Consider the following 143,204-nt stretch of genomic DNA (forward strand, 5'->3'; position numbering starts at 1 on the left):
GGTACTGCCAGGTAAAGCATGCCAACTTGGAGGGGCCATCTGGCACATACCCTCTTGCTTCTCTTCCCTGTCCTCTCTTAAATTTGAGTGTTATGGCTAGTAAATGGATCTGTATTTGTGTTTGGTAAATTTGGTGAGAGCAGGGGTCATGTATAGTCTCCTAATTCCAAAGAATCGCAGGAGCCCTTAGAAGATTCATGGTGTAGTGGATCGAGCATGAGCCTGGGAGTCAGAAGCTCATGGGTTCTAATCCCAGCTCTGCCACTTGTCTGCTGGGTGAGACCCTGGGCAAGTCACATCACTTCTCTGTGCCTCAGTTACCTCATCTGTAAAATGGGGATTGAGACTGTGAGCCCCATGTGGGACAGGGACTATGTCCAACTGGATTTGCTTGTATCCACCCTGGCACTTAACAGAGTGCCTGGCACATAGTAAGTGCTTAACAAACAACTTAATTATTATTAAGAGTGCCAAAGCAATAATGATTGCTATATGCTGCTGCTAGCTGGACCTCTGCCTGAAGCACACATGAAGCCTCAAGCCATACCATCTGGTCGACTGTAAGATCCTTGAGGTCAGGGATAGGATCTACTTACTCATATTCTCCCAAGCACTTAGTATGGAGTTTACAGTATTCTGCACAGAGTAGGCACTCAATAAATAAATGCTACTGATTGTTAGCAGAGCCACCAGGTGCTCAAGAGCCTGGCAAAGCCTGGTGGTGGAAATATTCACATTTCTATTAGGGAGCAGGACTGTAATTTAAAAAGGCTGAAGGGGGATGCTTATTTCTGCAGTCCTTTCCTCCCATGAGTTATGTTTCCCAAGATTCTGAAGAACTATATTTTCCAGAATCCCCAGGAATAGAGGAACCTTCTGGGAGGAGACCTTCCAATCAGCAAGGTGGAAGAACTACTAAATTTATGATAAGCTCTCTTCCCTTCCCTGTCTCTTTCCTCATGTTACCCTCTCCCTTTACTCTTTGTGGAAGCTTCCTTCACAAGGTGAACCATGATAAAAGTTCTCAAGCCAAGAAAGTGCAGGTGATTAGAGCTCTGTGTGTATTTATGGAAGTTTGCTTATGTGTTTATGGTGGCTGCTATTTTTGTTTCTTCCTGGCAGACTCCCTCTCACGGGCTGGCTGTGTTGCAGGAGATTGAGTAAGGGGAAGCAGATCAAGCAGCGTGGCCTAATGAAAAGAGCACAGGCCAGGGAGTCAGAGGACCTGGGTTCTAATCCTGGCTCTGCCAAATGCTTTCTGTGTGACCTAGGGCAAGTCACTTAACTTCTCTGTGCCTCAGTTTCCTTAACTGTAAAATGGGGATTAAATATCCATCCTCCCTACTATTGTGAGCCCTGTGCCTGACCTAATTAACTTGTACCTACCCTAGCCCTTAGAAGAGTGTTTGACGCATTGTAAGTGCTTAACAAATGCCATAAAAAAGACTTCCAAGGCTGTTCCTCATGCTCACAGTCATAGTAATATCCTCCACGCAGCAGCAACAAAACAGAACTAGGAAGCAACCAGTCAGCAGATCGAATGGCCTGAGCCTGAGCCAAGTATTTCAGCAGTTCCTGTTCCCTCAATTCACTCTCAATTTATGAGACCAGCTGACTCATGAGACCTAACATACCATTTACTGCCTGAGATTTGCCCAAGGCCCTCCTCACTCAAGGCAAGCCTAGGTAATTATGGGGGGCTCTCCCCAGGCCACTTGAGCTAAACAGCATTCTCAGGGAAACTCTTCCTTCCTGACCTAGGAAGAGAAAGGAAATGCCTGGATTTAAAACTTCATCTGATGGAGATCACGAGGGAAGCAGCAGGGCCTAACAGAAAAAGCACAGGGCTGGGAATCAGGAGAGCTGGGCTCTAATCCCAACTTCACCACTGTTATGTGACTTTGGGCAAGTGGCTGTAATTTATTTATTCATATTAACGTCTGTCTCCCCCACTAGACTGTAAGCTTGTTATGGGCAGGGAATGTGTTTGTTGACTATTGTATTACACTCTCCAAAGCACTTAGTACAGTGCTCTGCACCCAGTAGCACTCCATAAATACGACTGAATGAATGAACTTCCTCTGTGCCTCCGTTCCCTCATCTGTGAAATGGAGATGAAATACTTGTTCTCTCTTCCTATTAGAGTGTGAACTGCATATGGGACAGGAAGGTGTCTAATCTGATTGTACTGTATCTACCCAAGTACTTAACACCTACCATTGTCATCATCATTACTATTATCAATCATTCAATCATATTTATTAAGAGCTTACTGTGTGCTCTGTTTTTGGGAGAGTACAATATAACAGTCACAACGAGCTAACAGTCTAGAGGGGGAGACATACATAAATATGAAAAAATAAATTACAGATATGGATATAAGTGCTGTTGGGCGGGGTGGGGGGAATAAAGGGAGCGAGTAAGAGTGACATAGAAGGGAGTGGTAGAAAAGGAAATGAGGGCTTAGTCAGGGAAGGCCTCTTGGAGATGAGTCTTCAATAACACTTTGAAGGTAGGGAGAGTAATCATCTGGCAAATATGAAGATGGAGGACGTTCAAGGCCAGAGGCAGGACGTGGGTCAGAGGCGGGTGGTGAGATAGATGAGATTGAGGTACAGTGAGTAGCTTGGCATTAGAGGAGCAAAGTGTGCAGGCTGGGTTGTAGGAGAGTAGCGAGGTGAGGTAGGATGGGGCAAGATGATTGAGTTTTAAAGCAGATGGTAAGGACCTTCTGTTTGATGTGGAGATGGATGGGCAAACAATGGAGGTTCTTAAGGAGTGGGGAGACATGGACTGAACGTTTTTGTAGAAAAATGATCCGGGCAGCAGAGTGAAGTATGGACTAGAGTGGGGAGCGACAGGAGGCTGGCGGTCAGCATGGAGGCCACTACAGTAATCAAGTGGGATAAGTGCTTGGATTAGCATGGTAGCAGCTTGCATGGAGACGAAAAGGTGGATTTTTGCAATGTTTATGATGGTTGAACAGACAGGATTTAACGCTAGATTGACTGTGTGGTTTGAAAGAGTCAAGGATAACACCAAGGTTAAGGGCCTGAGACACAGGAAGGATGGTGGTGCTGCCTACAGTGATGGGAAAGTCAGAGAGAGGACAGGGTTTGGGTGGGAAGATGAAGAGTTTTGTTTTGGACATATTAAGTTTAAGGTGACAGCAGGACATCCAAGTACAGATGTCTTGAAGGCAGGAGGAAATGCAAAACTGCCAAGAGGGAGAGCTCCCTCTAGTCTGTAAACTTGTTGTGGCAGGGAATGTGTCTATTATATTGTTGTGTTGTATTCTCCCAAGTGCTTAGTACAGTGCCCTGCACACAATAAGTGCTCCATAAAAAACAATTGATTGACTGATTGAAATCAGGGCTGCAGATGTAGATTTGGGAATCATCTTTATAGAGGTGGTAGTTGAAGCCCTGTGAGTGAATTAGTTCTCCAAGGGAGTGGGTGTAGGTGGAGAATAGAAGGGGATTCAGAACTGAACCTTTAGGGACACCCACAGTTAGGAGGTGGCGGGCAGAGGAGGACCCTGCAAAAAAGACTGAGAATGAGTGGCCATAGAGGTAGGAGGAGAACCTGGAGAGGACAGTGTAAGTGAAGCCGAGGTTGGATAATGTTTCCAGAAGGGGGTGGTCAACAGTGTTGAAAGTAGCTGAGAGGTTGAGGAGGATTAGGATGGAGTATAGGCTGTTAGATTTAGCAAGAAGGAGATTAATGGTGACCTTTGAGAGGGCAGTTTCTGTGAAGGGAACAGAAGCCAGATTGGAGGGGGGCAAGGAGAGAATTGGAAGAGACAGCAGAAACCTACTCCAGAAATGCCCTCAAGGAGTTTGGAGAGGAATGGTACGAGGGAGATGGGGTAATAACTGGAGCAGTGGGGTCAAGGAATTTTTTTTTAAGATAGGGTAGACATGGGCATGCTTGAAGGCAGTGGGGAAGAAGCCAGTGGAGAGGGAACAGTAGAAGATGGTGATTAGGGAGGGAAGAAGGGAGAAGGAAAGTGTGAAGAGAAGGGATTGGATGTGCAGGTGGAAGGGATGGATTTTGAGAGAAGACAGGAGATTTCCTCTTGAGATACTGCTGGGAAAGATGGGAGAGTGACTGGGAAGGAGCAGGGGAGATTTTAGTGAGATCAATCAATCAATCAATTGTATTTATTGAGCGCTTACCGTGTGCAGAGCACTGCACTAAGCGCTTGGGAAGTACAAGTTGGCAACATATAGAGACAGTCCCTACCCAACAGTGGGCTCACAGTCTAAAAGGGGGAGACAGAAAACAAAACCAAACATACTAACAAAATAAAATAAATAGAATAGATATGTACAAGTAAAATAAATAGAGTAATAAATATGTACAAACATATATACATATATACAGGTGCTGTGAGGAAGGGAAGGAGGTTAGATGGGGGGATGGAGAGGGGAGAGGAAGGAAGGGGCTCAGTCTGGGAAGGCCTCCTGGAGGAGGTGAGCTCTCAGTAAGGCCTTGAAGGGAGGAAGAGAGCTAGCTTGGCAGATGGGCAGAGGGAGGGCATTCCAGGCCCAGGGGATGACGTGGGCCGGGGGTCGATGGCGGGACAGGCGAGAACGAGGCACGGTGAGGAGATTAGCGGCAGAGGAGCGGAGGGTGCGGGCTGGGCTGTAGAAGGAGAGAAGGGAGGTGAGGTAGGAGGGGGCGAGGTGACGGAGAGCCATGAAGCCCAGGGTGAGGAGTTTCTGCCTGAGATCACACCTGATAGTTTCAATTTTCTCAATAAGGTGGTCAGGTCATTAAGGGCCAAGGGATGTGGGGGGCAGCAGCAGGGGGCAGGGGTTTTGAGAAGGAAGTTGAACATCTGGAACAACTGGCAAGAGCAATGGGAATGAGTATCAAGGATGGAGAAATAATTTTGCCAGACAGAGGGCAGAGTTAACACATGTAAGGATAAACTTGAAATGGATGAGGTCGGCCTAATACCTAGATTTCCACCAGCAGTGCTCTGCTGCTCGTGCACAAGAGTGAAAGAAGTGAATTCAGCCTCACCTCCATCCACAGCACCAGCTCCAGTCTCAGCCCCAGCCTCAGTTCCAGCTTCAGCCTCAGTCCCAACTCCAGCCTCAGCCCATGTCCTGCCCAGGTCCCAGGTCCAGCCTATATTTCCAACAGCAACACTATGTGGCTCGTGCATATGAGCGAAGAAAGAGGACTGTGGAGGTGATGCAGGGCTGTGGGTCACTATTATAGGAATAATCCTAGACCATGGTTCCAAAAAAGAAAGGAAGGGACCAAGAGCCCCAGCAAGGGCTCAAGAAATCCCAGAAGATTGTGGGACAGGTTACACAGTCTTCTAGACTGTGAGCCTGTTGTTAGGTAGGGACTGTCTCTATGTGTTGCCAATTTGTATTTCCCAAGCACATTGCTCTGCCCACAGTAAACGCTCAATAAATACGACTAAATGAATGAATGAACACAAGGCAGTAAGAGTCCCATGCACACCTTTATGCTACAGGTGTAAATGCTTTTATTTTAGGGAGACATAATTAATCCCTGTACTAGGAACTTGGTGTGAAGCAGGCTGGGACATCAATGCTTGTAGTTTACAAACCCATCTTGGCATCTTCTCATTAACATCTTTGAACTCACATATGAAGTAATATAAAGCTGGACTTCTACTTTCTGAATGGCTGGGTTGCATAATCTCTAGATCTTGACTAGTCCATGGCATCAGTGGATTGGGGATTAAGACTGTGAGCCCCACGTGGGACAACTTGATCACCTTGTATCTCCCCCCAGCACTTAGAACAGTGCTCTGCACATAGTAAGCGCTTAACAAATGCCATTATTATTATTATTATACTACCATGGATATGTATAGCTGTGCTGTATAAAATTTCTTCAAGGTCCACCCCCCACCTGGACCCTAGAAATGGGATTGACTGGGGGCCCTGCCACCAACTGATGCTCAGGTTTTCAATCCAGCCCCAGCAGCCCAGAGATGAGGCAATCCTGCCTATGTTCCAGCTGTCTTCCCAGGCTCCTGTCAGCCCCCAGCGAAACAGACACACAGACAAGCAATGGGGTGATTTATACAGTCAAGGAGTTAACCATCCCTGGCACTCTCTCCTATCAGAACTGAAGCTCTATTGTGGTACATTCTTGAAAGATGGCTGGGTGGGGTGGAGTGGGTGTGTGTGTTATGTGTGTTGGAGGGGAGGGCTTGGGGTAGGGAGGGAGGTGGGGCATACGTTCAGGGCCGATCAAAATCCTCCTCACTCTCTGTGGCTCCCCTTCTAGATCCTGGGTGGGCCAGCACCCCAGGAGCTAGGCATTACTGGGGGGTAGGAGGGAGAAGGGGAATGCTCCATCCCAGAGTTAGATTGAGGGGGTCAGACTCTGCTGCCACCACCCAAGTATGAGTTAATCATTGGCATCTTTATTGATGGAAAGGCAAGGAAGAGGCCAGTCATACTGGTACAGCTCCTTTCTTCTGATGACTTCAAAGCACATGATGGAGCAAAAGAGCAGGAAGAGGGGGTGAGGGAGGGCAAACCCTCTTCTTCCCAGAAAGGCAGTGTCTGGTGTTGTGGGCATGGCTCAAGCCAGAACTCAGGTCTCTGGCCCCCAGGCTCAATGCTATTTCTCCAAGACAGTAATGCCCCTGCCTGGGCCTCCTTATGACAGTTAGATGCACAGCAGATATGCTCCAGCTGGTCTTGGGTGAAGTGGGGAGGCTCTCTACTCTCCCCTGTTTTTTCTAAGTTACCTAATGGAGGGACCCCAGGCAAGGCTGAAAGAAAGGACTAAGGCCAGTCAGTGTTGGGGAAGAGGTAGAGGAGCAATAGCCCTTGCTCCATTAATAATAGCGGTGTTTATTAAGTGCTTGCTTTGCACTAAGTCCTGGAACAGATACAAGACTGGGAAGGCTAGAGAAAAGGGGAATTGGGGGCGGGGGGGGGGGGGGGGGGGGGGTAGAGGGTGGTGAGCAACTCAAAAATAATAGGGCCATGTGCTCTCCCCAAAATTTGCCCCTAGACTAATCCTCCTAGGGTTCCAGTCCCCTTATCACCCAGTCAAGGCTTCCAGTGACTCTCACCCTGCTCTTCTCTCAGGCTCTGTGTCTCCCCATCACCGAGCCCCCTTCAAATGGAGAAGGGGAGGCACAATGGAAAGGAGATTAAAATAATGATAATAATATAGTATTTGTTAAGCATTTATTAGGTGTCAAGCACTATTCCAAGTTCTGGGGTAGAAAGAAGATAACCAGGTTGGACCTGATCCCTGTCCCAAAAAGGGGCTCAGAGTCTATGTCAGAGGAAGGAGAATTTAATACTCATTTTGCAGATGAGGCAACTGAAGCACAGAGAAGTGAAATGACTTGTCTGAGGTCACAGAGCAGACATGTGGCAGAACCAGGATTAGAATCCAGGTCTCCTGAGTTCCAGGCCTGTGCTTTTCCCATTACACCACACCAAAATAAAGATGCCAAAATAAAATATGAACTTAAAAATAGTTTAAGATTAGACAGTGTTATCAATGCTGACATACAAAAATATATGCAAATTAACAGGTAGTCTGTCTAAGGCCACTGCATACTGGGATGCAGTTGGTCACTGATGGAGCTGCTAAGGGTGAGCCTACTGTTGGGTAGGGACTGTCTCTATATGTTGCCAACTTGTACTTCCCAAGAGCTTAGTACAGTGCTCTGCACACAGTAAGCACTCAATAAATACGATTGATTGATTGATTGAGTAGGGCCTCCTGCTCTTCCAGGTCTCCTGAGCCTTTCAGAAAAGTCTGTTCATGCAGTTCCCATAGACAAATGGGAGCGGGTGTGAATTAGCAAAGACCCCAGGAGAGGGCCTGGGCACAGTCACCACTGTAAGGGGAAGGGTACTCCTTGCCCTCTTACCAGTTTCTTTGGGTTTCCAGTACACACTTCTCCCTCCTGCAACCCATAGAAGTCCCTCCTACTATCTTCAGATTGGGCCTGTGAATCCTTGGGAGGGTGTAATTCAGCTCTGGCCCCGTCCATGACCTGGCTATGGCCCTCTCTAAGGATCTTTTCGCCACTGCTGGAGACAGAACACTAAGCTAAATATTTCAGTATTGGGGTGGCGGGGGGGGGGGGGGGGGGGGGGGGAGGCGGTATATATACACGCGCTTTCCCGTATCATGGACCAATTTATCACTGAACCCGAAGTCCTCAGGATCCTCCATTCCCTCTTTCCATTTTGTGCAGAGGGATCACAAACACGGAGACATCATCATATGATACCAGCCTTTCCCTGTCCAAAGTGCCCTGGGGAATAGTCTCCTTTCCTTGTGTCTGGTAAATCAGGGCCTGGGCTAGCTCCGAGAACCTAAGGAGGAGAAGGCAATCCCACTCAGAAAGTGACTGTGCCAGGACAAGCACCTGGGGGCTGTACTACAGTCCCAACTCACCAGCCCCAAGAAGAAAAGCAGAAGCAGAGTTGATGTACCTAGCCTCGGGGGATGATGGCTGAGAGCTATGTAGTAGTCATGCCCTTGCTGAACGGAGTAAAGGGAATCCTGGTTCCTACAGGACCCTCAGGGCCTGAAGATGCTGCTATAGAGGTTGGGGGAGGAATCAGTGAGGGAGGGAAGAAAGGGGGTGGAGGAGGAGAAATTTGGATGTGGGAAGGACTAGGAACTGGGGACTACTTGGGAAAGGGGAGGCCAAAAGGGAAGGGAAACATGTGTGGGGATCCCTGACACTGAGATGGATGCTTGTCTTGGGCAGAGTCTAGGCCTTGGGAAGGGTGTTTGTGGAAAGAGGTAGAAAGTAGCCCCTTCTGTGGGGAAGCAGCAACCATCCCCCTCATGAAACTGGTTAGGGGGCCAGAAAGAAGAAACTCTCCCCACCCTTATCCCATCCCATACCCTACCTTCCCTGGCTAGCCACCACCTAAGAGGAGAGTAACCCTGCTGCCTAGCCCCATCCCACCCCACTACCTGTAGGGATCTCCTTTGTTCTCTTGGAGGAAACTCCGGGCCACCTGGGCCACCTGCTCACTGGACAGGATGTCCCACAGACCATCTGTTGCCATGATGATGATGTCATCTTTCCCAACACTGGGCAGCTCCAGGTCCATCACCTGTACCTGTGGTCATAGTTATTATCATATTTGTTAAGTGCTTACTATGTGCCAGGCACTGGACTAAGCACTGGAGTTGATACAAGCAAATCAGGATGGACACAGTCCCTTCTCCCATGTGGGGCTCACAGTCTCAATCCCCGTTTTACAGATGAGGTAACTGAGGCACAGAGAAGTGAAGTGACTTGCCCAAGGTCATACAGCAGGAGCCCCCTTAAATTTCCCTCTACCTAGGCCCACTGACCAGAGTTGCAAACTTGGTGACTCAATAACACCCATCCCCCTGAGTGCACCCACGCTGGCCCGAACCCTTATTCTTCTTGACTGGGCCTAGCCCCCAAAGACATAGCATGGCTGGAATCACAGGAAGAGAAAGGAATTGGGGCTCAAAGGGAAAGAGACTTTCTGACACATTGTGATGGTAAATGAATCATATGCAAACTAAAACGCAGAACAATAAATGCATGCACATCTGTCATTTGGGAATCACCAGTTCAGGTTTCTTTTGTAACAGGGCTAAAGCCTTAGCTCCTCTCCCTCACTTGCTCACCTGGGGAATGGATGACAGGAAGGGTTTGACCTCAATGTCCGTGTCTAAGACTTTCAGTTGATGGTCTCCCAGGCCGCGGGTCACAGCCAGCGTGCCTAGCAAACGAGCCTGGGTGGGAAGAAACATGGCATTATGAGACCTCAGTGACTCCACGCAGCCCAGGAGGTAGCAAACAGCCAAGAGACAGCTCCTGTTGTACCTCAATGGGCAGAAAGTGGGTTGTACTTGAAACCTGATAGGGAAAAGTCAATGGACAGATGTGGACGTCCTGTATTGGGCCAAGGGGCATGAAGGACAGTAGTGACCAACTCCAATTTCACCAGAACTTTGCACCTTCCTGGGCACCAGCACCTCTGCCCAGCGTCAGCAGGGCATGGCAAAAAAGGGTAAGCAAGAATAAGGTAGGGTGAGCCTTTCCCTTCCCTGTGGGATTCTCTCCCTCCCCCTGCAGGGCCCGGGAGACTGCTTTGGGTCTGGAATGGGTCCCCCAATCCCAAATGCTCACCTGCCTGCCCTGCCCGTGCACCAGCGGGTATTTGAGGTCAGCCTTCTCCACACGCTTGTAGCCCCTACAGCAAACACAGCTTCAGCCTGGTAGCCTCAGACAGGCTTCTGACTTGCAATGTTCCTCAAAGTCAGGTGACCCATCACCAATGGGCTTCTGGAAGCAGGTGAGGTGGATCCGTTGCCCACTGCCTCCCAAACCCACAGCTCTCTTCCCACCCCACAACCACCCTAAGCATTGCTGCTTAGGACCCTCCTTGGACTCCAATCTCTCTCCCATGGTCCTTCTGGGACCATCCTCTTGCCAACTTCCTGGCCTCACACAGGGAAGTATCACCCAGAATGTGGGGGCCCAGCTTGTCTCTCACCAGCCTGTCATCCCATAGTCCCGGTACAGGACCTTCTGACCCACGTCATCCCCCTTCAGTCTCCGGGGAAACTCCAGTCGTGTAAACTCATCTGCCAGGAGCTTAGGGTGGACAAAGGCCTGGGCAGGGAGACCAAACAAGACAGACGGGATCAAGAAGAAAGTCTCCTCCAGGCCCTAGTGCCTCCTCATCCAAGCCCCCACCCAACCCAGCCCAGCCTCCCCAAACCTTCTGAAGTTATTCACTAGTTTCCCTGTGCCTTAGCCCCCTTCCCATGAAAGTGTTGGGCACAGAAAGGAGTGGGCAATACCCAGCAGGGGAGTGAAACTTTGAAACCCACCTGTTCTTCTGACTCCCAGTGAGAGGGAGCAACATCCCCCCAGGCACTCACCAAATACTGGATCCTCTGCCTCTCGGTCTCAGGAGTGAATTCTGAGCTCAGGGGCATGAACCCATGCTTCTGCACCAAGATGGCCCTGGGAGGGTGGGTGAAGAAGGATGGGGTGTGGAGGAGAGTAAGGTATGGAGGACAGGCCTTTCCCACCTGATGGCTGGGTGAATTCCCCAACTCCCCTACAGTGAGGCGGACACCTCTGATGTCAGGCTCAGACTGGAAGAACCCCACCAATTACCCTATTGATCTTTCCCTTTTCTCTCTTCCACTCACCTGCTATCCCCTGCATTGGCCACATACAGCTTCCCCTGGAGGTAAAGGGCGGCCAGGGCTGTGCAGCCACCTGATTGGCCCATGGTTTCCATCTCTTGGCCAATCACCTCATCCTGTTGGGGCAAACCATTCCAGTTCCAACAAGCACCTGGGATGGACACAAAACCTTCCTGGGACCCACAATGAGGCAGTGACTGCTCAACTAAAACAACCCAGGCTTTACCCATGCTGGAGCCAACTTCCCCCCACCCACGGATAATTTGGAGGGCTGGGATCCCTGGAGTCGTGCCTCCCAGCAGGAACACAGTCCTGGGACTGCTGGCAAGGAGGCTCAAGGAGGGGAATGCCTGCAATGCCCTTCAAAGAGCAGGGAGCAGCAGAGATAACAGGCAGGGCAGGAAGTGAGCAGGTAGGCTGGGGTGGGAGGTGGATGCAGGGCTCCTTTACTCACACATTCCTGGAATGCACTTTCCAGTGCTCCTACCACCACATCCTCAGGCCTTATGTGTTTCTCCTCCACGAACTGTGGGTCACTGGGGCAGATCGGGTGGCCACTCAGGTGCATGGGGGGTTGGGTAGCCAGGACACCCTCCACCACAGCCTCCAGCTTCTGCCGAATGCAGGTGTGCAGATAGTTGGAGGCAAGGATGGCAGCAGCTGGGCCCCCATGGCCATCAAACAGTGCCCAATAATAGCCAGTCATGAACTGAGGAAGACAAAGGAGACAAGAGAGCTGAGCCCACTGTTGGGTAGGGACTGTTTCTATATGTTGCCAACTTGTACTTCCCAAGCGCTTAGTACAGTGCTCTGCACACAGTAAGCACTCAATAAATACGATTGATTGAGGTGGGATGGGGGGGAGGGAGAAGAAGAGTACAGAGAAAGGGGACACATCTCTTTCTACCATCTCCAGCGCTTAGAACATTGCTTCGCACATAGTAAGCACTTAAATACCATCATTGTTATTATTATTATTATTATCTCCAAGATGCCTGTGCCCTCATACCATGCACATAATTGGGGAAAGAGTGCTGGAGAGAGAGCCCAAAACTTCACTTTGGGTCAACAGAAGAAGCAGATCACCTTGAAGTATTTTGGGTAGCTAAGAGATAGGGGTGGGATGGCCCCTGAGAGAGTACCAGGAGGCACCCTGGCCCAACGGGACAGAAGGAATCAGAAGTCAATGTGTCCCCCATACATGTACAACAGACCACCCCTCTCCCCAACACCAAAGCCTTATGAGTCACACCTCCAAGAGGCCTTCCTGTCACTAAATCCTCACCTCCCCTACTCCCTCACCCTTCTGTGTTGCCTATGTACTTGGATCTGTACCCTTTAACCACTTGTTATTCATCCCACTCTCAACCCCAAAGCACATAGGATCATATCTGAAATTTCTTTTAATGGCTGTCTCCCCCTTTAGATTTTAAGCTCCTTGTGGGCAGAGAATGATGTTTATCAACTCTGTTGCACAGGTCTGACCCAAGCACTTAGAAAAGTGCTCTGCATGCAGTAAGCACTCAATAAATACAATTGATTGTCCAGTCCCATGCCTCTTTATCGTTCCTTAGAAGGGGCAAAGAGGACTCAAGGGGGAATCCAAGTAGTTACAACCCCTCAACTTCCTTTTGGAAATGGCATGGGCCTGGGAGTCAGAGGGCCTGGGTTCTAATCCTGACTCTACCAACTGCCTGTTGGGTGACCTTGGGCAAGTCACTGAACACCGCTGTGCCTCAGTTTCCTCATCTGTCAAATGGGGATTAAATACCTGTTCTCCCTTCTGTTTTAGACTGTAAGACCCAAGCAGGACAGGGGCTGTGTCCAATCATGTTCTTATATCTATTCCAGCACTTGGAATAGTGCTTACCACATAGAAAGCAAATAATAATGATGATAATAATAATTCCTCCCTTCATCTTCAGCTTCCCTGCCTCCTTTATCCCTCTCCTAACCACACTCACCTCCTCTTGACACAGGATTAGCCATTCCTGCTCCTCTTCAGAACCACCCTCCTGGCGGCGGATTGAGAGCGGGCAACACACTGCCTGGTCTTCATTGAACTCTGACTTCTCTGCATTAATGACCCTGCAAACACTGGGGCTATAATATCATAAATGACCCACCCCCATCCCCACCCCCACATCAAAGTCACCCCCTCCTACACAAAACACACAACCCAGGCCAGTACTACATCTGCCCCGGGAGCTGCATTTCAGAGGCAAAGTGATGCTGAATTGTGCCAACCTTGTCCCTTTCTGTGATACCTTTTAGGGACTGAGGGTGAAAGACTTCTGTCCCTTCTCACCAAATAGATGAAGAGACGTTTTGCCTCTGCCCAACATCCCCACTTTGACTTTCTCCTATACAGATACAATCACAAAGGAACAAAGAACCACAAAACACACACAAGAATGCACATACAAACTTTAACAAACACTTCCTTACCCATAGACACAAAGACTTACACTACCAAGAACATCCAGACTTGAAAAAAAGAGAGAATACGAGCATACTAAAAACCATCAATAGAACACCATATCCTTCTGTCATGTGCTATGCCGGCATAAAAAAAGCAAACTATTCAGACCCACATACAGTCTTCCCCACAAACAAACATCATCCATCACTTACACCATAACTCACCCACGGACGGGGGGGGCAGGGGACGACGGGGGGGGGTGCCGGGGACGACGGGGGGGGGGTGCCGGGGACGACGGGGACGACGGGGGGGGGCGGGGGACGACGGGGGGGCCGGGGGACGACGGGGGGGGCCGGGGGACGACGGGGGAAAAGGGGACGACGGGGGAAAAGGGGACGACGGGGGAAAAGGAACGGGGGGAAAGGGAACGGGGGGAAAGGGAACGGGGGGAAGGGGCGGAGGGGGGATGTGGGTAAAAGAGGCGCGGCGGGACAAGAGTGATAGAAGAAAGGGGAGGATGGGAAGGGGAAGGTGGGAGAAAGAAATAGGAAGGAGGTGAGGAAGGGGTAGAGACTAAAGGGTGGAAAGGGAGACTGCAGATGGAGAGAGAGGGGGGTGATGGGGAGGAGGAGGCGCACTCACTCGGCGTATCCCGTATGCCAGGGCAACGGGTGGTCCCGGGCTGGAGAGTAGACGGGCCGCTGGCCAGGCTCCCGAGCCCCGAGGCCCACGCCCCGCAGAAACTTCGGCCTGCAGTAAAGCGGCGGGGTGGGGGCCCGGCCAGGCGTCTGCTCCTGTCCCCGAGCTCCCGGGTCGGTCTTCCCCAGGAAGCGTTTCCGGAACCAGTCCGAGGTCATGGGCCCGGGACGAAGGGGCTGGCCTTTCCCGGCCTTTTCTAGGCCGCCGCGGCTCCGGAAGCAATGGCGACAGCAGAATAGAATCGTGTGCCCTGCTCGTGGAACAAGCGAGCGAAAGATCGATCTGGCTAAACCACGACAACGGCGCTTCAACTGGAATCCTAATAACCCGGCCCGCTTCCGTCAACAATTTACGATCTGAGCCCCGCCTCTAGCCCGGCCCCCAACCTCTAACCCTGCCCCCTCACAGTCCCTAGCCCAATCGTTAACCACTCCTGCTTTCTTCCCTCCCCAAGGGCCCCTAATCCGGACACGTACCCCAAGCCCCTAGCCACAGCCTATCCCCAAACTCTGCCTATAGCTCCTCACCTGCCCCCAAATGGCCCCACTGCCCTACCCTGGCTCCATAATTTTGCCCTAGGTTCCAGGTCTCCTACCTTCTAGCTAGTTACTTGCCCTTTCCTTAGATCTTGGCCTATCCTGCCTCCCATTCAGGGGAGGAAAACAGGGGCTCTGGATCCAAAGAGGCCCCCTTTGAAAGGGGGCTGGCTCCATGGAGCCACAAACTCAAGAAAAGGCAGGAGGAGGAACCCAAAACTGCTTCCTCTATGTGACTTGCCTAAGCCTACCCAGGAATTTCCTTAGGGAACTGGAAGTCCCCCTCCCTAGCTGTCCCATCCCCCTCCCGCCCCCCCCCCAGTTGTCCCCCTTATGCCCCCCTTCCTCCTCCACACCTGGTGGGATTCTCCTTCTGGAATCAAAGAGGGAAGAAGGATTCTCCTCCTACCTTTCTGATTGCCCCTTCTCAGTTGCATACACCAGATTCCACCTCTAATCCCCTAATTGTGGGTGTTACCTAGAATTTAATCTATTCCTGGCCCTACTGCCACTCCTCAATGGGAGCAGCGGAATGGATATTGAGTAGCCTAACAGATGCACAAGAGTCATAACTACCCAATATCTTCGCAGCATTATTATGGCAGATGTATTGAGCTGCCACTGGGGCACAGCAATGGACGGAGCACTACTGGGGAATTTTAAAGACAAGACCTCCTCCAACATAATGGAGGAAGCAAGATTAACACAAATACGGAACAAATGCATAGAATTGGGAGTAGAAATCAGGAATTTAAACCAGGAACCCAGAGACAATCCAGCCAACTAAGAACACAGAGCCATTTCTCCTCTGATCCTCCACTGGGAGAGCAGGGAGGAAACAGCAGAAGTTGAGTAAAGAGGGGAATCTGAGGTGGGGTGAAAGCAAAAGGGAGCAGCTGCTGGGTTTCCTAATAATAATTATAATACTCGTTAAGTGCTTACTATGTGCCAAACACTGTTCTAAGCATTGGGGTAGATACAAGTTAATCAGGTTGGACATAGTCCCTGTCCCACATTGGGCTCACACTCTTAATCTCCATTTTTTACAGATGAGATAACAGGCACAGAGAAGTTAAGTAACTTGTCCAAGGTCACACAGCAGACAAGTGGTGGAGGCAGGATTAGAACCCATGACCTTCTGACTCCCAGGCCCGTGCTCTATCCACTACACCATGCTGCCTTGGTGCTGTTAGCTGTGACTTTTCTGGGGAGTAGTGACACCTTGCAGATGGCCTAAAGCAAGCAAAGGCAGAGAAATCTCAACAAAGGTCAGAGGACCCAGTTCCTTCTCACTGCCCTCTGGACTGTAAGCTCATTATAGGCAAGGAATGTGCCTACTAATTCTATTGTACTTTACCAGGTGCTAGTACAGTGCTCTGCACCTAGTAAGCTCTCAGTAAGTACCATTGATTGATCATTTGATTGTCCAGGCTGGGCCCTGGCCCTCTTAGCCTAGACTTTGGCTTTATGGATTTTGCATATTGATAGTTCTGCAGATGGGAAGTGGAGGCCTTCCTGGACTGAGCCCCCTTTCTCCTCTCCCCCTCCCTTCCCCTTTGCCCCCCCCAACCTCCTCCCCCCCACAGCATTTGTATATATTTGTACATATTTATTACTCTATTTTACTTGTACATATTTACTACTCTATTTTATTAATAATGCACATATTGCTATAATTCTATTTATTCTGATGGTTTTGACACCTGTCTACATGTTTTGTTTTGTTGTCTGTCTCCCCCTTCTAGACTGTGAGCCCATTGTTGGGTAGGGACCATCTCTATGTGTTGTTGACTTGTACTTCCCAAGCGCTTAGTACAGTGTTCTGCACACAGTAAGCGCTAAATAAATACGATTGAATGAATGAATGAGTCGGGACCCAGTTGCAGAGCTGTAGATCAGCATCACATCCTTTGCAGTGTTGAGACTTCCCAACTAGGCAGCAGAGACCGAGACTTCTGGGCCAGGAATCAGGACAGCCACTATGGGTCAGTTTCCCTCTCTATAAATTAGGGACAACAAACCAGGTAGTGAGCTAAGTAAACCACATAAGGCAGGAGTCCATATGGAAATGGGACTGGCCCCCCATGGATGGTGCTATTGGCCCTTTCATCCCTTTTTCTTCCCACTCTTCCCCCCCACCCAACCCCAGAGCACTTATGTATATATCTGTAATTGTATTTATTTATATGGATGTTTGTTTATTTGTATTGATGTCTGTCTCTCCCCCCCAGACTGTGAGCTAATTGTGGGCAGGGATTGCCATTCTTTATTGTGTTTTGTACTTTCCCAAGTGCTTAGTTAGAACAGTGCTTTGCACATAGTAAGTGCTTAACAAATACCATCATTATTACTAGTACAGTGCTCTGCACACAGTAAGCACTTAATAAATACGATTGACTGAATGAATGGTCTCTGGTTCTATCCCAGGTTCCTTTTCCTTCTCCCTCCACAGAGCTCTCCTGTACTTGAGGAACAGCAAGCCAAGGAATATGTCACATGCAGACTAACCAGCAGTAGAAATAAGGTGGAACAGTCCTGAATGAGGCCTGATCCAACTTGAATGATTTCAAAGCAGATGGTTTTGTTGGGGAGGGAGGGAAATTTTGGTGCAGAGCGGATCTGCTTAGCCAGGGTCTCCACAGTGCCATGGGGGTTGGACTGCCTTTCAGTGATGTACTTGTGTTGTACCAAGAAGCAGATTTTAGCTCAATGCAGTGCCAACCCCCACCCAGGTTTGCAGCCCAAGGCCCAAACTGCAGATATGACATGCACTTGACATTATTGTCAGCTCCAAAGACTGCTCTGGCATGGGGATGGCCAGCAGTCCTGCAGCTCCAGCTCTTTCAGCTAGGATGTGACCTGCAGTTCGGTTTGGGGACTGTGGCGCCAGGTCCCTTAAATCCATTGGCCCTGCCCTCTGTTCTAGTATGAGTTTTTACTTCTCCCCCTGTGCTGCACATAATCATTTTAACTTGAATTTGTAGAGCACATCGACTTTTCCCAAAGCACTTTCACATAATTTCTCTCTTTTTATCCTCCTGACATCCCTCTGAGACGGGAAGAGGCAGCTATTGGTATCTCCATTTTACAGTTAAGGAAACTGAAGCCCAAAGGTTAAAAGACTTGTCCAAAGTCAGGCAACAGGCCAGGGGCCGAGCCAGAACTAGAACCCTGTTTCCTGACTTCCAGCCCCATGCTCTTTCCATTAAACACAGCCTATACGGCACATATCTATGTTCTTTACAAATAACTCACATGAAGCACCCACGTCTTGGTCACACACCAAGTGTGAGTGTAACAGACATAACGTATCACATGCACTGATCATATGTATCCTATTGGCAGCATACATGCCAACCCCCTGGGCACATTAAATTGAGGTATCGCGTGTGTGGAATGTGTATGTCATATATGCACATCGCACCTATCAATCAATCAATCAATCAATCGTATTTATTGAGCGCTTACTATGTGCAGAGCACTGTACTAAGCGCTTGGGAAGTACAAATTGGCATCACATAGAGACAGTCCCTACCCAACAGTGGGCTCACAGTCTAAAAGGGGGAGACAGAGAACAGAACCAAACATACCAACAAAATAAAATAAGTAGGATAGAAATGTACAAGTAAAATAAATAAATAAATAAATAAATAGAGTAATAAATATGTACAACCATATATACATATATACAGGTGCTGTGGGGAAGGGAAGGAGGTAAGACGGGGGGATGGAGAGGGGGACGAGGGGGAGAGGAAAGAAGGCGCTCAGTCTGGGAAGGCCTCCTGGAGGAGGTGACCTCTCAGCAGGGCCTTGAAGGGAGGAAGAGAGCTAGCTTGGCGGATGGGCAGAGGGAGGGCATTCCAGGCCCGGGGGATGACGTGGGCCGGGGGTCGATGGCGGGACAGGCGAGAGCGAGGTACAGTGAGGAGATTAGTGGTGGATCCTATACTCTTCAAACCTAGCATCTCGCACCCGTGAGCCTTGTTCACGGCGAAGAGATCGAGCGAGGTTAGGGTCTGCAGAAGAGCTCCGGGGGCCAGGCCCGGTGTTGTCGAGAAGGGGGCGAGGGAATCGGTTCCAAAGCCCCGCCCCAACTCCACCCCCTAGAGGGTGGGGCTCCGGAAGCCGGTGCGGAGGAGGGAACTGCGGCACCGCCCGGGAAGCAAGTGAAAGGCGACACTGCCGTTTTTATCGGTGCCCGCCGCGCCACATCCTCCGGAGCCCAACTGAGCCCAGCCACGCCGCAGTGGATCATGGCCCACCAGACAGGGATCCACGGTGAGAGGGCGGTGGGACCCTGGGCCTCGACTCCCTCCTGCTCCGGGGGCGAGAATGGCTGGAGGAGACGGGAGCTGCCCCGGGAGAGGTGGGGAGGCCCGATGTCTCTGAGGAAGTGGGGAGCGGTCTGTGCCGGCTGCCTCGGGGCCGGGAGGGCGGCCACATCTCTCTCCAGGGCCGCCGCCCTCATCCGGTACCCTTCGTGCCTTCTTCTCCTTCCTCGTCCCCGATCCTTGCCCCTGCCTCCACCCGTAGTTCCTCCATTTCCCCTCCCCCATTGTTGCTGCTCTCTGGAGATGCTCTGGTCTCTTCCTCCCTCCGGCAGAAGCGGAGCCCCTCCCACTTCCCCTCCCCCACCCTTCTTCCTTCCTCCCTTTCCGTCCTTTACTCTTGGGCAACCTTCATGTGCCCAAGGCCCAATCTGTACTTGTGTCTGACCCTGCAGGTGTATCTGTGGGTACCTGGTGAGTAGTTTACATGTATCTGTGCCCCTAAGGTTGTACATGTCTCTGTGTGCATATGTAATTAATAATGGTATTTAAGCGCTTACTGTGTGTCAAGCACTGTTCGAAGCGCTGGAGTAGATACAAGGTAATCAGGTTGTTCCATGTGGGGCTCATAGTCTTAATCCCCACTTTACAGATGAGGTAACCGAGGCCCAGAGAAGTAAAGTGGCTTACCCAAGGTCGCACAGCAGACAAGTGGCAGAGCGGGGATTAGAACCCATGTCCTCTGACTCCCAAGCCTGTGCTCTTTCCACTAAGCCACGCTGTACATCTCTGGGTGCACACACACCGTGTTGGAGGAGAGATTCCATGGGAGCTACATTGGCCTTTAGCCCCGCTCCACCTCCAAATCCTACTAGCTTCCTAGCTCCAATCCCCTGTTCTTCCTCCCCCCCCAAACACACACACATGCACAAACACTCCCAGCTCTGAAGGTACCAAACCCCCAGCCCAGTTATTCAAGATCGGGGAGTTTGGTAGCTGTTTTACAGGGATCAGAAAGCTCCAGGTTTAGAGACTTCCTCTCCCCCGACCCCTACCCCCCCCCCATAGCTAGGCTTACTTTCCACTCTGAAGAGTTGCTGGAGAGAGAGAGTCTGGCTCAAAGGCAGAAACTAGGATCTCAGGGAAGAGCCTTTAGATACACTCATGATTCACTGCTTGGCTGTATGTGCAGGGAGTGGGAAAAGAGGCCCTGGGCCCAGCCACCCAACTTAATCAATCATATTTATTGAGCACTTACTGTGTACAGAGCACTGTATTAAGTGCTTGGGAGAGTATAATATAAAAGAGTTGGTGACACATTCCCTGCCCACACTGAGTTTACAGTCTACATCTTCCTTTTACTTTTTCAGTGGTATTTGTTAAGCGCTCACTATGTGCCAAGCACTGTACTGAGCGCTGTGGTAGATACAAGCGAATCAGGTTGGACAAAATCCATGTCCCACATGGGGCTTACGGTCTTAATCCTCATTTCACAGATGAAGTAAAGGAGACACAGAGAAGTGAAGTGACTTGTCCAAGGTCACACAGGAGACAAGTGGTGGAACTGGGATTAGAACCCAGGTCCTTCTGACTCCCAAGCCCATGCCACACTTGGCCACACTGCTTCTTCTAACTGCTGGGTCCACTTAGGTTCCTTCTCATTAAATGTAATCTGACGGTCACTAACCAGCGTCATCCCCCCACTCACCCTTTGTCCATGTCCAGTGGGTGAGTGTCCACCAAACAATCTTTACACACACACACACACACCCGTGGCCCCACAACACTCCCCCCTTCCCATTGCACAGATTGAGAAACAGAGGCCCAGCCTAAGGAATCTAGACCAGAGTCCTAGGTTGGGCTCTGAGTTCCCTGCACATCCTCTGTTTAAAGGAAGAGAACCTGGGAATTACTGCTCAAGGTTAGGATTGGTTTCACCTTTGTAGGAATCCCCTCCCCAGTCTTGTAGCCCCAGGGATTGTGCCGCAGAAAAGAGGAAATTCTAATAGTTTGGGCAGGAGACAGCTCCGAATCATACCAAAGGTGGAGGGAAGTCTGCTGAGGGCTCTCCACCTCCCCCACCAAAAAAAAAAGAAAAAAAGAATCGTGATCCTGTGTCTACAAAGAAGCCTGCTTAATGGAATGGTGGCTTCCTTTCCCACTCTTCTCTTCCTCATTCCTCCCTTCCCAAATTGGGCCTGTGCCTCACAGGATATAACTGAACCTGGGATACAGGAGAGCAGTAGTTCCTAGCTGACACCTCTGCCACTAGGAAGATAAGGCAGGGGAGGAGGTTTGAATCCCAGCTCTGCCACTGGCTTGCTGTGTGGCGCTGAACAAGTCACTTAACCCTCTGGTCCTCAATTTCTTCATCTGTAAAATTGGGGATAAGATAGATTGTGAGCTTTGGGCAGGGACACATGGTGTAGTGGATAGAGCACAAGCTTGGTACTCAGAAGGTCAAGGGTTCTAATCCCAGCTCTGCTACTTGTCTGCTGTGTGATTTTGGGCAAGTCACTTTACTTCTCTGTCCCTCAGTTCTCTCATCTGTAAAATGGAGATTGAGACTGTGAACCCAAGTGGGACAAGGACTGTGTCCAACCCGATATGCCTGTATCCACTTCAGCACTTAGTACAGTGCCTGGCACATAGTAAGCACTTAACAAATACCATTATTGTTATAACGTATCTTTCCCAGCATGTAGCACATAATAAGTGGTTACACAAGAATGCCATAATTGTAGGAAGCAGAGAGAGGCTTTACCGCCCCATTTTGTGTAAAGTAGCTCGCTCCTCATTCCTGTTCGTGGTGGGGGAGGGAGGTATGTTGAGCTGGCTTTACCCCAAACCCCATTTTTTTTTGTAGAAACCTGAAAAGAAAACATTACTGCTCATACAGAAGGGGTTTTCTGGATGGCTGGAGCCAGGGTGGCTGGGCAGAGGTGGGAGATTGAGGAGGGTCCAAGCTACCGTGTAATGCTGATGGATCAATTGGGTTCCAAAAGAGCCATTTATTAAATAACTGGCAGTCAGAAAGGGAGGGAGGGTCAGGGTTGGGGAAAAGTCTTATGAGGAGCATTTCTCCAGTCTGTTTTCAGCTGCCCTCACCCCAGCCAACTGCCCCAACCTCAAATTCCCTAGGGATTCATCCAGCTCTAATAGCCATCATCCTCATCAGGGCAGCTTCCGAGTTTTCTGTCTCAGGTTAAGCTCAGCTGCCAGGATGTCAGATTCCATTATGTTCTGGTTGCTGCCACTTAGCCGTCTGACCGCATGCGCTTCCCCAGCTGTCTCCCTTAGGGGGAATGCAACCACCCAGTGGCCACTTGCCCTTCTGGGGTCTTGGGGTGGTTTCCCTCTACATGATGGGATGGGCTGGTTGTCCTGGGGCAGGGAAAGTTGGCCTTCCTTCTAACAGGCTGTCAGACTCCCTCCCACCTCCGTCTTTGGCCTCACTCTGCCAAACCTGACCAGTCTTTCCCTCTGTCCCAGCATCTGTGGCTCTGCAGATGCCCCTTGAAAATGCCGTGCCAGTAGCTAAGGGTAAGTCTGAGCAAGCCCCCCTTATGCCCTAGGTGGGGTGGGTCCCCTTCTCTCCTAGAGCTTCTGGACTTTGCAGATGTCTTTCTCCCTTTTGTAGGATTGCCCGAATTTCCAAATGGAGAAACTGGAATCCAGACAGGGGACAAGATTTCCCCTGGAATAACCTGTGAGTCCAGGCTCCCAGCCCAGAGCTGAGACTCCTTAGATGCCTAAGGGATCTGGCTTTGACTCAGTTTCAGGGATCTGCCATTTCCTCCTTGATCCCTCCCCAGACTGTAGGTCCCAACTCTTTCCCCATCTCTTCATCTTCAGGGTGCTGTGAGCGGTCCCTGTCACTGGGGAAGCAGCATGGCCTAGAGGATAGTGCATGGGCTTGGGAGTAATGGGTTCTAATACCGGCTCCTCCATTTGTTTGCTTTGTGTGACCTTGGGCAAGTCACTTCACTTCTCTGTATCTTGGTTACCTCATCTGTAAAATGGGGGTTGAGACTGTGAGCCCAATGTGGAACAGGGACTGTATCCAACCTGATTTGCATGTATCCAACCCAGCGCTTAGTACAGTGCCCAGCACATAGTAAGTGCTCAAAAAATGCCACTGGGGAGCCTGGGGCTTTCCAGTTCCTGGTGCAGGGTGCAGACTTCCCCCCTTGCCCTGGGGCTTGGAGCCTTCAACTGCTTGAAGCTGGGTTGAGAAAGCCCAATTTGCCTACTCTTAGCCCTCTGCTCTCCCCCCACCCCTCCACCCTGAGGACTCAGAGGCTGTTGGGATCTGGAGGAGAGGAGGTTTTGTCCCCAGAGCTGGCAAAGCCAGGAGCTGACATTAATTTTCCCACCCCCTTCTTATAAATCAAACTTTGCTCAGACTCCAGAGGCAATCTGTCCTCAGTGTCTTTGCCTAGAGCTGGGGCAGGATGTCAGGGGAAGGTGTTGGGGAAGAGGTAGTTTGTGATTCAGCCTTTCGCCTTCCCTGTGGGAAAAGGAAAACCCTGGATTTGGGGAAGCCAAAGCTTCCTGCCTGGAGTGGGGAGAGAGCAGCCCTCATGGGAACTCATGTCTTCTGCCTTTCTAGTTTTAATCTAAAAAATAACTTTTTTAAAAAATCTAGGCAAGGCCCAATTGTTTAGTATCTGATGAGTTATGAGCCCCCTCCGATACTCGCACCCCTCCCAGCCTGGCCTTACTGAAGTTCATTCCATCACCCCATCTCTCTCCTCTCCCCACTGCTGTTCCCTGGCTTGCAAGGGAAGAGAGACTGTATTCCTGCTGGGCTAAGAGAGAGTAGCTCCAGAATTGAAATGTGGGCTAGAACACTTTTCCATCCTGCCCCTGCCCAGGTTGACCTGCAATCTCTCCTAGATCTCTGTAGTCTGTAGCTAGCCTGTCTGTCCAGTCTGTCAGGGGGTAGGGCGATGGGTGAAATAATGTTAACAATAATAATAATAGTAATAATAATGGTACTTGTTAAATGCTTACTATTTGCCAAGCACTGTACTAAACATTGGGATAGATAGGCCAATTTAGGTCAGATTTAGTACAGTCCCTGTCCCACGTGAGCCCCATGTGAGACCTGCTTTATTTGTATCTACCCCGATGCTTAGAATGGTGCTTGGCACATAGTAAGCACTTAACAAGGACCATAATTATTATTGCTATTGTTATTTAATCCCCATTTTACAGATGAGGTAACTGAGCAACAGATAAGTTAAGGGACTTGCCCAAGGTCACTCAGCATACACATGACAGAGCCGAAATTAGAACCCAGGTCTTCTGTCTTCCAGGCCCATACTCTTTCCACTAGGTCATGCTGTTTCTCAAGTTGCATTGCCCTCAGGGACACCAGGGAGAAGAGGCCTTCTTCTGCCTCACGTATCTATATCCCTGCACAGCTACCCTCTCCAGAAAACTGAGTTTCCTCTGTCTTCTGGGCTGACAGGAAAAGGTGAAGGTAAGTGAGTTTGGGGCCAGGGGACAGGCTTGTGATTCAGCAGCTCCCAGACCTGATTCTCCCCAGTTCTGAGTTCAGGCCAAGGACTGAGAGGGTGGGTGGTGAGGAATCTGAGGCCTAAAGCCGAAGACTCCCTTCTGTGTCTCCCTGTGGGACAGCTCTAGGTCATCTCCATTATCCCCACCCGGCTGATGGAGGCTGGCCATGGCATCTTTTCTAGTTTAGGAGGCGCAGTCATTTTCCTGATCTGTGAATAATTCAAGCCCACCAGAGCTGGGGAATTCCTTGAAAGGACTGTGCTCACCGAAAGGTAATCTTGGCTGGGTCTGGACGCCAGATCCAATCCCTTCTTCCCCATTCCTGCCACACCACCATCTGCCCTCTTATGCTCCCCACATGCCCAGGAAGGAAGATAGTGGGCTACAACTGGCCTATGGAACAGGTGTAAGGGCTCTAGCACAGTGTGGGGTCCTGACATCTCCCAGAGGGAAGCCCAGAAGAAGACCTGGAAGGATGAAATCAGAGTTGCTCCCTGTGGCATCCCCTCTAGGATGATAAGCTCCTTGAAGGCAGAGTAGAATTGGTAGAAACAATCTCTGCCTAGGTACTGGGAAGCAGCATGACTCAATGGAAAGAGCATTGGCTTTGGAGTCAGAGGTGATGGGTTCAAATCCCGGCTCCGCCATTTGTCTGCTATGTGACTTTGGGCAAGTCACTTAACTTCTCTGTGCCTCAGTTACCTCATCTGTAAAATGGGGATTAAGACTGTGAGCCCCCTTTGGGACAACCTGATCACCTTGTAACCTCCCCAGCGCTTAGAACAGTGCTTTGCACATAGTAAGTGCTTAATAAATGCCATTATTATTATTATTACTCACCCCACCCTACACCCTCCCAGCATTTATGTCCAAATTCTTATATTCTGTTCCTTTCCCTATCTGCAATTTATTTTAAAGTCTGTCTTCACCACTAGATTGTAAGCTCCTTGAGGGCAGGGAGTGTGTCTACTTACTCAGTTGTACTCTCTCAAACACTTAGTAATGATAATAGTAATTATGGTATTCATTATGCACTTACTATGTATCAAGCACTGTACTAAGCACTGGGGTGGTTACTAGCACGTTGGGTTGGATTCAGTACCTGTCCTACATGGGGCTCACCATTTCGATTCCCATTTTACAGATGAGGTAACAGGCAGAGAAGTGAAGCGACTTGCCCAAGGTCACACAGCAGACAAGTGATGGAATAGGGATTAGAACCCGTGACCTCCTGACTCCCAGGCCTGTGCTCTATCCACTCTGCATTGCTGCATCTAGTACAGTGTTTTGTACACAGTAAGCACTCAGTAAATATGATTAATTGATTTGATGGATGAATCCCTCCTACTTAGACTGTGAGCCCCATGCGGGACAGAGACTGCGTCTTACCTAATTAACCTGAACCTATCCCAGCACTTGGAACAGTGTTTAACACGGTGTTGTTGTCTTATGCTGTTGAGTCGTGTCTGACCCATAGCGACACCATAGACACATCTCTTCCAGAACTCCCCACTTCCATCTGCAATTGTTCTGGTAGTGTATCCATAGAGTTTTCTTGGTAAAAATATGGAAGTGGTTTACCGTTGCCTCCTTCTGTGCAGTAAACAAGTCTCTGCCCTGGACTCTCTCCCATGTCGCTGCAGCCCAACACAGGTGAGTTTTGACTTGTAGCAGATTGTCTGCCACTCGCTAGTCACTGCCCATGCTAGGAATGGAATGGGTATGCCTCTGATTCACTCTCCCTCCTGTAGTCATGACTGGTAGAGTACCGTAAATTCTCCAGGTGCTACCCTGAGAGGGGTTCAACACATAGCGCTTAACAAATACCATTTAAAAAAAAGAGAGGGAGAGAGGTCCCGGAGATTAACTAAATTACTTTAGGTGTATATTCAGTTATTAATTCTGATTACTCTTTGTCAGTACGGGCCCTTAGAGTGTAAGCTCCTTGTGGGGAGGGAGTGTCTTATCTGTTTCTGTACTAAAGAAGAGCTTAGGACAGTGCACTGCACCCTGTGCACACTCAAGAAATAGTGTAATACTTGAGCACTATTGAATTAAGTACATGAGAGAGTAAAACAGATAAATGAGACGTTCCCCGTGCACAAGAAGCTTACACCCTTAACGGGGGGATAGACATAGAAATATTTACAAATTGAGTAATCAAAATAAATAATTGATTTCGCTGATATTTCCAAATGCTGCTGGAGGGGAGTGTGTAAGTATGGAAGCACTAGAGGTGGGTGTTTTGTTGATGTATTGGGAGTTAATTGGGGAAAGCTTGCTGGAGGAGGTGGAATTTTAGAAGGGCTTTGAACTTGGTGAGAGTCGTACCTCTGTCGGATTTGGGGAGGAGGGATTTCCCACACCAGGGGAAACCTGTGAGTGAAAGGATGGAGGTGGGAGAGTTGTGAGCGAGATACACCTAAAAGGTTGTCCTGAGGGGAGTGAAGACAGTGTGTTGGAGAATAGTGGAAGAAGAGAGCAGATAGGTAAGGTGGGGCTAGATGTTGGAGAGCCTTGAATCTTGGATCTATTACTATTGCTACTTCTATCGCTACCATCACTACTCTGCAAGCCCCAGAGAATCTAGGATTGGGTGTGGGTTGGGTGTGGGAAGGGGTTCCAGTGGCATATTCCCAAGGGGCAGTGGGCCTAGTTGGCATCCAAAGTGACACCAAAGTGACCCAAAAAACCGGGGAAGGTTTTTTTCTTGAGTTGGTACCTCCAACAGGGAGAGGAGGGCTTACTGGCCCTCAGTGGAGGTGGTGGAGAGGCTGGCCTCAACCCAGGATGTCCGTTTTCCAGCTCCTCTGTAGCTAAATGCCTTGCCTTCAGGGATGCTGGTATCAGAGATGGGGCTGTTCTGGAGGAGACTGGCCCATGAGAGTAGTGATTCTCATGTTCTGGACTTGGGGATGAGGTGGAAGTTTGGCCAGGGCATCTGGCATGTTACAGGGATCTAGTGAATGGTCAACTGCCCTCTCCCTCTCCCTTCACTGTCCCTCCTCCATCTCCCCCTCCCCGATTCTCCCAATAGCCCTGCTTGGCCTATCTGTGTGTCCCTCCCTCAGCTTCACTCTGTCTTCCCTCCCAGCCCACCTCCTCTCCTCTTGGATGGCCGTGGTCCATTCTGGAACACAGAATGGGTGTGAATAGTTGTGAGTTGTGAATGTGAAACTGAAGCAAGCTGAAGCTGGGGGCTGGACCTGGGAGCTTGGCGTGAAAGATTGATGGCAGTCAGCTTGGGTTCCCCATGGAGTGAGTGAGGTGACTAAGGTACTCAGCGCAGCATCTGTTACCTACCCTGGATTATTGATGAGTTTGTGAACAGGCGGCTGAACCAGGGGAAGTGGCTGCTCTTATCCATGCCCACCCATCCACTACATCCAGGGCTACAAGTTGGTGGAGAGGATCTGAACCTGGAGCCATGCTCCTCTGTCTCAGCCAGGCCAAGGACTTTGAGGGCCATCTGGCAGTCTGATCATGACACCAACATCTTCTGGAAGTCTGAGGTTTCTGGTTTATTCCTGTGCCTGTTCTCGCTTGAGGTGGGGAGGGGCTGTTAAAAGCCAGAACCATGAATGAGTTCCCCATCAACTCCTGGGATTATCCTGCTCCCTCCACTTCTTTTTTTTCCTCTCCTCTTCTCCCCTTCTTACTCTCCTGTTTCTCTGCCCCCCACCCCAGCCTCTGTATTTCCTCATTTCTCTCCTCTCTTCCTGCCCCATTCATGCTCCCATTCTTACAGTGGTTGGTCTGTTGCCATGGAGACATACAGTGGGCGACTCTTTTTCAGGGGAGTGGAAGAAGCACTGCTTTCTGCTCTACAGATCCTTAGCTACCAGTACCTCGGAAACAGCATTGGACATTGGTTCAGGAAGCAGAACATGTGACTCCTACTCCACCTTCCCACCAGGTTCTTGGTGGCCTTGGCAGTGAGCCTTCTTCTCTCCCAAACTGACCCCTTGGAAGAGGAACAAAGAGGCAAAGGACTCTGCTGTCCAGGGATGTCAGCCCCATGTCCTAGGCCAGTTGCTGGTCAGAGTCATAGCTGAGCCCTTACTCCATCAGACCAGTCACTCCCAAAGCATTCTGGAGCTCAGTGATTTTGCTGGTATTGAGCTCCAGCTCTGCACTAGCCGGCCTAGGCCTGAGAGGTTGCAATCAAGCCGAATGACCAAAGGAAAGTGTGGAGATGAGTCCCAGTCTGCCCCTATGAGAGGGTTGGGGATCCTCGGACATGACCGCCCTGTTTGTTTGTCCGGCCCAGCTTGCTCACACCGTGGCTGGGGGCCAGGAGCAGAGCTGTGAGCCGGGGCCTGACCACGTATGGGAAAGGAACTATAAATATCCCAGTAACCTCACCTCAGAGGCGTGAACTGGGTGTCTGGTAGGGTCCTGAGTGGGGTGGTGGCCAGGGATCAGACAGGGACAGACAAACTGACCAACAGGCCCCTAGGAACATGGGCGTCTATTTTACCAGGGGACAGTATGCTCATCTTCCTTTGGCATAGCCTTGGGCTGGTAGGGTCCCCATACAGTCATCTCAGCCAACCCGCTGATTCCAGGCATGACTCACTGATCAGCCAATCCATCAATCAGTGGTGTTTATTGGGAGCTATGTACTGTACTAAGCACTTCGGAGAGTCGAGCAGTAACAAGACACACATTCCCTGCCTTCAAGGAGTTTATAATCAAATGGGAGAGACAGACAAAAATTACTTCCAGAGAGAGAAAGCCAGAGGAGGAACAAGACTAAAGCAGGAGGCAGTACCAACATGCCAAGACCAAACAGCTGAACAAAGAATTGAATGTACAGATAAATATATAAATAATCTATGAATATACATGATAGGTGGGACCAGAATTAAAGTACACAAGTGCTAAGCGTGGGTGTTGGGCTGCTGTGACTGAAGTGTTGTGAATTAATTGGGGAAGGCTTCCTGGAGGGGAGCAGAGGGGATATTGATTTTATGATGGATAGCTGTTGTCTTTCAAGCTCTGTAGGAAGGAGCTTCCTCAGATAACCCATTCCAGTGCTCCTCTCATCAATCAGTCAGTGGTATTTAATGAGCGCTTACTGTGTGCCGAGCATAGATGAGAAGTCTTTCCTTCTGCCTGGCATTAATCCTTCCTGCTGTCATCTCTGTTTCACCTAGTCCTATCACTTCCCTGCCCAGATTACATTTCCTCTGTGTCTCAGGCACAAAGAAGCAGTGTGGTGAAAAACAGCAGGGGGTCCCCAAATCCCCTACTGACCTCTTATCACAGGAGCTTGAAACTATCTGCAGAGAGATTGTTATCCCAGGAGATGTTTGGGGAACTAGGGATAGAGGTAGGAGGGGCAATGCTAAGCTGTCAGCAGGGAGGGCTGAGACATACATCATCTTCCCATGCCCAGTGTGGGATCAAATGGGGTCAGGTTTCCCTGGAAGAATCCCGAGTTCAGGGCAGCCCTCAGACCTTTGTACAGAAAGCAGCAAGGCTGTCCATTACAAGTGGCCAACTCCCTGTCTCCTCAGTTACTAGATCCCGGACTTGGCACATGATCTCTGGTCACTCTTCCATCATGTTGGGTAGGAACCGTCTCTATACGTTGCCGACTTATACTTCCCAAGTGCTTAGTCCAGTGCTCTGCACACAGTAAGTGCTCAATAAATATGATTGAATGAATGAATGAATGACCAAACCGCTTCCAGATGTCATCTCATTGTTAACTGGAAAGGGAAGTCCCCTACCCCACTCCATCCCTGTGTGAGTGTATGTTGAGGTGATTTGGTGTCCATCTGATTGAGTTTGCAGTCCTAGCTACTGTTTTCCTAAGATCCTTGGGCTTGGAGGACTCTGGGATTGTTATGCCCTGGGGACTTTGGTGGGTTTGGGTACTTTCATTCATTCATTCAATCGTATTTATTGAGCGCTTACTGTGTGCAGAGCACTGTACTAAGCGCTTGGGAAGTACAAGTTGGCAACATATAGAGACGGTCCCTACCCAACAGCGGGCTCACAGTCTAGAAGGCGGGCTCACAGTCTAGAAGACTGGGTACTTGATAACCTGGAGAGATTAGAACAGATGTAATTTCCTCTCCACCCCTTCTATTTTGACCTACACAGTCTGTATACAGACAGTCACTTTATGCAGATGTTCAAGCTTAATGCAAGCATTTATTTTATTCATTACTTGCTACAGTTGTCTGTATGTCTGGCTTTGTGAATGTCCACCTCAATGCTGTCCAGGCAATGCGGTCCCAGAGAGTAGGGCCCATGTCTGTCTCACTTCCTTTCTTCATAACTTGGTCCTCCCTGTGTAGTAGAGGAAGTTAGGCAGGGGCCTTACCCTCTGGAAGTTTACATTCTAAAAAAATACTGCTCTTTGTGGGCATAAAGGGAAGTCAGATAGATATCTAAAAGGGTGAAAGTGGTTTTATGTGGCCTTTCTTCTGTAGATACCCAGGCTTCCAAGCAGTTTGAGATGTCAACCCCTGATTTACCTTGGAAACATGTACATGAGTGGTGGGACTAGGATTAAAGCACACAAGTGCTAAGGGTGGATGTTGGAAGCATGGGGGTTTATCCAGCGACCTCAGTGTCATGAGGCTGCAGCTCCTGGGCCACCCTGGCCCTGTGGAAGGGGCTGTGTCCAGCTTCAGCTCCTAGGCTGAGGTGTTTGCTTCTTCACATCAAGATGGCTGCTGGTGTTGAAATAAATCCCGGAGGATGTCATATAGAGGAGGGAGAATCTGATCAGCCCTGTCCACCACTCCTACAAGTCTGTGTGGTAGCCTTGGTCCTTTGGAGTTAACAGAGTTAGTGTCCAGAAGTGCACATGACTTTGGGGTTGCCTGGGGATGTCTGAACTCATCAGTCACCCACTGTCCTGGAAGGTGAGTGCATGGTCCAGGGCAGATCTGATCATTGACACTGGCTGGATGCCCCAGGGGTCGGGATTGGGGGGTGGAAAGGGGAGGGATGGCTGAGGATTTTGCTCCTCCTCTAGGGTTGTGAGGGGGAGAATAGCAGGATTTTGTTTATGTAATAATAATAGTAATAATAATAATGGTATTTGTTAAGCGCTTACCCTGTGCCAAGCACTGTAGTAAGCGCTGGGATAGATACAATATAATCAGGTCCCACATGAGGCTCACAGTCTAGTACATATGTGCTAGGCTTCCCTTGGGAGCCAGAGCCAGCTGTTCTTCACTGCTGCTCGGGCTCAGGGACACAAGTCACATGTGGAATCCTGGGGCTGCAGCCAAGAGATAGCCCCTCTGCTTCCTGCTGGTGGCTTGGATATGGGAGTAAGGTTTCTGTATGGAGAGACCAGCTTCTGTTTCCCTTGCCTTGTCTCTGCCCTCCCTGCCTAATAAAAATAGGCACTATGGTATTTAAGCACTTACTATGTGCTAAGCACTGGGTCAATGATACAGTCAGATCAGACACAATTCCTGGTCCCACAAAAGGCTCACAGCCTAAGGGGGTGGGAGAACAGGTGTTTAATCTCCATTTTACAGATGAGTAAAATGAGTCACAGAGGTGGTAAGTGGCTTGCCTAAGGGCATACATACAGCAGGTAAATGACAGAGCTGGGTTTAGAAACCAAGTCTCCTGATTCCCAGACTTGTGCTCTTTCCTATAAGCCACGCTACTTCTCTGCCTCCCCCCAGGAGCAGTCTCCCACAGGAGCGGGTGGCATGGCAAGGGTGCCCAGGACCCTTCTTGAGAGTGGAGATGATGATTTGTCTGGTTGAATTTAGGTCACAACTTCTCCAACCCCAACCCTGCACTGAGGTTGGAATAATTTGGGCTGGATATGCCCTATGGCTGCCTGTTCATGTAGAGATGCCATGTTGAGGCTGCAGCAGGATACTCTAGAGGTGGTTTTGAGAGCTTACCTGAAACCCAAACAGAGGAGGCTCACTGAGCCAGAGAGGGGACTGGACAGGGATCAGACTGGAAGGTTACCCCTTAAACACTTCATATTCATCCCACCCTCAGACCCACAGCACGCACTTACATATCCTTACACTTTGCCATTTCCCCGATCTGTAATTTATTTTAATATCTGTCTCTCCATCAAGAATGTAAGTTCTTTGTGGGCAGGGAGCATATCTACCAGCTTTGATATTATACTCCTCCAAGTGCTTAGTACAGTGCTCTGCACACAGTAAAGCCTCGGTACAACCACTGATTGCTAGTGCTGAACTTCACATAGTTTTTTCTCCCTGCTTAAAATTGTGGTCCCTGGGAAGATTGGATGTAGGATGAAGGTATTCCCAGGATCCCCCTGGTGGGTGTGAGGCCAGTCAGACAATCCTCTTTTCTCCCTTCTTTCCTCCTTCTTCCCTTGCCTCTCTTGGCCTTCCTTCCCCTCCGGCCTGTCAGGCTGAACTCTGTCACTTGAGCCATCCCAGCTGTGCCCACAGCACCATCAGCTAAATTTGGGAGATTATGTTCAGCCAGGCCTTGGATCGGGTTTCTGGAGTCACATGGGCCAACTGGCCAGAGGTATTTATCGAGGGGCCCAGGGGACTGGGCTCAGTCCCGCCTGTGTCACCGGTTGCTGCTCCCTGTGAATCAGCCACTCCCTGGGAACTGGGTCTCCTGGATTTGCTTCCCCTGAGGAATCAGACCTACAGCTCACCCCCTGCCTCTGACCACAATGTTTCTGATTCTTTTAGCCACCACCGAGTTAAAGGAGTTTTTTGCCAAGGCCCGAAGTGGCTCCATTCGCCTCATCAAAGTCATCATTGAGAATGGTGAGTTTCTACTCTCATCTGCCTTCCGTCCCACACCCCTCCTCGCTCTGACACCACCGTTGATTCTGGGATAGCCTGGCCTAATGCAAGGAGCCGTCAGGTAAAGGAGCTGGGTTTTGGACTCCCTTCCCACTCTTCTGCTTTTGTCACATTGCCCGCTACACTCTAGAGCCCAGGAGGGAGTTAAAGGGGGCATGCTGTTGTCACCTTCTAGACTTGGAAGCAGCATTGCCTAGTGGATAGAGCACGGGTCTGGGAGTCAGAAGGACCTGGGTTCTAATCCTGGCTCTGCCACTTGTCTGCTCTGTGAGCTTGGGCAATTTACTTAACTTCACCAAGCCTCAGTTATCTCATCTGTAAAATGGGGGTTAAGACTGTGAGCCCTATATGGGACAAGGGACTGTGTCCAACCCGATTATTCTGTATCTACCCCAGCGCTTAGAACAGTGCTTGGCATCTAGTATAAGTGTTCAACAAGTACCACTAATAATAATAATAATAATAATAATAATAATAATTGTTGGGAACTCTGTGGGCAACTCTGTTATACTGTGATCTCCCAAGCACAGGTCTTGGAGTTGGAAGGTCATGAGTTCTAATCTCAGCTCCACCACTTGTCTGCTGTGTGACCTTGGGCAAGTCACTTGACTTCTCTGTGCCTCAGTTACCTCATATGTAAAATGGGGATTGAGATTGTGAGCCCCACATGGGACAGGGACTGTGTCCAACCCAATCTGCTTTTATCCACCCTAGTGCTTAGTACAGTGCTTGGCACTTAAATGCCACAGTTATTATATGGGATGCAGCATGGCATAATGGATAGATCACAGGCCTGGGAGTCAGAAGATCATGGGTTCTAGTCCCAGCTCTGCCGCTTGTCTGCTGTGACCTTGGGCAAGTCACTTAACTTCTCTGTGCCTTAGTTACCTCATCTTTTAAAATGGGGATCTAGAGTGTGAGCCCCACGTGGGACAGAGATTGGGTCCAATTCAATTTGCTTGTCTCCACCTCAGCGCTTAGTATGGTGCCTGTTACATAGTAAGCGCTTTAACAGATACCTTAATTGAGAAGCAGCATGGCATAGTGGATAGAGCATGGGCCTGGGAGTCAGAAGGTCATGAATTCCAATCCTAGCTACACCACTTGTCTGCTCTATGACTTTGGGCAAGTCCCTTCAATTCTCTGTGCCTGTTACCTCATCTGTAAAATGGAGATTGAGACTGGTGAGCCACATGCAGGCAGGGACTGTGTCCAACCCGATTTGCTTGAATCCACCCCATTGCTTAGTACAGTGCCTGGCACATAGTAAGCTCTTAACAAATGACATAATTATTATGATTATAATAAAAATAATCATAATAATTATTTAAGTTACAGTGCACTGTACACATTTAGTGCTCAATAAATGTAATTGATAAATTGATACTATTGGATGGGATTTCCCATGAGACCAAAGCTACTTGAGCCTGTTGTGGGGTGGAAGTGGGGGGAATAGTGTGGAAGTGAGCTTCACCTGTCACTGTATTCATTCATTCATTCAGTCGTATTTACTGAGCGCTTACTGTGTGCAGAGCACTGTTCTAAGCGCTTGGGAAGTACAAGTTGGCAACATATAGAGACAGTCCCTACCCAACAATGGGCTCACAGTCTAGAAGGGGGAGACAGACAACAAAACAAAACGGGTGTCAAGTCATCAGAATAAATAGTAGTAAAGCTAGATGCACATCATTAACAAAATAAAATAAAATAAGGTAGTTGGTACCTAGAAGACCAGAATTCACCAGGGCTTAAACCAATGCCATGATCGCTAAAGAAGTAGTTACCAACCTTTTCTGGGTAGTCAGAAATTTTAAGGCACCATCTTCATGTAGCTTCAACTTGGCATCCTCCAACTCTTTAGCCATTAGTGCTTTAGCAGCCTCCAGTTCTCAGTCATACTGAATTTGAAATTTTTGTACAGCAGTGAGGGGTTAGGGGTGGCTTTGGTCTCCGATCCTGGGAACCATGCTTTGGGGGCAAGATTCGCCAAGCGATGGAGTGTTTGGGGTCTTCAGAGATGCTGCAACAGGGAGTGGGCTTCCCGTCTTAGGCTGGGTGAGGTGGGGGAGGGAGATAATCCTCAGGAGAAGCGGGCATCAGGTTCCATTGTTTGGCCTCTGTCCCATTTCCATTGGTTCCCCGTGCTGACTGGTGAGGGCCCCAGGCTCTCTTCCCTCTGCTATTTCCTACAAGTGTATAGACCCCCAGTGATGCTGACTCCCTGAGTGTGGAGCCAGTGGAGCTGGCTCCTAGGCAGAGGAACAGGAAGGTGGACAGGGGGTGTGGAGAGCCCAACTGAGAGAGTCTGGATTTGGTGCCTCTAAGTGGAAACCTTGGCAATCTGGTGTTGGGAAGGCTCACGCTAGAGCAATGCAAAGCCCTAGTCTCCATGTGGCATCTGTACTCTTCAGTGGACTGTGTGAGAGAGACAGAGTCAGACTGTGGATGTGGTGCAGTGAGAGGGGAGAAGTAAGGGCTAGGTGATGTGGATGATGTGGCGCATTAAACCTTGTGACCCCCAACATGACTGTGTTGCCTGAGACAGTGCTGAAGGCGGAGGTGCCTTCTTGCGCCACATCTGATCATGATGTTGGTGGGGGAGGAGGAAGCAGTGTTAAGCAGTGAGGGACCCAGGGTGGGGCTGAGCTGAGCCAAACGTATCTAGGTCTGTGCCTCCCTATCCCACTCCAGGCCCACAAGAGGTAGGGGCAGAGGGAAAAGAGGTGAAGCTAGAGACGAGGAGAAAGAGTAGCAGAAAGGATTTTTTTATGATATTAAGTGCATACTATGTTCCAGGCACTGTACTAAATGCTGAGATAGATAAATGAAAATCGGGTTGGACGTTTTCCATGTCCCACATGGGGCTCACAGTTTTAATCCCCATTTTACAGATGAGGTAACTGAGGCCCAGAGAAATTAAGTGACTTGCCCAAGGTCACCCAGTAGAAAGTAACAGAGCCTAGATTAGAACCCAGGTCCTTCTGACTTGCAGTCCCATACTCTATCCACTAGGCCATGCTGCTTCTCAAAATTGGGGGAGAGTTGACAGGAAGGAGAGATAGCTGGCCATGGAGCTGTGAAACTGGGGAAGTATGGGGCTGAGCCAGGTGAGAACTGGGTTGCTGTTTTGAAATGGAGCTGAGGTGGAGGGAGGTCTGCCATTTCTGGGGTGGGCTTGAGGGGTTTGGGTTGGGGGTGTGTTTGCAATTTCTGTGAGGCAAGTGAAGGGAGCCTACCATTTGGGGATGGGAATCTGACATTCTGAAGGGAACTTTCTGCTGTTTAGGATCTGTTTTCTGTTACTTCAAGGGGAGGTTCTTCCTTCAGGAAGGGAGAAGTGTCAAGGCACGATATGACTTTGTGTTCTCTTCTCTCCCCACCAAATGGGACCAGGGAGGCTTGGCTCTGGGCTTCTGCTGACCAGGGCCTGGGCAAGAGACTGCAGTTAAGAGATCTCCCAGGCCTGGTCTACAAGCTGAGCTTGGGCTGATAAGAAAAAAATGACTCAGGTTTAGGCTGGGCTCAGGCATGGCTCTAGACCCCTATTTGGGCTGAATGTATGGGCCTCATCCTGATCTGACCTGAGCCAAGCCCCAGGAGTATGGGACCAGTCCTCAATTTGACTCCCAACAGCCTTAACCAACGTCCTGGGGAGAGCAGGCCACACAAGTGTGCAGCCTCATATCAGATTTATAGTTGCCCCTGAGTGGCTGATAATAATAATAATGATAATAATGATGGTACTTGTTAAGCGCTTACTATGTGCCAAGCACTGTTCTAAGCGCTGGGGTAGATACAAGGTTATCAGGTTGTCCCACGTGGGGCTCACAGTCTTAATCCCCATTTTACAGATGAGGTAACCAAGGCATAGAGAAGTTAAGTGACTTGCCCAAGATCACCCAGCAGACAAGTGGCAGAGGTGGAATTAGAACCCATGACCTCTGACTCCCAAGCCCGTGCTCTTTCCACTAAGCCAGCTGCTTCCTCCAGGTGGTATGCTGACCAACAGTGCTAGTCCCCCCTCCAGGTCTGAAATGGGGCCACAGTGGTTCAGGTTCAGCCAGCCTTTTCCCCAGGCCTGGTTTGGGCCAATGAGATGTCAAGCCAGGATCCAGCAGACACTACCCCATAGAGGTCTCCTGCTGTTTCTGGCCTGGGCTGCCAGTCCTGGGCAGAGCACCCTAATTAGGGAGAGGGGCCAAGAAGTGGAGTCAGGTAATAGTAATAGTATTTATTAGGCACTTGCTCTCTGTGCAAAGCACTCTACCGAACACTGGGAAGGAATACACAAGTCGGAATTAGACAGGGTCCCTGGCTCTCCATCTAAGACTAAAACTGGGGAAAGGGGACTGGTGACAGACACATAAGGCAAAAATAAACCAAGAAGAACAAAAACAACATAAAAGCCAAGGACAGGGATGTTGTGCAGAGGCCAGGCACTACTTGATTCAGGCTGGGGTCTAAACTTTCAACTCTGTCAGAACCCAGGGGCAAATTTAGGGTTCTGGCTCTTAGTTCTAGGTTGATTTGGCCCCAGAGAGAGGATCAGAGCCTGAGAGGTGGGAGCCAGGGGGAAAAGGGGAAGGACAACTTGGTTCTCAGTCTACAACTGGTCTCCATGTCCCAGCCTCCCTTTTCTTTTGAGGGGTGGGAGCGTGGACTTCTGTAGCACCTTGGTGCTAGTGACAGAGGGCTGTGGACTCTGAAGAGGTAGCACTGGACCAGGCTCAGAGGAGAATTGGCAGTCGGGAATGAAACGCTGAGACCGGAGAAACCCAGTTAGATTGATGGATTTGGGGACTTGTGAGTGGAAGCTGAAAGGATAGCCATGGTCAGTTCTGATGAGTGACAGGGTAGTGTAGTGAGATGGAGAGATGATTTCTCAGCTATGGGGAAGGATTACCTTGGCGGTGGGAAAGCACGGGGCTGAGGCCATAGAGTTAAAGGTGAAAACATCAGAGCAGTGTTGAGAGGAACAGATGCTTGTCTCTAGGGACTTGGGGACAACAGAGAATTGAGTGGAGCAGTCTTACCAGCCATCAGCTTTCCATGGAATGGAGGGTGAGTGGCCCCTGATGAGTGAGCACTAGCCAAGTGCCCAGCCAAACTGGGGGTCATTTCCAAGGCTGCCCTCCCCATAGGGGGACACTGAGGACAATATCCCACATGTCTGTGTTTGGTGAGTTGTCACAAGGCAGGCCTGGAAATGGGCATTGGCCCTGCCCCTGCTAGCCAATGCTGGCCAATGGCTTCCAGGGGGTGAGTGGGAGGTCTAGTTCCCTGGGGGATTGGGGAGGGGAGGGGCCATGCTGGGACCTGGCAAGGGGGAGGAGGGTCCCCTTCTGCTTCCTCCTTCTGTTAACAGGGCTCTGAAGTCACTCCTGACAAAAGAGAAGGCTGGGAAGTCTGACTTCTCCCGGGAGGAGCCTGGGGCCATCCGGTCTCTGCGGAAGCAGGACAGGTCCTGGTCCAGAGCTGAGCCCCCACTAGCTAGGCCAGGTTAAGCACGGGGAGGTGGGGTTAGGATGTGTGTGGGAGACAACTGGGGTCCGGTGCTGCAGGTCGGAGCTCTGGAGCGGTTGAGGAAGGGGCTTCGTGCTCCAAATTGGGGGCCTGTAGGGGATCCAAGTGCCACCCCCTCCACTTGCGCTTCAGACCCCATTCCCTCCCACCTTATAAAAACTCTTGCCCTGTTCCTCCTCCCCTCTTTAACTTCCATCTTCAACCACTCACTCTTCTTCCCCTCTGCCTTCAAACATGCCCATGTCTCCTTCATCCTAAAAAAACCCTCCCTTGACCCCACAGCCCCCTCCAGTTATCACCCCATCTCCCTCCTACCCTTCCTTTCCAAACTCCTGGAGTGAGTCGTCTACAGTCAATGCCTCGAATTCCTCTCCTCCAACTCTTTCCTGGACCCCCTCCAAACTGGCTTCCGTCCCCTCCACTCCACTGAAACCGCCCTCTCAAAGATCACCCATGACCTCCTTCTTGCCAAATCCAACATCTCCTACTCTATCCTCATCCTCCTCGACCTCTCAGCTGCCTTTGACACTGTTGCTCATCCCCTTCTCCTCAAGACGTTATCCAACCTTGACTTCACGGACTCCGTCCTCTCCTGGTTCTCCTCTCATCTCTCTGGCTGTTCCTTCTCAGTCTCCTTCATGGGCTCCTCCTCCCCCTCCCATCCCCTAACTGTAGGGCTTCCTCAAGGGTCAGTTCTTGGTCCCCTTCTGTTCTCTATCTAGACTCACTCCCTTGGTGAGCTCATTCGCTCTCCCAGCTTCAACTATCATCTCTACACAAATGATACCCAAATCTACATCTCTTCCCCTGTTTTCTCTCTCTCCCTCCAGGCTCGCATCTCCTCCTGCCTTCAGGACATCTCCACCTGGATGTCCTCCTGCCACCTAATGCTCAACATGTCCAAGACTGAGCTTCTTATCTTCCCTCCCAAACCCTGTCCTCTCCCTGACTCTCCCGTCACTGTGGACGGCATGACCATCCTTCCCGTCTCACAAGCCCGCAACTTGGGTGTCATCCTTGACTCCGCTCTCTCATTCACCCCACACATCCAATTCGTCACCAAAATCTGCCAGTCTCTCCTTCACAACATCACCAAGATCCGCTCTTTTCTTTCCATCCAAACCACTACCACGTTAGTGCAATCACTCATCCTATCCTGACTGGATTACTGCATCAGCATCCTTTCTGGTCTCCCAATCTCCTGTCTCTCCCCATTTCAGTCTATACTTCACTCTGCTGCCCGGATTATCTTTCTACAGAAACATTCTGGGCATGTCACCACCCACCCGCCTCAAAAATCTCCAGTGGTTGCCTATCAACCTCCATATCAAGCAAAAAATCCTCACTATTGGCTTCAAAGCTCTCCATCACCTTGCCCCTTCCTACCTCACCACCCCTTCTCTCCTTCTACATCACAGCCTGCACATGCCGCTTCTGTAGTGCTAACCTTCTCAATGGGCCTCGTTCTTACCTGCCCCGCCGTCGTCCCCTGGCCCATGCCCTACCTCTGGTCTGGAATGCCCTTCCTCCTCAAATCTGCCAAACTAGCACACTTCCCCCTTTCAGAGCCCTACTGAAAGCTCACCTCCTCCAGGAGGCCTTTCCAGGAGGCCTTCCCAGACTAAGCCCCCCTTTTTCTCTGCTCCCCCTCCCCTCCCCATCACCCTGACTCGCTCTCTTTGCTCTACCCCCCTCCCTGCCCCCACAACACTCATGTATATATGTACATATTTATAATTATAATTATTTTTATTAATGATGTGTATATATCGATAATTCTATTCATTTATAATGATGCTACTGATGCCTGTTTACTTGTTTTGATGTCTGTCTTCCCCCTTCTAGCCTATGAGCCCACTGTGGGCAGGGATTGTCTCTGTTGCTGAATTGTACTTTCCAAGAGTTTAGTACAGTGCTCTGCACACTGTAAGCACTCAGCGTGGCTTAATGGAAAGAGCATGGGCTTGGGAGTCAGAGGTATTGGGTTCTAATCCCAACTCTGCTGCTTGTTAGCTGTGTGACCTTGGGCAAGTCACTTAACTTCTCTGTGCCTCAGTTACCTCATCTGTAACATGGGGATGAAGACTGTGAGCCCCACGTGGGAGAACCTGGTTACCTTGTATTTATCCCAGCGCTTAGAACAGTGCTTGGCACATAGCGCTTAACAAATACCAACATTATTATTATTAATAAATACAATTGAATGAATGAATGAACCTCCGGGCACCTTCTGCCTGAACCCGAACATTGTGGCCTGGCCTCCCTAGGTCCCATTGTACCAAGTGCAAAACCTTGGGGCCTGGGCTGGGCTCTAGCATAAGAAACCCCCGCTCCATTATAGGTAAGCTCCCTTTCATCCTGGACCTATTCCTTTCCAGCTCTCTACTCCTCCTTGCCCTAACTGAAACATAGCTGTCTCCAGATGACACGGTCTCTTCTGCTGCTCTCTCCAGTGTAGGCCTCTTCTTCTCCCACTCCCCCAGACTCACCGGAAAAGGAGGAGATGTCGGTTTCCTTCTCGCCCGCCAATGTCGCTTTTGCACTATCCCTCCTCCCTCTTCCTTTTCCTTCACTTCTTTTGAAGCCCACATTATTCGCCTCTACCACCCCCTCCAGATTTTTGTAGCCATCATCTACCGCCCCCCACCCCCCCGGCCCCACCTCCAACTTCCTTAACAATTTTGACCCCTTTCTCACCTTCCTTCTCTCCTTTTTCATGCCCGCTTTGATCCTCGGAGACTTCAACATCCACATGGATATCCCTGGTGGCTCCTCTGCCACCCACCTTCTATCTCTCCTTGATGCTGCCAACCTCCTGCTTCACCCCACCTCGCCCACTCACCAACTTGGTTACACCCTCGACCTCATCATCTCCTACCGCTGCACTATCTCCACCCTCACCAACTCTGAAATCCCTCTCTCTGATCATAACCTTCTCACCAGCCTCCTCACTCACACTCCTGTCCCCTGTAAATCTATATTACTACCTCAAAGAGACCTCCGCTCTCTCGACCCCATCCGTCTTTCTGAGCGCCTCACACCCCACCTCGCCTCCCTTTCCTCTCTACCCAATCTTGATGATCAGATTACTGCTCTCAACCCTACCCTCCCTACTCAGCTCGACTCGCTTGCTCCCCTTTCCCTAACCCACAGTCCTGGATCACTGTCACTGTCGTCCTCCTTCGCTCATATGCTCGAGCTGCTGAACACTGCTGGCGAAAGTCTAAACACCATGCCAACCTCGTTCACTTCAAGTTTATCCTTTCCTGCCTTAACTCAGCCCTCTCTTCTGCCAGACAAAACTATTTCTCCTCCGTTATTGACACCCATGCCCATCACCCCCACCAGCTCTTCCGTACATTCAACTCCCTTCTCAGGCACCCGGTTCCTCCCCCTCCTCCTTCCCTCACCCCCAACGATCTGGCCTCCTACTTCATTAACAAAATTAAATCCATCAGGTCCGACCTCCCCAAAGTCACTTCCCCCCCTTCTCCAACCCCCCGGCTCTCAACACTCTCTGATACTCTCCTATCCTTCCCAGCAGTATCCTCAAAGGAGCTCTCCTCCCTCCTCTCAAGTGCTGCTCCGGCCACCTGTGCTTCTGACCCCATTCCCTCTCATCTCATGAAATCTCTCGCTCCATCCCTTCTCCCCTCCTTAACTTCCATCTTCAACCGCTCACTCTCCACTGGTTCCTTCCCCTCTGCCTTCAAACATGCCCATGTCTCTCCCATCCTAAAAAAACCCTCTCTTGACCCCACCTCACCTTCTAGTTATTGCCCCATATCCCTCCTACCATTCCTTTCCAAACTCCTTGAACGAGTTGTCTACACACGCTGCCTCAAATTCCTCAACACCAACTCTCTCCTCGACCCCCTCCAGTCTGGCTTCCGTCCCCTACATTCCACGGACACTGCCCTCTCAAAGGTCACCAGTGACCTCCTGCTTGCCAAATCCAACGGCTCATACTCTGTCCTAATCCTCCTCAACCTCTCAGCTGCCTTCGACACTGTGGACCACCCCCTTCTCCTCAACACACTATCTGACCTTGGCTTCACAGACTCCGTCCTCTCTTGGTTCTCCTCTTATCTCTCCGGTCGTTCATTCTCAGTCTCTTTTGCAGGCTCCTCATCCCCCTCCCATCCTCTTACTGTGGGGGTTCCCCAAGGTTCAGTGCTTGGTCCTCTTCTGTTCTCGATCTACACGCACTCCCTTGGTGACCTCATTCGCTCCCACGGCTTCAACTATCATCTCTACGCTGATGACACCCAGATCTACATCTCTGCCCCTGCTCTCTCCCCCTCTCTCCAGGCTCGCATCTCCTCCTGCCTTCAGGACATCTCCATCTGGATGTCTGCCCGCCACCTAAAACTCAACATGTCCAAGACTGAACTCCTTGTCTTCCCTCCCAAACCCTGCCCTCTCCCTGACTTTCCCATCTCTGTTGACGGCACTACCATCCTTCCCGTCTCACAAGCCCACAACCTTGGTGTCATCCTCGACTCCGCTCTCTCATTCACCCCTCACATCCAAGCCGTCACCAAAACCTGCCGGTTTCGGCTCCGCAACATTGCCGAGATCCACCCTTTCCTCTCCATCCAAACCGCTACCCTGCTCATTCAAGCTCTCATCCTATCCCGTCTGGACTACTGCATCAGCCTTCTCTCTGATCTCCCATCCTCTTGTCTCTCCCCACTTCAATCCATACTTCATGCTGCTGCCCGGATTATCTTTGTCCAGAAACGCTCTGGGCATATTACTCCCCTCCTCAAAAATCTCCAGTGGCTACCAATCTGTGCATCAGGCAGAAACTCCTCACCCTGGGCTTCAAGGCTCTCCATCACCTTGCCCCCTCCTACCTCACCTCCCTTCTCTCCTTCTACAGCCCAGCCCGCACCCTCCGCTCCTCCGCCGCTAATCTCCTCACCGTACCTCGTTCTCACCTGTCCCGCCATCGACCCCTGGCGCACGTCATCCCCCGGGCCTGGAATGCCCTCCCTCTGCCCATCCGCCAAGCTAGCTCTCTTCCTCCCTTCAAGGCCCTACTGAGAGCTCACCTCCTCCAGGAGGCCTTCCCAGACTGAGCCCCTTCCTTCCTCTCCCCCTCACCCCCCTCTCCATCCTCCCATCTTACCTCCTTCCCTTCCCCACAGCACCTGTATATATGTATATATGCTTGTACATATCTATTACTCTATTTATTTATTTATTTATTTTACTTGTACATATCTATTCTATTTATTTTATTTTGTTAGTATGTTTGGTTTTGTTCTCTGTCTCCCCCTTTTAGACTGTGAGCCCACTGTTGGGTAGGGACTGTCTCTATATGTTGCCAACTTGTACTTCCCAAGCGCTTAGTACAGTGCTCTGCACACAGTAAGCGCTCAATAAATACGATTGATGATGATGATGATGATAAATACCAAGCCAACCTCGTTCACTTCAAATTTATCCTTTCCTGCCTTAACTCTGCCCTCTCCTCTGCCAGACAAAACTATTTCTCCTCCCTTATTGACACCCATGCCCATCATCCCCATCAGCTCTTCCGTACATTTAACTCCCTTCACAGGCCCCCTGCTCCATCCCTTACCCCAAACGATCTGGCCTCCTACTTCATTAGTAAAATTAACTCCATCAGGACTGAGCTCCCTAAAGTCACTGCTCCCCCTTCTCCAACCCCCCTGCTCTCAACCCTCTCCGCTACTCTCCCATCCTTCCCAACAGTATCTTCAGATGAGATCTCCTCCCTCAAGTGCTACTCCAGCCACCTGTGCTTCTGACCGCATTCCCTCTCATCTTATGAAAGCTCTTGCCCCTTCCCTCCTCCCCTCCTTAACTTTCATCTTCAACCTCTCACTCTCCCCTGGTTCCTTCCCCTCTGCCTTCAAACATGCCCACATCTCCCCCATCCTAAAAGAACCCTCTCCTGACCCCACCTCCCTTTCTAGTTATCGCCCTATCTCCTTCCTACCATTCCTTTCCAAACTCCTTGAACGAGTCGTCTACACATGCTGCCTCAAATTCCTCAATGCCAACTCTCTTCTCGACCCCCTCCAATCTGGCTTCTGTCCCCTACATTCCACCGAAACTGCCCTCTCAAAGGTCACCAGTGACCTCCTGCTTGCCAAATCCAGCGGCTCCTACTCTATCCTAATCCTCCTCGACCTCTCAGCTGCCTTCAACACCGTGGACCACCCCCTTCTCCTCAACATGCTATCCAACCTTGGCTTCACGGACTCCGTCCTCTCCTGGTTCTTCTCTTATCTCTCCGGCTGTTCATTCTCAGTCTCCTTGGTGGGCTCCTCCTCCCCCTCCCATCCCCTTACTCTAAGGATTCCTCAAGGATCAGTTCTTGGTTCCCTTCTGTTCTCTATCTACACTCACTCCCTTTGTGAACTCATTCGCTCCCACAGCTTCAACGATCATCTCTACGCTGATGACACCCAAATCTACATCTCCACCCCTGCTCTCTCTCCCTCCCTTCAGGCTCGGGTCTCCTCCTACCTTCAGGACATCTCCATCTGGATGTCTTCCCACAATCTAAAACTCAATATGTCCGAGACTGAACTCCTTATCTTCCCTCCCAAACCCTGCCCTCTCCCTGACTTTCCTATCACTGTAGACGGCACTACCATCCTTCCTGTCTCACAAGCCCGCAACCTTGGTGTCATTCTCGACTCTGCTCTCTCGTTCACCCCTCACATCCAATCTGTCATCAATACCTGCCGGTCTCACCTCCGCAACATCGCCAAGATCCGCCCTTACCTCTCCATCCAAACCGCTACCCTGCTGGTTCAATCTCTCATCCTATCCCAACTGGATTACTGCATCCGCCTCCTCTCTGATCTCCCATCCTCCTGTCTCTCCCCACTTCAGTCTATACTTCACGCTGCTGCCCGGATCATCTTTGGCATGTCACTCCACTCCTCAAAAATCTCCAGTGGCTACGAGTCAACCTATGCATCAGGCAAAAACTCCTCACTCTTGGCTTCAAGGCTCTCCATCACCTCGCCCCCTCCTACCTCACCTCCCTTCTTTCCTTCTACAGCCCAGCCCACACCTTCTGCTCCTCTGCCACTAACCTCCTCACTGTGCCTCGTTCTTCCCTGTCCTGCCGCCGACCCCTGGCCCATGTCCTCCCCCTGGCCTGGAATGCCCTCCCTCTGCACATCTGCCAAGCTAGCTCTCTTCCTCCCTTCAAAGCCCTACTGAGAGCTCACCTCCTCCAGGAGGCCTTCCCAGACTAAGCCCCCTCCTTCCTCTCCCCCTACCCTGCCCCCCCGCCCTACCTCCTTCCCCTCCCCACAGCACCTGTATATATGTTTGTACAGATTTATTACTCTATTTATTTTACTTGTCTATATTTACTATTCTGTTTATTTTATTTTGTTAATGATGTGCATCTAGCTTTAATTCTATTTATTCTGATGACTTGACACCTGTTCCCATGTTTCGTTTTGTTGTCTGTCTCCCCCTTCTAGACTGTGAGCCTGTTGTTGGGTAGGGACCGTCTCTGTATGTTGCCAACTTGTACTTCCCAAGCGCTTAGTACAGTACTCTGCACACAGTAAGCGCTCAATAAATATGAATGAATGCATGAATAAGGACAGCTCTCTCCCTGAGGGGCAGGGCCTGCCTGCTTCAGACAGTTTTGCAAGTGAGGCAACTACCTTGGGGCAAACATCAAAGTGGGTGGCAGCAGTGGCCCAGGCACAATGTCGGAAGGGGCAGCAGCTTGGCAGAGTGCAGGGGTCGGGGTCAGGGAGAGCAAGAATTTCAAAAATGTCCATTCTGCTCCTTATCAACAGTTTAGAAGAAAGGCATAGCTAAACTATAAGCTCTAACTGTTTAAGTGCAGGGATCATGTCTACTTTACAGGACTTTCCCAAGCACTTAATATAGTGCTCTGCATAGAATAAGCACTCAATAAATACTCCTGATTGATTAAAGGGTGAAGCAGTCTGCTAGAAGTCCTTTGGGATTCTCTATCAATTTCAGTTGTCTAGGCTTTCCCTGCTCCCGTTGTCTGGTTAAATTAGCTTTCTGCATTTAAAGCCAACACCACCTGGACCCTAGAAAGAAGGGGGCTTGGAGAGGAGCACAGACTGGTGGCACTTTCGTTGTCCCTGAGTTTCTCAGCCCTCCAGAGTTCCAGACCTTGGGATTGGAGGAAAGAGGCAGGAAGGGGAGGTCAGGGTTGCTCTGTGGAGAGGGCAAATTGGGGAGGAATCCTCATGGAGTTCAGAAAGGGCAGACTGTTAGGTACACCCACTGACTAGGGCACAGCGAGGCCCATGTTCTAACCCGGCTCCGTTACTGCTTCACCCTAGGGCAGGGTTATGTATTATCCCCTCTGCCCTGACCACATTAGCAGCCAAATACTTCCAAATAGGGAGAGGGGATGGGTTGGGAGGGCACAGGCCTGAGCTAAGTGGGGAGCGATACCCAGGCAGCTGTGTTCTAAGAGCTGAGAGCAGGAGCCTAGTGGAAAAGAATGGAAGGAGTTGGTCCCGGGAAGGTGGGCAGGTGGACCTTCTGGGCCAGTGCAAGGATCACTGCTTCACTTTCCTTTCACATTTCAGAATTCTCTACCACCCTCCTCTCCAACCACCTCTCTTGCACCTTTGTCCCCCTTTAAGCTAAAGTGACGATTACTCCTAGGTTCATTTCCCCAGGTCCTTTGACCCCTCTTGGACTGACCTCAACCCAGGCACCGAGTGGTGAAATCCCGAGTGCTGGCAGGGCAGGGAGACAAGCAGCTGCCTCCAAGAGGTACCTGAGAGCAGGGTGAGCTCCAGGACAGGAGGGGCCAGGCTGAGTCTCTCTGAAAATCAGCTTGCCTTTCCATTTTCATTTCCTTAGGAAGGGGAGGCTTCTTTTCCCACTTCAGTGGGTCATTTGAGCAGGGAGTGGTAGGGGCAGGGAAGGGGAAGCATCTGGGAGCCTCGAGTCTAGGATTTGCATTTTAGGCAAATGAGCCCTCCTTTCCCTTCTCTGGCCCCTTTGGGAACAGCTTTATGAAACCTTGGAGAAACTCAAGCTCTGAGCTGCTCTGTTCCCACCCAGTCACTCCACCACAATTTTGCCTTTTGTTCATCTTTTAACAGGCTAGTTCCCTAGGTCCCTATTTAGGGTGCGGTGCTGGGGAGTCCCCACACTTTGCTTCTCTCTCAGATGAAGCCTCCCAGGTCTGTGAGTCCAGGCTCCTGCATTCCAGTGCCAACTCCATCCCCACCTCCATCTGGGCTCTGAAGTTGTAGATTTCAACCATGTCCCTTCTCAGGCTGTTAATCCTAACTTTCAGTTTCATAAGAAAGCTTCTTCAACCCCCTGATCACTTTTAAAATGCAGTGATCAGACCAGCAGGTAGTATTTCAGGTGTGGGCACCCCATGCTTTTATATAATTTTCTAATTGTTTATAGTGTATTATTCATTCATTCAGTTGTATTTATTGAGCACTTACTGTGTGCAGAGCACTGTACTAAGTGCTTGGGAAGTACAAATTGGCAACATATAGAGACGGTCCCTACCCAACCATGGGCTCACAGTCTAGAAGGGGGAGACAGACAACAAAACAAGTAGACAGGTGTCAATACCATCAGAATAAATAGAATCATAGCTATATATACATCATTAATAAAATAGATAGGGTAATAAATATGTACAAATATATACAAGTGCTGTGGGGAGGGGAAGGGGGTAGGGCAGTGGGGCTGGTGATAGGGAGGAGGAGGAGAAGAAAAGGGGGGACTCAGTCTGGGAAGGCCTCCTGGAAGAGGTGAGCTCCTTCCCAGCAGTATCTTCAGATGAGATCTACTCCCTCCTCTCAAATGCCACCCTATCCACCTGTGCTTCGGACCCCATTCCCTCTCATCTTATGAAAACTCTTGCCCCTTCCCTCGTCCCCTCCTTAACTTCCATCTTCAACTGCTCACTCTCCACTGGTTCCTTCCCCTCTGCCTTCAAACATGCCCACGTCTCCTCCATCCTAAAAAAATCCTCTCTTGACCCCACTGCCCCTTCTAGTTATTGCCCTATCGTCTACACTCACTGCCTCAAATTCCTCAACTCCACCTCTCTCCTGGACCCCCTTCAATCTGGCTTCTGTCCCCTACACTCCACCAAAACTGCCCTCTCAAAGGTCACCAATGACCTCCTTTTTGCCAAATCCAATGGCTCCTACTCTATTCTAATCCTCCTCGACCTCTCAGCTGCCTTCAACACGGTGGACCATCCCCTTCTCCTCAACACGCTATCCAACCTTGGCTTCACAGACTCCGTCCTCTCCTGGTTCTGCTCTTATCTCTCTGGCCGTTCATTCTCAGTCTCCTTCGCGAGCTCCTCCTCCCCCTCCCATCCCCTTACTGTAGGGGTTCCTCAAGGGTCAGTGTTCTTGTTCCCCTTCTGTTTTCCATCTAGACTCACTACCTTGGTGAACTCATTCGCTCCCATGGCTTCAACAATCATCTCTACGCGGATGACACCCAAATCTACATCTCCACCCCTGTTTTCTCTCCCTCCCTCCAGGCTCACATCTCCTCCTGCCTTCAGGGCATCTCCATCTGGATGTCTGCCTGCTGTCTAAAACTCAACATGTCCAAGACTGAGCTCCTTATCTTCCCTCCCAAACCCTGTCCTCTCCCTGACTTTCCCGTCACTGTGGACGGCACAGCCATCCTTCCCGTCTCACAAGCCCGCAACCTTGGTGTCCTCCTTGACTCTGCTGTCTCATTCACCCCACACATCCAATCCGTCACCAAAACCTGCCTGTCTTACCTCCACAACATCTCCAAGACACCCCCACCCCTCACCTTTCTCTCCATCCAAACCGCTACCTTGCTGGTTTGATCTCTCATCCCATCCTGACTGGATGACTGCATCATCCTCCTTTCTGACTTCCCATCCTCCTGTCTCTCCCCGCTTCAGTCTATACTTCACTCTGCTGCCCTGATTATCTTTCTACAGAGTGAGGAGGTTAGTGGCAGGGAAGTGGAGTGTGTGGAGCCCAGCAGAGGAGGGTACTGCTTAGCAAAGATAAGGCCCCTTCTGGATGGGATCAGTCAATCAGTGGTATTTATTGAGTGCTTATTCTGTGCAGAGCACTGTACTAAGCACTTGGGAGAGTACAATACAACATAATTAGCAGAAACATTCCCTGCCATAATGAGCTTACAGTCTAGAGAGGGAGACAGGTCATGCCTGAGGCAAGTGACGAGGCAGAGCCAGAATTAGGACCCAGGTCTTCTAACTCCTAAGCCCATGCTCTTTGCTGTGCTCTTTGGGACAGCACACGGCTTCTGATCTTTCCAAGGTGCAACAGGAGGATTGCATCACCCTGCCTGCCCCACCACCCCAAAAATGGTTAGTGGCATTCCCGAAAGTCCTGTCGCCAGCTGGGATGGCAGGAGGGGCCAGGCTGATAGCCCGGACTGGGAGTCCAGAGCAGGTGAGTCAACTGGCATTAGTTGAACGGGGAGAGTGGCAGAGCAAAGACTACTCCCTCTCCATCACTGCTACTCCCCTGCTGCACCTGGCAGCCCCACTTGAGACCGGACATGTTGCCTCGATCAGTGCTGTCACCATCAAGAACTGCTCCCCAGAAATCTCCAGTGTGGCTACCTTCTGAGCAGTTGCCTAGCACCAGAAGCCTCTGGGGAACAGCCCTCAGATGTGGAAGTGGTGAGTGGTAATTTCCATCTGGCAGGGGGTGGGGGACAGCTCTTCTCTCTCTTCACTTGACTGCAGCTACCCTGTGTCACTCCCAAGCAGGAGACGGTGTATAAACCGGCCTGTAGTCCAGCATTTGAGGTCTATCCACATCAGCTTCAGCCAATTCCCAGGAAGGAGATTGGTCAACCCTGGTTCAGTCCTTAGGAGGCTTTCACCTGCCTAAATCAAAGGGGGCAGACATCATGGCCTGCAGGCCTTTGGCAGTACAGGGAGACACTGAATCCTGTTAGTGCTGTGGTCCCTTTGTACCCGTCACAATGTGCTGGGGCTGGGCACCCTGGAATGTCCCAGGGAGAGATAGCTGAGGATTTCTGACTACTTTGGACTCACTTCCTGGGACTCCCCTGCCTCTTTCCTGCTTCTATCACTGTCCCTACACCGAGCCCCCCGACCCTCAACCCTGACCTTCCCCTTCACATGGGATTACTGAATGAACTAGCCAGGAAAAGAAAATGGTTTTAGGGGTCTCCTTCAGTGAGACTCCTTTCCCACTGGCTCCCCGGTTTCTCCCCCTCTTTAATGCAGCTTCCAAAAGAAAAACAGGTTTGCCAGAAGAAGTTCCTCTCCACAAGGGCAGGTCTCATCCTGTGGGCATGGTAGCCATCCCCGTGAGCAGGGGTGGCAGGATGGTACTGCGGTGGGAAAGAGGAGAGGTTGCTGACCCAATGGGGTCTCTTTTAGTAGTCCCTGACGTGTTCTGAAAAGCTACAGATCTGGAGTTGGCATGCTGAACAGGGAGGGATATTGACTGAGTCATGCAAGGAGTGTTTGGGGTGGAAGGGGAAGAGGAACCCTTCCCCCAAAGACTTTGGCCCAGAACGGGGCATGGCTTCTTCTAACATTATACAGCCTTTTGGGGTGCAGAAGTCCCTACTGGGCCAGACCAGTGGTCCCACCATGACCAGCTTCAGGCAGTAAGTCAAGTAAGTTGTCACTCATCATAATACTATTTGTAGTATTTAAGCATTTTCAGTGTGTCAAACACTGTTCTAAGCACTGGGGTAGATACAAGTTAATCAGGTCGAGCACAGTCCCTGCCCCACATGGGGCTCACACTCAAAGAAGAAGGGAGAAGAACTACTTTATCCCCATTTTATAAGTGAGGAAATTGAGGGCAAGAATAAGTGACTTACTCAAGGTCACACTGGAGGCAAGTGAAGTGGCAGAGCCAGAATTAGGATCCAAGTCTCCCAGGCTTGAGTTCTTTGCCATGCAGTTCGGGAGAGCGCATGGCTCTTGACCTTTCCAAGGTGCAGCATAAGGTTGTAGACCTCAGTCATGGCCCCTCTCAGGCTGTTAATCCTAACTTTCAATTTATTTTCATAAGGAAGCTCCTCCATCCTCCTGATCACTTGAGTTCCCCCTTTCTATCCACTTCTTAAAATGCTGTGATCAGACCAGCAGGTAGTGTTTCAGGTGTGGGCATCCCATTCTTTTGTGTAATTTTCTATATTGTTTTTAGTGTACTGTATACACAGCATGGCTTAGTGGAAAGAGCACAGGCCTAGAAGTCAGAGGACCTGGGTTCTAATCCTGACTCTGCCACTGGTCTGTTGTGTGACCTTGGGCAAGTCATTAAACTTCTCTGTGCCTCAGTTTCCTCATATGTAAAGCGGGGATTAAATCCTACTCCCTCCCACTTAGACTGTGAGCCCCATATGGGTCAGGGACTATGTCCAACTTGATTATCTTGTATCCACCCCATTACTTAGAACAGTGCTTGACCTATAATAAGTGCTTAACAAGTATTATTATTATTATTATTATTATCCCCTTCCTGTTTATGCCCAATATTTTGTTGACTTGTTTTACTGCTGCACATTGGACCAATGATTGAAAAGAATGGTGTGAAAAGCAGTATGGTTTAGTGGAATTAGTGTGGGACTGAGTCAAGAGCCCCAGTTCTGCCACATGCCTACTCTGTGACCTAAGACAAGTCACTTAACTTTTCTGTGATTCAGTTCCCTCATCTATAAAATGGCGGTTAAATACTAGTTCTCCCTACCCCTTAGACTATGAGGCCCAGGTGGGACAGGGACTACATTTGATATGATTGTGTTGCCTCAGGGTTTAGCATAGTGCTTGGCACATAATAAGTACTTTATTATTATGATTATCGTCATCATCATTATTAATATTAAGTACCATTAACAATGACATTGAGATCTTTTGTAAATCATAATGGAGAGCTCACCATCGTCATCTTCAGGATTTACTGAGTATAGGGTGCAGGATATTGTACTAGACTCTATAATAAAAGTAGAAGAGATAGTTCCCTGTCCTGAGCTTTAAATCTAATGGAGGAGACTGGCAGTCACATATAGAACACATGCAGTAGGAGCACAAGGAAAAATAGAGATACTAGTACTAACAACAAGGGTTAAGCAAGAAATGAACAAATAAATCATTCTACACATAAATGTTAAAGCTGGCTGATGGGATGACTTGATTATGGCCAACTTGTACTTCCCTAGCACTTAGTACAGTGCTCTGAACACAGTAAGCGCTCAATAAATATGATTGAATGAATGAATTATGGGGTCCAGCAACTGGGGAAGGGCAGTGACTATTGACCGAGGGCAGGTAGGTGGAAAGATATTGAGCCTTAGTAAATAGTATTTATTGAGTGCCTCTTCGGTGCAAAGTGCCGTACTAAGCACTTGGGAGATTAAAATAGACTTAGCAGCTATGACTCAAGGACCTTCCAGTCCAGTGAGGTAGAGGTAGATAGATAGCAGGAAGCAACAGAGTTTAAAACTATGTCCAAGAGTGCTTCAGGGGAGTGCTTATGTGGTGTGGAAGTGCTGAAATAGCAGTTGGAAAGATATGGGGTGGGGAAAAACAGGAAACTTAACTGACCCTGTTCATATGTCAATACATTGCCCTCTGAACTCACCCTCTACCACCACCTCTCACCCACTGTGACCCCATGCATAGCTCACTCTTCTCTCCCACTCTTACAATTCCTGGTGACACCCTGTCCTCCCTACTCCAGTTGCTGATATCTCCTTCATCCCCAAACTCACCCCACCTGGGGGACATCAGGAGCATCTTCCCTTCCCTACTCCTTTCTCTCATGCCAGACCCAGGATCCCTCAAATTTCAGTTCTGAGTCCCTTTCTATACTCCATCTACATCCACTCCCTTGGAAAACTCATTTGCTCCCATGGCTTCAACTACCACCTCTACGTGGATGATACCTAAACCTACATCTCCAGCCCTGATCTCTCTCCTTCTCTGCAGTCTCACATTTCCTCCTGCCTTCAAGACATCTCTACTTGGATGTCCTCCCACCACCTCTGACTTAACACGTCCAAAACATAATTCCTTATCTTCCCACCAAAACCGTGTCCTCCCCTTGACTTTCCCATCACGGTACCATCTCACAGTTCCTCGATCTCATCTATCTTGCCACTGACCCCTTGCCCATGTCCTGCCTCTGGCCTGGAATGCCCTCCCTCCTCAAATCTGCCAGGCAATTCCCCTCCCCTGCTTCAAAGCATTATTGAGGGCACATCTCCTCCAAGAGGCCTTCCCTGATTAAGCCCCCCTTTCCTCTTCTCCCACTCCCTTCTGCATTGTCCTGACTTGCTCCCTTTGTCCATCCCCGTTCCCAGCCCCACAGCACGTATTTGCAGTTTATTTATTTATATTAATGTCTGCCTCCTCCCACCCCTCCACCCCAGACTGTAAGCTCATTGTAGGCAGGGAATGTGCCTGTTTATTGCTGAAATGTACTCTTCTAAGCACTTAGTACAGTGCTCTCACACAGTAAGTGCTCAGTAAATACAATTGAACGAATGAATGAATATGTATCCTGGGAGGGTTGGTTGGGGGCTGAAGGGTTTGAAAATGGCTGGGAGCCCAGGGAACAGGTCATAGTGAGACAGAAACTAAGTGTCAGGCTGTGTGCTGAAGTCTGTTCCCCTCCCTTTGTGCCTATTGACTCCCATCTCTGCTCCTTGTTCCCCCTTGCCCCCACCTCTCAGTCCTTACTCTTCCCTCTCATTCATTCAGTTCTTTTAATCGTATTTATTCAACACACATATTCAATCTATCACTAAATCATGTCAGTTCAACCTTCACAACATTGCTAAAATCCTCCCTTTCCTCTTCATCCAAACTGCTGCCATGTTAGTCCAAGCACCTATCCAATCCTGACTTGATTAATTCATCAGCCTCCTTGCTGACCTCCCTTCTTTCCCCCCTCCCCACTCCAGTTCATACTTCACTCTGCTGTCCAGATCATTTTTCCACAACAACATTCAGTCCATTTTTCCCCACAGGAACCTCCAGTGGTTGGCCACCCACCTTTGCATTAAACAGAAACTCTTTACCATCGACTTTAAAGCACTCAATCACCTTGCCCCCTCCTATCTCATCTCGCTACTCTCCTCATACAACCCAGCCGACACACTTCGATCCTTTAATGCTAGTTTACTCACTGTATATTAGTTTCATCTTTCTCACTGCCGACGTCGCCCACATCCTGCCTTTGGCCTGGAATACCCTCCCTCCTCATATCTGAAAGACAATTTATCTCCCCTGCTTCAGAGCCTTATAGAAAGCACATCTCCAAGGGGCCTTCCCTGATTAAGCCCTCATTTCCTTTTCTCCCACTCCCTTATGCATTTCCCTGACCTGCTCCCTTTGTTCACCACTCCCCCCAGCCCCGTGGCACTTGTGTACATATCTGTAATTTATTTATTTATATTAATATCCATCTCCTCTTCTAGACTGTAAGTGCGTAATGGGTAGGGAATGTGTCTACCAACTCTGTTATATTGTTATATTGTATTCTTCCAGGCACTTAGTGCAGTGCTCTGCACACAGAAAGCACTCAATAAAAGTGATTGATTGTGGGTGCTTCCCAGCTCTGGAATATTCCAAAGTGAGGAGCCAAGGCAGGCTCCCAGCCAAAGCTAACCCTTTCCCACCCCTTCTCTCCCAGAGCAGCTTGTGCTGGGTGCCTACAAAGAACCGTCCCAGCGCTGGGAAAAAGACTATGACACTTTCGTGTTGCCACTGCTAGACGAGGAGCAGCCATGCTACATCCTGTACCGGCTTGACTCCCACAATGCTCAGGGCTTTGAGTGGCTCTTCATTGCGTGGTCCCCAGACAGCTCTCCGGTGAGGCCTGGGGGGTTGGGGGGAAAGGGCGTGTGGGGCACTGTGGAAGGGGATGGGAATGGGGAGTCATGCTGGCTCATGGGGCCTGGGGATCCCTGTCTGAGTAGAGATCCTCACAGCTCCCTTTCCTTAGGGGAACTGAGCGTACATTAGGAAAAGAGAAATAAGTGGGAGGGAGTTGACCTGGTGTCTAGGTCTTACCCTTGGGAGGTGAATATTTGAGGTGTGCTGCCTGCCCTGAAGAGCCAGTCTGAAGCTGACAGCACACATCCACTTTGGCCTTCATTCAACTACCCCCTACCTGCCCCCAAACCACTCCAAACCCTCCCCTCCCTGCCCATTCCATCCCCCAGAATCAGGGATGGCTCAAACTGGCAGGGCCCTCATGAAGCCATTCTTGCTTCCGGTTTCAGGACCACCCCCACTGCCACCCACTTAAAATCTGCCCACTTTATCTGCTTGCTCCTTTCCATAATAGACAGCCATCCTAGTTGGGACCCTAGTCCCTCCGTCCCACCCCAAGGAACTCTGAAATGCTGTGCAAGAGTGTGGTGGAGAATGATTAAGGTTTGGTCATGATGGGCTGAACTGTGCCATCCTCTCTCCCTTTCCTCCTTATTGGGTCTGGGCCTGAGCCTGGCAGAGCTGGGAGTTTGAGCTCTGGGAGCTCTCTCTCTAGTCCCCCCAAATCCCTGCAAGCCAGGGGCTGCTCTTCATGTCTGAAAAGGGAAAATGAAACCCAGAGAGAAGCAAAGTCTTGCTCGATGTCACATAACTGGGACCCAGAGCCCCAAATTCCTGACCAAGAGGCTGGAGGGAATTCCAGAACTAGTCATCCCCAGGGGGAGACACCCTCAAGCCCATTGCTCTGGGTCCTGGAGCTGTTCCTGGAAAGGGGCAGCCCCAGGCCAATCAGGCCCTGGAGATGGAGAGGCAGTTGGTGCAGAAGGCCGAACTCAGGGCTCCTGTTCTCCAATCCCTACTTGACCACAGGGTGGGGGCAGGAGCAGGGAATGGTGAGTAGCTGGGGAGAGGGGATGAGAACCAGAAATAGCCTGGGCAAGGGAGTGGGGATGGGGGGCCAAGAGCTGGAAGTGGGTAGATGTGGGGGGAAACCAAGGGAAATATGTCCTCCAGTTCACTGTGGAATTGCGTCTTTCTGCCTGCCCAGATCCGGCTGAAGATGCTCTATGCAGCCACCCGAGCCACAGTGAAGAAGGAGTTTGGAGGCGGGCATATCAAGGATGAGCTGTTTGGGACAGTGAAGGTATGACTCCCTCCCCGGCCCCTTCCCAGCCATTCTCCTCCCCTCCCTCCCAAGACAGCCCCTGAGGGCACTGCTTGCAAGAGTCCAGGCTTCACCTCCTCTTGAAGTGCCCTCAGACCTCACTAGGTCCCAATACCTTGGGTGGGCCTGGCCAGATGGAACAGACAGGACAATGTCTTCTACAGTGTTCTGCACATAGTAAGCACTCAATGAATCCCATTGATTGATTCTAACTCTGCAATACTCTCCCAAGCGCTTAGTACACAACAGGTACTCAATATATATATCAGCAATTGATTCTGCTCCTTGTGGGCAAAGATTTTGTCTTTCAACTCTATCATATTGTACTCTCTCAAGTGCTTAGTAAAGTGTTCTGCACACAGTAAGCACTTAAATGCCATTGATTGATTTTTCCCTTCAAATTCATCCTTATTTCCTCTCTTCTCCCCTCTTGACTTCCTTCTCCCCCAGGGACCTTACAGGGCAGAGTAGGAGAAGGACACACAGACTGTTTGGCAGCTATCCCTAGGGTGGATCTTAAGGAGATCTCAGGGAGAGCTGGTGTCATGTTCACTCTTCTTGCTGGCAGTGGTTGGGCTGGAAGGGCAACAAATGATGAAGGCTAGAGGTGCCAACTTAAGGCATGGCTTTTAGGGGGGTGGGAGGATTAGATAGAGAGCGGAGCAGCAAGTAATATGGCCCTGTTTTTGTTCACTGTTCTATTCACTAGGCCATGCTGCTTCCCAGTTGGCCCCAGAGCCCCATGGAGCAGGACCAACTTCAGATGGTCAGCATGTTAGCTTGGGAAGAGGGGGTGACCACAAGGCAGCTTCTAAAGAAGCTGGCCCTTTAGAAAGATAACAGCAACATAGCTTCACTCCAAAATGCCATTATTATTAAAATGGTTGTGCTGCCACCCTTTGCAAAGATGGTGGCAGGACAGAAGTGATCTAGTAGCTGGGTGTAAGCCAGAGTCTCAGAGGCAAGCTGCCCAGGATACCCATTTGAAGTGTGGCATGGGCGCGATATTTCATTACGCACTATGAGAAGCACTATGAGAACTATGAGAAGCAGCATTGCTCAGTGCAAAGAGCACAGGCTTTGGAGTCAGAGGTCATGGGTTCAAATCCCGGCTCCGCCAATTGTCAGCTATGTGAATTTGGGCAAGTCACTTAACTTCTCTGTGCCTCAGTTATCTCATCTGTAAAATGGGGATTATAACTGTAAGCCCCCCGTCAGACAACCTGATCACGTTGTAACCTCCCCAGCGCTTAGAACAGTGCTTTGCACATAGTAAGCGCTTAATAAATGCCATCATTATTAGTATTATTACATGCGTGCACATACCGCATGGCGTGATGGCATCATGGGGGATGGAGGCAGTAAAATATCTGAAGCTGACCCTGCAGTGGGACTGCCAAAAGCACCCAGTTGATTCTGGAGCCTGGTGGAAGCACAAAGAGATTCCCCACCCAGAGACTTCCCCCAGGCTCCAGGGTCTGATGGAAAGGCCAGGGGACAGAGTCAGAAGTGCAATTGCCATCTTGAGAGCTGCACTTTAGTCCAGCCCCAATCCAGTTCCGGGGCTAGCTTTAGTTGGCTGCCTGCTTTGTCCAAAAAGCCATAGGGCCAAAGTGAATGACTTTGCAAGCACAGTGCCAATTCATGAGGAGGGGTAGCAGTTACCCCTCCTTTAAAATGTTTCTATGATAGACCTCCTCAAGAATGAGAAGAGAAACCTAGTGGCTGAAGGATAGCTCACCGTAGCAGCTTGCAAGGCCACCAGATGGCAGCACCAGCCTACACATTGCTCAGACCTGCTAAGCAGGGAAAACCCCGAGCCCCAGAGTGACTAGATGCCAATCCAGTCCGTCCATGGTATTTAGTGAGTGCCTACTTTGTGCAGGGCACTGTACTAACGTGGCTCAATGGAAAGAGCCCGGGCTTGGGAGTCAGAGGTCATGGGTTCAAATCCCGGCTCCGCCAATTGTCCACTGTGTAACTTTGGGCAAGTCACTTCACTTTTCTGGGCCTCAGTTACCTCATCTGTAAAATGGGGATTAAGACTGTGAGCCCCCCATGGAACAACCTGATCACCTTGTATCCTTCCCAGTGCTTAGAACAGTGCTTTGCACATAGTAAGTGCTTAACAAATGCCATTATTATTATTATTATTATTATTATTATTATTAAGCCCTTGGCAGAGTACAATATAACAGAGTTGGTGAACACATTCCCTGTCCTCGAGGAGTTTAACAGCCTAGAAGGCCCAGGCCTCAGAAAGACAGGCGGAGTTTGAGCAGTTGTGGCCTCTACCTCCCCTCCTTATCCTCCCATCCCTTCTGCTCCCTTCCTCAGACAGTGGTATATATATATGATGTATTTCCCTTGCCTCGCTTCATTATCACCAGTATTTATCTAGCACCAATTGTATATGGAGCACCAAGCTAGGCTCTAGGCACATTCAATAGAAATAAAAGATGTGACCCCTGCCCTTAAGGAGTTTTCAGGTCTAATGGACACAATAGCACTAATTTAACAAAGGCAAAGAAAGAATGGCTCTAAATAATAGACAAAAGTGAATAAATGGATGAATCCATCGATGAGGGCCAAGGTGGCCTATGGGTTGGTACTTCCCAAGCGCTTAGTACAGTGCTCTGCACACAGTAAGCACTCAATAAATATGATTGATTGTACATATCTATTCTGTTTATTTTGTTAATATGTCTTGTTTTGTTCTCTGCCTCCCCCTTCTAGACTGTGAGCCCACTGTTGGGTAGGGACCGTCTCTATGTGTTGCCAACTTGTACTTCCCAAGCGCTTAGGACAGTGCTCTGCATACGAGCCCGGGTTTTGGAGTCAGAGGTCGTGGGTTCAAATCCCGGCTCTGCCAGTTGTCAGCTGTGTGACTTTGAGCAAGTCACTTCACTTCTCTGGGCCTCAGTTCCCTCATCTGGAAAATGGGGATTAAGACTGTGAGCCCCCCGTGGGACAACCTGATCACCTTGTAACCTCCCCAGCGCTTAGAACAGTACTTTGCACATAGTAAGCACTTAATAAATGCCATCATTATTATTAGTAGTAGTAGTAAATGCTCAATAAATACAATTGATTGATTGTACATATCTATTCTATTTACTTTATTTTATTAATATGTCTTGTTTTGTTCTCTGTCTCCCCCTTCTAGACTGTGAGCCCACTGTTGGGTAGGGACCGTCTCTATGTGTTGCCAACTTGTACTTCCCAATTGCTTAGTACAGCGCTCTGCACACAGTAAGTGCTCAATAAATACGATTGATTGATTGTACATATCTATTCTATTTTATTTTGTTAATATGTTTTGTTTTGTTCTCTGTCTCCCCCTTCTAGACTGAGAGCCCACTGTTGGGTAGGGACCGTCTCTATGTGTTGCCAACTTGTACTTCCCAAGCGCTTAGTACAGTGCTCTGCACACAGTAAGTGCTCAATAAATATGATTGATTGATTGTACATATCTATTCTATTTATTTTATTTTGTTAATATGTTTTGTTTTGTTCTCTGTCTCCCCCTTCTAGACTGTGAGCCCACTGTTGGGTAGGGACCGTCTCTATGTGTTGCCAACTTGTTCTTCCCAAGCGCTTAGTACAATGCTCTGCACACAGTAAGTGCTCAATAAATATGACTGATTGATTGATTGACTGGAAAGCTGGGTGGATTAGTCAGGGATTTAGAGGAGGGAGGGATGAGTTTTGGAAGTGGGGGATTGGGCGGGTGGTTCCAGGCAGCCATAATCCAAAACGTGGGTGGATCTAGAAGGGCATGGGTCCCAGGTTCCAGACCTGCATGGGTGCTTCAACTCCTAGAGCTCAGCTCAACTGAGCCCTTGCCAGACCAGACCCTAAGTGAGACTCTAGCAGAGTTGAAAGGGCCCTGCAACAGTCAGGCCATATCTTCTGCAGACTCTGCCCAGGACAGCATTCAAATCATCCTTTTCAGAGTGTCATCTCCCATTTTCCTTGGTAGCTCCAGTGGGTGAGACTCTACAGCCTTCCCCAGTCATATTGCTCCAGTTTGGGTGGTGGAGCAGCAGGGGTTGCAGCAGACTGACTTCTTTTCTCTGAGGCCAAATCTTGTTGGTCCCAGGCTAGAGAGGCTACTCCCTGGACTAGGAATTGGACAAGCCTCAGTTTGGGGGTGGGAAGAAGTGGCGGGCTGGGAAGAAGTGGCAGGCCGGGGGGCAGGGTGCCAGGGACTCTTGGCTTCCCAATCACAAGTCACTCCCCTCCTCTTCCCACATTTCTGGGCTCTCTTACCCCTCCCATCCCTGGGTTAACAGCCTCAGTCTCTTTTCCCTCTCTCCCTGGGACCTAGGATGACCTTTCATTCACTGGCTACCAAAAGCATGTATCATCCTGCTCGGCCCCTGCACCCCTGACTGCAGCTGAGAGAGAGCTCCAACAGATCCGGATCAATGAGGTATATGGGGCCCGCAGCACCAGAGGTGGCTAGGCATTGGGGAAGGCACCGAGTTGATGGGGAGAAGAGGGAGGGCCAGTATTAAGGGGAAGAACTCGTAAAAGTCGAGTGGGGAGTGGAGGAGGGGGGCAGCTACTTGTCGAGTGGGGAGTGGAGGAGGGGGGCAGCTACTTGGAGATTTTCCTTTCTAAGCAGTCAGCACAGAAGTCCAGGTTTCCCAGCTCCCTGCCATTAATCGTTTGCCTTCTGGACCTGCTGCGACCTATCATGGAACCAGGAGAAACAGTCTCAAACACGGGGAAGGGGTGGACTCATTATGGTACTGAGCTGGCAGGAATTTGCTGCATATTGGTATCGGTTAAGAGTTCACTGTCCTAGCTCTGAGCTCTCACCATCACCAAGGGTGTGAGGCCCACCCTTTCACAGCCTCTGATGGGGAGGGAATGCTGTGGGAAGAGAGAGACCTGGCTTTCCGCATGGCTGAGGCTGAGTTGTGTGGAGGAGAGACAGCACTGTCGTCGACCTTCAGAAGGCTATGCCTCAGGTCTATCCTGAGGAAAAACCCCTTGGGAAGGCAGTGGGGCCTAGTGGAAGGAGCATGAGACTGAAAGTCAAGAGTCCCAGGTCCTGTTCTCAGCTCTGCCACTGGTCTGACCATGGACTAATCACTTAATCTTTTTGGGCCTCAGTTTCTCCATCTGCAAACTGGGGCTAAGATTCCTGTGCTCTTCACCTCTTAGATTGTGAGCTCCTTTGGCGCAAAAACTGTTCTGACCTGATTATTGGATCTCACCCCAGTGCTTAGCACAGTGCTTGGCTTATAGTAAGGGCTTAGTAAACACCAGCATTCTTATTTTATTATGTTATTCACTTCATTCATTCATTTCTTTCAATTGTATTTATTGAGCGCTTACTGTGTGCAGAACACTGTACTAAGTGCTTGGGAAGTGCAAATCGGCAATATATAGAGATGATCCCTACCCAACAACGGGCTCACAGTCTAGAAGAGGGAGACAGACAACAAAACAAAACAAGTAGACAGGTGATGATGATATATAACCTAGCGTCATTCCTCCCTTATCCCCTCCATCCAGATGGAGTATCCCATGGGTGGCGGGATTCACTCTGACATCACTCACATTTGCTAGTGTTTCATTTCCTCCACAGTCATTAGGGCTCAAGGGAAGGGGTGGCCCACAGAGCGTTACTTGGTTCCTGACTGTGTGTGTGTGTGTGTGTGTGTGTGTGTGTGTTGAGCATGTGTGCACACACAGGACTTACTCTCAACCAAATAAGCTCTATAGAGATGGCACTCACTTGAGCACAGTTGCATAGTTATGGCCAGTTACACTGTGGGGGCTGGTGATGGGGAAAGGAGGAGGAGAGCCAAGGAGAGGCTAGGATGCGTGTCCAATCCCCCATCCCCATGAAGCTTCTTCTGCGTTCTCCCCCTACCTGTACCCATCTTATTCAGGTGAAGACTGAGATCAGCGTAGAGAGCAAGCACCAGACGCTGCAAGGCTTGGCCTTCCCCCTGCAACCCGAAGCTCAGCAGGCCATCCAGCTCCTGAGGCAGAAGAACATCAACTACATCCAGCTGGTGAGGCCTCCTCCTCCTGGCATGAAGCTACATCAGAAAATAACTTGTGGGTGCACTGGGAGGCTTCCCCAGTTATTAAAGTACTTTCTTTCAGGCCCCAGGAGGGTGTCGGGTTTGCGCAGGGTCCAGTTGGGAGGCCAGGCTTAGCCAGAGAGGCTCTCGGGGCCGTGGGTTCTTGACTCAAGAGCTCCCCTGATGGCTCCCGCCCTCTTTCCGCCGGTGTTCCCCAGAAACTGGACATTGAGCAGGAGACCATTGAGTTGGTGCACACCAGCCCTACCGAGCTGGCAGAGCTGCCCAAAAGAGTGCCCCAGGATGCTCCACGCTACCATTTCTTCCTCTACAAGCACTCACATGAAGGGGACTACCTGGAGTCTGTGGGTGAGTGCCCCCCCCGCCCCCAGCCCCCTTCCTGCCCTTTGCCTAGGATGGGAGCCAGCATGCCTGGATCCACTCCCTGGGACACTCTCTGTGTGACTCGGCAGCCAGCTGCTGTTCCTCCCTGCTCCTCCCTCCATAGAGTGAGAGGAAGTACTGGGCAAGTGGGGGAGACCCTCGAGATAGGGGTCCCTTTTACTCCCCACCAGCCCTCCTCCAACCCAACTAGCCAAACCAGGGGACTGCCATTCTGGCTGTCAGGCTGGGGCTAGGCTTCCCAGGGTGTGCCTGGCTCTGATTGCTGACCAGTACCCCCCTGCAGTGTTCATCTACTCCATGCCTGGCTACAAGTGCAGCATCAAGGAGCGCATGCTCTACTCCAGTTGCAAGAGCCGGCTGCTCGACTCAGTGGAACAGGACTTTCAGCTGGAGATCACCAAGAAGGTGTGGGGGTCTAGGAAGAGGATGGGGGCAACCCCAGAGGGAAACAGGGAGAAACATGCTCTTGCTCCCATCTCTCACCCTCCCTCAGCCCCACCCCTTCCCTCTTACCTCCTCCTCCTCCTTTTCCACCCCTTCTACCCTTCCCACCCCCAATCACCCTGTGCTGCAGCTCTGGGCACAGAAACCAGCCTCTTGGGGAAGGCATGGGGTCCTGACAGGTGGGGTCCATTGGTCTTGAAGGGGTTAGGGGGCCCCCAAGTGAGGCTGGGCAGAGGAAACCCGGGGAAGCTGGTTCAACTTAGAGGGACATAGGGGAGTGGTTGGGTTTCCAGGTGGATCCCATAGATGGAGTGGGACTCCCCTGGCTTAGGCAGGGGTGCAGGTTCATCAGAGCCCCAAATTCTGCATGGAACACTCCTCCCTACTCCCTAGTGAGATGGTCTTCATTATAGTTACAGGAATTCGACCACTTCTCGGCAGCCTTCTTGACTCCTAAGCAAGGGCCAGGGGGATGGGGGCTGATTCCACTGGTGCTGGGGGGTGAGAATTAGTCCCCAGAAAGCGGGGACCCAAATATGGGAATTTTTGACCAGGTGATGAACTGATTGGAGTGGGGTGCACGGTGGCTGGTAGTGGGGGCAGTCCACCAGTGCAGGGTGTAACCAAGGCAATGGCTGCCACGCAGCACAAGGAAGGCCGGGGGGGCTCTGTTTAATCCAACTTCCATTGTCGGTTCCTCCCTCCCCAACTCCAGATAGAGATTGGTGATGGAGCTGAGCTGACGGCTGACTTCCTGTATGACGAGGTCCACCCCAAGCAGCAGGCCTTCCGCCAGGCCTTCGCCAAGCCCCGTGGGCCTGTGGGCAAAAGGGGGCAGAAGCGACTCATCAAGGGCCCTGGGGAGAATGAGGACAGCTAAGCACCCCTGCTTCCCCAAACCTTCCCCACCACGCCTCTCTCCCCTCCTCTTTCTCCCTCCTTGTCCTGAGGACATGGGGCTGCGAACTGTTTACAGTGTCCAGGATTGCAGTTACCTCAGAATCTGTTGCCCCACTGTCTCCTTCTTCCTCCTTGGGAGGCACTCCAGAGTTCCTCCCTGCCTAATTGCTCAGTGTGTATCTGTGTTTCTCTTTCTCTCTCTCTCTTTCTCTTTCTCTCTCTCTCTCTCTTTCTCTCTCTTTCTCAGTGTTGAGACACTGGAATAGGGAAGGGGAGGGTTGGAGACTAAAATGAAGCTTGTTGTATTTACTTCCCTCTTTCCTCTCTTCTGCCCTGTTCTCCACCCTAGATATCTCTCAGTTCCCCTACCCCTCTTTGCTTTACAGTCTTGTAAATTCCCGAGGGAAATTTTGTCACATTTGTAAGCAGCAGTGTAAGCAGTGGAATGGATGCCTGCACCTCCCCCCTCCCTGCCCCCACAATATTCGGGAGCCTGCTGTACCATACATTGCCCAGACTCACTGTTCTTGTCCCCTACCTCCTTCACACCAATTTTGCTGGGGAGGAGCAGCCATCTGGGGCCCCCTGCCCCCATGACTCTCCCACTCAGTAAGCCGACAAGATCCTTGAGCTGAGGATGGGGTGGGGCGATAGCCCTTTCCTCCTCCTCATGTTTCAACCTCCCACAGCCAGGCCTCAGGGGTGAGAGAAGAGCAGAATTTCTGCTACCATCCCATCTCTGTCTCTGGTGGGAGGACTATCTGAGGGTCAGAGGGATTCCCCTCAGCTCTGGAGAAGAGATAGGCATGCGGGAAGGTACACTGGTTTGATGGGGAGCAGAGACTCAGCTTAACCCTGGGCCTTCTGCATCTTTGACTGCCCCCCCCCTCCCAAAAAAAAAAAACTGTTACCTTAGACTGTGGACTGAGACTTTGGGGTAATTGAGGGGAGAAGGTAATAGGGGAGAAGACTTCAACCCTGTTCCTACTTGCACCCAGCTGCCACTTTCCAAGAGCCATCCCCAACCACAAGTGAGAAAGCTGTCTGGTGTGATATGGGTTAAGTCCTCAGTGTGGGTAGAGCGCTTTCCTGGCCCTGGGAAATTGGGAGTTAAAGACCTGTTGCACACCCTGCCCCAACTTCCCTGCTCCTTTGGGATGTCACCTGCAGAGGAGTCAGTCCCCAGTGCCAGGCTCAACCATTGCCCAGGGCACTTAGGGAAGGGGATGGGCAAAGAGCTGCTGCTTCCCTATCACCCAGCACTCATTTCCTCAGTGAGGCAGGAGCCAGGCAGGCAAAGTGGTTGGGGAATCACGGGACACACCGTACTGAATGCTGTATTTTCTAGAGAATAAAGTATTTTTCAAACAACAGTGGAGCCTGTCCAACCTTCTTTTCTTTGTGACTTCTGCTTCTTGGGAAGAAAAAATTAGAAAGGTAAAGGTCATCTCTCCTGGTTCTCCTCTTATCTCTCTAGCCATTCATTCTCAGTCTCCTTCATGGGCTCTCCCTCCTCCGCCCAGCCCCTAACTGTGGAGGTCAAATCGAAGACCACATAATAATAATAATAGCATTTGTTAAGCACTTACTATGTGCAAGGCACTGTTCCACGCGCTGGGACCACACGTTCAACTTTGTTCAGTTTTCCAACAACATGGCATATGGTTCCTTGCCTCAGCTTGGTTACAGAATGGGCTAGCTAGGGTTATCCCAGTCCAGAGGATCCATAGGACACTGAGTTGGTTCTGAGCTTCACGAGGGCTGGGGTCTGCTCTGGAGGGCAGGTCCCCAAATCAGGCTTTCAAATCCTTTCTAGGATTTACCTTTCTGCCCTTCTAGGGCACCTCTGGCGCTCCATGTTTTCCCAATGCCTAGATGTTTTAGGGGTGCCCCCACCACGCCAGACCACATGGCTCTAATATGGCAGATTGGTCCACGAGGCGGAGGTTGGAGGAGGGACTAAGAGTGTTGAACAGAGATCATTGGGAACAAGGGACACCAATGTCTTGCTCAACCACCAATGAGAAGCCACAGAACCTGACGGGTAGCAAGTGGACTAATGAGGGCTTGTGCCCTTGGGAGCATCTTCCGGAGGGCTGAGGGAGGCCAGGGGAGAGACTATGTGAGTAAAGGATGTGTTAAAACCCCACCCATGGAAGTGGCTCATGCTATGTAGATTGCTCAGTACGGAGACCCCTCTAGGCCTGGACCAGCAGTTCATTCATTCATTCATTCATTCAATCGTATTTATTGAGCGCTTACTGTGTGCAGAGCACTGTACTAAGCGCTTGGGAAGTACAAGTGGGCAACATATAGAGACGGTCCCTACCCAACAATGGGCTCACAGTCTAGAAGGGGGAGACAGAGAACAAAACAAAACATTAACAAAATAAAATAAGTAGAATAAATATGTACAAGTAAAATAAATGGAGTAATAAATACATACAAACATATATACAGGTGCTGTGGGGAAGGGAAGGGAAGGAGGTAAGGCGGGGGAGATGGAGAGGGGGAGAGGAAGGAGTGGGCTCAGTCTGGGAAGGCCTCCTGGAAGAGGTGAGCTCTCAGTAGGGCCTTGAAGGGAGGAAGAGAGCTAGCTTGGCAGATGTGGGGAGGGAGGGCATTCCAGGCCAGGGGTTTGACGTGGGCCGGGGGTCGACGGCGGGACAGGTGAGAACGAGGCACAGTGAGGAGATTAGCGGCAGAGGAGCAGAGGGTGCGGGCTGGGCTGTAGAAGGAGAGAAGGGAGGTGAGGTAGGAGGGGGCGAGGTGATGGAGAGCCTTGAAGCCGAGGGTGAGGAGTTTCTGCCTGATGTGTAGGTTGATTGGTAGGCACTGGAGATTTTTGAGGAGGGGAGTAACATGCCCATAGCGTTTCTGGACAAAGACAATCCGGGCAGTGGCTTGAAGTGGGGAGAGACAGGAGGATGGGAGATTGGAGAGGAGGCTGATACAGTAATCCAGACGGGATAGGGTGAGAGCTTGAACGAGCAGAGTAGCGGTTTGGATGTAGAGGAAAGGGCAGATCTTGGCAATGTTGCGGAGGTGAGACTGGCAGGTTTTGGTGACGGCTTGGATGTGAGGGGTGAACGAGAGAGCGGAGTCGAGGATGACACCAAGGTTGCGGGCTTGTGAGATGGGAAGGATGGTAGTGCCATCAACAGTGATGGGAAAGTCAGGGAGAGGGCAGGGTTTGGGAGGGAAGACAAGGAGTTCAGTCTTGGACATGTTGAGTTTTAGGTGGTGGGCAGACATCCAGGTGGAGATGTCCTGAAGGCAGGAGGAGATGCGAGCCTGGAGGGAGAGAGAGCAGGGGCAGAGATGTAGATTTGGGTGTAATCAGCGTAGAGATGATAGTTGAAGCTGTGGGAGGGAATGAGGTCACCAAGGGAGTGAGTGTAAATCGAGAACAGAAGGGGACCAAGAACTGAACCTTGAGGAATCCCTACAGTAAGGGGATGGGAGGGGGAGGAGGAGCCTGCAAAAGAGACTGAGAGTGAAGGGCTGGAGAGATAAGAGGAGAACCAGGAGAGGACGGAGTCTGTGAAGCCAAGGTTGGATAGCGTGTTGAAGAGAAGGGTGTGGTCCACAGTTTCAAAGGCAGCTGAGAGGTCGAGGAGGATTAGGATAGATTAGGAGCCGTTGGATTTGGCAAGCAGGAGGTCACTGGTGACCTTTGAGAGGGCAGTTTCCTTGGAATGTAGGGGACGGAAGCCAGATTGGAGGGGTTCGAGGAGAGAGTTGGTGTTGAGGAATTCAAGGCAGCGTGTGTAGGCGACTCGTTCAAGGAGTTTGGAAAGGAATGGTAGGAGGGAGATGGGGCGATAACTAGAAGGCGAAATGGGGTCGAGAGGGTTTTTTTAGGATGGGAGAGACATGGGCATGTTTGAAGGCAGAGGGGAAGGAACCAGGGGAAGGAAGCAGTTGTGTGTTGAGCCCTCCCTGGAGGGAGTGGAATTAAAGGTTCCTGACTTGGAGCAAGCTGCGCCCTTTGTGTTCTGTACACTATGCCGCACCGGGAGTGGTAGCACCAGGAACTGTACTGAGAGCGAACTGTACCAACAGCTGGGGTAAATATAATAATAGTAATGACAGTGGCATTTGTTAAGCGCTTACTATGTGCCAGACACTATACTAAGCGCTGGGGTGGATACAAGCAAATCGGGTTGGACACAGTCCCTGTCCCACGTGGGGCTCATTCTCTCAATCCCCATTTTACAGATGAGGGAACTGAGGTCCAGAGAATTGAAGTGACTTGCCCAAGTTCGCACAGCAGACACGTCCTACTTCTGGCCTGGAATACCCTCCCTCCTCAAATCTGCCAAACTATTACTCTTCCCCCCCTTCAAAGCCCTACTGAAGGCTCACCTCCTCTAAGAAGCCTTCCCAGACTAAGCTCCCCTTATCCTCAGCTCCCCCTCCCCTCCACGTCACCTCAACTCGTTCCCTTTGCTCTACCCCCATCCCCGCCCCACAGCACTTATGTATATATGTATATATAATTCTACTTATATTGATGCCTGTTTACTTGTTTTGATATGTACATATCTATAATTCTATTTATTTAAATTGATGTCTGTTTACTTGTTTTGAGGTCTTTCTCCCCTCTACTAGGCTGTAAGCCCGGTGTGGGCAGGGATTGTCTGTCTTTATTGCTGAATTGTACTTTCCAAGCACTTAGTACAGTGCTCTGTATACCCTAAGCGCTCAATAAATACGATTGAATGGATGAAGTGGTGGAGATGGAATTAGAACTCAAGACCTTCTGACTCCCAGGCCTGTACTCTATCCACTATGGTATGCTGCTTCTCCAAGATAAATGCAAGATCATCTGGTTGGACAGTCCCTGTTCCTCATAGGGATCACAGCCTTAATCCCCATTTTAGAGATTAGGTAACGAAGGCACTGAGAAGTTAAGTGACTTGTCCAAGGTCATACAGCAGACATTGTGTGAGGCACAATGCAACAGAGTCAGTAGTCAGGTTCCCTGCCTGCAGGAGCTTACAGCCTAGAAGGGCTGACAGCCATTAATATAAATAAATTATGGATATGTAAATAAGTGCTGTGGGGCTCAAGGTGGGAGGAATAACAGGTGTAAATGCAAGGGTGAAGCAGAAGGAAGAGGAGAGGAAATGAGGCCTTAGGCAGGGAAAGCCTTTTGGAGCAGCTGTGATTTTAATAAGGCTTTGAGAGTGGGGAGAGTGATGGTCTGTCAGATGTGAAGGGGAAGGGAACTCCAGTCCCGAGCTAGGATGAGAAGCAGCGCAGCTCAGTGGAAAGAGCACGGGCTTTGGAGTCAGAGGTCATGGGTTCAAATCCCAGCTCCATCACTGTCAGCTGCGTGACTTTGGGGAAGTCACTTAACTTCTCTGGGCATCAGTTCCCTCATCTGTAAAATGGGGATTAAGACTGTGAGCCCCCTGTGGGACAATCTCATCACCTGTAACCTCCCCAGTGCTTAGAACAGTGCTTTGCACATAGTAAGTGCTTAATAAATGCTATCATTATTATGTAGTAATAGTTCTTAAGCACTTACTCTGTGCCTAGTACTGTACTAAGCCCTGGAGTAGGTACAAATTCATCAGGTTGGACAGTCCCTGTCCCACATAGGGATCACAGTCTTTATCCCCATTTTAGAGATGAGGTAACTGAGGAGAAGTTTTGACTTGCCCAAAATCACATAAGTGGCAGCTTTAGGCCCATGCTCTTTCCACTAAGACATGTTCTATCATTCATTCATTCAATCATATTTATTGAGTGCTTACTGTGTGCAGAGCACTGTACTAAGCGCTTGGAAAGTACAGTCTTAATCTCCATTTTACAGATGAGGTAACAGGCACAGAGAAGTGAAGTGGCTTGCCCAAGGTCACACAGCATCTCAGTGTGACCTTGGGCATCTCAGTCCATCCTCCGCACCCTATAGCAGGAAGCCTGTTCTATGATAAGTCCTGAGGGGCTTCGTGTGGCATGTCCCAACCCCCAGGCATTCTGGGAGGGGAGAATGGAGAATCCCACGGCAGAGCTGGTTGCCGCGTGGCCTTGGGTGAGTCACAGCCCCACAGAAAAGGTGGCCAGTAGAACGGCTATTTGTCCTACTCCGATTCTCAGCCAATATGGTATAGGTCAGTGTCGAACACCTTCCTGCCCACCATTTTTATTTTCCATGCCCAGCCTCCCTCCACTCCTTTACTCTGACTACCGAGTTCCACGGCTCGGAAGTGGCGCCCGTACTTCCGGAGAGAAGCAGCCAAGATTCGGGCAGACTTCTGAGAGGCAGCATGGCCTTGTGTAAGGAGTCCAGGCCTAGGAGTCAAAGGATCTGAGTTCCAATCCCAGCTCTGCCAAATGCCCGCTGTGTGATCTTGGGCAAGTGGCTGCAATCAGTCAATCAATCAATCAATCAATCGTATTTATTGAGCACTTACTGTGTGCAGAGCACTGTACTAAGCGCTTGGGAAGTACAAGTTGGCAACATATAGGGACAGTCCCTACCCAACAGTGGGCTCATAGTCTAGAAGGGGGAGACAGAGAACAAAACCAAACATATTAACAAAATAAAATAAATAGAATAGATATGTACAACTAAAATAAATAAATAGAGTAATAAATATGTACAAGCATATATACAGGTGCTGTGGGGAAGGGAAGGAGGTAAGACGGGGGGATGGAGAGGGGACGAGGGGGAGAGGAAGGAGGGGGCTCAGTCTGGGAAGGCCTCCTGGAGGAGGTGAGCTCTCAGTAGGGCCTTGAAGGGAGAAAGAGAGCTAGCTTGGCAGATGGGCAGAGGGAGGGCATTCCAGGCCAGGGGGATGACGTGGGCCGGGGGTCGTCGGCAGGACAGGCGAGAACAAGGCACGGTGAGGAGATTAGTGGCAGAGGAGCGGAGGGTGCGGGCTGGGCTGTAGAAGGAGAGAAGGGAGGTGAGGTAGGAGGGGGCGAAGTGATGGAGAGCCTTGAAGCCGAGGGTGAGGAGTTTCTGCCTGATGCGCAGATTGATTGGTAGCCACTGGAGATTTTTAAGGAGGGGAGTAACATGCCCAGACACTTCTCTGGGCCTCGGTTCTCTTCTCGGTTCTTAGACTGTGAGCCCCATATAGGACAGAGACTGTTTCCAACCTAATTCACTTGTATCTAACTCAGCACTTAGAATGGTGTTGAACACATAGCGCTTAACACATAACATCATAAAAAGTGCTCCATGAGACACGTGACACCCCAGGAATCAGCACTTAGTACAGTGCTTGGCACATATCACATGCTTAATAAATATCATTATTATTATCTGTTCATCCAAGATCTGCAAGGACCATCCTTGGCCATCCTTAGTGGCCAGTCTTAAAGCTGACTCACCCTTCCTTCCTCTCCCCACCATCCCCGGCCCCATTGCCTGTGTTTTCCCTCCACTCTCCCCCAGCTCCTCGATTAAAACCCCCCCAAAGTTGGCCTCCTCTACCTACTTCTTACACCAACAGTCCTTCCCCGGGAAGCTGAATGGGATAGAAGCAGGGAGTAGAGAAGCAGGGCAGCCTAGTGGAAAGGACCTGGATTCCAACCTTGGCTCCGCTACCCATCTGCTACGTGACCCTCGGCAAATCGCTTGACTTCTCTGGACCTCAGTCACCTCATCTATAAAATGGGGAATCAAGAATGTGAGCCCCATGTGTGACAGCGACCATGTCTAACCCCACTATCTTGTATAATAATAATAATAATAATAATAATAATAATAATAATAATAATAATAATAACCATGGCATTTATTAAGCACTTACTATGTGCAAAGCACTGTTCTAAGCACTGGGGAGGTTACAAGGTGATCAGGTTGTCCCACAGGAGGCTCACAGTCTTCATCCCCATTTTACAGTTAAGGTAACTGAGGCCCAGAGAAGTTAAGTGACTTGCCCAAAATCACACAGCTGACAAGTGGCAGAGGTGGGATTTGAACCCATGACCTCTGACTCCAAAGCCCATTCTCTTTCCACTGAGCCACACTGCTCCATATTCACGCGCTTGTATCCACCGTGGCACCCAGCACAGTTCCTGGCACATAGAAAGTGCTTAACATTCATTCAATCGTATTTATTGAGCTCTGACTGTGTGCAGAGCACTGTACTAAGTGCTTGGGAAGTGCAAATTGGCAACATATAGAAATGATCCCTACCCAACAGCAGGCTCACAGTCTAGAAGAAGTGGCGTGGCTCGGTGGAAAGAGCCCGGGCTTTGGAGTCAGAGGTCATGGGTTCGAATCCCGACCCCGCCACATGTCTGCTGTGTGATCTTGGGCAAGTCGCTTAACTTCTCTGGGCCTCAGTTACCTCATCTGTAAAATGGGGATTAAGACTGTGAGTCCCACGTGGGACAACCTGATCAGCCTGTATCCTCCCCAGGGCTTAGAACAATGCTTTGCACATAGTAAGCGCTTAACAAATGCTGATTATTATTATTATTATTATTACTATTAGAAGGGGGAGACAGACAACAAAACAAAACATATTAACAAAATAAAATAAATAGAATAAATATATACAAATAAAATAAATAGAGTAATAAATGCATACAAACATATATACATATATACAGGACATTAACAGGACATAACAGGTATTAACAAATACCATTAAAACAGGAAACAAAAAAGAAAAAGGAGAGACAGAGTGGAGGGGACAGTGGGGCTTGGGACTGAGGAGGCCTTAGGGAAGAGCTTGAGTTGACTGACTGATTGATTCATTCATTCATTCACTCATTTATTCTTATTTATTGAATATCCTCCTGGGTGCAAAGCATGGTACTAAGCTCTGGGAAAGCACTAAATGAGAATTAGACCAGACTCTCAAGGAGTATCTGAATTGGTTGCAGGGGCTAAATGAGAATTAGACCAGACCCTCAAGGAGTATGTGAATTGGTTGCAGAGGTCTATAATTAAGGATGTTTTCCCAGATCCTTTTAATGATGAGCAGCTGCAGATCCCCTTCTCCTTAATAGTCTTCTGCCCCTTCCTTACCCTACAGCTCCACTGCCCAGAGATCCAGTCTGTCCATTAGGTGCATTTAAGCACTTACTATGTGCAAAGCCCTGTTCTAAGTGCTGGGGGGATACAAGGTGATCAGGTTGTCCCACGTGGGGCTCAGTCTTAATCCCCATTTTACAGATGAGGTAATTGAGGCTCAGAGAAGCTGTGACTTGCCCAAAGTCAGACAGCTGACAAGTGGTGGAGCAGGGATTAGAACTCATGACCTCTGGCTTCCAAGCCCGTGCTCTTTCCACTGAGCTACGCTACTTTTATGTACTTGTACTCCCCTCTCAAGCTTGCCTTGGGTTCAGCGTGAGCGACTTCATGTACCAACCCTGTACATTCATTCATTCAATTGATCGTATTTATTGATCGCTTACTGTGTGCAGAGCACTGTACTAAGCACTTGGGAAGTACAAATCGGCAACATATAGAGATAGTCCCTACCCAACAACGGGCTCACAGTCTAGAAGGGGGAGGCAGACAACAAAAACAAAACCTGTAGATAGGTGTCAAACTCATCAAAACAAAGAGAATTAAAGCTATATGCACATCATTAACAAAATAAATAGAATAGTAAATATGTACAAGTAAAATAAAATAATAAATCTGCACAAATATATACAAGTGCTGTGGGGAGGGAAAGGAGGTAGGGTTGGGGGGATGGGGAGGAGGAGAGGAAAGGGGGGCTCAGTCTGGGAAGGCCTCCTGGAGGATGTGAGCTCTCAGTAGGGCTTTGAAGGGAGAAAGAGAGCTAGCTTGGCAGACGTGTGGAGGGAGGGCATACCAGGCCAGAGGAAGGATGTGGACCAGGGGTCGACGGCAGGACAGGCAAGAACGAGGCACAGTGAGAAGGTTAGTGGCAGAGGAGTGGAAAGTGTGGGTTGGGCTGTAGAAGGAGAGAAGGGAGGTGAGGTAGGAGGGGGTGAGGTGATGGAGAGTCTTGAAGCTGAGAGTGAGGACTTTTTTCCATTCCACCTTTGTGTAACTCAGTTTTAATGTCTGTCATGTAGCCTGAAAGCTTCTTTGGAGTAGGGGCCATGTATGCTATGTACTGTTGAACTCTTTGAAGCAGTTGTACCATATTGTTCCAAAGTCAGCACTTCCCCCTCTAGCTGGTAAGCTTGATGTGGGCAGAGCGTGTGTCTGTTATTCTCATGTACTCTCAAGGATTTAATACAGTGCTCTGCACACAGAGGCCAAATCCAAACGACTGACTGACTTAGATTGTAAGCTCCCAGTGGGCAGGGGCTGTCTCCTCCATCCAACTTGTCAAAAAGGGTGCTTAATGGGGTGTGGTCTTGCTCAAGTCAGACCAAACTTGGGGTCAGCCACCCCAATCGGGCTCTACTGTTGGTGGAGGGGAGGAAGAGCAGGGGTGAAGGACCAGATTGGCACCGCGTAAGTGTTCAGGACCTTGGCTGTATGAGGAGAAAAGGCAGAAGCCCAGCTTCTTTCTGCCCCACCTTGAGAAGTCTCCCAAACAACCCTGCTTAGAGGTAGGATGCTGGACAACTGGGTTTGTGGGTGTGTTGGGGAGGAGGTCTGCAGGGATTAAGACTCTTGTTGTGGGAAATTCAGACACATGGGGTATCCTGCCTTGGGGTGACAAAGCCAGCCAGGGCCTCCCCTGCAGGGTGTGTGAAAGGCAGAAGGGCAGCCAGAGGTCTGTGCTGTCTCTGTCTTAGAGGGGGAGGGGTTTCTCCTGTGTGTGTGTGTGTCTCCCCCCCCCCCCCCGCCAACTTGGATCAGGGAGTGCTGAGAGAGAAGGGGAAGAGATAAGGAAAGTGCCCTGAGATCTGATCAGGTGTATCCTTAGAGCCACGGAAGAAGCCTGAGCCTCAGATGCATCATGGGAGACCCACCCATGCCAGGTCCAGCCTCCCCAAGGACATCTTGGTACAGACAGGATGACGAGTGTTATGTCCCAACTCTGGGACTGTTCAAGCTTTCTTGGGAACAAGTGGGAGGAATCAGTAGTATGTATTGAGCACTATACTAAGTGCTTGAGACAGTATAGTGAAGGGATTCTTATCCCCTGCTACACATACACACGATCCACTGCATACACACTTCACAAATGAGAGCAGTGACCGAGTCCCATCTGGCCCAGTAGTGAACCCAGCCCAGGCTCTGACCCAACATCCAACTTCTTGCTCCCTGGCTGGAGGACTGGGCTCACCACTGGAGACCCATCCAAGCCTTCTCTTCTTTTTCTCCACCCCACCCCCAACCACCCCTTCCCAACCGTGATTGGTTGGCACTCTCCCCAAGGGCAGGCTGGGGCACACATCATCAGCCAACCAATGGTCACATCCATCCGCAGGAAGCCACAACCCAGACCTGAACCAGACCACCTGGTCCAGTGGACAGCAAAGGACTAACTGGCCACTCAGGGGATGTCACAGCAAAGCACCGGCCCCACCGAGAGGCAGTCAGTTGGCACCAGGCTGCTGCCTCCTGGCCACCCCTCCCTCCAGACAATGCCATTTCCTATGGTGGGCAAGGGTCAAACGTGCCCATTGGGTGCCAAACCAGTCTCTGGCAACTCCTAGAGACGGTGGATGGATGTTTGTGTCTCTGGTGTGAGAACAAGGGCTGGAACCAGAGCAGGGTGAGAGGGGCCACCCCTCTTTGGAATGGGAGATGGGTTCTGGAAACAGGGGTCTAGAGTTCTGGACAGGTGTTCTGAGGATGGACCTCAAGAGCAGGTGTGAAGTCGCCTGGGGCCCTTAATTCTATAGTCAGTGTGACTTTCTCCTGGCCTGGTCCATTTGGAGTTATTTGCCCACTCTGGCTTCAAGAGTACAGGCTCTTTCCTGCCCGAGGGGCGTGCCCATGGAGGAGCAGGGTAGAGGGGCAGAAGTAGTCAGGGGTGTGTGGGTGGTGTTTGTGGGTGTGTGTGACTGCCATGTGTCATCCATCCCTCCTGGAGGAGCCAAATGAGAGGTGGAGATAATTAGTAGCAAATCCTAGAGTGGGACGACACAAAGTGTTTTCCCCACATGCACACTGAAGGAAAAGGCACAGTCTGGACCTCTGCTCTCTTCCTCCTCTCTCTTTCCCCTTGCCCGCCTGGGCTCTGTAAGGCCAAATGTATCTGGACTTCATTCATTCATTCATTCATTCAATCGTATTTATTGAGCACTTACTGTGTGCAGAGCACTGTACTAAGCGCTTGGGAAGTACAAGTCAGCAACACATAGAGACGGTCCCTACCCAACAGCAGGTTCACAGTCTAGAAGGGGGAGACAGACAACAAAACAAAACATATTAACAAAATAAATAGAATAAATATGTACAATTAAAATAGAGTAATAAATACATACAAACATATATACATATATACAGGTGCTGTGGGGAGGGGAAGGAGGTTGGCGGGGGGGATGGGGAGGAGAGGGAGAGGGAGAGGAAGGAGGGGGCTCAGTCTGGGAAGGCCTCCTGGAGGAGGAGTTATCTGCCCACTCTGGCTTCAAGAGTACAGGCTCTTTCATGCCCAAGGGGCATGCCTGTGTGGGAGCAGGGTATAGGGGCAGAAGTAGGTGGCGGTGTGTGTGTGTGTGTGTGTCTGTCTGCCTTCACCTTGCCCCCTCCTACCTCACCTCCCTTCTCTCCTTCTACAGCCCACCCCGCACCCTCCACTCCTCTGCCGCTAATCTCCTTACCGTACCTCATTCTCGCCTGTCCCGCCATCGACCCCCGGGCCCACATCATCCCCCGGGCCTGGAATGCCCTCCCTCTGCCCATCCGCCAAGCTAGCTCTCTTCCTCCCTTCAAGGCCCTACTGAGAGCTCACCTCCTCCAGGAGGCCTTCCCAGACTGAGCCCCTTCCTTCCTCTCCCCCTCGTCCCCCTCTCCATCCCCCTCATCTTACCTCCTTCCCTTCCCCACAGCACCTGTATATATATATATATATATATATATATATATATTTGTATATATTTATTACTCTATTTATTTATTAATTTATTTTACTTGTACATATCTATTCTATTTATTTTATTTTGTTAGTATGTTTGGTTTTGTTCTCTGTCTCCCCCTTTTAGACTGTGAGCCCACTGTTGGGTAGGGACTGTCTCTATATGTTGCCAACTTGTACTTCCCAAGTGCTTAGTACAGTGCTCTGCACACAGTAAGTGCTCAATAAATACAATTGATTGATTGATTGATGTGTCATCCATCCCTCCTGGAAGAGCCAAATGAGGGGTGGAGATGAATGAAATGTATACATTCTTCATCACCCCTCAGTCTCCTTGAGCCACTGGAAGCTGGCCCTGCCCCACAGGAAGGTTATAACCTGGGATACCAGCTGTGTACACAGAGCAGGAGGGATCCCACCAGCTTCTAACATACAGATTGACAACCTCACACCCTCACTCCTCCCTCCTGACCCCAAGATCTCATTCCTTCCTTCCTTCCTTCCTTCATTCAATCATATTTATTGAGCACTTACTGTGTGCAGAGCACTGTACTAAGCGCTTGGGAAGTACAAGTTGGCAACATATAGAGACCATTTCACCTAGGCTGGAGAGGGGTTGGAAGCTTGAGGGCTCAAAGATAGGGTGATGACACTCTCTTTTCTCCTTCCCTCTCCCCTGCATCCAGCCTGAGGTTCTCTAGAGGAATGGCCCAGAAGAGTGTGGCTCTCATAGGCGGGAGAGTCTCAGATCCCTCCCTGCCCTTGTCAACTTTGCCCAGCTAGGCTAAGGTGGGAGGCAGGACCCTCTAGACCCAAGAGCCAGGGAGAGGGCAGACCAGGGTTGGGGTGGACAGTTGTCCCAGGTTCCACTACCCAGTCAGTCAGTGAGTCAGTTGTGCTTAAGTGATGTGCTGTGTGACTTGAGGTGTTCCTCAATCTCTCCGAATCTCTGCTTTTCCCTCCCCCTTTTCTAATAATAATCATCACACTGAATGTTGTATTAAGTGATTACTAAATTCCAGGATAGCCATCATTTATTTATATCCATGTCTATCTCCCTCTAATCTGTAAGCTCCTTGTGGACAGGGACTATGTCTCTTGACTATGTCTTATTGTAATAGTAGTAATAATAATTGGGGTATTTGTAAAGTACTTATCATGTGTCAGGCCCTGTCCCAAGCACTGCGGTAAATACAAGGGCATCCGGTTGGACCTGGTGCCTGTCCCACACAGGGCCCACAGTCTCCATCCCTATTTTACAGATGAGGCAACTGAGGTCCAAAGAAGTTAAGTGACCTGCCCAAGGTCATACAGCAGACAAATGGCAGAGCTGGGATTAATTTTCATCTTTGTTAAAGCACCCCCAACGTGCCAAGCCCTGCAGAACACAAGCAAATCAGGTTGGACACACTTCCTTGACCCACACTGGGTTTACTGTCATAATCTCCACTGTATAGATGAGGTAACTATGGCACAGAGAAGGGAAATGAGTTGCCCAAGGTCACAACTCAGACAAATGGTACAGGTGGAGTTAGAACCTATGACCTTGCTTAGTACAATGCCTGGCAGAGAGTAAGCGCTTAGCAAATACCATAATTATTCTGACTCCCAGGCCCCTGCCACAGAATTGTCACCCAACAGACACATAACATGGAGACACCATAGGTGGGCATATAGAAGCATCCTAAAGTGGACAACTCAAAATATAGACCTGCATACCCATGCACAGAGAGCTCAGGTGTGTGTGTGTGTGTGTGTGTGTGTGTGTGTGTGTGTGCATACACACACACACTCACTCACTCTCTTGTTCCCCAGATATTCACCTACCTGTAACTTTATTTTATCATCCACCAGTAGAATGTAAGACCCTGGAGGGCAGGGATCGCATCTCCCAGCTCTGTTGAACTCTTCCAAGAGCTTGGTAAAGTGGTCTGTGTAAAATAAACTCTCGATTATTCTTTCATTCAATCATATTTATTGAATGCTTACTGTGTGCAGAGTACTGTACTAAGTGCTTGGGAAAGTACAGTGCAGCAATAAAGAGACAATCCCTGCCCACAACGAGCTCACAGCCTAGAGGAGGGGGGAGACAGACATCAATACAGACATCAAAAAAATAAGTAAAATGACAGATACATACTTAAGTGCCATGGGGCTGCAAGGTGGTGGGGGAGAGCAAAGGGAGCAAGTCAGGGTGATGCACAAGGTGAGCAGGAGATGAGGAAAAGTGAGGCTTAAGTCTAGGAAGGTCTCCTGAAGGAGATGGACCTTCAGTAAGGATTTGAAGGAGTGGGGGGAGAGTAATTCTCTGGAAGATTTGAAGAGGGAGGGCATTCCAGGGGTCAGCGGCAAGACAGATGAGATCGAGGCATAGGAAGAAGGTTAGCACCAGAAGTGCAAAGTGTGCGGGCTGGGTTGTAGAAGGAGAGAAGCAAGGTGAGGTAGGAGGGGGCAAGGTGATGGAGTGCTTTAAAGCCCAATGGTGAGGAATTTTTGTTTGCTATAGAGGTGGATAGGCAACCACTGGAGATTTTTGAGGGGGGTGACATCTTTTCTGTAGAAAGATAATCCGGGCAGCAGAGTGAAGTATGGACTGGAGTGGGGAGAGGCATGAGGTTGGGAGGTCAGAAAGGAGGCTGATGCAGTAATCTAGATTAATCTCCCATGTGCCCTTTTCAGCAGTGTCCAACCTGCCAAGCCAAATCATCCTCCACTAGTTAACAAGGCAGGGGGAGGAGAGAGAGAGAACAGAAATCTATTAAGAAACCAGCTGGCTCCCACATAATAATCATTCATTCATTTATTCACATTTATTGAGTGCTTACTGTGTGCAGAGCACTGTACTAAGCACTTGGGAAGTACAAGTCAGCAACATATAGAGATGGTCCCTACCCAACAACAGGCTCACAGTCTAGAAGCGGGAGACAGACAACAAAACAAAACATGTAGACAGGTGTCAAGATCGTCAGAATAAATAGAACTATAGCTATATGCACATCATTAACAAAATAAATAGAATAGTAAATATGTACAAGGAAAATAGAGTAATAAATCTGTACAAATATATACAAGTGCTGTGAGGAGGGGAAGGAGGTAGGGTTGGGGAATGGGGAGGAGGAGAGGAAAAAGGGGGCTCAGACTGGGAAGGCCTCCTGGAGGAGGTGAGCTCTCGGTAGGGCTTTGAAGGGAGGAAAAGAGCTAGGTTGGCAGATGTGTGGAGGGAGGGCATTCCAGGCCAGGGGAAGGACATGGGCCTGGGGTCGACGGCCGGACAGGAGAGAATGAGGCACAGTGAGGAGGTTAGCGGCAGGGCTGTAGAAGGAGAGAAGGGAAGTTAGCTAGGAGGGGGCGAGGTGATGGAGAGCCTTGAAGCTGAGAGTGAGGAGTTTTTGCTTGATTTGTAGGTTGACAGGCAGCCATTGGAGATTTTTGAGGAGGGGAGTAATATGCCCAGAGTGTTTCTGTACAAAGATGATCCGGGCAGCAGAGTGAAGTATAGACTGAAGCAGGGAGAGACAGGAGGACGGGAGGTCAGAGAGGAGGCTGATGCAGTAATAATAAGCTTGGTGGCATAGAGAAGCAGTGTGGCTTAGTGGAAAGAGCACGGACTTCATGGGTCCTAATCCTGGCTCTGCTGCTTGTCTGCTGTGTGACCTAGGGCAAGCCACTTAACTTCTCTGTGACTCCATAACCTCATCTGTAAAATGGGGATTAAGACTGTGAGCCCCATGTGGGACATGGACTAGGTCCAACTTGATTATCTTGTTATCTCTCCCAGGGCTTAGTATGGTCCCTGGCACATAATAAAGTGCTTAAAAAAGACCATAAAAAAGAAGGGAGAACATGTATTGAATCCCCATTCTACAGATTAAGAAACTGAGGCACAGAGCAGATAAATCACTTTACACAGCAGGCAACTGGCAGAGGCAGGATTGGAACCCAGCTCTTCTGACTCTCAGATCAGCACTGTCTCGACTAGGTGGCCTGCCTTTCTGCTATCTGACAGGAATGGCCTCCCTCAGTTGAATTCTCAGCTTTCTGAGTTCCAGGGGGATCAGAACCAGGCCTCAGGGCCCCAGAGGGGGGACAGAACCGGGCCTCAGAGCTTCTTTTTGCAGCAGGTTTCATTTCTGGTGAGGATCCTAGTGGGCCCCCATGGGGGATGGGGCCTGTTCTTCCATTCCCCCTGGTGCCCATTTCTCCCCCTGCCCCCCCGTGCCCCTTCCCAGTCACCAGTCCGCCCCACACAACTGTGGGAATTGGTCAGGGAAACCAGGCTGTGGTGAAAATGGGGGAAATCTCTTCACCTCGGGGCTTCTGGCTAGAAGCTAGACTGTAAGTTTCTTGTGGGTGGGGAATGTGCCTGTGTATTATATTGTACTCTCCCACACACTTAGTCCAGTGCTTTCATCACAGTAAGTGCTCAATAAATATGATGAAATGAATGAAAGTTGTGGGCAAGAAATCTGTCCACCAACTCTATTATAGTGTATTATGCCAAGCACTTAGTACAGTCCTCTGCACAGAGTAAGCACTCAATAAATACAATTGATTGAGAAAGAGCTTCCAAGATAAACTCAAACCAAGAATACTCAGGACGGGGATTGAGGTATGTGCCAAGGTGATCCTAGGCATCGGCCATCCTGAGGTCAAAATGCCACCTCTGATGCAATTCCTCTGGCTGGAGGGGAGCGGGGCAGAAGGATAGGTGTCCCTCACCTCCGTGCTGACCAAATGAGGTATGGAGGCAGGAAGGGGCGGAGATCGAGCAAGCAGAGGATGCAAACGGGAATGGCCCACGCCACAGGTGATATAAATACCTGTGGCCTCTGACCTTCTGGGCAGACCATCGAGACGGGCACCAGCAGTAGGAGCAGCCACAGCGGCCCACGTGTCTCTCTCTCCCTCTGCCCAGAACGCCAGATGGCCGCTCTGCAACCAGACCAACACACTGAGGGAAGGGCCGCGGGATGGGTGAGTGTCTCACTGAATATCCGTGGGTGGGTGCCAGGTGCCCTGCTGCGGACGGGGAACATAAGTGGGTTCCTCCCATACAGGGAGTGCACGTGGTGAGAACTAGCCGCCTCGCTGCACGCACGGGCAACACATACAAGTGAATTCTCCCCGGGTGGGAAACCATGTGGTGGAGGCCGGCCGCCCGCCCACCACGTGCACGGGAAATCAAGTGGATTCCTCCTGTGCAGGGAAGCTCTAATATTACCAATTGATTATATTTCTACCGAGAGGGAAGTCCAATCCATTGTGCCTAGACAATTACATAAATTCAATTAGCCTTGTGGAATAAACTTTATATAAAACTCAGGCTTTCCATCCCCGGCCTCTCTCTCTCTCTTGCCTCACCGACCACTGAACAAACCCATACCCGGACAACGGGTGACAAGGTATTAAACCCATGCCAGGGTGCAGAAGGGGTCTTCAAGGGCAGACCTGCTGCTTCCAGGCAAGGGTTAAGTAGATGGGCTGCCTCACAGGTGCCACAACTCTGAGGCTCCGCCCACTAGATAGCCTGCAGGGCTCTCAGCTGGGTGACTGGGCCTAGCAAGTAGTGACACTGCTTTCTCTGAGAGAACCAACTCTGCTGTAGAGGTAAGCAGACATCACCGCTTATCCCACAGTTTCTTGTGTCCAAATCCCCATTCTTTCTTGGGTTCAAACCCCATTCTACCCGCAACCCCGACGGTGGATCAGCCTCCTCTCTGATCTCGCATTCTCCTGTCCCACCCCATTTCAGTCTATACTTCACACTGCTGCCCGGATCATCTTTGTGCAGAAACACTCTGGGTATGTTACTCCCCTCCTCAAAATTCTCCAGTGGCTGCCTGTCAACCTACACATCAAGCAAAAACTCCTCACTCTCGGCTTCAAGGCTCTCCATCCCCTCACCCCCTCCTACCTCACCTCCCTTCTCTCCTTCTACAGCCCAGCCCGCAACCTCCACTCCTCTGCCGCTAACCTCCTCCCTGTACCTCATTCTCACCTGTCCCGCCGTCGACCCCCGGCCCACGTCCTCCCCCTGGCCTGGAATGCCCTCCCTCCACACATCTGCCAAGCTAGCTCTCTTCCTCCCTTCAAAGCCCTACTGAGAACTTACCTCCTCCAAGAGGCCTTCCCAGACTGAGCCCCCTTTTTCCTCTCCTCCTTCCCATCCCCCCCACCTCCTCCCCCCCCACACAGCGCCTGTATATGTTTGTACAGATTTATTACTCTATTTATTTTGCTTGTACATATTCACTATTCTATTTATTTTGTTAATGATGTGCATTTAGCTTTAATTCTATTTGTTCTGACGACTTGACACCTGTCCACATGTTTTGTTTTGTTGTCTGTCTCCCCCTTCTAGACGGTGAGCCTGTTATTTCGTAGGGACTGTCTCTATATGTTGCCAACGTGTACTTCCCAAGCACTTAGTACAGTGCTCTGCACACAGTAAGTGCTCAATAAATACGATTGAATGAATGAATGAACACCCCCGACCCCCAGACAGGTAGGGCCTTAGGAATCAACAGACAGGAACTGGAATGTTTGGCTTGTTTTTCTCAGGCAACATCACCTACCGCCCCACCATCTGTCTTGCCTTAGAATCAAGGGTGGGATCGTTCTGTTTTGACTTAAATCTATAGTGTTTTTTTTTCAAGTTGCATAAAGATGGGTCCAGAGGCATCTCACTCAGGTCACAACATCTTGTGGAAAAAAGAAATTGTTAGGTGCTTTGGTAAACACTGAGTTGTGTTTTAACTTGTTTCTCTGCGCAGTGACACAACCATTGAAGAGCAGTCAGCTGTAGAGGGAACTGTGAGGCCAGGGCTGTTGGATTGAAAGTTGAAGGGGCTTTGTTGCATGTCCAAATGTGGTTAAAGGGAGGAGATGGAAGAAATAAAGTTACTTTGTTAAGCTTTTGAAATGTTACACTCCTTTGTGTTTCCTCATGTGGTGGGCGGTTATGTACTAACACAGTGGATTTCTCTGGGAGGAAACAACCTGGACATGACGTATCATCAGTTCCAAGTTCCGGAAACCCCTGCCTTACTCCATGATGCATCTAGAGCAGCATGGTTTAGCAGTTGGAGCACAGGCCTGGAATTCAGAAGGACCTGGGTTCTAATCCTGCTCTGCCGCCGGTCTGCTGAGTGAAGCGAGTGAAGCAAGTCGCTTCACTTCTCTGGGCTTCAGCCACCTTTTCTTTAAAATAGTGATTAAGACTGTGAGCCCCATGTGGGACGGGAACTGTCAGATAGGATTAACTTGTATCTACTGCAGTGCTTAGTACAGTCCCTGGCATGTAGTAAATGCTTAACAAAGACCATCTTATTTTCTTAAAAATGAAGCTGAGTCTAAGTGCCACATCCCTCCTGAGGTTGGCTTTGGATCCTGTCAACATTCTTCCAAGTGGCCTTCCCTGACTAAGCCCTCCCTTCTGCATCGCCCTGGCTTGCTCCCTTCATGTATCACACTCTCCTAGCCCCACAGCACTTATGTCCCTATCTGTAATTTATGTATTTATTTTCATGTCTGTCTCTCCTCTAGACTCTAAGCTCTCTGTGGGTAGGGAATGTCAGTTTATTTTTATACTGTACTTTCCCAAGCACTTAATATAGTGCTCTCCACGCAATAACTGCTCAATGTATACGAATGAACGAATGAATATCTCTGTGAAGCCGGACCTGCGCTCTTATCCAGTGAGTTCTCTCTGCTGACCACACCCCAAGTCAAAATGCTCTTCCAGACAGGTGCCTATTGGGCACTGCCTAAGGGCCTCTAGGAGATGAGGAACAATTGCTTTGTCAATCATTCAAAGGAATTAAATTTAGCACTTAATATGCTGCAGACCAGTGTACTAAGCCCTTGGGACGGTACAACAGAATTAGCAGACATGTTCCCTGCCCTTAAAGCGGTTCTAGAGCGGAACCTACTATTACTACTACTGGGAGCTACTGTCCCAACAGTAGTTCATTTCTACTCCCCTGGATTTCTAGAGAATAGAGCCTCCTTTTGTCTTTCAGAGGAGGTGATCACAGCTGCTTATTTGAGGGGAGTGAAGCCTACATACCGCTTTCCTTTTCTTTTTGGGGTATTTGCTAAGCTACTACTGTGTGTCAAGCACTGTACTAAGCCCTGGGGTAGATACAAGCTATTCAGGTTGGACAAAATCCTTGTCTCACATGGAGCTCACAGTATTAATCCCCATTTCACAGATAAAGTAACAGAGGCACAAATAAGTGAAATGACTTGTCCCAGGTCACACAGCAGACAAGTGATGGAGGCGAAATTAGAACCTAGGTCCTTCTGACTCCCAGGCCTGGGCTCTATCCTCTAGGCCACCCTGCTTCCACTCCAGGCATTGAGAAGGAGGGAACAGAACTAGAGCCCTGCCCACTCAGCTGGTGTGTCAGGTTGTGGAGGGGAAGGGGGCTCTCTCGGGGAACCCCGTCACAGTTCTGCCCCTCTCTTCTGAAGCTTCTGGAATGTGGAATTCATTGCAGATGTCCCAAATCTACTCCTTTGGTTGACAGTACTCATCAGTATGCAGAGCACTGTAATAATAATAATGATAACAACTATGTTATTTAAGTGTTTACTATGTGTTAGACACTGTACTAAGCACCAGGGTTGGACACTGTCCTTGTCCCACATGAGGCTCACAGTCTCAATCCCCATTTTACAGATATGGTAAGTGAAGCACAGAGCAGTGAAGTGACTTGCCCAAGGTTAGATAGACAAGTCGCAGAGTTGGGCTTGGGAGAGTGCAGTGAGGAAGAGCCAGTAGATCTGTTCCCTGCCTCCAACAAACAAAAATTAGGTGTGGGAAACAGAAGGGACAGTGATGAGCCCTCAGTGGGTTGAAGACTGCAATTTTAGAAATCCACACTAGATGGGAGTGTGCGAAGCAGCATGGCCTAGTGAATAGAGCACGGGCCCGGACATCAGAAGGACATAGGTGCTAATCCCGGTTTTGCAGTTTGTCTGCTGTGTGATTTTGGGCAAATCACTTAACTCTTCTGTGCCTACATTACCTCATCTGTATAATGGGGATTAAAACCATAAGCCCTACATGGGACAGGAACTATTTCTATTTCTAGCCCAATTACCTTATATTTATCCCAGCACTTAGTACAGTGCCTGACACATAGCACTTAAATACCAAACTTATTGTCATTATTACGGTCATCTTGTCATTCAGTCATAGGCTGCTGGAGGGTGGAAGTCATGTTGCTGGGGCCAGATGACCAAGGGGCAAATCTGACCATCTCTTCCTCTCCACAGAGGCAGATCAACACGTCTCCTCAGTGGGTGGACTCTTTCTCCCTAGCCTAACCTTTTCCTTGATCATAACCTTTTCCCCTAACCTAACATTTTCTCCTAGCCTAACGTTTTCTCCTAGCCTATCATTTTCCCCTGGCCTAACCTTTGCTCCAGCCTAACCATTTCCCCTAGTTTAAACCTTTCCCAACCCGAACCTTTCCCCCTAGCTGAACCTTTCCCCCTAGCCGAACTTTTCCCCTAGCCTATCCTTTGCTAGCCTATCCTTTTCTCTTAGCCTAACCTTTTCCCCTAGCCTTCCCCTTCCCCTAACCTTTTCCCCTAGCCATACCTTTCCCCCAACCTAATGTTTCCCCTAGCCTGTCCTTTTCCCCTAGCCTGTCCTTTTCCCCGAGCATATTCTAACCTTTTGGCCTCACCTAACCTTTTCCCCTAGCCTAAGGTTTTCCCCGTAGCTTAACGTTTACACTTAGCCTAACCTTTATCCCTATCCTGTCCTGTCCCCTAGCCTAACCTTTTCCCTACCCTTATCTTTTCCTTAGCCTAACCTTTTCCCTTAGCCTTAACCTTTCCCCTAACGTAACCTTTTCCCCTATTCATTCATTCAATCGTATTTATTGAGTGCTTACTGTGTGCAGAGCGCTTAAAGCCCACAACCTTAGTACTGTGTACCAAGCGCTTGGGAAGTACAAGTTGACAACATATAGAGACGGTCCCTACCCAACAACGGGCTCACAGTCTAGAAGGGGGAGACAAACAACAAAACAAAACATGTGGACAGGTGTCAAAGTCATCAGAATAAATAGAAGTAAAGCTAGATGCACATCATTAACAAAATTAATAGAATAGTAAATATGTACAAGTAAAATAAACAGAGTAATAAATCTGTACAAACATATATACAGGTGCTGGGGGGGAAGGAGGTAGGGTGGGGGGATGGGGAGAGGAAAGAGGGGTCTCAGTCTGAGAAGACCTCCTGGAGGAGCTGAACTCTCAGTAGGGTTTTGAAGGAAGGAAGAGAGCTAGCTTAGCGGATGTGTTGGAGGAGGACATGGGCTGGGGGTCGATGGCGGGACAGGCGAGAACGAGGAACAATGAGGAGGTTAGTGGCAGAGGAGTGGAGGGTGAGGGCTGGGCTGTAGAAGGAGAGAAGGGAGGTGAGGTAGGAGGGGGCAAGGGGATGGAGAGCCCTGAAGCCAAGAGTGAGGAGTTTTTGCTTGATGCGTAGGTTGACTGGTAGCCACTGGAGATTTTTGAGGAGGGGAATAACATGCCCAGAGCATTTCTGCATCAAGATGATCCAGGCAGCAGCGTGAAATATAGACTGAAGTGGGGAGAGACAGGAGGATGGGGGAATCAGAGAGGAGGCTGATGCAGTCATCCAGTCGGGATAGGATGAGAGATTGAACCAGCAAGGTAGCAGTTTGGATGGAGAGGAAAGGGCGGATCTTGGCGATGTTGTGGAGGTGAGGCCAGCAGGTATTGGTGACAGATTGGATGTGAGGGGTGAACGAGAGAGTGGAGTCGAGGATGACACCAAGGTTGTGGGCTTGTGAGGTGGGAAGGATGGTAGTGCCATGTACAGTGACGGGAAAGTCAGGGAGAGGGCAGGGTTTGGGAGGGAGGATAAGGAGTCTTGGGCATATTGAGTTTTAGATGGCAGGCAGACATCCAAATGGAGATGCCCTGAAGGCAGGAGGAGTCACGAGCCTGAAGGGAAGGAGAGAGAACAGGGGCAGAGATGTAGATTTGGGTGTCATCAGCGTAGAGATGATAGTTGAAGCCGTGGAAGCGGCTAGACAAACCTTTGCCCTAGCCTAACCTTCTGCTAACCTAACCTTTTCCTCTAGCCTAACCTTTTCTCCTAACCTACTCTTTTCCACTATCCTTACCTTTACCCACTGCCAATCTTTTCCCGTAGCCTTACCTTTTTGCCTAGCCTAAGCTTTGCCCCTATCCTAACCTTTTCCGCTAGCCTAACCTTTTCCCCTAACCCCCCTAGGATAATCTTTTCCCCTGGCCTAACATTTTCAACTGGTCTAACCTTTTCCCCTTGGTTTAATATTTTCCCCTATACTAAACTATTTCTCTAACCTAGCCTAACCCTTACCCATAGTCTAACCTAACCCTTTCCACTGACTTAACCTTTTCCCCTGCCCGAACCTAACCTTTTCCCCTACCCGAACCTAACCTTTTCGCCTGGCCTAGCCTTTTCGCCTGGCCTAGCCTTTTCCCCTGGACTAAACATTTTCCCTCGCCTAACCTTTTCACCTCACCTAACCTTTTACCTAGACTAACCTTTTCCCTAGGCTAACATTTCCCCCCTCGCCTAACTTTTTACCTGGCCTAACCTTTCCCCTGGTCTAAACTTTTCCCCTGGCCTAACCTTTTCCCCCCACCTTAACTTTACCCCTGGTCTTTTCTCCTGTCCCCCCCCTTTTCCCCTACTTTACCTTTTCTCCTAGCCTAACCTTTTCCACTAGCTGCACTTTTTCCCCTAGCCAAACCTAACCTTTTCCCCTAACCTAACCTTTTCCCTACCTTAATGTATTCCCCTGGCTTCACCTTTTCCCCTGGCCTCACCTTTTCTCTTGGCTAAAACTTATGCCCTGCCCTAACCTTTCCCCTAGCCTAAACTAACATTTTCCCCTGCCCCTGGCTCTGTTTCTTTCTGCCCCCCCCTCCACCTTTCTCTTTCTTCCTGACCCACCTCCCCCTCTCTCTTTCTTCCTGCCTCCCCTCCCCCTCTCTCTTTCTTCCTGCTCCCCTCACCTTTTCTGAGAAGCAGTGTGGCTCAGTGGAAAAAGCATGGGCTTGGTCATGGGTTCAAATCCCGGCTCCACCAGTTGTCAGCTGTGTGACTTTGGGCAAGTCACTTATCTTCTGTGATGAGAGAAGTTACCTTATCTGTAAAATGGGGATTAAGACTGTGAGCCCCACATGGGACAACCTGATGACCTTATATCCTCCTCAGCGCTTAGAACAGTGCTTTGCACATAGTAAGTGCTTAACAAATGCCATTGTTACTATTATTATCATTATTCTCATTCCTGCCCCCCTCCCTCTCTTTCTTCCTGCCCCTCCCCCTCTCTTTCTTCCTGCCCCTCCCCCTCTCTTTCTTCCTGCCCCTCCCCCTCTCTTTCTTCCTGCCCCTCCCCCTCTCCTTCTTCCTGCCCCTCCCCCTCTCTTTCTTCCTGCCCCTCCCCCTCTCTTTCTTCCTGCCCCTCCCCCTCTCTTTCTTCCTGCCCCTCCCCCTCTCCTTCTTCCTGCCCCTCCCCCTCTCCTTCTTCCTGCCTCCTCCCCCTCTCTTTCTTCCTGCCTCCTCCCCCTCTCTTTCTTCCTGCCTCCTCCCCCTCTCTTTCTTCCTGCCCCTCCCCCTCTCTTTCTTCCTGCCCCTCCCCCTCTCTTTCTTCCTGCCCCTCCCCCTCTCTTTCTTCCTGCCCCTCCCCCTCTCTTTCTTCCTGCCCCCTCCCCCTCTCTTTCTTCCTGCCCCCTCCCCCTCTCTTTCTTCCTGCCCCCTCCCCCCCCTTTCTTCCTGCCCCTCCACCTCTCTTTCTTTCTGTCCCCTCCCCCTCTCTTTCTTTCTGCCCCTTCCCCCTCTCCTTCTTCCTGCCCCCTCCCCCTCTCCTTCTTCCTGCCCCCTCCCCCTCTCTTTCTTCCTGCCCCCCCACCCTCTCTGTTTCTTCTTGCCCTGCCTGCCCCTCTCTGTTTCTTTCCGTCCCTGTCTTTCTTCCTGCCCTGCCTGCTGCTCTCTGTTTCTTTCTGCCCCCCTCTTTCTTCCTGCCCCTCTCATCCTTTCTGTTTCTTCCTACCCCCCCATCACACTCTCTCTTTCTTCCTGGCCCCCTCCCCCCTCTTACTGCCCCCCTCTCATTTTCTGTTTCTTCCTGCTCCACATCCCTTTCTGTGTTTCTTCCTGCCCCCTTCACAGTCTCTGCTTCTTCCTGCCCCCCTCACCCTCTGTTTCTTCCTGCCCCCCTCCCCCTCTGATTTTTCCTACCTCCCCTCACCCTCTATGTTTTCCTGCTCCCCTCTCCTATCTCTATATGTTGCCAACTTGTACTTCCCAAGCGCTTAGTACAGTGCTCTGCACACAGTAAGCACTCAATAAATACGATTGATTGAGCTGGTTCTTTCTGCCCTCCCCTTCTCTTTCTTCCTGCCCCCCTCACCCTTTCTGTTTCTTCCTGCCGCACCTCCTAATGTTTCTCTCTGCTCCCCTCACAGTCTCTGTTTCTTCCTGCCCCCCCTTCTCTCTTTCTTCCTGCCCTCCCTATCTCTGTTTCTTCCGGCCCTCCTCCCCCTCTCTTATACCTCCTGCCCCCCCACCCTCTCTGTTGCTTCCTTTTCCCCCCTCCCCTCTGTTTCTTCCTGCTCCCCTTCACCCTCTGTTTCTTCCGTCCCCCTCGTTTCTTCCTGCTTCCCTTCACCCTCTCTTTCTTCCTGCACTCCCCTCTCTTTCTTCCTGCCCCCCTCCCCCTCTCTGTTTCTTCCTGCCCCCCTCCCCCCTCTTTCTTCATATCCCCTCCCCCTCTCTCTTTCTTCCTGCCCACCTTCAGCCTCTTTTTTCTTCCTGACCCCTTCCCCCCTCTTCCTGCCCCCCACCCCCTCCCTGTTTCTTCCTGCCCCTTCTCACCCTCTCTTTTTCACCTAGTAAGCAGTTAACAGATAGCATCCAAAAGAGTGTTCCGTGAGACACGTGATACCCTGGACATCAGTGCTTAGTACAGTGCTGGGCCCTTAGTAAATGACTAACAAATACCACAATTATTATCAGTTCGTCCAAGATCTGCAAAGGTCCTCAGTAGCCACCCTAGTGGCCAGACTTAAAGCTGACCTCCCTTTCTTTACTCTCTTCCTTCCCACTCCCCGCTTTTTCCCTCCACTGTCCCCAGGTTCCTGCGTTAAAAGCCCCACAAATTTGGCCTCCACTCCCTACTTCTTTCATTTACGGTTGCCGAAAATCATGAAATGAAATTGCAATCATTGAGCTGAGGCACAGCCATTTGGTGGAAACCTCTCTTCTCTCCTTCTACAGCCCAGCCCGCACCCTCCGCTCCTCTGCCGCTAACCTCCTCACTGTGCCTAGTTCTCACCTGTCCCGCCGTCGACCCCTGGCCCACATCCTCCCCATGGCCTGGAATGCCCTCCCTCCACACATCCACCAAGCTGGCTCTCTTTCCCCCCCCTTCAAAGCCCTACTGAGAGCTCACCTCCTCCAGGAGGCCTTCCCAGACTGAGCCCCCTTTTTCCTCTCCTCCTCCCAATCCCCCTGCCCTACCTCCTTCCCCTCTCCACAGCACCTGTATATATGTTTGTACAGATGTATTACTCTATTTTACTTGTACATATTTACTATTCTATTTTGTTAGTGATGTGCATCTAGCTTTATTTCTATTTATTCTGATGACTTGACACCTGTCCAGATGTTTTGTTTTGCTGTCTGTCTCCCCTTACTAGACTGTGAGCCCGTTGTTGGGTAGGGACCATCTCTATGTTGCCAACTTGTACATCCCAAGCACTTAGTACAGTGCTCTGCACACAGTCAGCACTCAATATGATTGAATGAATGAAACCTAGTCTTAGCAGAAGTAACACCGTTTTGAGGAACACGGAGGAGAACTTTGAAAATACCCTTGTGAAAAGTAACTTCTGGCTTAGAAAATCCTTTGTAAATGATGAATTGTACTGCAGTATTGAGACCCCATTCCCTCTTATCTCATGAAATCTCTCGCTCCATCCATTCTCTCCTCCTTAACTTCCATCTTCAACCACTCACTCTCCACTGGTTCCTTCCCCTCTGCCTTCAAACATGCCCATGTCTCTCCCATCCTAAAAAACCCCTCTCTTGACCCCACCTCACCTTCTAGTTATCGCCCCATCTCCCCCCACCATTCCTTTCCAAACTCCTTGAACGAGTCGTCTACACATGCTGCCTCAAATTCCTCAACACCAACTCTCTCTTCGACCCCCTCCAGTCTGGCTTCCGTCCCCTACATTCCACGGAAACTGCCCTCTCAAAGGTCACCAATGACCTCCTGCTTGCCAAATCCAACGGCTTATACTCTATCCTAATCCTCTTCGACCTCTCAGCTGCCTTCGACACTGTGGACCACCCCCTTCTCATTCATTCATTCAATCGCCTCAACATGCTATCCACTGGCTCCGTCCTCTCCTGGTTCTCCTCTTATCTCTCTGGTCGTTCATTCTCAGTCTCTTTTGCAGGCTCCTCCTCCTCCTCCCATCCCCTTGCTGTGGGGGTTCCTCAAGGTTCAGTTCTTGGTCGCCTTCTGTTCTCGATCTACACTCACTCCCTTGGTGACCTCATTCGCTCCCACGGCTTCAACTATCATCTCTACGCTGATTACACCCAAATCTACATCTCTGCCCCTGCTCTCTCCCCCTCCCTCCAGGCTCGCATCTCCTCCTGCCTTCAGGACATCTCCATCTGGATGTCTGCCCACCACCTAAAATTCAACATGTCCAAGACTGAACTCCTTGTCTTCCCTCCCAAACCCTGCCCTCTCCATGACTTTCCCATCACTGTTGATGGCACTACCATCCTTCCCGTCTCACAAGCCCGCAACCTTGGTGTCATCTTTGACACCGCCCTCTCGTTCACCCCTCACATCCAAGCCGTCACCAAAACCTGCCGGTCTCAGCTCCGCAACAGTGCCAAGATCCGCCCTTTCCTCTCCATCCAAACTGCTACCCTGCTCATTCAAGCTCTCATTCTATCCTGTCTGGACTACTGTATCAGCCTCCTCTCCGATCTCCCATCCAATTGTCTCTCCCCACTTCAATCCATACTTCATGCCGCTGTCTGGATTGTCTTTTGTCCAGAAACGCTCTGGGCATGTTACTCCCCTCCTCAAAAATCTCCAGTGGTTACCAATCAACCTACGCATCAGGCAGAAACTCCTCACCCTTGGCTTCAAGGCTCTCCATCACCTCGCCCCCTCCTACCTCACCTCCCTTCTCTCCTTCTACAGCCCAGCCTGCACCCTCTGCTCCTCTGCCGCTAATCTCCTCACTGTGCCTCGTTCTCGCCTGTCCCGCCATCGACCCCCCGGCCCACGTCATCCCCCTGATCTGGAATGCCCTCCCTCCCCACATCCACCAAGCTAGCTCTCTTCCTCCATTCAAGGCCCTACTGAGAGCTCACCTCCTCCAGGAGGCCTTCCCAGACTGAGCCCCCTCCTTCTTCTCCCTGTCCTCCCCCTCTCCATCCCCCCGCCTTACCTCCTTCCCTTCCCCACAGCACCTGTATATATGTATATATGTTTGTACGTATTTATTACTCTATTTTACTTGTACATATCTATTCTATTTATTTTATTTTGTTAATATGTTTTGTTTTGTTCTCTGTCTCCCCCTTCTAGACTGTGAGCCCACTGTTGAATAGGGACCGTCTCTATGTGTTGCCAAGTTGTACTTTCCAAGCGCTTAGTACAGTGCTCTGCACACAGTAAGTGCTCAATAAATAGGATTGATTGATTGACTGTGTCAACAAGCTCTGGCCACTAAGAGAGCCTTATCTGAGAATCAAGTTGCCTATGCAGGTGTTTGTAATGAGCATGTGGGGTGGCCTATTTTTTGGATAGAAATGTCAATGAAAAAATGCCTTGGGGGATCTTACCTCCCCAGGTGTGGTGCTGGACTTGGTGCAAAAAACAAATTGGAAGACCCTCCAAATCATATGTGCCTCTCACTGACGGTGCAGAGCAACGAACTGGCAAAATTGGACAGGCAACACGGCCCTTGCCTGGAAGCTGAACGGGACAGAAGCGGGGAGGAGAGAAGCAGCTCGGCCTAGTGGAAAGGGCCGGGGCCTGGAAGTCAGAGACCCTGGGTTCTCACCGTGGCTCAGCTCAGCTCCTTGTGTGCTGGGAGATCCTGGGCAAGTAGCTTCACTTCTCCGGGCAGCAGTCACTTCATGTGTAAAATGTGTGCGGGGGGGGGGGGGAAATCAAGAGTGTGAGTCCCATGAGGGACAGGATGGTGTCCAACCCGACTCCCTCGTATCCACCGTGGTGCCTGGCACCTAGAAAGCTCTTATAAATATCAAGAAAAAGGAAACCAAAAACCCAAAGGAGAGACAGAGTGGAGGGGAGAGTGGGGGCCTCCTTGATGGATTCATTCAGTCATTCATTCTTATGTATGAGATATCCTCCTGGGTCCAAAGCATTGTACAAAGCACTGGGAAAACATTGGAAGAGAATTAGACCTGATCCTCAAGGAGTAGGTGAATGGCCTGCAGGTATGTCTAATTAAGGATGTTTGACCAGATCCTTTTAATGATATGCAGCTGCAAATTCCTTTATCCTTAATAGCCTTCTGCTTCTTCGGTCCCTCATCCTAAAGCCCCACTCCCAGCAATCCAGTCTCTTTACAAGGTGCCCTTCAATGGGGTAAGTGGAACTGCCCCTTTAAAGGCCTGAGGCTGCTGGGGCTTTCCCTCCCCCTTTAGGGCCCGTGGGGGTTATTTCCTGTAGGCTGTGGAGAGGAGGTAGGCTAGGCTCCTCTGGGTGTGGTGAGCAGGGCCTGTGCTGCCTCCTCAGTTAGCTGACTTTGTGTTCATTTGTGATTGATGGTTACTGAAGTGGGTTTGCTGATGAGCATGGTTTGGATTCTATCTAGATGATTCAGAAATGACTTCGGTGCTTAGGGTTGGCATACTGGGGTGATACACCAGCCACCAGCCCTGACAGGATACACCTCTCATGCCTTGGTTGGAGGTGGGGGGTGGGTAAAGGGGTTAAGAGCCTAACACTCCATCCCAGGAGGCTCCCTTGCTACTCAAACTGCCTCTTTGTTCTCCAGCCTCTCTCTGTGGCTGTGGAAGTTCTCAGAGACACTTCTCTTGTGCAATGTGAGTGTATTTGAGTGCTTAGTCTAGAGCACTGTACTGAGCACTTGGAAAATACCATTCAGCAATAGAGACCATCCCTGCCCACACCAGGCTTAGAGTCTAGAAGGGGGGAGACAGATATCAATACAGGTAAACAGGCATCGATAGAAATAAATAGCATTATAGATATGTACACATCAAAACAAGTAAACGGGCATTAATTTGAATAGTTATATACATATACACGTAAGTGCTGTGGGGCAGGAAGAGCGAGGTAGAGCAAAGGGAGCGAGGTAGAGCAAAGGGAGAGAGGCAATGCGGAGAGGAGAGGGAGCTGAGGAAAAGGGGTGCTTAGTCTGGGAAGGCCTCATGGAGGAGGTGAGCCCTCAGTAGGGCTTTGAAGGGGGAAGAGAAAAGCAGAGTTGTGAGATTGAAGTGTGACAGAGTGTGTGGAGTGCCAGCATTGTACCCAAAAGTGAATTTTTTTCAGTTTGGGTTGAACCTCCAGTCCCTGGAGGACAAGCCCCTCTTGGGCTAATAAATTTGGAGGGGGTGGTTAAGTATTATGAGGACAGAGTTTCAGCTTACTTGTGAATGATTGTTTAGGTCTGTAGACCTCACCTCTCCTGGTTCTGGGGTCATTAGGAGGAGGGAAAATTGAATACTTGTAAAAAAAAATAGTCTGAAACCCCTCCCCTTCTCTCTCCAGCTTCGAGACCACTGATTCTCTTGGAGACAAAAGCACTGGCGATTTGAATGTGGTCCTCAGCTTTAGGTAGAAGGCATGCTGAGAAACGCAAATAGTCAGGATTACTATTCCAGGCATCCCTGCCAAGGTTTCAGATGTGCACCAGCCAGGACTGGCAGAGGAGCTCCAATTGCACCCCACCTTCTGCGGACTGACGCTCCGGGATCATGTACCGTGTTGCCAGAGGTGGCTTCCACAGTGAGTCATTCATTCAGTCACATTTGTTGAGCACTTACTGTGTGCAGAGCACTGTACTAAGTGCTTGGGAAGTACAATTTGACAACAGAGACAATCCCTGCCCAACAACGGGCTCACAGTCTAGAAGAATAATGATGGCATTTGTTAAGTGCTTACTATGTGCCAAGCACTGTTTTAAGCCCTGGGGTAGATACAAGGTACTCTGTGAGCCCCATGTGGGACAACCTGACTTAATCCCCATTTTACAGATGAGGTAACAGGCACAGAGAAGTGAAGTGACTTGCCGAAGGTCACACAGCTGATAAGTAGCAGACCTGGGATTAGAACCCACAACCTCTCACTCTCAAGCCCATGCTCTTTCTTTTAAGCCACGCTGCTTCTCTACCCTTCCCAGTTCCTTGTCTAGATGGGTCTGAAACTCGAAAGGAAGTCCCACAACCTCAGTGCTTGGCAGTGAACAGGTTGGGGTGGTATGACAGAGGGGAGACTCTGACTACGTATTACTCTCTCTACAGAGGCAGCTCAATGCCTCAGTGAGCCTTGAGGATAATCCCTCTTTAGTTTGGACAGTCTAGTCAATTCTCAGACTTGTCCAGCCATGGAGATGGAGCCTATGCAGTACTTCCACCTCAAAGGAAAGCTTTTGGGTATGTGTATGTATGTTTGTGAATGATGTGGGGGTTAGCTGGGTGGGGGACAGAACCATGAGGAAGAGAATGCCAATGTTGACATAGAAGCTGGCTCTGGAAAATGGCTCTGGAGCTCTGTGCAGATTGATGGTTCACTTTGGCTTGACTGTGAGACTGAAGACCGGGGGCCCTTAAATCTACAGATGGGTCAAAGTTCTGCCTTCAGAATCACCCTGCACATCCTCAGTCCCTGAATAAGGGCCTCTTCTGTGGATGACATTGGCTTCTAGGGAATCCAGGGAGGTGGTTCTTTGTCAGGAGTAAGGCAGGGCTGGTCACTGTCTACCTCAACATCTGCTGAGGAAATTGAGTTATGGGAATTTGGAGAGATGGATGTTGGTGGTAAGAGTCACAGTGAGATGCATTCGATAAGTTGTGCTGACAGGCATACAGGCTGGGGGAGTTGAAAATGCAGGCACTATATTAGAAACTGATTTTTGTCCAATATACAAATGTACTGGTTATCTCTGGAGTCGGGAATATCAGCCCAACAGGCTGAATATTTTGAGGGGAAAGATCTCTGGGGTCCACAGGGGTCCAGTGTGAAGCATATTGTAGAGCTTAGTAGCGAACATTAATCATTGAAACTTGCTTGCACAACTCTATTTTGTACAGAAGGGACCTTTCTCTACATGCTAGGTGTTGCTCCCACGGGAGTGTGTGTGTGTGTGTGTGTGTGTGTGTGTGTGTGTGTGTGTGTGTCCACCCTATTCTTCTCTGGAGTTTTGTAGCCCCCAATCTGAGTCTTTGTAGGGAGCATAGAAAGTTTTGTTCCCAGGTCTTAGCTCTCTCCTGTTTAGTCTGCCGTTGCAATGGCAGCTTCTTGCTCTGTAGGTCCCGGCCTCTCTCATCCTGGGAGTGTGGAGATGGAATGGCAGGGGTAGGGAAGAGTGGAGAAACGAAGGCATGAGAGCTGGTTCTCTCAGGCCTGTTGAACATGAGGTTGATTTGGGTGTGGTAGAGGAATGTCCTCATTTTGGAGAAACTGCATTGTTTTCATCTCCCATTTCCTTCTTAACTTTCAGAAGCACCATCAGAACACTCATTCCGCGAAGTGCCGTCAGGGGGAATCTAAGTACCAGGACCACCTTAGCCGGTGAGAAGAAATTTAATTTTCCCTGTCTTTTGTTCAGCAATGATGATTCCCCTCCCTCAGTGTCTCCCATGTCTATTTAGAGAAGCAGCATGGCTCAGTGGAAAGAGCCCGGGCTTTGGAGTCAAAGGTCATGGGTTCAAAACCCAACTCCACCAATTGCCAGCTGTGTGACTTTGGGCAAGTCACTTCACTTCTCTGCGCCTCAGTTACCTCATCTGTAAAATGGGGATTAAGGCTGTGAGCCCCCTGTGGGACAACCTGATCACTTTGTAACCTCCCCAGCGCTTAGAACAGTGCTTTGCACATAGTAAGCACTTAATAAATGTTGTTATTATTATTATTCTTTCACTATCTGTCCTAGACTTTTAAATCCTGCTTTAAGGCCCCAGTGCCCCCAGCTCCCTCCTTGTCATAGAGGCAACTACCAGTGTATAATAACATGCTCTACACTTAGGAAGTATTGAATCAATACTAAGAGTACTAAATAAGTCTCCTCTTTCTGGTCCTCATCCTCTGCCATGTCTTTCTCAACCTCTCAGCTGAGTCTAACACTGTAGACCACCCTGTTGACCTGGGAACACTATGTATTCTCCATTTCCCTATCACAGCCCCCTCCTGGTTTTCCTCCTCTGGCCTTTTTTTCTTGTTCTTCCTCTGACACTTCCTATGGGTGCCCTCCGAGGTTGGATCCTTTTGTATTCTCATGCTATCTCCACTCCCTTAGGCCACAGGTGGTCCCACAGATGCACACTGCTAGTGTTGCTCTTCTCCCCCTAAACTCAGTCCACACACTTTACTCTGGAGGTGAGCTACTCATCGTGCCTTGTTAGTCTCTCTTTCTCTTTCTCTCTCGTGCTCTCTCTCTCTCCCTCTCTTCTTTTCTTTCTCTCACTATGCTCTTGCTTATTCTCCTTTTGACCCTCAAACTCCTCCCCAACCCTCTCATGTGGTGTCTGCCTTCCATCTTGAAGGATCATCTGAAATGACATCATCTTCAGGAAGAAGTGCATGATTAACCTTTCATCCTTCCACCCTTTTTCCCCAAAAAACTGCCACCTCAATGCTTTCATCATTTAAAGATTTAGGCATTCACTAATTCTAATCCACTATGGCATCTTGACACTAAAACTGCCGATAGGAAGAAGACCTAGAATATGATAGATACCTGTTTGCCCTGCTAAACTGTAATCTCCTGAAGGGCAGGGACCATGTCTCCTTATTTTACTATACTCTCCTAAGTATGTAGTATTTTGCAAATATTGTGTGTTGCGTGCAGGATGGCCAGAAAGGTCTGTAAATAATCCAAGCATTATTTGGGGCTAGGTTCCGCCATTCTTGATGTGCATGAGTCAGGCCCAGTAGAGAAACATCCATCTCTCCCCTGGGATGTACACTTTCTTATCCATATGACCAGAAGAGGCCCAGAGAGCAAAGGAGAGTCCTGAGGCCTATTGGGAGCAAACAGGAAGCTCTCCCAAGGACTTGTCTTGTTGGCTCAGAGTAGCCATAGTAGAGACCTCTACCCTGTGCACCCTAAAATCTTGCTTGTCATTTGGGTCATTGTTTTTTGACCAACCATCACGTGTTCACAGTGGAGCTGAGATGAGAGAAGGCACCCAAAGAATGGACTAGGTTGCTACCGACCAGTCGCCAGTCATTCCATGCAATCCAACAATGCCATTTCCTTGAGAATAAATATTTTATTGCTGGGGGCTACTTGCTGCCTCCTCCAGAAAGTGATGGGTTTGTGTGGGATGCATGTAGGCATTGTGGGATTGACTTTGAGGTATGAGAGTGCTGTTCATTAATCGAATGGTATTTATTGAGCACTTGCTGTCCTGTCTGCGTCCTAGCCGATGAGTCACAGACCTGGTGGGGTCAGGGGAGGAGGGGGTAAGAGCATGTTAAAGACTTGACAAAAGTCATCTTGGATTCAGAAGGACCTGGGTTTCAAGCCTGGCTCCAACACTGGTCTGCTGGTTTAACTTGAATAGGTCACTTCACTTTTCTGTTTCAGTTACCTCACCTGTAAAATGGGGATTAAGACTGTGAGCCCCACTGGGACAGGGACTGTGTCCAACCCAATTTGCTTGCATCTACCCTGGTACTTAATACAGTGCCTCATGTATAGGAAGCACTGAAAAAATGCTATTATTATTATCAACATCATTATGACTTTCACAACATCTCTATATGTTGCCAATTTGTACTTCCCAAGCGCTTAGTACAGTGCTCTGCACATAGTAAGCACTCAATAAATACGATTGATGATGATGATGATGATGTTCCTTTCAGTTCTCAGTTTATGTACACTTTATACCAAAAAAGACCCTGAACCCCATATTAGTTTCCCTCAAACCACTGCTCCAATGCCTTCAGGCGAGGAAACTACTTGACTTTTGTCAAGTCTTTAACATGCTCTTACCCCCTCCTCCCCCGACCCTACCAGATCTGTGACCTATCGGCTAGGATGCAGACAGGAGTCCCATGGCACCAAACCCTTGCAGTGCACAGCTCAGGGTAGGTTGACACGAAGGATAATCTGACCAGCAATTACTCTGCAAACAGAGGCTGCTCAACACCTCGCCCTGGCCTGGAGGATCATCCCCTTGCGATATGAATCCAGTCAAGTCAATTCTTGGATTTCCCCCATCCTGGAGAGATGGAGCTGTGGACCATGCTGTCACCTTAAAGGCAAGAGGGTGTGTGTGTGTGTGTGTGTGTGTGTGTGAATGAATGAATAAAGGGGCTAGCCTTAGGACCATGACAGGAAGAGGTTATCACTCTTGGTATGGAGGCTGGTTCTGGAACCTGGGCCTGGCACTCTGCGCAGGGAACTGGTTCTATCTGACTTGACTGTGGGACTGAGAAGACCCAGGGCCCTTAATTCTAGAGATGGGTCAAACCTCTCTGTAGCCAGTCCTGTGTTCCGGGTCAACCTGAGCACTCTCAGGCCCTGGGGACGGGACATGTCTGAGCTTGCCAGTGGTGGCTTTTGGGAGTCTAGTGTCCAGAGTCAGGCAGGAAGATTATCAATGTATCTACTCCATTCCTCTCTGAAAAGTGGAGTCCTCAGATGGAGTTGTCACAGGTGCAGACAGGGCACGTGGAGTGCAGGCACTGTACTCAGAACTGAAATTGTCCAGTTTGGGTTGGATCTCCAGTCCCTAGAATACAAGCCCCTCTTGGACTAACCGATTTGGAAGGTTGGTTAAGTATTAGTAGGGTAGAGTTTTGCATTGGGTTTAACTGTGATTGTGTCCATAAACCTCACCTTTTTTGGCGTTGGGGTTACTGGGAGGAGGGAGAATTGAATACTCGGTCACACAAAAAAATTGTTTGAAATCCCTACCCTTCTCTCTCCAGATTCAAGATGATTGATTTTCCTGGAGACATGGGCATCTGGTGAATTTTAGAAGTGATCCTCGGCTGTGGACAAAGAGCATGGTGAGAAACCCAAATCTTCAGGGTCACCAATCCAGGTGTCCCCGCCAAGGTTTCAGAACTGCATCGGCAACAACCGGTGGACAAACTCCAATTATATCCCAACTCCAGAGGACTGACGCTCCAGGGCCCAGTACCGTGTTGCCAGACGAGGCCTCGGTGGGGAGTCCAGACAGCTCAGAGACCCGGCAGGAAATCCCGCAGCCTCAAAGCCTGGCAGTTTCAAAGTTGGGGTAGGATGACTGAGGGGATAATCTGACTAGCTATTACTCTCTCTCCAGAGGCTGCCCAGTACATTTCCCCGGCCCTGAGGACCATCCCTCCACAGTTTGGACTGTCAAGTCAATTCTCGGGATTGCCCTGCCATTGAGAGAGCAGCAGGCTGTGCTGCTACCTCAAAGGCAAGGTGTTGGTATGTGTGTGCACATGCACACATGTATGCAAAAGAGGGGTGAGGTAGGTTAACTAGGTGGGGAGATATAACAGTGAGGAAGTGGATGCTATTGTTGACACAGAAGCTGGTTGTGGAAATGGGGACCCGGGCCATGTCAACCAAATATCACAAAACCATTCAGCAGTATTGAGTAATACATTTACACAAATGTATTTGTATATCGCTGATGGAAACAGATGAAAAATGACTGGAGAGATCTGAGCATCATGAATTAACAATGGTATTTATTCTGTGCTCTCTATGTGCTAAGTGCTGAGGTAGAGATGTCTGGGGTCAGACTCACACTTGTAAAAGGAAGGGAGAGCAGGTAACTTATTCCCATTTTACAGATGAGGAAGCTGAGGCCCAGAGAGGGCAAGTGACTTGAACTGAGGCCACAAAGCAGGCCAGTGGCAGAGCTGGCACCTGAACCCAGGTCTCCTGACTCCTGATCTGTGGTCTTTCCACTAGGCAACACAGCCTCCCTAAGACCAAAGCCGACAAAAGCATTCCCATGTGTTGTTTGGTTTTTGTGACAATTTATTTTTAACGTATTTGGTAAGCACTTACTATGTTCCAGGCACTCTACTAAGAGCTGTGGTAGATAGAAGCTAATCAGATTGTACACAGTCTTTGTCCCTCACAGGGATCACATACTTAATTTACATTTTACAGCTGAAGGACTTGAGGCCCAGAGAAGTGAAGTGACTTGCCCAAGGTCACGCAGCAGATCCAGGCCCATTCTCTTCCCATTAGGCCATGCTGCATACCATATTGAGCCCTTATTACTATGTAACAAACCCTGAACTAAGCACTTGTGTAGTTACAAGATTAACAAACCCTGAACTAAGCACTAGTGTAGTTACAAGATAATCAGGTCAGACACAGTCCCTGTCCCACATGGAGCTCACAGTCTAAGTAGGAGAGAGAACAGGTATTGAATCTCCATTCTACAGATGAGGAAACTGAGGCCCAGAGAAGTGAAATGACTTGTTCCAAGTCACAGCAGGCAAGTGGCAGACTGGGATTTAGAACCCAGGTCCTTTGACCTCCAGACCTGGTCCCGTTCCACTAGGCCATGCTACTCTTATCCCTCAGCATCAGTCCTGACACTCCTCGCTCCTACCAAAATGTGTTGCCAGAGAGAAAAAAGGGATTTCAGGGTAATTTCCTGTAAATTTCAGAAGAGATTTCACTGGAAATTGGTTGTGTGCTGAGGAAGCATTGCAATGATAGATTCGGTAGGATGAAAGCGACAATCTTACAGTTGGGTGGCTTGAAATTTCTTTGAAAGTGGTGGCAATGATACACTTTGCATGCCCTGAAGGAACTGCATACTGAATAATTTTTTTAATGGTATATGTTAGGCTCTTACTATGTTCCTGGCAGTGTCCTACGGGCTGGGGCAGATAGAAGATCATCAGGTTGGACATAGTCCATGTCCCATGTGGTGCTCACTGTTGTATTTTTTTTATTTTATGGTATTTGTTAAGCACTTACTATGTGTTGGGCACTGTATTAAGTGGCAGGGTAGATAAAAGATCATCACATTGGACAAAATCAGTGTCCCATATGGGGCTCACAGTCTTCATCCCCATTTTACAGATGAGGTGACTGAGGCAAAGAGAAGTTAAGCGACTTGCCAAGGTCACACAGCAGACAAGGTATGGGGAAGTAGGCTTTAATCCCCATTTTTACAGATGAGGAAATAAAGGCATAGAGAAGTGTCTTGCCCAAGGTCACACAGCAAACAAGCAGCAGAGGGGGGTTGAGAACCCAGGTCCTCTGACTCCCAGGCCTGGGCTCTTGCCTCTAGACCAAGCTGCTTCTTCATTCCCAAGGACTCATTAGTGTTCTACTGCCCCCACCTCCTTTATAGTGGCATTATAAGGTATATTATACTCCTCACTATTGGTTTCTAAGCTCTCCATCACCTCGCCCCCTCCTACCTCACCTCCCTTCTCTCCTTCTACAGCCCAACCCGCACCCTCGGCTCCTCTGCCACTAACCTCCTCCCTGGGCCTCTTTCTCACCTGTCCTGCTGTCGACCCCTGGCCCACCTCCTCCCTCTGGCCTGGAATGCCCTCCTTCCACACATCCACCAAATTAGCTCTCTTCCTCCCTTCAAAGCCCTACTGAGAGCTCACCTCCTCCAGAATGCTTTCCCAGACTGAGCCCCCCTTTTCCTCTCTTCTTCCTCCCCTCCCCACTGCCCCCCTCCTCTCCCCACAGCACTTGTGTATATCTGTACATATTTTTTACTCTACTCATTTTATTAATGATGTGCCTATACCTATAATTCTATTTATTCTGATGGTATTGACACCTGTCTCCTTGTTTTGTTTTCTGTCTCCCCCTTCTAGATTGAGCCCGTTGTTGGGTAGGGACCGCCTGTATATGTTGCTGATTTGTACTTCCCAAGCGCTTAGTACAGTGCTCTGCACACAGTAAGTGCTCAATAAATACAATTGAATGAACGAATTTAAGTGCCTATTATGTGCCAAGCACTGTAGTAAGTACTGGGGTAGATGTGACACAATAATGATAATAATTATAGTATTTGTTAAGCACTTACTATGTGACAAGCATTCTTTTATGCGCTGGGGCAGATACAAGGTAATCAGGTTGTCCCACGTGGGGTTCACAGTCTTAATCCCCATTTTACAGATGAAGTAACTGAGGCACAGAGAAATTAAGTGACTTGCCCAAAGTCACACAATCAGATCAGACATGGGCCCTGACCCACGTGGGGCTCTTTTTTAATGGCATTTGTTAAGCACTTCCTATGTACCAAGCTCTGTTCTAAGGCTCAAGATGTAAGAGTCAGTCAGTTACACAGTCAAATTTAGTGAGCTCCCCTCTCAGGGTTGCACCTGGAGAGTTTCCAGTACACTACAAGTCTCTGCTATGGGAGGGAGAATCAATCAGAGGCCTACCCATTCCATGGGTGGGCAGCACCAGCATGGGAGAGTCGAGGGTGGAGACTTGAGTTTACTGCGCGGAAGGTGGCAATAGTACACCACTTGTGTATTTTTACCAAGAAAACTCTATAGATCCACTACCAGAATGATTGCAGATGGAGAGCGGAGCATTCTGGGAGAGATGTGTCTATGGTGTCGCTACGGGTCGGAAACAACTCCACAGCATAAGACAAATTTATTGAGCACTTACCGTGTGCAGAGCACTGTACTGAATGCTTGGGAGAGTGCAATATAAGAGACATTCCCTGCCCACAGTAAGCTTACATTCTAGAGGAGGGAGGGACAACAGGCACTGAATTCCCATTTTGCAGATGAGGAAACTGAGGCACAGAGACTTTGTGACAGACCTCAGGTCATATGGAAGGTAGGTGGTAGAGACAGGATCAGACTGTTGAAATAGGGTTCCTTGTTCCTGTCTCTCCATCCTGTCTGGAGTTCGTAGGAACGAGCAGTACATGGTAGTGAGTTTGACGGTGGGGAGTCAGAGATGAGAAAGGAAGACAGGAGTCCTATTTTGAAGGGTCACCAAGACTCATCAGAGACCACCTCATCAACTCCCTCCCTATCGGCGATGTTTAGGTGACCTTATTATGCTCTCTTGCCTGGCCAACCTCAATATGGTATTTTAAATTCATTTAAAATGTATGATTTAATAGCGTATGATATCAATAAAAAATGAACTCTCCACAACAGAGACTTATTTTCTACATATCGGTTTGCCATTGTTCTGATCCAGAGTTTGGGGAAGAGACCTGCACTTTGTATTTAAATTTTCACTGAGGGCCATACAAAATGACTCTAATTAGCATGGTTTTTGATTTGGTCCTGATGGGACAGTCACTCCTTCATCCAGATGAGGAAACAGCCATTAGAATGCAACAGAAAGAGCCCAGGACATGAGATGAGACCTGGATCATTTTCCCTCTTCTTTCACTGGCCAGCTGCGTGACCTTGGGTAAGTCACTTAACCTTCCCGTGCCTTGGTTCCCTCAACTGTAAAGTGGGAATAAAATACCTGTTCTCCCTCAATCTAAGACTGAACTTGATCTAAGTGAATGCTTGGCACAAGTCTTTAGTACAGACCAAGAACTTGATCATTATTATTCTTAATAAAGTTGTTACCATTATTAGTTTATTATTATCAATTTAGCTGGGTAGCACAGGGCAAAGGCTCTTTGAAAGTTTCCAAGGACCAGTTGCTGTGAAAAGCAGTGCATTAGGACATCAGGTTAAAGCGGGGCTTGAGTATCAGTTCACACCTGCTTGGATCAAATGTTTTTGTATTTTTTAATGGTGTTAGGCACTTACTATGTGCCAGCCACTGTACTGAGCTCTGGGGTAGGTACAAGCTAATCAGGTTACACTCAGTCTGTGTCCCCACATAGCGGTCATAGGCTGGATTTCCATTTTACAGATGAAGTAACTGAGGCACAGAGAAGTGAAGTGACTTGCCTAAGGTAAGCCAGCAGACAAGTGGCAGAGCCAGGATAAAGAACCCTGGTACTTCTGACTCTCAGGCCTGGGCTCTATCTATTACAGTACACTGCTTGTTGAGTGCTTACTCTGCGCAGAGCACTGTACTAAGTGCTCGGGAGAATACGGTACAACAGAGATGGTAGGCACGCTCCCTATCCCAAATGAAATGACAGTATAGAGGGAATCTAGATCTTGGGTTTAGATTCTTGATTCTCAAGGTAAGGACACACCCCCTTGCATCTCTGCCCAGCTTGGCAAATGAGGATTGGCAAAGAAATCAAAATAAAGCAACTTCTGATTACCTGATGGGGGACTCTGTGCTTCTCTTTTTTCCAAGCCAAGCAGCATGCATGGCCTAGTGAAAAGAGAACAGGCCTGGAACCTAGAGGACCTGGGTTCTATTTGCAGCTCCACCACTTGTCTGCTGTGTGATCTTGGGCAAGTTGCCTAAAGTCTCTGAGCCTCAGTTGCATCATCTCTAAAATACAGATTAAATTCTTACTCCTTCCTACTTAGACTGGGAGCCTCATGTGGGATATGGACTGGGGATTTACCCCAGTGCTTAGTACATGGCTTGGCACATAGTAAGCACTTACTGTTGACGGCACTACCATCCTTCCCATCTCACAAGCCCGCAACCTTGGTGTCATCCTCGACTCCGCTCTCTCATTCACCCCTCATATCCAAGCCGTCACCAAAACCTGCCGGTCACAGCTCCGCAACATTGCCAAGATCCGCCCTTTCCTCTCCATCCAAACCATTACCCTGCTCGTTCAAGCTCTCATCCTATCCTGTCTGGACTACTGCATCTGCCTTCTCTCTGATCTCCCATCCTCATGTCTCTCCCCACTTCAATCCATACTTCATGCTGCTGCCTGGATTATCTTTGTCCAGAAACGCTCTGGGCATGTTACTCCCCTCCTCAAAAATCTCCAGTGGCTACCAATCAATCTGCGCATCAGGCAGAAAGTCCTCACCCTTGGCTTCAAGGCTCTCCATCACCTCGCCCCCTCCTACCTCACCTCCCTTCTCTCCTTCTACAGCCCAGCCCGCACCCTCCACTCCTCTGCCGCTAATCTCCTCACTGTGCCTCGTTCTCGCCGGTCCCGCTGTCGACCCCCGGCCCACATCATCCCCCTGGCCTGGAATGCCCTCCCTCTGCCCATCGGCCAAGCTAGCTCTCTTCCTCCCTTCAAGGCCCTATTGAGAGCTCACCTCCTCCAGGAGGCCTTCCCAGACTGAGCCCCTTCCTTCCTCTCCCCCTCATCCCCCCTCCATCCCCCCATCTTACCTCCTTCCCTTTCCCACAGCACCTGTATATATGTATATATGTTTATACATATGTATTACTCTATTTTACTTGTACATATCTATCCTATTTATTTTATTTTGTTAATATGTTTGGTTTTGTTCTCTGTCTCCCCCTTCTAGACTGTGAGCCCACTGTTGGGTAGGGACTATATGTTGCCACCTTGTACTTCCCAAGTGCTTAGTACAGTGCTCTGCACACAGTAAGCGCTCAATAAACATGATTGATTAACAAACGCCATGGTAATCATTACTGTTATTCTAGTAAGTGCCTGATAAATACCAATAAAGGAAAAAGTACTATTTATTGAGTACTTCCTGTGTGCAGAGAAGTGTTAAAGGATGAAGCAGCCTCAGTAACCTGGTCCTTTCCATGAAGTAGCTAATTTGCTATGTTTCAGCAACTTCACCAATCATCATTTTTCCACTTTAGTGCAGATTAGCCTAGATCTCCAACAAAATTGTCTATAGCAACCCTTAAAATCCACCCAGCATCTCACCAGGGTTCTAAGACCTGCTCCATCACTTGTGTGCTGTGTGGCCTTGCCTCAGTTTTTTCATCTGTAAGATGGGGATTAAGAAGTGAACCCTATGTGGGACAGGGACTGTGTCCAACCTGATGATCTTGTATCTACCCCAGCACTTAATACAGTGCCTGGCACATAGCACTGAACAAACACCACAATTATTAATTATCCTTATCTGACAGGTCTTTCTCCAAATTGCAGCCTTTTTCTTTCTCAGGCACCCAGCTCCCAACTCCCCAGTGTCTGCGGTGAGTGCTGATGACACCCAAATCTACATCTCTGCCCCTGCTCTCTCTCCCTCCCTCCAGGCTCACATCTCCTCCTGCCTTCAGGACATCTCCATCTGGATGTCTGCCTGCCACCTAAAACTCAGCATGTCCAAGACTGAACTCCTTGTCTTCCCTCCCAAACCCTGCCCTCTCCCTGACTTTCCCATCACTGTTGATGGCACTACCGTCCTTCCTGTCTCACAAGCCCGCAACCTTGGTGTCATCCTCGACTCCGCTCTCTCCTTCACCCCTCACATCCAAGCCGTCACCAAAACCTGCCAGTCTCACCTCCGCAACATTGCCAAGATCTACCCTTTCCTCTCCATCCAAACCGCTACCCTGCTCGTTCAAGATCTTATCCTATCCCGTCTGGACTACTGCATCAGCCTTCTCTCTGATCTCCCATCCTCGTGTCTCTCCCCACTTCAATCCATACTTCATGCTGTTGCCCGGATTGTCTTTGTCCAGAAATGCTCTGGGCATGTTACTCCCCTCCTCAAAAATCTCCAGTGGCTACCAATTAATCTGTGCAACAGGCAAAAACTCCTCACTCTCGGCTTCAAGGCTCTCCAACACCTCGCCCCCTCCTACCACACCTCCCTTCTCTCCTTCTACAGCCCAGCCTGCACCCTCTGCTCCTTTGCCGCTAATCTCCTCACCGTGCCTCGTTCTTGCCTGTCCCGCCGTCGACCCCCGGCCCACGTCATCCCCCTGGACTGGAATGCCCTCCCTCTGTGCATCCGCCAAGCTAGCTCTCTTCCTCCCTTCAAGGCCCTACTGAGAGCTCACCTCCTCCAGGAGGCCTTCCCAGACTGAGCCCCCTCCTTCCTCTCCCCTTTTCCCCCTCCCCATCCCCCCCCCACCTTGCCTCCTTCCTCTCCCCACAGCACCTGTATATATGTATATATGTTCGTACGTATTTAATACTCTATTTCATTTGTACATGTTTATTCTATTTATTTTATTTTGTTAATATGTTTTGTTCTCTGTCTCCCCCTTTTAGACTGTGAGCCCACTGTTGGGTAGGGACTGTCTCTATATGTTGCCAGCTTGTACTTCCCAAGTGCTTAGTACAGTGCCCTGCACACAGTAAGCGCTCAATAAATGCGATTGAATGAAAGTGAAATAGCCTCATGAGAAAATGAAATTTCAAGATGCTCGACACAGCTGGGATTTGAGAGACCAAGACACGCCCACTTGTTTATTTCTGAACCTCAGAAATTATGGGAGGGGCTAATGCTTTTAGCATCTGGGGCCGGTGGGGAGGGAAGGGGGAAGGGGACTTTTTTCCAGTTTGTCATGTCTTCTTTTTGTCACATATTTGGCAGGTAGAAATTAATATTGATGAGTTAGGAGATTAGGGAAGCAGCGTGGCTCAGTGGGAAGAGCCCAGACTTGGGAGTCAGAGGTCATGGCTTTTAATCCCGGCTCTGCTGCTTGTCGGCAGTGTGACTTTGGGCAAGTCACTTAGCTTCTCTGTGCCTCAGTTACCTCATCTGTAAAATGGGGATTAAGACTGTGAGCCCCACGTGGGACAACCTGATCACCTTGTATCCTCCCCAGAGCTTAGAACAGTGCTTTGCACATAGTAAGCACTTAACAAATGCCATTATTATTATTATTATTGGGCTTCTGAAAAACCAGGTGTGAGAGTCATCTTTGGAGAAGTCTGAAATGTTTTTGTCTCAAGACTGACATTTCAATTCAAATGTTCGGGCTTCCCAGCTTGAGGTGACCCCTGAATTCTGAAGATACAGGGGGCTTGGGCAGGCAGTACACGTTACTGAGAAGAATCAACCAGGTTTGAGCACAAACTTAGATAAAAACAGGGATTCCTTCTCCAGTAATGTTACAAGACAGCTCCGGGACTATGAATTTACAGCACTCTTTTTGAAAGTGCATCAATTTCCTCACTTTTAGAACATTACCCAGTGCCAGTAGTGAGTGGAGAAAACTGAATCGATCACAGGGATTTCTAATGAGCAGTGGATATGGTTTTAAGGAGATTTTTAAGTGAATTTCCTCAGGAAATATACAAATCGAGTTTCCTTTTAACCTACTTTTAAACTTTCCAATTTATATTTTCCTTAAATCTTACTTAACATTCTATTTGACTCTGTAATTGTTGCAAGGCTTAATTCTTCCACCTCTCTCCCCCTGATTGAAATGCAAATGTAGAGAGCATAAATTTTCATCCCCTGAAAACTGATCGGGGGAAAAACTCTGTGAGAAAAATAATAACCAGTTTCTCTTTTTTCCAAATAGAGTTTAAGATAAATATTCATGAGGTAAATATTCAAAAGTTTATTTATAGAGTACAGAATTAGAATTTCCTCTACTACTTCAGAAATAATTTGAGATACTTGCTTTTTTCCCCACCAGCTAGTCAACTTATTCTCTCCTCTATGAATGTCCTGCTTCTTTTCAACCAATCTGTATTTGAGTATACACCCTCACCAAAGTTTTTCTACAACACAAACAGGTATGAGTCATTTCTCCTAACTTGTTGCATAGTAATTCTGGGTGTCAAGGACTTGGCAATAGTCTTTTTCTCTTCTAAATATTTGAGGGAAAGTATATCATGTGAATGAAAATTGGCCCACTGCAATTTCAGACTGACTACATCTTTTTAACTCTAGCGGAAAATATCAGCTAGAGAGGTATGGTACCTGGGACCTCTTAAACTGAAAAATAGGTTCGGGTTAAAAGAGAGTTCATTGTAGTTTTTCCTGGGCTAAAATACAAATAGTGGCTAAGCTGAAGTCTTAAAGATGATTTCCCTAGAAAGTGGAAGACTTTCCTTCAGTGATAGCCAGGCTAGAGGGAACCCCATTGTTTTGGTCAGGCAAATCAACTATTACCTCACTCCTCTAAGACTGAAGTATTTTGAAGTCACTAAAAGCCTGGTGGCGGGTGGGGGGCTGGGGGTTGTTCTGTAAAGAAGACTCTAGCAATTGGCTCCATCCTGATGTGTAAAAGATGACTATTGAAAGTAGTCACGTAATGATTTAAAGGGACATGGATGTTTTGAAAGAAAAACCTATTTGAAAATTCTTTTTCTTTAAGTTTCTTTTCACTTGGGGTTTCCTTCATGTCTGCAAAAGTAACCCACCTGTCCCTCTCCTCAAGCCTTAGATGAGAGTCTTGCGCCCCACTGCTCTCCTCAGCCCCACGGTGCTCCTCACCAGCTCTGCTCCCCTCAGCCCCTCTGCCCCCTTCAGCCCCATGGCTCCCCACAGCCCCTCCGCTCTCCTCGGCCCCACTGCTGATTATATACTTTCCTTCTGAACTGTAAGCTGTTTATGGACAGGGAGCATATCTGCTAACTCTGTTGCACTGGACTCTCTCAGTTCTCTGCAGGCAGTAATTGCTCATTAAATACCATTGATTGATTATTGACTGTCCATCTGAACTGGAAGCTCTTTGTGGTTAGGGAATGTTTCTTCTATCTCTGTTTCACTGGATTCTCCCAAGTGCTTAGTACAGTGCTCTGCATATAGTAAAGTGCTCAATAGATACCATGGATTGATTGACTATAGACTGCCCCTCTGAACTGGAAGCTCTTTGTGATCAAGGAAAGTGTCTGCTCCATTGCATTGATTGTATAGTACAGTGCTCTGTGCATAGTAAGTCCTCGATAAATGCCACTGATTGATGGATTCCATTTCTGATTCTTCCCACTCCCCACTTCTCAACCAGTAGGTGGATTGGGGCTATTCCCTGACCAGCAGAAGAGATTCTCACACACATAAAGGTTGAGAATGACAAGAAGCATATAGCGTTCCTGTGAAGGCACTTTAGGGATGCTTTTTGATAGTATTTGTTAAATGCTTACTATGTGCCAGGCACTGTACTAAGTGCTGGGGTAGATACATGCTAATCAGATTGGACACAGTCCCTGTCCCACAGGGAGCTTACAGTCTTCATCCTCATTTTACAGATGAGGGAACTGAGGCCCAGAGAAGTGACATGTCCAAGGTCGCACAGCAGACATGTGACAGAGTCAGGATTAGAACCCGGGCCCTTCTGACTCCCAGACCTGGACTCTATCTACTAGGCTACACTCCTCTATGGGAGCTGAAAGAAATCAACTGAAGTGGTGGGAGGGTTGTAGAGTATTGTGCGCTGGGAAGAGTGACTCTCAGTCTGTTGTATTTGAGTCAAAGAAGCAGTGTTGCCTAGTGGATAGAGCACAGGCCCGGAAGTCAGAAGACCTGGGTTCTAATCCTGGCTCTGCAACTTAACTGCTGTGTGTGACCTTGGGCAAGTCACTTCATTTCACTGGGCCTCAGTTTCCTCAACTATAAAATGGGGATGAAATCCTGCTCCCTCCTACTTAGACTGTGAGTCCCATGTGGGACAGAGACTGTGTCCAAACTGTGCTTGACATATAGTTAAGTGCTTAACAAGTACCATAAAAAAAATGCCGTACTAAGCAATCACCAGTTAAATTGTTTAAAAATGGTCCCTGAGAGGGTGGAGAAGTCATTATCATTTTGGTGCTTGGGTAGAAGCGTTTCAAACTATTGTAAGTGTATTTCCATTTCCTGGCCACTGCCTGATGTAGAAAAGAAAGAGCGTGGCCTAGGGGAAAGAGTATGGGCCTGGGTTTCAGAAGGTTCTGGGTTCTCCTCCCAGCTCCACCACTTGTCTACTGCATGACTTTGGGCAAGTCACTTCACTTCTCTGTGTCTCAGTTCCCTCATCTGTCAAATGGGAATTAATCCTGTGAGTCCCATGTGGGACATGGATTATGTCCAACCACCCCAGCCCTTCGTTCAGTAGCCGGCACATAGTAAGCACCTAACAAATACTGTTTAAAAAAGTGTTTTTACTTCAGTTGCAGGTTATGGGATAGAATATCATTCGGAAAAAAATCCAAGATGAAGGTCATGCTGAAGTGAAACGTGTAGGCTCTGCAGCTCTGGATGCCTTGGTAATTACATCCATAAAATAATTTGAAGACAGGTGGTTAATTCCTTTTCCTATTTGACAGGCCTACTGTCTCATATAAAATTTATTCCAGTCATTACTATGTGATCCTGAAATCAGTCTTTGGCCAATATATTTTGTGGTATTTCTCAAGCGCTTACTATGTGCCAAGCACTGTATTAAACGATGAGATAGGTACAAGCTAGTCAGGTTGGACACAGTTCATGTCCCACATTGGATTCACAGTCAAAATCCCCATTTTATAGGTGAGGTACCTGAAGTGCAGAGAAGTGAAGTGACTTGCCCAAGATCACATGGCAGATGAGTGATGGAACCAGGATTAGAATCCAGGTCCTTCTGACTGCCAGGCCCCGTGTACTAGGCCACGGTGCTTTTCATTTATTTATTCAAATTAAGCTAGGAAAAAAATCCATCTGAATTCACTTTCCAAATTAACTAGCTCTTGTTTCATATAAAATATATTTCTGTCATTAATATGTGATCCTGAAAAGCCTTTATATTAAGGTTAGCAGCTCAATAAATTGGTGAGTTAAGCCTTTCCCCACCATGGTAGCTATTCAACCTATGTCTTTTGAGGTTGATAAGTTTATGAAAAGAAAAATGATTTAATGCATCCAAACTGTCGACTCATTCAAAAGAAAATACTGACCTTGAGGGATTAGGCATGTGAGAGACTTATCATCCCCAATTTAACTCTCTATGTACTTCCTAAACCAATAAATGGAATTTCTCCCATAATTTCCCTTTAATGGATCAAGCTCAAGTGAACAAAGTAGATAACATGGCTTAGTGGATACAGCCTGGGCCTAGGAATCAGAAGGACCTGGGTTCTAATTCCAATCTGCCACTTTTTGTCTGCTGGGTGACCTTGAGCAAGTCATTTCACTTCTCTGTGCCTCAGTTACCTCATCCATAAAATGGGGATGAATACTGTGAGCTCCATGTGGGACAGGGTCCGTGTCCAACCTAAGTATCTTATATTTACCCTAGCGCTTAGTACAGTGCCTGACATAGCAAACACTTAACAAATGCCATAAAAACAAGCAATCAAAAAAAAGGTAAATGCCTTTGGTCTTGTTCCATCCGGGCCTCATGCCCAGCCCGGCTCCTCACACTTGTCAGTCAATCAGTGAATGGGGTATACAGCTTGGATCTACCCCAGTGCTTAGTATAGTGCTTGGTATGTAGTAAGTGGGGTTTTTTTACTGTTTTTTTTTCCTCAAGTGAAGGAAGGAAGCAGCATGGCCTTATGTATAGAGCACGGGTCTGGGATTCAGAAGGATCAGGGTTCTATTTCCTGCTCTTCCAGTTGTCTGTTGTGTGACCTTGGGCATATCATGTCACTTCACTTCCTTCATCCATAAAATGGGATGAAAAATGAGAGTCCCACTTGGGACAGGGACTGTGTCCAACCTGATGAGCTTCTATCACCCCCAGCACTTTGTACAATGCCTGGTGCATAGTTAATAGCTTCACAAATACTAGAAAAGAACGTGAATGTGAACCCCGCCAAGAAGCCAATTCTAGCATCCAACCCTGGGACCTTCACAACAAAATTTAGCCATCATCCACTCCCAATAGCAGGAATCTTTCCTTTTTGTATTTCAGGGAGCGTGTCTGCTAATTGTGATGTATTGTACTTTCCCAAGCACTTAGGCAGGTGCTCTGCACACAGTAAATGCTCAATAAATACCAATTATTGATATTTAATCTTAATCTCTGCCAGCAATGGAAACCCTTTTTTAGGTCAACTGTATTCTTCAAGAAAGACTCGAGTATCGACGTACATCCTCAGTTCATTTATTCATGATCTTCAGAGAATATTCATGAGTATAGTCAGAGTTCTGTTCTATGTTTTTGTTTCTCTTGTCTGCACCAGAATGTTTGCACTCTATGTCGGCTTGCCAGCCTCCCCTATTCGATTGTGAGCTCCTGAGGGGCGTGGACTAAGCCGGTTCCTTTCATCATGTGCTCTCTGTGTCCACACAGTGCTCGGTCCAAGACTGTCAGCTTGTTTTGGCCAGGGAATGTATCTGCTTATTGTTATAGTGTACTCTCCCCAGTGCTTATTACAGTGCTCTGAACACAGTAAGTGCTCAGAAAATACGACTGAATGAACGTTGGATGTCCCATGAATCCCGCTGCTTGATTGGTTCATGGGCCACTCTGAGGGTTGGTTCTGGAATCCTCCCAGACTTGACAGATTAGGGAAGCTGCAGGGCAGCATGGGCACTGTCTCCTTTGGCCAGGGTCACTTGCCCTTTGGGTATCTTGGCCCCTGGACTGGCCGCCCACCCTCTCTAGGGACTAATGTGTCCTGTTTTTCTATTGTCCTCTCATTCACTCTTCCTCCTTCGCTCTTATGCTCGAGTTACTGAACACTGTCAGAGAAAATCTAAACACCAAGCCAACCTTGTTCATTTTGTTTATCCTTTCCTCTGCCAGGCAAAACTATTTTTTTCTCCCTTATTGACACCCATGCCCATCATCCCCATCAGCTGTTCCGTACATTTAACACCCTTCCCAGGCCCCCATTCCTCCCCCTCCTCCATCCCTCACCCCCAACGATCTGGCCTCCTACTTCATTAGTAAAATTAACTCCATCAGGTCTGAGCTCCCCAAAGTCACCCCTCCCCCTTCTCCATCCCCCCACTCTCAACCCACTCTGCTACTCTCCCATCCTTCCCAGCAGTATCTTCAGATGAGATCTTCTCCCTCTTCTCAAGTGCTACTCCATCCACCTGTGCTTCAGACCCTATTCCCTCTCATCTTATGAAAACACTCGCCCCTTCCCTCCTCCCCTTCTTAACTTCCACCTTCAACCACTCACTCTCCACTGGTTCCTTCCCCTCTGCCTTCAAACATGCCTGCATCTCCCCCATCCTAAAAAAACCCTCCCTTGACCCCACGTCCCCTTCTAGTTATCGCCCTATCTCCCCCCTACCCTTCCTTTCCAAACTCCTAGAATGAGTCGTCTACACTCGCTGCCTCGAATTCAACACCAACTCTCTCCTTGACCCCCTCCAATCTGGCGTCCATCCCCTACACTCACTGAAATTGCCCTCTCAAAGGTCACCCATGACATCCTTCTTGTCAAATCCAAAGGCTCCTACTCTATCATAATCCTCGACCTCTCAGCTGCTTTTGACACTGTGGATCACCCCCTTCTCCTCAACACACTATCCAACCTTGGCTTCACAGACTCCATCCTCTCCTGGTTCTCCTCTTATTTCTCTGGCCGTTCATTCTCAGTCTCCTTGGCGGGCTCCTCCCCCTCCTCCCATCCCCAACCTGTAGGGGTTCCTCAAGGGTTAGTTCTTGGTCCCCTTCTGTTCTCTATCTACACTCATTCCCTTGGTGAACTCATTTGCTCCCACAGCTTCAACGATCATCTCTACACTGATGACACCCAATCTACATCTCCGCCCCTGCTCTCTCTCCCTCCCTCCAGGCTCGTATCTCCTCCTGCCTTCAGGACATCTCCATCTGGATGTCTGCCCGCCATCTAAAACTCAGTATGTCCAAGACTGAACTCCTTATCTTCCCTCCCAAACCCTGTCCTCTGCCTGACTTTCCTGTCACTGTAGACAGCACGACCCTCCTTCCCGTCTCACAAGCCTGCAACCTCGGTGTCATCCTCAAGTCTGCTCTCTCATTCACCCCACACATCCAATCCGTCACCAAAACCTGCCGGTCTCACCTCCACAACATCGCCAAGATCCGCCCTTTCCTCTCCATCCAAACCACTAGCTTCCTGGTTCAATCTCTCATCCTATCCTGACTGGATAACTGCATCAGCCTCCTCTCTGATCTCCCTTCTTATTGTTTCTTCCTGCTTCAGATAATTTGCTGCCCAGATTATCTTTGTACAGAAACGCCCTGGGCATGTCACTCCCCTCCTCAAAAGTCTCCAGTGGTTACCCCTCAACCTACTAATCAAGCAAAAACTCCTCACTCTCAGCTTCACGGCTCTCCATCACCTCCCTTCTCTCCTTCTACAGCCCAGCCCGCACCCTCTGCTCCTCTGCCACTCACCTCCTCACTGTGCCTCGTTCTCGCCTGCCCCACCGTCGACCCCTGGCCCATGTCCTTCCCCTGGCCTGGAATGCCCTCCCTCCCCACATCTGCCAAGCTAGCTCTCTTTATCCCTTCAAAGCCCTACTGAGAGCTCACCTCCTCCAAGAGGCCTTCCCAGACTGAGCCCCCTTTTTCCTTTCCTCTTCCCCATGGCACTTGTATATATTTGAACAGATTTGTTACTCTATTTATTTTACTTGTACGTATTTACTATTCTATTTATTTTGTTAATGATGTGCATATAGCAATAATTGTATTTGTTCTGATGATTTTGACACCTGTCTACATGTTTTCTTGTCTGTCTCCGCCTTCTAGACTGTGAGCCCGTTGCTGGGTAGGGACTGTCTCTACATGTTCCTGACTTGTACTTCCCAAGAGCTTAGTACAGTGCTCTGCACACAGTAAGCACTCAATAAATATGATTGAATGAATGAATGAATTCAATCGTATTTATTGAGTGCTTACTATGTGCAGAACACTAGACTAAGCACTTGGGAAAGGTCTGTAGAACAATAAACAGACGTATTTCTTGCCCACAGTGAGCTTACAATCCATTCATTCTATTGTATTTATGGAGTGCTTACTGTGTGCAGAGCACACAGGACTTAAGCACTTGGCAGAGAACAATAGAACAATAAACAGATCCCTGGTCCATAACAAGCAGACAGTCTACTCTACCAAGTATTTAGTCCAGTGCTCTGCATGCAGTAAGCACTCGATAAATATGACCAACTATTGCAAAATGAGACGTGGCCAGATGAAGGGCTTGCAGCCCGAAATGGGCCCGAGCTTGATGCCAACCTCTCCGTGCAGATGGAACCTCTGGGTCCCGTAGACATTCAGCTGGCTGTACAGGGCTGATGGGAAGTTGGGGGTGTAGGATCTTGGGGACAGGCCCATCGGGGAGCCCTGGGGGGAGTAGGGAGGCAACCGGAGAGGAAGTTGGACAACGCTGCCGAGTGGCAGATGACAGGAAGATTCAGGGAAGCGATGACCGCCAATTGAGGGGTGGCTGAAGGCATCTGAATGCGAGTGAGGGCCACTCTGGAAGCTGCCACTGTCTGCAGGACGACCCAGAGAGAGATCCTTCTCTGCCCTTGGCCGGAAGGGCCTAGCCGGTCCAGGAGGCGGGAAGCCCACCACGGGCTTTTAGGTGGCATAGAGGTGGCGGAACTCCCCGTCGAACAGCTCCACCGCCTGGCCCGAGAACTTGGACAGGGAATTCCGGTGGACCTGGCCTCAGAGCCACGTCAAGCTGGAAAGAGAGTAGGCTTGAGGGACGGGAGGCCGCCGGAGGAGGGGTTTGAGGGACTGGAGCGGGGGTCTGCTCTCAGGACCGGATGCCTTGAGGACAAGCTATGTTTTGCGGGGCTGGAAACCTCACTGCATGCAGGGACCATGTCTACTAAATCGGTTGTTTTGTTGTCTCCTAAGTGCTTATGGCACGGAGGATAGAGTCTGGGCCTGGGAGTCAGAAGGTCATGGATTCTAATCCCAGCTCTGCTACTTGGCTGCTGGGTGACCTTGGGCAAGTCACTTCACTTCTCTGTGCCTTAGTTCCCTCATCTGTAGAATGGAGATTGAGACTGTAAGTGCCACATGGAACAAGGACTATGTCCAGCCCAATTTGCTTGTATCCACCCCAGCGCTTAGTACAGTGCCCAATACATAGTAAGCATTTAAGAAATACCACAGTTTTATTATTATTATTATTGCAGTGCTTAGTACACTGGAAACTTGTCCACTACATTGTAAGCTCACTGTGGGCAGGGGATGTGTTTATTGTTACGGTGTATTCTCCCAAGTGCTTAGTGTACAGTGCTCTGCCTATGGTAAGCACTCAATAAATATGATTGATTAACTAGTATGCTGCTCTGCACATAGTAAGTGCATAATAAATAGCATTGATTAATTGATGGATTGATAGGAGACCTGCCTGATGCCTTGATGCACTGAATGAGGGGCTAAGACATAATAATAATGATATTTGTTAATTTCTTACTATGTGCCAAGCACTGTTGTCAATATAAGATAATCAGGTTGGACACAGTCCCTGTCCCATATTGGGGTTCCCAGTCTAGGTAAGAGGGAGTAGGATTGAATCCCCATTTTACAGATGAGGAAACTGAGGCATAGAGAAGTGAAGTGACTTGCCCAAGGTCACACAGGAGATAAGTAGTGGAATCAGGATCGGAACCCAGGTCTTCTGACTCACTGGGCTGAGCTCTTCTCAGGTAGTCATGCTACTTCCCATACTGCGCTCTCATGGCTCGTTTTGCTCCTATTTTTGTGATTTACTGCTTTTGCGTTGTCTATCAGGATGGCTGTAGACTGTCAGCTTCCTGTGGGCAGGGATCGCTTCTACCAACTCTACCGTATTGGACTTCGCCAAGCGTCCAGTACGGTCCTCTGCACCCAGTAAGCACTCACTAAGAGAAGCAGCATGGCCTAGTGGAAAGAGCACAGGCCTGGGAGTCAGAGGACCTGCGGTCTGATTGCAGATCAGCCACTTGTCTGCTGCATGACCTTGGGCAAGTCACTTCACTTCTCTGGGCCTCATCTGTCAAATGGGAATTAAAAATGTGAGCCCCATGTGAGACATGGACTGTGTCCAATCTTGTATCTACCCCAGTGCTTAGTATACTGCCTGGCACATAGTAAGTGCTTAACAAACCCCATTAAAAATATAATAAATACATACCTTGGGTGGAAGATGGATTAATGAGTCAGCTACAGTTTTCTCAGGGATCGTGTCTCCTGACTACTGTCTCATGAGCCCCCCCTTATAGTGCTCTGAACACAGTAAGTGCTCAATAAACCTCACTGACTGATGGTTTGATTCTGTCCCCTCCCCTCAGTACAGATGGGAGATCTTGGTGTGCCAGGCCTATCACTGATTCAGGGTCAGTTATTCGATCATATTTATTGAGTGCTTACTGTGTGCAGATGACTGTACTAAAAGCTTGGGAAAGTCCAATACAACAATGTGACACACATGCTCTGCCCACAGTGAGCTTACGGTCCTCGTACCTGTGCCCACCCCTCAGGACGGAGACCACCAGTGGTGACTTTACTAACAAATCACCAAGCGCAGAAGCTGTGCAGCTGGCAGTCCAGCAAATTCAACGTTGGGGAAAGGGCAGGTGGTCTGTGCATCTCTCCTCACACCCTGCTCTTCAGTTCTTTCTAAATGTCAACTCAGTGCTCAGGGATTTTTTTTCCCCCTGAAGAACCAGTATCCTGTGGAGAATTCCTGACAAGAGGCCGATCTCACTGGGAAAATCCTAGGGAGTTAGCTTCTAATGAGTCAATCAGTGGAATTTATTAAGTGCTTTCTATGTGCAGAGCACTGGACTAAGCACTTGGGAGAGTACACTCCAACAGAATCAGCAGACCCGTTCCTTGCCTATAATGAGCTTACAGTTTGGAGGGGCAGTCTATAGTCAATCAGTCAATCATGGTATTTATTGAGTGCTTACTGTGTGCAAAGCCCTGGACTAAGTGCTTGGGAGAGTCCAATACAACAGAGTTAGTGGACACGTTCCCTGCCCATAACAAGCTTACAGTCTAGAGGGACAGTCTATAGTCATTCAGTCAATCAGTGATATTTATTGAGTGCTTATTGTGTGCCAAGCACTGTCCTAAGCACTTGGGAGAGCCCAGTACAACAGAGTTGGCAGACATGCTCCCTGCCTAATAATAATAATAACAATAATAATAATGATGATGGTGTTTACGTGCTTACTATTTGCCAGGCACTGTACTAAGCCCTGGGGTGAGTACAAGAAAATAGGGTTGGACTCAGTCTCAGTCTTAATCCCCATTTTACAGATGAGGTAACTGAGGCATGGATAAGTGAAGTGACTTACCCTAAGTCACACAGCAACTCCTTGGCAGAGCTATAAGGAGCTTGTAGTCTAGAGGCCCTGGCCACTGCACATGTACTCTCCTTTGGTGGACTGATGGATTAGTGAGTCAGTGAGTTTTCTCAGGGAAAACTATTTTAGCTTCCATCGTATTGTAGAGGCTGTTGGCGGAGGCCCAAGGCATCTGACAGGTGTTGAACTCACCTGTATGAACCAGACAAGACGTACCACCAGTCCGAGATGATGAACTTCTCCTGGATTTGCCCGGAGAATTTCCTGCCAGATTTTGCACGGTACACCTCTCCTGCCACGCTCCGGATAGAAATGTTCTGTCTCGAGAGAAGAGGGGACAATGATGGAGAATGTTGCCTTCTTGCAGTTCAATCGATCAATCATTTATTGAGTGCTTACTATGTGCAGAGTACAGTACTAAGCACTTGGGAGAGTCCAACTGAACAAAATGGGTAGACACGTTCCCTGCCTACAATGAGCTTATGGTCTGGAGCGGAAGGCAGACATTAATGTAAATCAGTAAATTACTGGTATGTACGTAAGTGTCGTGGGGCTGATGGAGGGTGATTAATGGGAGCAAATCAGGGTGACGCAGAAGGGAGTGGGAGAAGAGGAACTGAGGGCTGAGGCAGGAAAGGCTTCTTGGAGGAGGCCTCTTGAGTTAACTCCTCAGGAGATACCCAGCCCCCACCGAACGATGTGTGGTATCTGTTAAGTGCTTACTTACTTACATTGCTTCCAGGCAATGTACTAAGTGCTGAAGAAGATACAAGCTTAAAAAAATGATGGTATTTGGCGAGAGCTTACTATGTGCGAAGCACTAAGCGCTGGTTGTCCCATGTGGGCCTCACAGTCTTAATCCCCATTTTGCAGATGAGGTAACTGAGGCACAGAGAATTTAAGTGGCTTGCCCAAGGTCACAGAGCTGACAAGTGGTGGAGTAGGGATTCGAACCCAAGACCTCTGACTCCCAAGCCCGTGCTCTTTCCACTGAGCCACGCTGCTTCTCTTAGATCCAGTCCATGACTCATTTGGGGCTCACAGTCTTCATCCCCATTTTACACAGTAAGCACTTAATAAATAAGATTGATTTTACAAATGAGGGAACTGAGGCACAGAAAAGTGAAGTGACTTGCCCAAAGACACAAAGCAGACAAGTAGCAGAGTCAGACACTGTCCCTGTCCCACACGTAGCTCACAGTTTTGGTAAGAGGAATCCCCATTTTCCAATTGAGGAAATAGAGACCCAGATAAGTGAAGTGACTTGCCCAAGGTCATACAGCAATTAATTGGCAGAGCTGGGATTAGAGCCCAGGTTCTTCTGATTCCCAGACCTGGGCTCTGTCGACTAGGCCACACTGCTTTTCTTTATCAGAGACAAGGTTACTTCCCAGCACCCCCATCACAGACTCCCACTTGCCAAGAAGAGGCGGATGGTGGGAAGAGGGCAATTTCATCAAGATTTCAGATAATCTCAATCCTGTTTCAATGTCCTTGGGCATCATGTGGAAGGGAAGAAGGGAAAGAAAGACCCAAACCAGGAAATAATGCCACTAACAGAGGCCAAAATATTCAATGACCTGGATTTTGAAGGAAAGGAGTTTTTTCTGCCCTTCAATGTGTAGAATTTGCGAGAGTAGGCCTGATCTAAAACTTCATATATCAGAGACCACCCCACATTCCCCATTTATCTTACAGGGCAACATATGCCTTAATATTTGCAATTCGTGGTTAGGTTGCTATCTCTTGTAAGTGTCTTAAGTCATTCCACAGAAAGTAGCTTTTGTTCAGCTAGGAGAATTTGGCCAGGGAGCCAAGCTGAAGAAATGCTAAAGGCTCTTGGCACTAAGATAAAACCAATCCAGGAATTTCCAAACTGATAATCGATCTTTGGGATGTCATTCACAGCTAAAGCCCATAAATATGCCTTGCCTGGTACTAAGTGGTCTATCAGTCAATGGTATTTATTGAGCGCTTACTGAGTGCAGAGCACTGTACTAAGTCCTTGAGAGAGTACAATAGAACAGAGTTGGTAAACATGTTCCTTGCCCCCAACGAGCTTCCAGTCTACAAAGAACATATCCATATGGGTAAGAGACAAATCAATCGATAGTTGTTATTGGGTACTTACCCAACACAGTACCAAGTGCTTGGGAGCTCATTACGGGGAGGGAACATTTCTGCTAATTCAGTTGTATTGTCCTCTCATAAACTCTTAGTACAGTGTTCTGCACATAGGAAGTGCTCAATGAATGCCACTGATGGATTGAGAGAGCACAATAGAATTAGCAGACACAATCACTGGAGCTTACAATCTAGTTGGAGAGATGGACATTAAAATACCTTATAAGCAGACGGAAGAAATGGAGTTAAAGATGAACAAGTGCTACAGGGAAAGAGGCAGATAATAGGGTGAGGAAGGGATATGTGTGTGTGTGTTTTCTTGCTCCCCATAACTGTCTCATGTGCTTGTAAGGGAAGAGAAGTGTGTATAATAATGATGATATTTACTAAGCATTTTCTTTGTGCCTAAAAACTGCACCGAGAACTGGAGAAGATAGATTTCCTTCTGCATCGCTCTTGCACCCTTTATTCACCCCTCCCTCAGTCCCACAACACTTGAGAAGCAGCGTGGCTTAGTGGAAAGAGCCTGGGCTTGGGAGTCAGAGATTATGGGCTATAATCCTGGCTCTGCCACTTGTCAGCTGTGTGACTTTGGGCAAGTCACTTAATTTCTCTGTGCCTCAGTTACCTCATGTGTAAAATGGAGATTAAGACTGTGAGACCCCTGTGGGACAACCTGATAACCTAGTATCTAACCCAGCACTTAGAATAGTGCTTGGCACATAGTAAGCACTTAACAAATACCATCATTCAATTCAATTCACTTATGCACATATCGGTAATTTATTGATTTATGTTAATATCTGACTCCCCCTCTACGCTGTAAGCTCCTTGTTGCCAGTGACGCGGTTAGCGAATCTGTTCTATTGTGCTCTCCCAAGTGTTTACTATAGTGCTCTGCCCACAGTGAGCACTCAGTAAATATCATTGATTGATTGGAACGTGTCTACCAACTCTGTACTATTGTTCTCTCCCAAGCGTAAAATGCAGTACTCTACGTACACTAAGCGCTCAGTAAGTACTATGGAGAGATTGAAGACAATCACTTCAGACAAAGTTTCTGTCCTACTTGGGGCTCAGAATCTTTTCCCCACCATTGGGTTGTTTGTTGGCAGCATGAGAAAACATCATGTGACCTTGTCCAAGACCCAGGCTTTCAATTTAAGACCCAATCAATCAATGGTATTTATTGAGTGCCTACTGGGTGCAGAGCACTGTACTAACCGCTTGGGAGAGTCCAATACAACAGACTTGGTAGACACGCTCCTTGCCCACAATGAGCTTACAGTCTGGAGGGGGAGCCCAATGTTAATATAAATAAATTACAGATATGGACCAAAGTGCTGTGGGGCTGAGGAGGGGGTGAAAAAAGGGAGCAAGTCAGGGCGACACAGAAAGGAGTGGAAAAAACAGAAATAAGGGCTTAGTCGGGGAAGGCCTCTTGGAGGAGATGTGCCTTAAATGAGTCATTAAATTCCCCCATTTCCCCAGGTTCGGTGAAAGCTTATTCAGGGAAGGCCTCTTGGAGGAGATGTGCTTTAAAAGAACCCTAAAATGCCTCCGTTTCCCCTTCATTCTATCTCCCTAAAGTGAGAAACATAGATGAAGGGTGAATTTGAGTAAAATAATGGCATGCTGAAGAATGAGTGGAAAGAATAGGATCTACATGGTGAGGTTCAAAAAGGCAATCATCCAAGTTGTCTTTGCAAACCCTGGAACCTTCATTAGGGCTGTGAGTAAGAGTGGATCCAGGAGGCAATGAAGTGATGAGAAGCAGCATAGCCTTGTGGCTAGAGCTTGGGCCTGGTAGTCGGGATGAATTATGTTCTAATCTTGGCCCTGCCACTTGTCTGCTCTGTGGCCATGGGTATGTCACTTCACTTCTCTCGGCCTCAGTTCCCTCATCCATAAAATGAGGATGAAGACTGTGAGCCCTATGTGAGACAGGGACTGTGTCCAACCCAATTGCATCCACTCCAGTGCTTATTAGAGTGCCTGACGCATAGTAAATGCTTAAGAAATACCACAATTATTATTATTCAAGGCTCCTACTTCCCCTACCAAGAAACCACTGGTACATTGTGTGTTTCTGCAACCTCTTCTCAGGAAATGCTTTGGACTGGATGAAATCGTTTTAGTGGCTTGAAATCAATCAATCAGTGGTATTTAAGGAACACTTGCTCTGTGTAGAGCACTGTACTAACCGCTTGGGAGAGGACAATATAGCAGAACTTACAGACACACTGTAAGATTGAAGGAAGCCCTTGTTTCCCCTATCCGCCCTCCACTCCGCATCATCTTTGCTACCACATTAAGCCAAGCACTTATCCTATCCCACCATAATTCTGCATCAGCCTCCTTGCTGACCTCCCTACCTTCTGTCTCTCCCCTACTCCAGGTCATACTTCACTTTGTAGCCCAGATCATTTTTCTACAAAACAGCTTAGTCCATGTCTCCCCACTCCTCAGAACCTCCTGTGGTTGCCCATCCATCGCCGCACCAAACAGAAACTCCTCCCCATCAGTTTCAAATCACTGTCACCTTGCCCTCTCCTACCTCACCTCTCTACTCTCCTACAACAGTCTGCACACTTTGCTCCTCTAATGCCAACCTACTCACTGTACCTCGATCTCGTGTATCTCACCGCCGACCGCTTGCTCATGCCCTGCCTCTGGCCTGGAATGCCCTCCCTCTTCATTTCCGACAGACAATTACTCTCCCCCACTTCAAAGCCTTATGGAAGGCACATCTCCTACAAGAGGCCTTCCCTGACTAAGCCTTCTTTTCCTTTTCTTCCACTTCCTTCTACATATCTACCTGACCCTGACATTCTCCCTTTATTCATCCCCCAGCCCAGCCCCACAGCACTTATGTCCATATCCAGAATTTATTTATTTATATTAATGTCTGTCTCCCCCTCTAGACTGTAAGCTCACTCTGGGCAGGGAATGTGTCTGTTAGTATTGTTATATTGTCCTCTCCCAAGTGCTTAGTACAGTGCTCTGCACAGCGTAAGCGCTCAATAAATATGATCAATTGATTGGTTGATGTCCTTGGCTGTGTGGAAGTAAAAGACCCGCCACTGTAAGGTTTAACTCCATCTCATATTCATCAGCTCTGTAAACGGCTCCATTCAGTTCCAATTCCTTAGCCGGTGGAGAGCCACAAAAGGCAGGCAGATAGAGGGTCCTCTCACTCCCAGGCCTGGGGTCTAGCCACTGGACTATGCTACTTCTCATCCAGGGTCACACAGCAGACAAGTGGAGGAGCTAGGATCAGAGCCCTTGTCCTCTCACTCCCAGGACAACCACTAACCACTCGGCCATGCTGCTTCTCGCCCAAGGTCACAAAACAAGTGGGTGATGGAATCAGAATCAGAACCCAGGCTTCCCTCAGGTGAACAGAACCCTCTCCCTGGACTCTGTAGCTTAGTACAGAGCTCGGCACATAGTAAGCATTCAATAAATAGCACTGATTGATAATCAGGTATAACATGGGGCTCACAGTCTAATTAGGAGGGAGAACAGGTATTGAATCCCTATTTTGCAGATGAGGGAACTGAAGAGCAGAGAAGTGCGGTGCCTCACCCAATGTTCCACAGCAGACAAGTGGAAGAGCTGGGATCAGAACCCAGGTCCTCTGACTCCCAGGCCCTGGCTCCATCCACCAGGCCACACTACTTCTGGGACATCTCCCTGCCCCTGGTCTGAATCTGGATTCTCAGCCATTGCCAAGGGAAGAAGCTTGGAGGCTTCTTGGAGAAGCAGAATGGCATAGTAGATACAGCATGGGCCTGGGAGTCAGAAGGTCAAGGGTTCTAATACTGGCTCAACCACTTGTCTGCTGTGTGACTTTGGGCAGTTCATTTGACTTTTCTGTGCCTCAGGTCCTTCAACTGTAAAATGGGGATTGAGACTGTGAGCCCCTATGGGACAGAGACTGTATCCAACCTGATTTGCTTTTATCTCCCCTAATGCTTAGTACAGTTCTTAGCATTCATTCAATCGTATTTATTGAGTGCTTACTGTGTGCACAGCACTGTACTAAGCACTTGGAAAGTACAAATCGACAACATATAGAGACGGTCCCTACCCAACAATGGGCTCACAGTCTCGAAGGGGGAGACAGACAACAAAACAAGTAGACAGGTGTCAATACCATCAGAATAGATAAATAGAATTATAGCCATATTCACATAGCTATATAGCAATATAACACATAGTAAGCCCTTAACAAATACTTTACTATTATTAGTATTATTCTGTACCTGATTGGTTTTCCCGATGCAGCGGCAGACAAGGTCTCTGATGTTGCTGTTCCGGTCAGTTTGGAAATATACTGTGACGCTGGACTTCTCCTTCAGATATGGCTTCCCAGCATCCCCCAGATCTGGCCCCCTGCCCCCCGAGAACTGGGAGAAGTATGTGCCCGACTGGAGAGAGCCAGCATCACTCTCCCAAAGGTCCAGCCCCTCTCCTCCTGGAGATTGGAGAGCACCGTTTGGCTGGCTGGTGTTCTCCTAGATGTAACAAGCTTCTGCAGATGATAGAAAGTCCACTTCTTCTTCACTCAGGATCTCCCAGTAAGGTTCTAGGCCCCCATCCACTAGGGCATCTGTGGCCAGCCTGATATTCTCATTGTGGCTGAAATCCATGCGGGTTGGTCTGGTCCATCGTGTCTTGATGTCCTCCAGTCTCTTCTGGATCTTCCCCACATGCCTTGCCCAGCTCATGGTCTCTACCCGGAAGGTGTGGACGCTTCCAATGTTCCCAGTGGGCTCATTGAGGCCAGCAGGTGGGATACTAATAATAACAATGATAATGATAATTGTGCTTGTTAAGCACTTTGTGCCAAGCACTGTTCTAAGTGCTAGGGTAGATACAAGTTAATCAGGTTGGACACAGTTCCTGTCCCACATGGGTCTCACACTCTTATTCCCATTTTACAGATGAGGTAACTTAGGCACAGAGAAGTGAAATGACTTGGCCAATTCACCCAACAGACAAGTGGCAGAGCCAAAATTAGAACCCAGATCCTTCTAACTCCTACCTGTGCTCTATCCACTGAGCCATGCTGCTTCTCAGATGGGATGGAGGCCCGGACCGATCTCCCCGCATTTTCCGAAAAACCTTCCTGCAGGAGTGACCAATTCCTCGTGAAATCAGAGTAGGCGGGTTCCCTGAGTTTGTCCATCTAGACTCCGCACGGGAAGTGATTTTATGACTGCACATGAACAATGCTCTGGAACTGTACTCTGAGTGAGACCGGAATCTGCTAATCGGAAGGTGTCCACACCCTGCCTGCCAGGTTGGGATGAGTTTCTCTTTACCAAACTGTCAGATGAAATAAAAATAATTATAATGATATTTCTTAAGTGCTGACTATGTGTCCAGCCCCGTTATAGATAGAGGATAATCAGGTTGGTCACAGTTCATGAACTGTGTAGGGCTCGCAGTTTTCATGCCCTATTTACAGGTGAGGGAACTTAGGCACAAAGGAGTGAAGTGACCAGCCCAAGGTCACACAGCAGATGAGCAGTGGAGCTGGGATTAGGGCCCAGGTCCTTTTGATTCCCAGGCCCAGGCTCTATCCATTAGGCCATGCTGTCAGATAGCGGTTGGCTGGAGGGACGAAGGTTTCTCTCAAAGCACATGGGCTGTTTGGTTCTGCTGACCGACACACAGGTTAGTGTCAGGTACCTCGAGGCCCTCAGACCTCTGTTACAAAGTTGCACTCAAGGCCTGGGAGTCAGAAGGACCTGGGTTCTAATCCCAGCTCCTCCACTCAATGGATTAATCAATCATATTTATTGAGCACTAACTGTGTGGACTGAGCACTTGGAAGAGTGATAATGATGGTATTTGTTAAGTGCTTACTTTGTGCCAAGCACTGTTCTAAGCGCTGGGCGGGGGGGAGGACTACAAGCTAATCAGGTTGTCCCATGTGGGGCTCACAGTCTTCATCCCAATTTTGCAGATGAGGTAACTGAGGCACAGAGAAGTGAAGTGACTTGCCCAAAGTTACACAGTGGACAAGTGGCAGAGTCGGGATTAGAACCTATGACCTCTGACTCCGAAGCCCATGCTCTTTCCACTGAGCCAAATACAGCAACGTAACAGACCCATTCCCTGCCCACAATTTAGTTTACAATCTAGAGATCCCTGTTTGATTCAGGGCTTGGAAACTAGTCTGCTAGTCAGCTGTGTGACCTAGGGCTAGTCACTTCACTTCTCTGGGCCTCAGTGTCTAAAGTGGAGATTGAGACTGTGAGCCCCATGTGGGACATGAAATATGTCCAACCAGATTAGCTTGCATTCATTCAATTTTATTTATTGAGCACTTACTGTGTGCAAAGCACTGTACTGAGAACTTGGGAGAGTATGATATAACACACACATTTCCTGCCCACAGTGAGCTTCCAGTCTTGAGGGGGAGACAGACATTAATATAAATAAATAAATGACACTTATTTACCTAAGTGCTTTGGGGCTGGGGGGTAGGATGAATTAAGGGTGCAAGTCAGGGTGTCCCAGAAGGGAATTGAAGAAAAGGAGAAAAGGGTTTAGTCTACGAAGGCCTTTTGGAGGAGATGGGCCTCTAATAAGGCTTTGAATGCTGGGAGAGTCATTGTCTGTCAGATTGGAGGAGGGAGGGCATTCCAGGCCAGAGACAGGGTGTGGGCGAGGGGTCGGCAGTGAGATAGACGAGATCAAGGTCCAGTGAGAAGGTTGGCATAAGAGGAGTGACGTGGGCAGGATGGGCTGTAGAAGGAGAGTACTGAGGTGAGATAGGATGGGCAAAGCAATTGACTGCTTTAAAGCCAATGATAAGGAGTTTCAGTTTGATGCGGAGGTGGACGGGCAACCACTGGAGGGTCTTGAGGAGTGGGGAAACATGGCCTGAACATTTAATATAGAAAAATGATGCGGGTAGCAGAGTGAAGGATGAACTGCATGTGGAGAGACAGGAGGCTGGCAGGTCTGCACGGAGGCTGATCAAGTGATTAAGGCAGGATAGATAAGTGATTGTATGAATGTGGTAGCAGTTTGGATGGAGAAGAAAGGGCAGATTTATGATTATTAATAATGATAATAATAATTGTGGTATTTGTTTGGCACTGACTGTGTGCCAGGGACTATGCTAAGCACTGGGGTGAATATAAGCAAATCGGGTTAAACACAGTCCCTGTCCCACATGGGGCTCACAATCTCAATCCCTATTTTACAGAATAGGGAACTGAGGCACAGAGAAGTGAAGTGACTTGCCCAAAGTCAAACAGCAGATAAGTGGCAGAGCTAGAATTAGAACACATGATCTTCTGACTCCCAGGCTCGTGATCTGTCTACTATGCCATGCTGCTTCCCCTTCTAACGATGTTGTGAACGTAAAACCTACAGGATTTAGTGATGGATTGAATATATGAGTTGAATAAGAGAGGAGTCAAGGATAACACCAAGGTTATGGGCTTTTGAGGCAGGAAAGATGGTGGTGCCATCTACAGTGATGGCAAAGTCAGGGGGAGGGTGGAGATTGGGTGGGAAGATAAGGAGTTCTGTTATGGACATGCCAAATTTGGAGGACATCCAAGTAGAGATGTCTTGAAGGCAGGAGGAAATGTGAGACTGCAGAGAGGGAGAGAGATCAAGGCTAATCTGTAGGTTTGGTTATCATCCACACAGAGGAAATAGTTGAAGCTATAGGAGTGAATGAGTTCTCCAAGGGAATGGGTGTAGATGGAGAACAGAAGGAGACCCAGAACTGAATCTTGAGGGACCCCCACAGTTAGGGGGTGGGAGGCAGAGGAGGAGTCCACAAACGAGACTGAGAACGAGAGGCCAGAGAGATAAAAGGAGAACCAGAAGAGGACAGTGTCAGTGAAGTCGAGGTTGGATAATGTTTCCAGCAGAAGGGAACGGTCCACATTGCCAAAGGCAGCTGAGAGGTCGAGGAGGATTAGGATGGAGTAGAGGCCATTGGATTTGGCAAGAAGATGATCTTTGGTGACCTTTAAGAGGAAGGTTTCTGAGGAGTGAAGGGGACAGAAGCCAGATTGGAGGGGGTTAAAGCGGGATCTGGAGGAGAGGAATTTGAGACAATGTGTGAAGACAACTTGCTCAAGGAGTTTGGAGAGGAATGGTAGGAGGGAGATGAGATGATAACAGGAGGGAGGTGTGGGACGGAGGGCTTTTTTTAGGTTAGGGGAGACATGGGCATGCTTGAAAGCAGTGGGGAAGAAGCCATTGGAGAGTGAACAGTTGAAGATGGCTGTTAGGAAGGGAAGGAGGGAGGGAGCTTGTATCTACCCAAGTGCTTAGTTGAATGCCTGGCATATAATAAGAACTTAACAAATACTATTTTTTTTTACAAAGGGAGGAGCTAAGCAGGAGGGGCTAGTGTTCCTCTTGTTTCTTTACAGGACAAAGCAGCATGGCTTAGTGGAAAGAGCCTGCCTTCTTCCCAGCAGAGCTAAAGCCACTCCGCTGCCTTGGGGGCTCATGACCCAGAATGCATAGGGCTCGATATTAGCCATGTGGTCTGGCTCAGATTATGGAGGTTCTGGGTTCTTCTAAATACAGAAGGGGGAAAGGAAACAAGAATTATCAGGCTAGAGGAAGATGAGTAGTAGAAAGAACCTCCCCGGAGTAGCAATAGCCAGAGCTCCTCTCCTTAGCTGGCCTCTACACCCCCATTCCATCCACATCCAAATGGGGCTGTGCTCTCTCCTAATAATTATAATAACAGCTGTTGTATTTGTTGAATGCCTATTCTGGGCCAGGCACTGTACTAGGCGCTAGGGTGGAGACAAGCAATCAAGTTGGACACAGTCCCTATCCCATGTGGAACTCTAAGTCTCCATCCCCGTTTTACAGGTGAGAGAACTGAGGCCCAGAGAAGTGGAGTGACTTGCCCAAAGTCACACAGCAGCCGAGTGGCGGGGTCGGGATTAGACCCACAGATTTCTGACTTCCAGGCTCATGCTCTATCCACTGCGCCATGCTGCTTTCCAGAAGCAGGAAGACCTCAGAGGAGGGGATGTTATTTTGGTCATTTAGCCCAAGAAGCCATTTTCATTCTTGTCACTGGTCTCGTGGACATGGGGACTCGTGGGCCCTTAGCGTTTTGTTTGGGTTTCAACCCCGTAGGTTGGTCATGAGCGCAGCTGAACTTTTGCAGCTCATTAATCAAAGTCTGCAGCTGAGAGCCAAGCAGCCAACACCGGTCCATCCCGATTCTTCTTGCTCACATCTGGTCGTGACATTGACTCTGACAAAAATCACCTCTTCGGAGAGCTTTGGTAAGGCTTTGGCGAATCTCTCTCTTGAACCACTGATAAATGCTGACTACTTGTTACAGCTGCCATTCCCCCTTCCCCTCCTACCTTCATGACACCTTCATAATAATAAGAATGAGGGTATTTGTTAGGTGCATACTATGTGCCAAGCTCTGTATTAAGCACTGGGGTGGACACAAGCAAATCATGTTGGACCCAGTCCCTGTCCCATGTGGGGCTCACAGTCTCAGTCCCCATTTTACAGATGAGGTAACTGAGGCCCAGAGAAGTGAAACGACTCGCCCCAAGTTCCCTCAGCAGACAAGTGGCAAAGCCGGGATTAGAATCCAAGGCAGTCTGTCAGTCAGTCGTCACATTGGACCCAGTCCCTGTCCCATTCCTGATATGTCTGTCTCCAGCCCCCTGAACCCAATTTATAATAATAATAATTGTGGTATTTGTTAAGCGCTTACTATGTGCCAGGCACTGTACTAAGCGCCGTGGTGGATACAAGCAAATCAGGTTGGACACAGTCCCTGTCCCATGTGGGACTCACAGTGTTTTAGATGGTGAGCCCTCCGAGGTACACTCAGAGGCTTTTATTGCCACCTGCGTATTCTCTCCCTGCACTTAATCCAGTGCTCAGCACACAGTGAACGCTTAATACATCCTATTTCTATGTCTCTACCCTCTGTCTCTCTTATTCTTTCTGTATCTTGGTTCGTTGCTCTCCCTCTTCCATGTCTTCTCCTCACCCTCATCTTGCCATCTGATTCTTGCAGCGGCATCCACTGATGTCACAGCGGCCTGGCACCGCTAACCCAAGCTTTTCTGTTTATGAACAACGTGTCAGGTGCCCGATGCCTTTACAGAGGGTTCGCCTGGGTCGTGTAGCCCTTTCAGAGAGCGACTGTGGTCAGGTGCATCCAACTGCGCAGGTCACTGGGCACGGGAAGAGGGGGACCCTCAAGGAGTGGGCTAAGCTGCACCCCAAAGGAAGCAACAGTGATTAAACCCAGCCAGGTTTTGAAACCTTCTTCCCTTCTTTGGAAGCACCCATGCTCCTTCTTGCCTCAGGACGTGTCACTGACGCCTCAACCTTAACATGTCCCAAACAGAACTCATCTTTCCATCCAAACGCCGCCCTCCCCAAGACTTGTCCATCCCTATAGACAACACCATCATTCTCTGTGTCTCACTTTTCTTTGATTCATATCTCTCATTCAACCCGCATATCCATTCTGTTACCAAATCCTGTTGGTTCTACCTTCACTCTTCAGAATCCACCTCTCCCGCCCCATACGGAGTGCTACCACTCCAATCCAAGCACTTATCATATCCTGCCTTGATTTCTGCATCAGCCTCTTCACTGACCTCCCCGCCTCCTGTCCCTCCCTTCTCCAGTACATATTACAATCTGCTGCCTGGACCGTGGACTGTTTTTCTAAGAAATGGTTCAGTCCACCTCAAAAACCTCCGGTGGTTGCCCATCCACCCCTGAATCTAACAGAAGCTCCTTACCGTCAGCTTCAAGGCACTCAATCATCTATCCCCCTACTACCTTACCCCACTGATTTCCTGCCATGACCCAACTCACACATACAGCTCCTCTAACACCAACCTAATCGCTTTTCCTTGATCTCATCTTTCTCGCCACTGACCCCTTGCACTTGTCCTACCTCCAGCCTGGAACTTCCTCCCCCTTCATATCTGACAGACCACCATGCTGCCCATCTTCAAAATCCTCCTAAAATCATACTCATTCACTCAGTTGTATTTATTGAGCACTTACTGTGTACAGAGTGTACTAAGCGCTTGGAAAGTACAATTCGGCAATAGAGACATTCTCTACCCAATGGGCTTCCAGTCTGGAAGAGGGGAGACAGACAACACAACAAAACAAGGCAGGTGGGCAGGCATCAGTAGCATCAATGTAAATAAATAGAACTGTAGATATATACACATCATTAAAAAATATAATAATAAATATGTACATATACTCCTTTGACGAGTTCTTTCCTAACCTCTCACTTCCTCTACTTTTCCCATCCCTTCTTGTGTCACCTAGCTCCTTGAGTCCTCACCCTTCCTCCCTGTGATTTTGCCACCCCACTCCCACAGCACTTGTGTGCCTATCCATCTGTAATTTTTTATGGTATTTGTTAAGCGCTCACTATGTGTCAGGCACTGTACTAAGCACTTGGGTGGGTACAAACAAATCTAAGGTCTGTCTCCCCATCGAATGTGTAAACTCTTTATGAGTAAAGATTGTGTACCCACTCCATTGTATTGTAGTCTTCCAAGGGCTTTGAACAGTGGTTTGCACAGAGTTAGCACTCAATACAAATACCATTGTTTGAGTGATTGAATGTCAAAATATGTACAAAAGAGCAGTATGGGGGAGTGCCCAAGTGCTTGGCGATTTGAAAGTACACCATCAGGTAGTGTGGGAAGAGAGGAGATTATCCCATTGGGGTTTGGGAGAAAACCAGAGGGAATCAGGTGTTGAGGGGGAGAGGAGGTATTACCCCACTAGGGCTTGGGGAAGGACCAGAGGCAGTCGGGTGTGTGGGTTGGGGGTGGTGGGAGAATAGAGGAGAGCCTTCTCCTGGCACTTGGCAAGGCAGTGGACACTTCTGGACCTCAAGTCTTCAAATCTTGGGGCTAACGACCAGTCTGCAGCCTCTTCCAGCACCTTCAGAGAGACCGCTCAATACAGCTCCCCCGGCAAGGATCCAGACACAGGATTTTTGTCGTCTCTCCAACTTGGCCCAATCCTCTTTTCCCAATTAATCGATGGGATTTACTGGCACTTAGTCTTGGGAGAGTACAGTACTGCAGATTGGGTAGACGCATTCCTTGCCCAAGATGAGCTTCCGATTCAATGAAATTCTCTTGCATAGAGCAACACCGAGAGCAGCAGGAAGATAAAGGGTTGTCTTTTATTTTAGAAGCAGAAAACTTCATAGGTGAACATCACCTATGATTGAAATGGCCAAAACTGGATTCACAGTCCTGATCATATTGGGCACCAAATGAAAAGAGAAAGATTGTTCCTTGCTTTCTTGTTATACTTAATGTTTGTCATGCCTGGTGCTGTTTTCTCTTTTGCCTCCTTGTTTCTCTTTCCCCACAGAGCTCTTTCTCAGAGAGAGTCACTTCCCTTGATAGCAGCGTTCTGGTTAGGTCTGTCCTCAGAAACTGATTCCCAGTTTTCAAGTGGGATCTGACGTTTTCCCAGGAGAGGAGCAAGGAAAGTAGTAGAGAAAACAGCCGGGAGAAGGGCAGGAAGAGCAGCAGGGAGGCAGCTTTGAGAGATGCAGGAAGAGCCAGGCAAGAAGAGAGTATGGAGTAGCAAGGAAAACAGCTGGAAGAATAGCAGGGAGAACGCATGGCTAAGTAGATAGAGCACAGGCCTGGGAGTCAGAATGACCTGGAATTATCCTGGCTCCACCATATGTCTGCTGTGTAGTCTCTCAACTTCTCTGGGGCTCAGTTACCTCATCTGAAAAATGGGGATAAGAGTGTGAGGCCCATGTGGGACGGGGACAGTGTCTTTTGCTTGGCAAATTGTAAGCACTTAACAAACACTATTATGATTATGATGATGATTATTATTATTATTATTATCAGCAGCAGCAGGGAGAACAGCTCATTGCGGGAAGGGAATGTCACTGTTTATTGTTGTATTGTACTTTCCTAAGTGTTTTGTACAGTGTTCTGCACACAGGAAATGCTCCATAAATACAATTGAGTGAATGAACATCAGGGAGAACTGCAGATCAGTACACATCAATTTATATTGATATATTATTGATGTTGATGTTTATTGAACATCAATTAACACCAATAATAATAATAATGGTATTTAAGTGCCAAGCACTGTTCTAAGCATTGGGGGTGATTCAGGGTAATCAGATTGTCCCACGTGGGGCTTACAATCTTAATCCCCATTTTACAGATGAGGTAACTGAGGCCCAGAGAAGCTAAGTGACTTGCCTAAAGTCACACAGCTGACAAGTGGCAGAGCCGGGATTAGAACCCATGACCACTGACTCCCAAGCCCGGGCTCTTGCCACTAAGCTATGCTGCTTCCATAATAATAATGATGGTATTTGTTAAGCGCTTACTATGTGCCAAGCACTGTTCTAAGCACTGGGGTAGATACAAGGTCATCAGGTTGTCCCACGTGGGGTTCAGTCTTCATCCCCATTTTACAAATGAGGTAACCGAGGCACAGAGAAGTTAAGTGACTTGCCCAAAGTCACACAGCTGACAAGTGGCAGAGCCGGGATTAGAACCCATGACCTCTGACTCCCAAAAGCCCATGTTCCCTCAATCTGACACAGGCCTGTGTCCTCTCCCTATCATAAGTTTCATTCATTCAGTCATATTTATTGAGATCTTACTGGGGGTCAAACACTGTACTAAGCGCTTGGGAAAGTACCACATGGCAACAAACAGTGCCATTCCTTGCCCACAACAAGTTTACAGACTACAGAGTTCTGCTGCTGACTGAGAACCACGTGATCAAGTACGGTGGCAGTGGAGGTCATTATTATTATTATTGCTAATAATAATAATAATGGTATTTGTTAAGTACTTACTATGTGCCAGGTTCAACAGTCATTGAGAAGTAGCATTGCCTAGTGGCTAGAGCCCAGGCCTGGGAGTCAAAAGGACCTGCTTTCTAGTCCCGGGTCCGCCACCTGCCTGCTGTGTGATCTTGGGTAAGTCATTTAGCTTCTCTGGGCCTCAGTTCCTCATCTGTAAAAGGAGGATTAAGACTAGGAGCCCTATGTGAGACAGGGTCCATGTCCAACCTCCTTATTTACCCCTGTGCTTAGAGTAGGGCCTGGCAAATAGTAAGTCCTTGACAAATACCATAATAATAATTATTATTAGCCATTGTCTAGCTGGTGATTCAGCCTAGGGGCTGCACACTCCCCCTGCCCCAGGGACAGACATTGCATTACCGCAAGTTTGCTCATCGCCTGTTCCACCCTCCGACCGAAGGGCAGAAACGGGAGAATGCAGTAATGATGCCCCGGAGTAGAGAACATGCCAATAGTGTTTGGAACAGCTGGCGAGTGGCCCTGTCTCACCCTCGTTATGCAACCACTGGCTTTCCACCCCACGGGGCTGCCTGGGGACACGTGGATCCAAAACGTGCCCAGGACAGGGACTTCACGGATAGGAAGGAAATGAAGGAACCCCCCAGCTCCTTCATCCCCCGTACCTCCTGCAGCAGCAGGAGAAGGAGGAAGGAGAGTTACAGCAGCTGCAGGAGAAAGAAAAGCTGCAACAGGAGGAGGTGGGGATATGACTTGAAGGAAGACGGAGTTGGGGAGTGAAGCTTGAAGGGAGAGGGTAATTAGTACGGCCTGGGAGGACAGGAGAAGGGGGATTTGTGGGATTCCATAGAAGACCAGTGCAGATTGTAGACTGTCAGATCCTTGGGAACAGGGATTGTCGCTTCCAACTGTGTCATATTGTTCTTTCCCAGGCGCTTGGTACAGTGCTCTGCACACAGTAAGTGCTCAAAAAATACCATTGATGGATTGCAGAACAGCGAGGTTTTCTGGCCCCGGTCATTCAATCGTATTTACTGAGGGCTTACTGTGCTCGAAATTGTAATCAATGAAGCTTTCAGGAAGCTACCGTAGAAGCAGGTGGACTGTTGATGGAAGTAGCAGAAAAGTCAGCTTTGGGGGTGGCGTTAGGAATTCCCAGGAGGAGAGGGGCGGCTGGAAAGCGAAGCTGCTTTCTTCTGCTTCCTTTAATCGGCCCCCTTGTGGAGACTAGCCTTTGCGGCCGGGATCCTGGGCATGGCCGGATCCCAGGGGTGGGACCCCACTTCCCTGGCACCAGTGCCTGGCTATCCGGAGTTGGGACCAGCTGTTTGCGGATCAGGGATCCAGCCCATTAGCAGCTGCAGGGGAACCCCTGTCCTGCTTACGCTTGGTGGGTTTCTCACGGTGGGTGAGAGCTGTTTTTGGCAGAGAGAAGTGCTGGCTGGGCTCTGGGCATCACTCCCTTACAGCTGGGCCCAGACAGTGTTGGACGAGGAGCCAGAGTTAGTAAACCACATCAATGTTCCTCGGCTTCCTTCTGCTTTGGTCATCCCTCAGCCTTGGCTCCCTTCCATGCCAGAAGCCACCGAGGGTGGTGGGGAAGCTTAGGGTGGAAACAGGGTTGGGGACAGGGTTGAGAACCTCGGCTGAAGACAAAAGGCAGTGGCAGAAGCTCAAGTGATCCAAGCAGCTGGCGTTGGGACCTTGAGAACTTGTATGAGTGCAGAGGATAGAAGCCGACGGAAGGAGAAAGGGAAGCAGAGAGGTGAGTGTTTTTCTAGCTTGGTGGCATAACTATCCCTTGGAGCTTTGAACACATGAAAGGTGCTTTTCTCAACAGATCCTGTAACCTTCTTGATATTTAATAATTGAGATATTTGTTAAGCGCCTACTATTCATTCATTCATTCAATTGTATTTATTGAGCACTTACTGTGTGCAGAGCACCATACGAAGTGCTTGGGAAGTACAAATCGGCAACATGTAGAGACGGTCTCTACTCAAAACTGGCTCACAGTCTAGAAGGAGGAATAATAATGATGGCATTTGTTAAGCGCCTACTATGTGCCAAGCACTATTCTAAGCACTGGGGTAGATACAGGGTAATCAGGTTGTCCCACGGGGGGCTCACACTTTTAACCCCCATTTTACAGATCACAGAGAAGTTAAGTGACTTGCCCAAAGACACACAGCAGACAAGTGGCCGAGGTGAGATTAGAGCCCACGTCCTCTGACTCCCAAGCCTGCAATCTTTCCACTAAGCCATGCTGCTTCTACTTTGTGCCAAGTACTGTACTAAGTGCTGGAGTAGATACAAAATAATCAGGTCCCACGTGGGGTTCACACTCTAGGATGAAGCACGGGGATTGACTCCCCATTTTGCAAATGAAGGAATTGAGGCCCAGAGAAGCCAAGTGATATGCCCAAGTGCACACAGGAGGTAAGTGTCGGAGCTGCGGTTAGAACCCATGTCCTCTGGCTACCGGGGCTTTGCTCTTTCCACTAGGCCACTCTGCTTCCCATATTTGCTTTAGGGCGGAGCCTAGAAAGAAACTGAAGCTCCTCCTCACCCCTGACACACCCACACCCACACAGTACTGCATTCATTAATTCAATTCATTCAATTGCATTTATTTAGCTGTTATGGTTTTTCATGTCAAAAACAATTGCCACCTATAAAGCCAGTGCAAACGTGATTCATGAGAGGCACCATGGCCTATGCAATCGAGCACAGGCCTGGGAGTCCAAAGGACCTGGGTTGTAATCCTGGCCCCGCCACTTGTCCTCTCCGTGACCTTGGGCAATTCACTTCACTTCTCTGTGCCTCAGTTACCTCATATGTAAAATGGGGATTAAGACTGTGAGCCCCACATGGGACCACCTGATTAGCTTGTATCTACCAGCGCTTAGAACAGTGTTAGGCATGTTTAAAGCACTTAACAAATACCATAATGACATTATTATTATTTAATCATAATTATTATGCTGCCCTACTGCTCCCCTGCCTCAGCCTCCCCCCTCATCCTGGCGGTGTTCCCCCACTGTCAGTCGATCCCCTGCTCCACAACCGGAGATTCTCAAACTCTCGGCCCCAGTTGAAAACTTGGCTAACGATCCAATCGACCTCCTGAAACCTCTTTGTTCAGACTGTCCGTTTCTTAAGTGGCTGGAATTTCTGATTGATGGGAACATACCCATCAACTCAGTACTCCCCCAGCACACCTTAAAGTGCTCTGCACACAGGAAATGCTCATTAATTATCAGTATGTCTTCACCTCATTCTTTCCACATAACAAAGTACATAGTTATGTTACAGATATGCACATAAATGCTGCAGGGCAAATAGCGAATGTCCAAAGATCCCAGATCCAAGGGTGCAGATGATGCAGAAGGGAGAAGGAGTCAGGGGGAAAGAAGGTTAAATCTGAGAAGGCCTCTTGACGGAGTTGCAACCTTAATATTGCTCTGAAGAGGGGGGGAGTCGTGGTCTGGCATACGTGGAGGGGGAGGCTGTGGGAAAGGAGTGGGAGGCAGATATGTGAGATGAGAAGCAGCGTGGCTCAGTGGAAAGAGCACGGGTTTGGGCGTCAGTGGGCATGTGTTTTAATTCCGGCTCTGCCACTCGTCTGCCGTGTGATCTTCGGCAAGCTACTCAACTTCTCTGTGCCTGTTACCTCATCTGTAAAATGGGGATTAAAACTGTGAGCCCCTTATAGGACAACCTGATTACCCTGTATCTACCCCAGCGCTTACAACAGTGCTTGACATATAGTAAGCGCCACAGAAATACCATAATTATCTCTATTCCAATGCTTAGTACAGTGTCTGGCACATAGTAAGTGCTACCCAGATACCATGAAAAGAAAGATCAGTGCCACGTGGGCATGATAGAGAGGTGCAGCCTCACAGAACAATGCCTAATAACAATAATGGAATTTGTTAAGCACGTGCCAGGCACTGTGCTAAGTGCTGGGGTGGATACAAGCAAATCAGGTTGGACACAGCTCCTGTCCCACTTGGGGCTCATAGATAGCCTCGATCCCCATTTTACAGATGAGGTAACTGGGGCCCAGAGAAGCGAGGTGACTTACCCAAGGTCACACAGCAGACAAGTGGTGAAGGCAGAATTAGAACCCATGACCATCTAACTCCCAAGCCCGTGCTCTTTCTATTACACCGGCTGCATGATGGGGTGATAAGAAAGGGCAGCCTCCCAAGCCAACGCCTGATGCCACCAGGGGGTGATGGGCACAGCCACCCAGAATAACTGTTAGCATCACAAGGGGGCAGGTTGCTGCTCTCAGGACAGAGGACGGCTCTGCTTCCAGGGGCCGGAGAATCTCTCCGTAGAAGCTGCTCAGTGCATTTTGTTGGCTTCCATGATCATTCTTCTTATGCTGTTCTATGAGTCAATTCCCAGATATCCCTCATTACTGAGTAAGCTGTATTGCTACCCCAAAGGGAAAAGTGTGTGTGGGTGTGAATAATAGGGGGAAAGAAGAGTGATGACCTGTCTGCCACTCATGGGAGAAAGGGGCAGGGGCTCTGTGCAGAAAGCTAGTTATGTCTGACTTGATTGGGACTGAGAAGGCCTCAGTTCTAAAGAGGGTCAAGTCTCCCTGGGACTATAGTCCTGTCTGCAGGATCACTGCACCCCCTCAAGTCCCGAGAAAAGGGACCCGTCTGGGCTCACCACAGAGGCTTATGGGATCTAACGTCAGGAGGAGAACAGGGTGTCTATCAGTGTCTCTGCCCTGTTTCTCTCTGAGATGCAGAGTTGTGCAGACTGCTGCCTGAAATCGAGTCATCAGGGGTTTGGGCTGGGAGGACAGTAGAGGGCAGATATTGTACTAGAAACTCGTCCCCATCCCCTGCAGTGCACAGCTAGGGGTAGGATAACTCTAGGGAAAATCTGATGGGCTATTGCTCTCCCAACAGAGGCTGCCCAGCGCCTTGCTTTGGCCTTGAGGACCATCCCCTTGGTTTGTGGATACAATCAAATCAATGGTCAGATTTGCCCTTTGCCCACCTTGGAGAGATGGAGATGTAGGCCACAAAAGGGGAGGGTAGGTGTGTGCTTGTGTATATGTGTGAGAGAGATGGGGTTAGCTTTTGGGCTAGTATAGTGAGGCGGGGATTGTCACTCTTGATACTGTGTCTGGTTCTGGAAGTTGAGGCTCTGTTCATGGAACTGG

General features: G+C 49.1%; 2 protein-coding genes and 1 pseudogene across 3 annotated transcripts; 1 reads left to right on the forward strand and 2 right to left on the reverse strand.

The window, feature by feature from the left end:
- Positions 1-8,126: 8,126 nt before the first annotated feature.
- PPM1M (protein phosphatase, Mg2+/Mn2+ dependent 1M) lies at positions 8,127-14,609 on the reverse strand. The gene is made up of 10 exons (XM_038772828.1): positions 14,255-14,609; positions 13,155-13,278; positions 11,645-11,899; positions 11,194-11,306; positions 10,918-11,002; positions 10,527-10,645; positions 10,160-10,223; positions 9,655-9,762; positions 8,962-9,110; positions 8,127-8,348 (listed from the first exon to the last, which is right to left on the reverse strand). The coding sequence occupies exons 1-10, from the start codon at positions 14,467-14,469 to the stop codon at positions 8,192-8,194; spliced, it is 1,389 nt and encodes a 462-aa protein (XP_038628756.1). The 5' UTR covers positions 14,470-14,609; the 3' UTR covers positions 8,127-8,191.
- A 4,384-nt stretch (positions 14,610-18,993) lies between these two features.
- TWF2 (twinfilin actin binding protein 2) lies at positions 18,994-66,277 on the forward strand. 2 transcript variants are annotated; one of them, XM_038772845.1, is made up of 9 exons: positions 18,994-19,125; positions 33,320-33,397; positions 55,642-55,820; positions 56,992-57,087; positions 61,439-61,543; positions 63,018-63,143; positions 63,374-63,524; positions 63,844-63,965; positions 64,720-66,277. In XM_038772845.1, exons 1-9 carry the CDS (start codon positions 19,101-19,103, stop codon positions 64,882-64,884), a joined length of 1,047 nt encoding a protein of 348 aa, XP_038628773.1. In that variant the 5' UTR covers positions 18,994-19,100; the 3' UTR covers positions 64,885-66,277. The 2 variants fall into 2 exon arrangements, with proteins under 2 accessions (XP_038628773.1, XP_038628774.1); XM_038772846.1 differs by lacking the exon at positions 18,994-19,125 and having other exon boundaries at positions 33,322-33,397; positions 55,647-55,820.
- Positions 66,278-118,894: 52,617 nt separating this feature from the next.
- Positions 118,895-128,897, reverse strand: LOC119949859 (annotated as a pseudogene).
- Between the last annotated feature and the right edge of the window lie 14,307 nt (positions 128,898-143,204).

This window comes from Tachyglossus aculeatus, chromosome X1, assembly GCF_015852505.1.
Source record: "Tachyglossus aculeatus isolate mTacAcu1 chromosome X1, mTacAcu1.pri, whole genome shotgun sequence".
NCBI lineage: Eukaryota > Metazoa > Chordata > Mammalia > Monotremata > Tachyglossidae > Tachyglossus > Tachyglossus aculeatus.

Excerpts from the sequence above, each read along its gene's own strand:
- PPM1M (XM_038772828.1), bottom strand. The coding sequence starts at position 14,469 with ATGACCTCGGACTGGTTCCGGAAACGCTTCCTGGGGAAGACCGACCCG. Across the intron at positions 11,900-13,154 it reads TAATCCTGTGTCAAGAGGAG|TTCATGACTGGCTATTATTG; the intron begins GTGAGTGTGGTT and ends TGTCTTCCTCAG. Across the intron at positions 11,003-11,193 it reads GCCAATGCAGGGGATAGCAG|GGCCATCTTGGTGCAGAAGC; the intron begins GTGAGTGGAAGA and ends CCACCCTCCCAG.
- TWF2 (XM_038772845.1), top strand. The coding sequence starts at position 19,101 with ATGGCCCACCAGACAGGGATCCACG. Across the intron at positions 19,126-33,319 it reads CCACCAGACAGGGATCCACG|CCACCACCGAGTTAAAGGAG; the intron begins GTGAGAGGGCGG and ends TGATTCTTTTAG. Across the intron at positions 55,821-56,991 it reads GGTCCCCAGACAGCTCTCCG|ATCCGGCTGAAGATGCTCTA; the intron begins GTGAGGCCTGGG and ends CTGCCTGCCCAG.